Genomic DNA, 144,179 nt, shown 5'->3' on the forward strand with positions numbered 1-144,179 from the left:
GGCCAATTTTGGGTCATGTACAGTGACCTACGTGATCATGAGGAAACATTTTTGGATTACACTAGGATTTCCAGATTAGTCAAACTTCTTTGGAATCATGATGTTTTCTTATCATGTCCACTAAACCTCACATTTTTTATTTTTGCTCACAGCTTTGATGAGTTACTGGGTTTACTCAGTACTCGGTTGCAACAAACAGACACATATTTCCATAACAGTATACCCCCTGTGGAATGACAAATCATCACACTGAGGTAATTTTTTTTCTTTTTTTGAAATTTTTTTAAGACAGATACACGAAGAACCCAATATTCTAATATTTTTATATGCATAAAATAAACATCATTGCAGCCTCACAAATGTTAGAAGGTGGTGGTGTTGGTAGAGGAAGGTGGGTGGCAGAATGTGGTGATATCAACTGAGGAAGGGGTAAAGAATGTGGTGTTGGCAGAGGGGGCGGGGGGGAGACTTGCATAGGGACCATAAGGTGGTGGAGGTTCTGAGGACCTATATGTGGTGGTTGGCGGAATTAAAGTGGCTATGTATCAGATAGTACATGTCTGCTTGGAGTTCTGATGGTACCTTCTCCATCAGACCTTCCAGAAGGCTGCACATGAGACCAGTTAGTGTTCATCCTTTCCGACATACTGGCCATAATGTCCACCATGCGATTAAAATCCGGTTCAGGAGCCTTCCTTCTTGTTGCATGTATGTTAGCTCTTGCAGGTACATAAGGACACATGGGTGGTGTGGACTCCTCGTCTCCCACAGGAGTCGCAGAGGTAGAACATGCTGGCTCTCTGTAAGCTCTTGGCCTGCTTGCTCACTGACTGAAGCTTGGCCTGCTTGCATCTTTAGCCAAAACGTTATTTCAAGTACAATCCTCCCAGCAGCTTTCCGTAATGAAAATAGAAATTTATTATAACTTTCTCTTTTCATTTTGTTTAATGACATACATACAGATAATAGCTTACCGCCCAAAAGCCAGAAGTGGCTGAAGGAACTACAATTCTTTGGTATGCACATAATCTCCAAGAGCACACGCTGCAGCTCCACTCCTAAAATCTAAAGTTTTTTTTTGTAGGTACCTAGCAACTGGACAATCATTATCAGGCCTACACTATGCCTTTCGGGTTGGAAAATCTACAGCCAGTTACATAGTCCGTGACACCTGCTCTGCTATTTGGGATGTGTTGAAGGGAATTGTGTTTCAAAAACCTACAACAGAAGAATGGTCACAGATCTCTGAAGTTTTCTAGCAATGCTACAACTTCCCTAATTGCCTTGGAGTGATTGATGGAAAACACATTAGGATCATGAAGCCCATGGGCAGCGGAAGCCAGTATTTTAACAAGAAATATTTTTCTTTTGTTTTAATGGCAGTGGCTGATGCTAATTATTGCTTCAGTTATATAGATATTGGGTCGTATGGCAGCAGTGCTGACTCTAGTATTTTTGGGCGTTCTTCTTTTGGACACATGCTGCATACCAATAGTCTGGACCTTCCGGAAAAGTCCACTCCCGGGTACAAATGGCCCTCCCCTACCCCGTGTTTTTGTGGGGGATGAGGCCTTTGCTCTGGCTGAGCATTTTCTACGGCCTTATTCGGGGCACAATCTAACTCTACAGAAGAGTGTATTCAATTATCGGCTAACAAGAGCACATAGTTGTCAAATGTTAATTTGGCATTTTAGCAAACAAATGGCAGGTACTGCAACTCCCATCGTCTTGAACATGCAAAATGCGGTCTGTGCTGCTAAAGCTGCATGTGCCTTGCATAACTTTGTAAGGCAGCAGGATGGATTTGAGTTTGAGGAGTCATTACTTCAGAACATGGAAAGGGCTCATTGGACTGATGTTCGTGGAAGCAGACAAGGTACACGTCAGGGATCAATTTGCGTCCTCCTTTATGTTCCCAGCAGGGCAGGTCCCATGGCAGCTTGAGGAAATTGAATAACTTGAAATCTTTATTAAAGAGTAAAGTTACCCTTTATCTGTTTGTTAAAATAACTATATACTAAGCTGTACTGAATAATAAAAAAAAATGCTTTATTGATAAACATATATTTTAAAAAAATACAATACTTATCTTTGTGTACAACAGCCATACAATATCCACTAGGGGTCAGAGTGTGCCCTCATGTATTTGTGACATGCTGACACCTATCTACTTGTGTTTCCCCATATAGCCTTGTTATCGTTCCTGCTGGAAGCTGCAGCGTTATTAATTACTTGCTGAAGACTGGAAAGTCGTGGAGGCCTCTCTTGCACCTTCTGCTCAACACTCAGTGGAGACAGAGGAGTATGAGAGCAAGAAGTGTCACGTGTGCCAGAGGAGCTGGCAACATTAATAAATTGATTATAAGGTATTTTTTTTTAAATAAACATTTTATACTTACCTCCTCTGTGCAGTTGGTTTTGCACAGAGCAGCCCATATCCTTCTCTTCTCGGGTCCCTCTTCTGTGCTCCTGGCCCCTCCCTCCTATGGAGTGCCCCCACAGCCAGCAGCTTGCTATAGGGGCACCATAATGAGCACACAAACAATGCCTAGTAATAGGAGCATAAATTCACCTGTTTGTGTAAATTACTGTGTTTAAAAATAACAGAATCCTAGCACCAGTACGAGTTCATACTCCTATGCATTGCTTAGGTGCGTATACTTCTGAACAAGGAGGCAATAGATGTGCCATTCCAGTTCATGGCCACATTCTTACAAACATGCAAGTTGTGTGTACACATTATGTGGCCATAGGGAACTGCAATTGCACATACATTGTCTGTTTTCTCATATGTATGATCATGTAAGCAATGCATAAGCTTGTACTGTTTTTCTGGTGCTAAGAATCCATTATTTATGTATAAAGTACTAACTAATCATATAATCTCCCTATGGTCGGTTTGGTGGTTAGTTCAGTTTGCAGGAGTTTATCTCACCTTTATCATCCTTCACATGGGCATTTCTTATGTCTGCCCAGTTTATGAACACTTGGCTGGCAATCTAGTTCCATGCCCTCCTCTTGCTCGAAGCATGGATCTCTGGAATCCTACAGGCAGGTGTGCTGCTTTACCATTCGAAAAAAGCTCTCCAAAACGTGTTTCTATGGCAACATAAACGCTACAAAACACCCAAATCTGCCCAATTCGAGCGACAAAAAAGGGTCCAGAACTTGGTTGGGCTTCAGGCGACTTGGAGTGGAGATGTGAACAATCTCCATAGAGAATAATTGATTTTTTTTTTTCCCCACTCCAGCATTTTGTAGCTTCAGGTTTCAAGCTACAAAACACTTAAGTGTGAATGGGGCCCCTTATAGGTCTGGCATACTGTGCTGGACCTTCAGAGCTGCTTGCCGGAACCAAGGGCTACCACGTGCATGCGCGGGAGAGACGGCAGTGTGGCTCCAGACACTCACAGCGCCAGAGCCTTCGATCCAAGAAGAGGACGGGAGAAGTTGTCAGCCATCTCAGGAGTAAGTGGGTGCCACTGAAAGGGCTTAGTTCTAATGTATTTTATAATGTATTAGTATGCAATGCATACTAGCACATTATGCCATTGTCTTGCACTGTTGACTGTTCAACACCCGTGAGCTGAAGCGTGCCTTGAAGACTTTAAAAAATAATTGCCTAAAGTGACACTGAAAAATATCCTTAGGCCCCTTTCACACTGGGGTGGTGGGGGCGTCAGCGGTAAAACAGCAAAAAAGGGTTAAAACCGCTCGCATAGCGCGGCTATAGCCGCACTGCCGCATTGATTTCAATGGGCAGGAGCGGTGAATACACCGCTTCAAAGATGGGGCTTGCAGGAGTTTTTTTCTTCTCCTGCCAGCGCACCGCTTCAGTGTGAAAGCCCTCGAGCTTTCACACTAAACAAACAGCAGCGTCTGTTGCTTCAGTGTGAAAGCCCTCGGGCTTTCACACTGAACAAACAGCAGCGACTGTTTTGGGTCGGTTTGCAGGCGGTATTTTTAGCACAATAATGCCTGCAAACCGCCCCAGTGTGAAAGGGGTCTTATTCTCCAAAAATAATCCATACACATTCACTTCTTAAATTTGTTTCCGTTTTACTGCCTCATTTATGAGGTTCCAAAACTCCCCCCACTTCTGTTTGTTTGGGACAAGCAGTGCACATTAGTGGCAGCTTTAAGCACACTACAAATTCCATAGGCCTTGATCTATTGTGGGAGTAAGAAAGAGGGTGGTTACACTGGCATTTGCAGTGGTATCATCGAGAATGAATAAAGTCACCCACTAAAAGAAAGTCATACGACAGCAGCAAAAAAGAAAAAAAAAAAAAGGAATGTTGAGATTTGGAAATAGCTGAGAGCAATAGAATACATAGTCCAATGAATTCAATTTTTTTGTAACCAGAGTTTAGTGTCATTTGAAGGAGACAGTTGCCAGATCATTCATGTAATTAAAATATCCCAAAACTGCTGCTGAGAGCCACCATAGGTAGTCTGGTTGAAAAAAAAAAAAAAAAAAAAAAGACACAGGTCAATCCAGTTCAAACAATAGAAGGAAAAAAAAAAAATACAACCCTACACCCAGTTGATCCAGATGAAGGCAAATAAAAACCCCAATAAAGCATGATGCATTTTACTACAGCAGGGGAAAAAAATCCTTCCTGATATTCTGTGCATCTAGGAAAGAATCCAGGCCTTTCTTAAAACAATCTACTGAGATGGCCAGAACCATCTCGATGATGTCTATTCTACTTTTGCACAGCACTTACTGTGAAGAAGCCTTTCTGTATTTGGAGATGAAATCTCTTTTCCTCCAGAGTGCCCCCCTTGTCCTGTGATGATCTTAAAGTGAATAACTCACCACCAATGGACCACTTATGTATTTATAGCTTGGATGTGATATCAGCGACCCAAGCAACTCTGTATAGTATTCCCTTTATATAGTATTCTCCCAGCAGCTACATAAAAATTTATGTAGGGAAAGAAAGAGCAGCAGGTCCAGCACAGAGAGTAAAGCGGAACAAAAAGTTCCATTGTCAAAACATGCAAGCAGACAGGCTCTTTATTGTAGAAGAGACATGGAATGTCTTCTTTCTTCTGCAGTAAAACACAGGTCCCTGTCCTAAATATATCAACGAATCCGCGCTCATAGACTGACTCACACCTGCAGCCCCCCTATGTGATCCCCCAAGAATATAGATCAAAGTATAGGGAGTGGCGCTGTGTTAGGAGTATAGATAAAATTTAGCAAGTAGTACAAGTGTAAAAAATAAGAAATTTTTTGGTATGATCCAAAAATTACTTACAGAAAAAAGTCCTTCTCCTTCTCCTTGTGAAAACACCTTAAACGGGTGAAAATTAATACTGTATGTGCAAAAAATCGCAAATATTAAGCAACATCACTAAATAACATAAATGCATCTTCACATGAATAAATATAAAGTGATAAAGTGCCAAAAACAATAATTGTCCACCAATAATGTGTAAATATGCAATAATTATACGCAATAAAAATCATTAATATTGTGTCAAAATCGCAGCTAAAAATCAAAAAACCATATGTAGTTTGGTGCAAAAAAGTTCATAGCAATTGTGCAGAAAATTCTTCTTAAGTGATAAAGTGCCATGCTGTAACACCTGGTGGTCCCCCCAATGTGGTTGCACTCACCGGAGCGCTCCACCCCTGCAGGGGTACGAGCGTGTGATGTTAGTCCTGTCACTCGAGTCCTATAGATGTCAGTTTCCTTCCACGCGTCCCCTTTCCAAAAATCAGCTGTATAAAAGTGGGGACTTTTAATATCAAGGGACAGGAAGTCCCCACCTCTCTGTGTATACAGCTGTTTTTTGGAAAGGGGACGCGTGGAAGGAAACTGACATCTATAGGACTGGAGTGACAGGACTAACATCACACGCTCGTACCCCTGCAGGGGTGGAGCGCTCCGGTGAGTGCAACCACATTGGGGGGACCACCAGGTGTTACAGTACGGCACTTTATCACTTAAGAAGAATTTTCTGCACAATTGCTATGAACTTTTTTGCACCAAACTACATATGGTTTTTTGATTTTTAGCTGCGATTTTGACACAATATTAATGATTTTTATTGCGTATAATTATTGCATATTTACACATTATTGGTGGACAATTATTGATTTTGGCACTTTATCACTTTATATTTATTCATGTGAAGATGCATTTATGTTATTTAGTGATGTTGCTTAATATTTGCGATTTTTTGCACATACAGTATTAATTTTCACCTGTTTAAGGTGTTTTCACTAACACAAGGATATATATATATATATATATATATATATATATATATATATATATATATATATATATATATATATATATATATATATATATATATATATATATATATATATATATATATATATATATATATATATACTTTTTTCTGTAAGTAATTTTTGGATCATACCAAAAAATTTCTTATTTTTTTACACTTGTACTTCTTGCTAAATTTTATCTATACTCCTAACACAGCGCCACTCCCTATACTTTGATCTACAGGTCCCTGTCCGCTTGCAGCACTCTCCAGCATGTAGACTGAGCTGCTCATGTGTAGCTCAGATTACATAATCAGCATGACTATGTGACATCATCCCACATGGGTCAATCAAGACAGCTGAAGACCAACACCCAGAAGATGCCAGCTTGGGACAGTTGAAGGAAAGGAAAGTTTACCTCTGCTTTAATTAGGCACTCCCACAGGAGAAGATGGCAGGAGCAACTGGGCTATGCTAGGTAGGTAATGCATAGTCCAATTTTCCAAAAAAAAAAAAATCACATTACAAGTGGATAAAATAAAAAAAATCTGCAAGCATATTTAAAATGCTTGATATTACGGTGCTTTTACCTGTAAGTTAGGTCACCAACAGGGTTTTTTTTCAATGCTGGCTAAAAGCAAATTACATGCTTTACATACTGCTGTACAAATAAACATTCAGAAGCTGATATCCATGTGGAAAAGACAAAAGAAAAGCAGGACATGACCAGTGGAAAATGTATGATCAAGCTAGTTTAGAGTTCCAATTGATGTACACTTATTGCAATAAGAACAAGGAGCAATAATCCATAGCAACTAATGCAATCATAGTAAAATGGTTGTTTACTTTACATATGTACACAATTTTGTTCACTGTCTCATGTTAAAAGCTCATGACTAAACACTGCTAATACAAGCGTTTAGAATTTTGCTATGCACATAAGCTTACAGACAGAAGGAAGAGACCCACCAAAGGCACATTCCAAGAGCAGCTTTTACCACTTCAGCCCCAGAAGATTTGGCTGCTCAATGACCAGGCAATTTTTTGCAATACGGCACTGCGTTGCTTTAACTGACAATTGCACGGTCGTGTGACGCTGTACCCAAACAAAATTGACGTCCTTCTTTTTCCCACAAATAGAGCTTTCTGTTGGTGGTTTTTGATCACCTCTGCGGTTTTTATTTGTTGCGCTATAAACAAAAAAAGTGACAATTTTGAAAAAAAAACACAATATCTTTTACTTTTTACTATAATAAATATCCCAATTTTTTTAAAAAATTCTCCTCAGTTTAGGCTATGTATTCTACATTTTTTTTTTACCAAAAATATCACAAATGGCGAATATTGATTGGTTTCCACAAAAGTTATAGCATCTACAAAATAGGGGATAGATTTATGGCCTTTATTTTTTTTTTTTTTACTAATAATGGCAGTTATCAGTGATTTTAAATCGGGACTGTGATATTGCAGACAGATCAGACACTTTTGACAATTTTTAGGACCAGTGACAATTATACAGCGACCAGTGCTATAAAAATGCACTGATTACTGTATAAATGCCACTGGCAGAGAATGGGTTAACACTAGGGGGAGATCAAGTTTTAATTGTGTTACCTAGATGTGTTCTAACTGGGGGGGGGGGGGGGAGGGAGAGAGAGAGAGAGAGAGAGAGAGAGAGAGAGAGAGAGAGAGAGAGAGAGAGAGAGAGAGAGAGAGAGAGAGAGAGAGAGAGAGAGAGAGAGAGAGAGAGAGAGAGAGAGAGAGAGAGAGAGAGAGAGAGATCGGTGTTCATACCTAGTACCAAAATGTGCATAAACGTATTCCAATGACTAGAATAAATGTTCTGGCCAGCAGAATGCATTTACGCTCAAAACACCATCTGCACATAAATGTGTATACATATTGTAACGCTAGAAGCGTTTTTCTTAGCTCTGATGAAATAGCAGCTTTGGAAGTCTTATACCAAGATCTTTGTAATGAGCATGCCCTTTACATGGGTTTTTGAGTATAATCACCTATTTCCTTTTTTTTTTTTAAATGGCGTTTAAAGATAATGCACTAGGCTGGTGCACCCTCTCTGTTATTCTATACACAGTGAGTTTGGACTAACCCAGTCTGAGGAGGGCAACAAGGCACGGTGAACACTGGAGAGTAGAAGTGGATCTGGGATAGTGAGAGTTCATCCAATTCTTGTGCACCACTCCTGAGTGCAGGAGGTTGTACCCCGTTTGCAAATTCTGGCTGCAAAAAATTCTGCTTATTTTCATATGCCTGTGTGCATAAGGCCTTAAAGGCCAGACAGCAGCAGAGCATACTGCCAGAAAGCACACTCAGCAACCTTATATTCAGAACACACCCTATGACCCCTGTACTAATACCACCGCATCAGTAGGAATCTTCTCCGGGATCAACACACAGAAACCATATTGGAGGATAAAAAACAAAAAAAAAAAAAAAAAACCTTTCACGACACTCAAATCTGCTGAATTACATTTTTTAGGAGCATTCTAAGCTGTAACCAATGAACACATTTTGACAGAATTCCAACAAGCATGTTTTACAGATAACAAAAACAGAGTACTTAAAAAGGTAAAAGAAAAAAAAAAAAGTTTAAAGTGTAGGTTTTTAAACTAATTTTTTCACTATAACAAAATCTTTTTGCAAACCTGTTATACACGTTTTATACAGCATTCTCAGGACACATGCGTCATCTAAACAGAAGCATCAGTCTGGCTTACCACCGACTTTATCTAAATGAGAATTAGATAAAAGTTTGTTGATTGGAGTTAAGGCAGCCATATGTGGATTGATATTCGACTGGTTCAGCAGAGACCAGCCAAATTTTGATCCAATTATGGGCAGGCTGGTTATATGGCAGTCGATCTACCCATAAATCTCTGTACGACCAGCCTGTTGTGTTTTTCCCAAATATCAGTGCCACCGGCTATAGCGATTCCCCTATCTGCATTGAATGAGTAGATGGGGTTTTTTTTTTAATTCAACCTGCTGGTTGAAGAAAAAAAAATGAATAATGTATGGGCAGCTTAACTGGCAAAAGTTCTCATTCAGCTCTTTGTATACAATGTGCAGATTTTTACAACAGTCTCTGCAAAGATAAGCTCATCTCACTGTGAAAAAATTACCTGGAATATTTCATATTTAGCTGACATTTTTTTTTTTTTATTTCTGGCCGTAACAGAGAAAGAAAATATGTACAAAACCACTACACATTCTTTTTAAGAAAATGGGTACATATACAATGTTATGACCATAAAAATGAACTGAATGAATTTAGCCTGAACATCTCAAAAAAAATATTGGCCTCTATACAGAAAATCCCTAAGAAAGAAAGAAAGAAAAAAAAAAAAAAGTTTGAAGCCTTTTGTCTTCTTTTCTGTTCTGAATAACAATTGGGGGAAAAAAACAAAAAAAAAAAAAAACAAAAAAACAAAAACAGACATACCTTTAATAGAGGGAGAAGTATTACATTTCTTACAGGCTTTTATTTTTACAGAATCAACCTTTAAAGTTATGATAAAAACTAGCATTTGACCCAAGTTACAAAATAATATATCAAATCATTTAAAGTAAAAAAAAAAAAAAAATCTGGTAAACTATGATGGTTTAAAAAAAAAAATATAATAACCAGCAGGGACACTGGGCACGGGCATCTGACAAATGAGCAGGCTGGGTATTAGATGCATTACAAAATGGATACACTACTAGATAGCTTGTTGGAAGCTTAGCACATACTTGCAGAAATCTCAATGCAGCAATCTCAATGCAACATCACTTTGTGTTCCTTCTTTAAAAATGTAGAAAAATGTACTTAGGTCACACAGACGCAAAAAAAAAAAAAAAAAATAGATTTGTGTTTTACTTGTTAATTGTTATTTTCTTTGGAAATATCTATAATCATACTCTGCAGGCACAACAAAGGCAAAGCCAAGAAAACATGTTTGTTTTTTTTTTTTATAAACCCCCAGCCCGAAAGTAAAGGCCCTTATTTTGACTTGCACTAAAATTAGCTGTTCAATTTATTAGGAAGTAGTTAGATTATTTATCCACTTCGATTATTAAAATTATAACTTTAAATTACATCAATTCCACCCACTTTCTTAAATTTCTATAAAAAGATTCAAATGGAATGCACTGCCAAAATGTACATAACTACAGAGACAACTAAGGATTTATGTACATAAGCTCTTTGATTGACTGGGCCCTGTAGCAGCAGTGATTTACTTTGAGCATAGTTTATATGGGTCATTTAACTCACTATACAGTAAGTATCCTGAGAGGGGAAGAACTTCTATTTAGCTAAACAAGCTAGACAAGGCAGATACTGAAACTTGAATCTGACCAACTCTACAGTGCAAAACTAGGTAACCTTGGAGGTGACAGGACAATGGGCTTTCAGAGGCACTCAGTAGGAGTTTACCATATTAAAATCATAGCAGGAATACCTCTAGTTTCTCTTCAAATCATGCGGACTCATTTGTGACAGCCTGGAACACCTAATTAAAAACACCTTCAAAAAAGTGAAAACTAGTATTCTAAACACAGGAGTGCCAAAAAAATATGCCATTTTGTGAAGGATAAATAATTTCTTAGTGAAGGACACCAATTCTCTGGTTGGATATCCCACCAGATCAGTTGTGACCTTTGAGGACTAGAGCTACACATGCTTGATAATCGATGTACCTTCTTCTTTTCTTTAGGTTAGGAGCCATTGACTCTCACACCTTCCCTCCAACATTACCTGGTGTTTTTCATGTAGGAAAACTGAAATCCTTTAGGGTGATTAGGGAAACATACCAATGCTTAATTTAGCAAGAACAAAAATACCCATACACCCCAAAACAGCAGTATACCCAAAGGATCTATGTACCTTACACATGCAAAGCCAGATGAGTTCTGGTAAACTTGCAATTCATGAGATTAAAATAGTGTACCAACTGTGCCCACTAGCACAAATCCTAAAGTAGGTAGTGAATGGTTCACAAGCATTAAAGATATACAAGAAAAGGTTATTAATGTTGTTTTTGGGGAAAAAAAAAAAAAACACAGACAGTACAATAAAGACCGTACTCTCACATGTTCTAAAAATATTCATGAAATTGGCTATTTAAATTGCTGAGAGCCTACATTGCACTGTGTTGTGATCACACTGTCCAACAACGTATGTAATGTTATAGGACATCAAAATACTTATATGTTCTGTAAAAGGATATCTGTTAGCCCATTTGCAGCTTTTGTAAAATAGCATGCGTTTTTATATACTTATTTATTTGTGCACCCATTCATGCAAACTGAATGTAGATTACAGATAGACTGCTATCATACCAGATTTTAAGGGATATTTACTTTCTGGTCATGTCTGGTTTAATGAACATTACAAAGATTTAGATCTGCAAGCCAGAACTTTTTATGTAGTGGAATCAAAGGAACAGAAGTTGTACAAAAAGCCATGTGTTCAGCTGCTGGAGAACAAAAAGGAATAAAAATTATATTCATGGTCCATTTTTAACAGTTTTAATCCTAAACATTACAGAGCAAATGGATGCTGGAAGTTATCTTCAAACATTGTGTTCTAAGCTATAGCCATCTTTAAAATGGTCAAACCAATATTATCTTGGTTATGGACATTTATATTCCTGGAATCAATGCTACAAAAAGCAACAATGGAATTAAGCCAAACCATCTTCTTAAAGTATAAAGAAAGTGGAACATTGTGAAGCTTGAAATTTAAGATATTTCATTCTCTTTCGTCTCTTGGAACCTGTCAATTTCAGTGCATTTTATGGTTCAACGTTATGGTCCCTCCGTAGTATAATTAAGTTGTGTCCATTGATTCCAGGTTAGCGGAGGAAGTATCTTTCTGAATACTTTCAAATATGGCTGCCAGTTCAGGATTTGAGCTGATCTGGGACTGGAATTCACTCATCAACGGGCTTTTTTCTGCTTCAGGAATGGTTAAAAGTGCTGCCACTGCTCTCATGGCTGAGCGTTTTAGTTCATCTTGCTTCTCAAATTCTTGTTTCACAGAGTTTGCCTTTACCTGAAGAAATATAAAATGGTATTAATGTTTAAGTATTACAGCCTATATTGCATGTGAATAAGCAGTAGACAGAAGCAAACTGTTCTGTGCCTTATCAAAGCATGAGGGAAAATTGTCTCACTACAGTCTGTACTACTTCTCTTGATTCAACCATTCACTGTCATTTTTCAGTTCAGTCTGAGTTAGTTTCATAAACCAGTCTTCCCTCAGAAACTTTGCTTTGAACAATAAATAAAAATAAAAGATATCTAAAAATGTGTACATTTAGTGAAAGTATACGGTCACCCTGCTCTAGCTAAACTGTACTAGAACCTCCTCACCCCTGCCCCTTCTAACTACTTATCTTACAAAGACAGCTGTGGCACATTTCTTTCAATGGTGCCCGATTTTGTGCAATAAGCACTCGATCTGTATGCAGACATCCCTTGAGAATGAAGGCACCTATAAACAAGTCAATGAAGTCTTGCTGCACAGATGTGGCTAGCTTTAAAGGGAGTATTAGCTGTATGCTGTGACCAGATGCTGCTTTAGCATATTACGGCTATCTAAGTAAATGAGTAGGGGTTTCTAGTATAGATTAGCTCAGGAGAAAAAACTGGGAGAGTGACAAGGTGTACCTTTAATGAAGCTACACAGAATAGAACAGGAAAAGCGAAAGATCAAATTATGATTCAGTTGCAATTAGTACATCTACAATCACATTTGGAAAACATTTTAGTTTGATTAACTATCACAATGGTTACAATTTTCTTCACAGATAAAGTATATTTTCTTGTTTCTATCCATGTGATTAAGGGATCATTCAGATGGGAGACTGATCCTCTGTGCTGTGTGCATCCATCTTAGGGTTGCAGGCAGGCAGCCAATAGAAGTGGATGCAGAGGCTGCACAGACACAGTCACATGTCATTTTGACATGCGGGCAAGGAGTACACTGCCTGAGCTCAATCTGTACACCAGCTCCTGCCTGCATTTCAAATTTTCACATGTGACTGTGCCCATGCAGCTGCTGTGTCTGCATCCACTTCTGTAGGCTGCCTGCGTGTAGCTCTGAGGTGAATGCACATGCAGCCAAAATTAACAGCACAGAGGACGGGTCTCAGCACCCATCTGCAGTGGATAGATGAAGAGGACCAGGACTCGGAGACTTTATTAATCACACTCAAAAGGGAGTGTCGGGTGACAGCACCCCAGCCTGTGTCCATTCACATTAAAGCTGCTTAATGGGGAAAAAGCCATCATTTTGAATAAAGCGCACACCAAGGGGAAGCCAGAGCTGAACGAATTCGAAATCTTGTTCTTGCCTGATTTGGCAGAGGTTCGTGGGAATGTGCAAAGTACCTTGATGTTAAAAGGAGACTCCATTCTCTCCAGATAATTTTATGTAATCATATACACAGCCAAGTTAAGGATGGTGGTTTATGGAGAGAGTACTTTGAGACACCCAAAGCAGCAGCTGTGTGGCTAGACAAACCAGCAAGATCTTCAAGCTCAACAAGTCAAATAATATCCTGATGTTCCAAGTGGCTGAATTTCTCTGTTTTGCTTCAGAATATCATTCAAAAATGTGGGGAGCACATCCATATACACCTAAGTCCCTTACACTCCAGAAGACCTGGTGGGCAACCGTCCCACCAATTCCTGCCCACTACAGTGTCCTAAACTGAACTTATGTTCTGTTTGTTTTCTTACCTCAGGCAGAGTTCTGCCATTTTCTTTTCTGCCAAGGAGCAGGTATCTTGCAAAATCGGACTCAATATTGTTATGTCTAAGTATAACCACTACAGGAACCTGCAACTTACCCATACATACCAATCAAAATAGTAGACACATCTCTAGAGCACTAATGCAGTCTTAAGCTGGATTACACACTAAATTTTCTGTATATTTTTTCCTTTTACCAAAACCATATAATATGAGGTCAAACCTTTAAGAGTTTCAATTTGTATGCAATTAGGCAGGCCCTTGCACTACATGGTTTTGGTAAATCTAAAGGAAATCAGACAAAAGTTGTATAGGGCGTATGGGGGTCTAAGGCTGGCCATATATTATACAATTTTCCTTTAGATTTAAAAAAAAAAAAATATGATAGAAGGTCAAAATTAAACACTTTCATGGTGTATGCAATAAGGCAGGCCCTTTCACTACATAGCTGAAGCTAAATCTAAAAGGAAATTGAATGAGAAAATTCATATATAGTAACTTAAGATGCCTATATGCTCCCAATGCACACAATCTGTGTACAGAGCTACTGGGAGTTAGACAATTTCCATCAACAGAGAGACTAGGGCTACGTCAATAGTGTTGGCTTCATAGAACGTACAGGGCACGTCGAGATTCTTTGGTATCCAGGTGTTCTACATTTGCATGCAGTCAGACTCTGAAGACCCACCAGGCACGTGCATGATCCTTGCCAATGTTTACATACAAAGGCCCTACTCTTGTAAGTCTCCAGCCATTTTGATTTATGTTTTTCCATACAGGTGTCCCAGTTCTGGCAGTATGGAATTATTAAATCATTCTATTTTCTCTAGACAGATACAACCCCTCCGCACAACCTGAGACACATTTTGTCATGCATTTGTGGATACAAGGGGAATGCAACATCATGTAACAACCTACTTTCCCTATTGCTCCAGTACCCATCTCTCACTATCATGACTAGTTATTGCACTAGGCAACTTGCCACTTTGGCTTAACCCAATCAGATGGACACCATGTTATAGCTATGCTCACAGAATTGTTTTTTTTTTCTTGAAAAAAAACCTAGATAATGGGAAAGCTCACTAATTGAAGTGGTACACAACAGATTTATTGCAGCCCTACCACTGAGCACCAGAGGAGAGAGATACAAGAGATTTCAAAAATCATCACAAAAAAGATGGGAAAAACACATCCGTACATAACGCCAATTGCTGCTATTAACAACTGAGTATGGTTTAACTTTATATTTTCCACCACTGCTATACCTTAACCACTTGTGGACCACCCACCGTACATATACTGCAGCAGGGTGGCCGCTCTGTGCCAGATCACGTATCAAGTATGTGATCTGACACTACTTGGCCTGAGGCGTGTGCGAGCCGCCGGCGGCCCGCTCCCACTGTGATTATACACATCGGGACTGATCGGCAGGTACAGCGGACTCGATGTCTGCTGGCACCCGCCGATGCTTTGGTACACCAGTAGAATGGCAGTCTGCTCTTTTGTCAGTACAGAATGAATGGATTCTAGGTTTCTGTACTGCAGGAAGACCAATCCATGCCTTCCACTAGTAAAAGCACCTCCCCCACTAGACTGAATCACAGGCTAGGCACACAGTAAACCCTTTGATTGGCCCTGATGTTAACCCCTTCCCAGCCAGTGTCATTAGTACAGTGACAGTGCATATTTTCTAGCACAGATCACTGTATTAGTGTCACTGGTCCCCAAAAAATGATAAAGAAGTGTCAGTGTCGGATTTGTCCGCCGCAATATTACAGTCCCGCTATAAGTCACTGATTGCTGCCATTACTAGTAAAAAAAATAAATAAAAAATCCCATAGTTTGCAGACACTAACTTTTGTGCAAACCAATCAACATACGCTTATTGGAATTTTTTTTTTACCAAAAATATGTAGCAGAATACACATTAGCCTAAACTGATGAAGAATTCCATTTTTTTTTTTAATTGGATATGCTTTATGGTAGAAAGTACCCCCCCCCCCTTCAAAAATTGACGGTCTTTTTTTGTTTACAGCGCAAAAAATAAAAACCGCAGAGGTGATCATATACAACCAAAAGAAAGCCTACATGGAAGTCTATAGCAAAGCTCGCTTGAAGCCCCTCCGAAGCACCAAGCAAAAGCAGGTGTAAACAGGACTGTAAGCTAACCATTTTATTTAGTGACAGGAGCTTGGACTGGCATTCAAAGAGCTCTAACAAAGATTGTCCGAAGCATGTTTTGAAGCAAGTGTAAACTAGCCCTTAAAGTAATGCAGTGCCGTATGGCAAAAAAGGCCTGGTCGTGAAGGAGGAGGGAGGGTGGGGGGTGGGGCTAGGGGTAAATCTTCTGGAGGTCAAGTGGTTAAAGCTCTGTGACTAATCACCAGCATTTTTTCCATATGGTAGTAACAAAAACAAAAAAAAGTCACACGGTAGTTCATACCCAGAAGTACTAGGTAGGTCATGTTGCTCCCATGGACACATGGAGCAGCAGCAGAGTTGAGGGAAATCAAGTACAAGCAATTGCTGGCACAGGCATTAAAAAGAGCATGCTGCTTTACCCGCATTGTCAATGCTTCTCTTGAAGACTCTTAATTATCTGTTGATCACTAGCATGTTTTACAAAAGTGATTTTAGAAATAGCAGACTAAGGATATAACCATCTATTTTGCATACCTTAGTTGTACAAGTAGCACGTAATGGTTCTACCAGTCTATCCAGCCTTTGCAGTACAGCACTTGGACAGAGTGTGGATAACCTAACCAACATTAAAAATGTCAGCATCTAAAAGAAAAAAAAAAAAAGAAAAAATATATCAGCATTAGGAGGAAGGCCACAATGCAATTTTTCCTACTTTTTTTGGTAATTTGAAATTGATATTCAGATACCGTCAAAATAAGTAATAGGTTATTCAACTATAATTACCAACATTCTCCTAAAATAGCTAAAACACCTTTACCTTTATGTCATAATGATCCTTCAGACCATCTTCAACATGGTTTAAGAACTCAAAGATGTCCAGTCTGTCCAGACAGCTGTCAAGAAGAGTGTACATACACTCGAAGGCCGCTTTTCGGATGTCTAAACCATCATCAACTGTGTGCTTGAAAGGACCCATCTCCACCTAGAATTAAGAAAGTGTAATTAGGAACTGTAACCAGCAGTTATCTGGGAAAACAAACAAATTAATACTACTAACCTCTCTTATTAGCTCCTTTCTAACTTTTGTTTCATTATACAGATGGGGAAGCACAGAATCAAGCAAGTCTCTGATCAGTGATGGCTTGTTGTGAGCAGCAGAATTAAACGTCACAAGGGCTACTCGCCTGACGTTTAGGTCGGGATCTTCCAGTGTTTTCAGGAAGTCACCTGAAATTTATGAACATTTTATAAACACACTATTTTAAAGCGGAACTACATGTTCTCAATTAACAGGGACTATTAATCTTTATGCTTCTAGCATTGGAAAAAAGCTAGGAAAGTACCGTATTTATCGGCGTATAACACGCACTTTTTTCCCCTTAAAATCAGGGGAAAGTCGCAGGTGCGTGTTATACGCCGATCCCCGCCGATCCCGAGCTGTCCAAATTTCAAAATCGCGGACCGCGATTTGAAAATGGCGCCGCCGGAGCCGAAGTACACAGAGCCGGTCCTCGGCTCTTTCCGGCAGCTCTCGTTTACTTTCGGCTCCACTCGTAGTCCCGAGCGGAGCTATCCGAACCTACTCGGAAAGCTCCGCTCGGGACTACGAGTGGAGCCGAAAGTAAACGAGAGCTGCCGGAAAGAGCCGAGGACCGGCTCTGTGTACTTCGGCGCCGGCGGCGCCATTTTCAAATCGCGGACCGCGATTTTGAAGCCCTGGAAGCAGGGACAGGGGATCCCAGGCTGCACTGGGGAAGGCTGCACTGGGGAAGGCTGCACTGACATGGCTGCACTGACAAGGCTGCAATGAAGGGCATTTAAATGTAAGTTTTTTTCCCCTTCAACTTCCCTCCTAAAAGTTTTTTTTCCTTAAAATTCCCTCCTAAATTGGGGTGCGTGTTATACGCCGGTGCGTGTTATACGCCGATAAATACGGTATATATTTACTGGTTCTATACTGTTTTTTTTTTTACATTTATTCTGTTACTTCCTCGCTTTCAGCCCTGGGCAAAAAGATGCCATACATCCCAAAAGTCTTAGAAGGGAAGAAGGGGTTCTCTCAGCTAAGCACACCCTCCTGCATGCAGGCCTGGCCTAAGGGTACATGGATTCCAGGATCTATATGCTACTCAAATAATCTGCCCTTACTCAAGATGGCCACAGCCAGAAATGCTAAGAGGTGTTTTTCAAAGTGATTTCTCAGCAAAATAAAAACATGGATGGATGGAGGAGTTTGCTTAGAATATTAAAAATGAATTAAATAGTGTTCTCAGTTTGTAGTGCTTGGATGCAGATTAGTTCCGGTTTATCAAAGATGACTAACTGCTGGTAAATATTTCCAGACATTATTGCATGCTTCTTCCATACATGTTCCTAACTTCCCATATATGACACCATCTTGAGGCAAGTCTTTACTTTAAAAAAGGTAAAAAGGTAACCTGTGACCGATTTGATAGACAATAAATCACACCATGCAAATAAAGGATAGAAGTCCCTTATTTTAAACACCACTGGTACATTACAACCTTATACACAGTCGATGTCCATGTAAGTCGATTACTTCTGAGACCAGGTATTGAAGATGTGAGGTCACTACTCTCTCTTCACTAACAAATTGTAAACATGCACGATTCCTATGCTCTAGAACCCTGAGATCTTTACCCACTAGAACGCAAATTATAAATATATGGTGTCTGAGCATTTTATTTTTTTTAAATCTTTGAGGTTTCGTTTTTTTGCTCTTAATAAAGTTGCAAGTCACAGTGATACTGTTAACCACTTCAATACTGGGCTCTTTCACCCCCTTTCTGCCAAGGCCAATTTTCAACTTTAAGCTGTTGCACTTTGAATGGCAATTACTCGGTAATGTAGCACTGTACCCAAATAAAATATTTATCCTTTTTTTGAGATAATTACCCTGATTATCTGTGCAAATTGTCCTGTCACAACATGCCGGTTACCAGCTCTCCTCACGCTGTTTACATGCGATCAGCTGTGATTGGACACAGCTGATCACATGGTAAAGGGCCGCTGTGATTGGCTCTTTACCACAATCTGGGACAGAACGCTGGAAAACACTGAAGGGATCCCCCCCCCCGAACCCCCCCCCCCCCCCCCCCCATCCACACAAGCGACTCATCCATGGTCAGAATATACCCATCAGAGCTGCATTTTGGAAAAATTTCAAACAAGCCGATTCGAGAAAAGTTGATTAGATCAAATGCTCTGGAATGGGAACAACCAAAGATGAATCAGTTTGGCTGGTCCTTGCGGAACCAGCTGAATTTTAATCCATCTATGACCAACTTAAGTGTATCCTGTTGGAAACATAAGCAATCATTAACTGCTAGTTTGTACTAACATCTATGAACTGTCTCTCTTCAGGGATATACCGTATTTATCGGCGTATAACACGCACTTTTTCCCCCTTAAAATCAGGGGGAAATCGCGGGTGTGTGTTATACGACGATCCACGCTGATTGTGAGCGGAGCGATCGCTGCCGACATACACATAGCCAAGTGTACTCGGCTCTTCTCGGCTCCGCTCACAGTCACGCCCAGTCCCACCATTGGACCTGTGTTATGTCAATCATAGGGCGGGACTGGCCGGGACTGTGAGCGGCGCCGAGAAGAGCCGAGTACACTCGGCTATGTGTAACTCGGCTCTGCCCAGTCCCTGCGATCTCGGCGGCATATTTAAATCTGTCCAAGCCTGCAATGGACACTGGGGGCAAGGCTGCGCTGGGGCATAGCTGCAATGAACACTGGGGGCAAGGCTGCGCTGGGGCATAGCAGCAATGGACACTGGGGGCAAGGCTGCGCTGGGGCATAGCAGCAATGGACACCGGGGGCAAGGCTGCGCTGGGGCATAGCAGCAATGGACACCGGGGGCAAGGCTGCGCTGGGGCATAGCAGCAATGGACACCGGGGGCAAGGCTGCGCTGGGGCATAGCAGCAATGGGCAAGGCTGCACTGGACACCGACAACAGGCTGCACTGGACAAGGGCTGCAATGACACTGACAAGGCTGCAATGACCAGGCTGCACTGACAAGGCTGCAATGACCAGGCTGCACTGACAAGGCTGCAATGACCAGGCTGCACTGACACTGACAAGGCTGCAATGACCAGGCTGCACTGACACTGACAAGGCTGCATCGATGGGCATTTAAATGTAAGTTTTTTTTCTCTTAAACTTCCCTCCTAAAAGTTTTTTTCCTTAAAAGTCCCTCCTAAACTTGGGGTGCGTGTTATACGCCGATAAATACGGTAATTAAACTGAAGCTTCCCCTAAATTCAGTACACAATGTAAGGACAATAAATATACAAAGGAGTAAACTGTGTTTTGAAGTGATACACCATCTATTTACTAAGCACATTATACTTTCCAAAAGTCTAAGCAATTAAGTGTAGGTACTAGGCCCATTATAAATGTGTGGCAAATGAGCAAACTACATGTGTCCATTGTAATGATCACTTTAGAATTATCTGCACCTAAGCTTACCAATGCAATTCTTCAAAAGAGGATCAATGGGCTGAGGATGGTCTGATATTGTAAATTTAACAGCTGTGACTACAGAGCTTCGTGCATAAGATGAACCTAAAAAAAACATTGCACAACATTAGAAGAAATCTGATTATCTTACACCAATTAGGTTACAGCTAAATAAACTGCCATTAAACATGTACGTTCAAGTCCCAAAAAGAATTTCAGAGTAAATACACATTTTAACTTAAGGACAGGGGTGGCCAAAAACTATTGCTGGTATTTTTGGTTTACTGGGTTGTGAGAAGAGAGGTTTTTGTTGGCATGTTAAATGTAGGGCTGCAACTAATGATTATTTTCATAATCGATTAATCGGCCGATTATTTTTTCGATTAATCGGATAAAATCATAAAAAAAAAATCGTAATGTGCCATTTTTTCTATTCCTCCCGGGAACACCAATGATGGAGTGCTATTCCTCCCGGGGACACCAATGACGGGGCGCTATTCCTCCCGGGGACACCAATGACGGGGCGCTATTCCTCCCGGGGACACCAATGACGGGGCGCTATTCCTCCCGGGGACACCAATGACGGGGCGCTATTCCTCCCGGGGACACCAATGACGGGGCGCTATTCCTCCCGGGGACACCAATGACGGGGCGCTATTCCTCCCGGGGACACCAATGACGGGGCGCTATTCCTCCCGGGGACACCAATGACGGGGCGCTATTCCTCCCGGGGACACCAATGACGGGGCGCTATTCCTCCCAGGAACACCAATGATGGGGTACTATCCCCCCCACCCCTCCCAGGAACACCAATGGGGCACTATCCCCCCCCCCCCTCCCAGGAACACCAGTGGGGCACTATGTCTATTCTCCTCCCACCCAGGAAAACCAATGATGGAGCACTACTATTCCAGGCAGCCACCCCCGGAACACCAATGATGGGGCATTATCCCCCCCCGCCCCTCCCAGGAACACCAATGGGGCACTATCCCCCCCCCCCCCTCCCAGGAACACCAGTGGGGCACTATGTCTATTCTCCTCCCACCCAGGAAAACCAATGATGGAGCACTACTATTCCAGGCAGCCACCCCCGGAACACCAATGATGGGGCATTATCCCCCCCCGCCCCTCCCAGGAACACCAATGATGGGGCATTATCCCCCCGCCCCTCCCAGGAACACCAATGAGGCACTATTCCCCCCCCTTCCCAGGAACACCAATGAGGCACTATTCCCCCCCCCCCCTTCCCAGGAACACCAATGAGGCACTATTCCCCCTCCTTCCCAGGAACACCAATGAGGCACTATTCCCCCTCCTTCCCAGGAACACCAATGGGGCACTATTCCCCCCCCCTTCCCAGGAACACCAATGGGGCACTATGTCTATTCCCCTCCCTCCCAGGAAAACCAATGATGGGGCACTACTATTCCAGGCAGCCACCCCCCAAAACACCAATGATGGGGCACCCCCCCCCATCCCTCCCCAGTAATACTGTTAGGATGGTGCCTGGTCATAAAAATGTGCTGTTTTTACTGTGTTATTATTAGCTGCTACCTTTCACTATGAATGTGCAGCTCGGCTCTCCTCGCTTCTTGCCCTCGCCTCTCAGTTCCCTCGAGGCAGCGGGCAGGGCTGAGAAGATCAGTGGGGATGACGTCTACAAAGAGGAGGAGGAGAGGCGCGCCGCGGACGTGCGGCGCCGCGGACGTGCCTGGTCACAAACGGCGGCGCCGAGGACACAGGAGGGAGGATTTATTCTCTGTTCCCTCGAGGCAGCGGGCGGGGCTGAGAAGATCAGGGGGGGGTGACGTCAGCGAGGAGGAGGAGAGGCGCGCCGTGGACGTGCGGCGGCGCAGACGTGCCTGGTCACAAATGGCGGCGCCGAGGACACAGGAGGGAGGATTTAAACGGACGGACAGACAGAAGGAAGGTGCGGACCAACTAATCGATAATGAAAATCGTTGACAACGATTTTCATTATCGATTATTATCGATAATATCGATTCATCGTTTCAGCCCTAGTTAAATGTGATTTTATTATTGTATTTCATCACCAGCCCCCTTCTTTTATTTTTTTTTTGTGCGTTAGAAGCATATATTTATTACTGCCACAAGTGTTACAGCAGTGCAAGAGGGTTTACACACATGCAGCTGACTCAGAGCGTGTGCCCCCCATCCCACGCTTCTTGACCTCAGTTGTCCCACCTGCAGGCAGGACCCACATAGCAGGTGTTGCTGGGTGGAGGGGAGGGAGACCAGTGAACATCCATTCACTGATGTTCCTTAGCTAGAATGAACCTGGAAGCGAAGTGTAAAACATCCCTTCAGAAATCAAGTGTCACTTTTTCTTGCCATTGAGGCCAGGGAAGAAGCTAATGGAGCAAGATCTGCCTTCCATTAGCTTCAATGGAAGGAAGGTGAGACACATCAGGGGGTCTAAAAGGCCTCTGATGTCTCATTAAAAAAGAACCTGTCTTAAAAATATATATCACATAGTAAAGATAAAAGGTTACACCCAGAATCTCCCTCTCATCTACCCCACACTGGAAAATAGAATTCGTTTTTTTTAGCCCTCTCCACCCCACACATAAAATGCGTGTACATGGCAGAGTGAGACCAATAATCAACAATTATGGGCCCATTATCCAACCCTATACTGATGACCTGTAGGGGCTTTAAAAACGTTACCTATGGAAATTATAGGGTTTTGAAGTTCGCCATCCTTTTACAGGCACATGCAAATATAAAGCTAGATGCGTTGGGTATTTACTCAGCACAACTTAATCTCTTACATTTTACCAAAAATGGATAATATATTGCATTTTGTATGCTCTAAATTTAATTCTTGATTTTTTTTACGCAAATTTTGTCCTAGAAAACACATTATGGAATTTCATATGACAATTGTACCACCACCATTTTACTTTCCAGGGTATCTGCACCCAGAAAATATATTTTTCTGGGTGAAAATATTTTAGCTAATCTTCAAGCCTAAAATTATTTTTTAAACATGTGTGCAAAAAAAACACAAAAACTGCTCTTGCAGCAAAAAGGTTACACTAGATACAAAATTACAAGACATACCAGCAGCCAAGTATCCTTTGAGTCGTGGCAGGAGAGTCTCTGGATCTATCAGTGTCAGTTTTCCCAAACATTCTGCAACCACATTTCTTGTTCCTTCTTCAGCACATTCAGAGTGTTTAAGTAGTAAAGACCATATATTTTCAACATAAGGTTTAAGGCCTACTACAGAAGCAGAGCTTATTATCTCCTTGAGGGAATGAAGCAGAAGGTACTGCCTCTTAGGTTGACTAGTTATCTCCTGCAAAACAAATGGCAAATATTCTGGAAGGTTGCCTACACTGATGCTTCCAAGGGCGTATGAAGCTGCAGATTTGACTTCTTCACTAGGAGAAGAGAAAGCTTCCAGTATAACAGATTTCAGCTCTATTTGTCCACTGAGGTCAATATGATGGCCAACCTCTCCTAGTGATAACAGAGCCAAGAGGCGAATGGAGTCTGTGGACCTTGAGTTTTTAACATCCTGGATAAATTGACCAACCACTGCTGGACCTTCCTTAGGGCATGCTCGAGTCAGCGCTGCCACACATTTGGCAATAGAATAGTATGACTGTTTGTGCGTAAGCGCAGTACTCTGTGCATAAACTGGTCCCGTCAACATACGGAGCAAGTCCATATATCCCAGACTCGTAGTGCCAGTCACCACTAAGGCTTGGAAAAACTCTAACATTGCACTAAGTGCTCCTCCTTGAAGCAATGGTGACCGCACCAACCCAATAAGTTCATTGAGGATAGATCCACTGATCTTTGATAAAGAGGATGGATATACTTTAGCCAATGTTGTCAGGAAGCTTATGGCCATTTGAGACACATGCATATCACTTTCACTAATAAGAGGTGGAAGCTCATCCAGTACAGCATCAATCATTGCTGCAGTGAGGCTGTCGCTATAATTTTTTATTAGAATATCTAGAGCAGAGAGTGTCCCAAGTTTTAAAGCCCGCTGATTCTTCCGAAGAAATGAGGCGAGGATAGGTACTCCTTCACCTAAGATTGGCCTTAAATCTATTTTCAAAGGAGAACCTGCTATCAGTGTCAGAGCTTTTACTGTGGTCAAACGTGTGATCTCATTTTTCAGTCTTTCCAGAAATATTTGAAGCGTACTAGGAAGGTCACTTCCCAGATTATCACCTAAACTACAGATAATCTGACCCATGCAAGAGATTGCACGCTCTTTTACTTCTTGATCGATATCTGCTGCTTTCAACCTTTTGATTGTACATGTAAACAAATCTTTTATGTATGGTGTTGCATCAAAAGAAGAAGGCTGGTCCAGAGGTCTAATGACTTTCACAAGCTGCTGTGTAACCAGCAGAGCTTCAGAGGTGATTTTGTAGAATGGATCCCCGACACAGATTACTACAGGTGAAACCAAGACCTGGACATGTGAGTGGAAGACTTGAGGAGAATGATTGCAAAGAATCACATACAAACATGATAAAGCGTCTATCTTCAGGTTAGAAGAACTTGACTTGTCATTTAATGAAAATATGATCCCTGCAAAAAATGGATAAAAAAAAAAAAGAAAAAAAGTGAGCCTAGAATATTTTCACACAATATTCCAAATTACAAAAAACTAATTACAATTAGTAAAAAGGTAAAACAATAAATAACTGTTGCTTTACCTGGCACCAGAACTGGAATGTGTTGTGTTAAAGCACCGGGTAACACATTGACTAATTCTGTGAGCATGTTAAAACAACACTGGCGTGTCTTCACGCTCTTCTCCTTCATTTGCTTATGTAGAGCTTTCACAATGTTTGGTACCTAAAGATAAAAAAAAAAAAAAAAAAAAGGCAGCACATAAACTTTCCATTTATTTTAACCAAAGAAATTAAGCCAAAATATCAAGCATTCAGGCATGTTTATGCATTGCTGTATTAGACTAAACAAAGCCAATATATACTCAAAAATTTTCATTGATTGGACCGACTATTTTCATTAATATGTACTCGAACCACAAAAATAGAAAAAAAAAAAACAATTCTGAGTCTACATTATTCAACAATGTCTAATCAAATTTTTTTACAGCCCAAGTGCAGTCTTAATAAAAAGAAAAGAAAAGAAAAGAGAAAAGAAAAGAAAAGAGAAAAGAAAAGAGAAAAGAAAAGAGAAAAGAAAAGAGAAAAGAAAAGAGAAAAGAAAAGAGAAAAGGAAAGAGAAAAGGAAAGAAAAAAAGGACTGCGCAGAAAAAGCAGGCATAGTGACGTATGCTTGATGAAAGCCCGTGACAGCTCCCAGTTCCTCTTTAATGGGTGCAGCATTCTCCGGACTAAATAGGAGAGGGAGCCTTTCAGCTTGTTATCAGCACTCAGTTCAAAAGTCTTTATTAGTGCATATAGAGTGGGCAGCTTGAACATCTGGAAAGGCACCATCAATGCTTAAAAATGTATCCATGTTTTAGAACAGCATATGCTCTCATCCAGGCGACATCCTTTTCAGGGAAGTCCTTGCATATTCCAGGAAAACAATGCAAAACCACATACTGCATCTATGACAACAGCACGGCTTTGTAGTCAAAGAATCCAGGTGCTTAACTGGTCTATCTGCACTACAGAACTTTCACCAACTGAAAATATTTGGCACATCTTGCAATGAAAAAATAGGATTTGGTCATACTTACCTTTAAAATCCTTTTCTTTGAATACATCATGGGACACAGAGTTAGGCTAATATTCTTTACCTACTGGGTTATACGCCATCTCTAGGTGAATGGACACTGGTAGACAGTCTTAGACAGGAAGTGATCTCCCATATAACCCCTCCCATACAGGAAGTACACCAGTTTTGTAACACGCATTGAATCCTCAAAAAAAGAGGGGAGGGATATCTGTGCCCCATGATGTACTCAAAGAAAAGGATTTTATAGGTGTGTGACGACATACATCAAGGGATGCAGCGTTAGGCTAATATTCATTACCTTCTGGGATGTCCCAGAGCAATAGTCTTGAGGGGTGGTAGACACCCTGCCAAATAAAAATAGCCATCAGACTTTAAAATGGCAGCCTGTAGTACACTATGGCCAAAAGCCAAATCTTCGGCTGCTCTAACATCTATCTGATAAAATCTTGTGAACGTATGCACTGAAGACCAGATGGCAGCCTTACAAATCTGAGCCACAGATACCTGATGGCGAAAAGCCCAGGAGGTTCCTACACCCCTGGTGGAATGAGCTCTCACCCTAAAAGGGAGGAGCTTTACCTTTCAGACCATAGGCCTGAATAACCAATGGACGGACCCAATTTGCAATGGAAGCCTTGGAAGCTGCCTTCCCCTTCTTGGGTCCTTTTGGTAAAACAAAAAAGGAGTCTAATCCTTGGATCTACGCAGATCTAGACAAATAAACCTTGACCGCACGGACAACGTCCAAAGGAATGCATTAGTCTTCTTCTGCCGAATGAGGCTGAGAGAAAAAAAGAAGGCAAAATAATGTCCTGATTTAAATGAAAGGTTGACACCACCTTTGGAAAAGAGGATGGAACAGGTAGTAACATGACACTGTCATGGTGAAGGATCAAGTATGGTTCTCTGCACGAAAGGGCCGCCAACTCCAACACCCTTCTAGCCGAGGTGGTGGCCATCAGAAAGGCTAGCTTGCGTGACAGCAAGTCTAATGGAATTTCCTTGATAGGCTCAAATGGTTGTTTTTGTAACAGACAGCACCAAGTTCAAGACACAAGGACACATAAGTGACCTAATGGGGGGAAGAAAACAAGTTGACCCCTGCATAAAGGTTCGGACCAGCAAATGGGAGGCTAAAGGCCTTTGGAGGAATACTGACAGGGCCGAAATCTGACCTTCAATTGTACTCAAAGCCAATCCGATTTCCACAACTGACTGTAGAAAATTGAATTCTCCCAATCACGTATTTCCGAGGATGCCATTTTCTAGCTTTACACCAAGCAATATAAGTCTTCCAGACCTTATGATAGATCTTCCTATTGACAGCTTTTCTAGCATTCACTAGGGTAGATACCACTGGTCTCAAGATGCCACGGTCCTTCAACACCCTGGCTTTAATAGGAATGCCATCAAATTTAAAGATTGTAAATTGGGGTGGAATATAGGACCTTGAGGCAGTAGATCAGGGCGACGTGGAAGCGTCCATGGCCCGTCTATTGTCAGTCTCACAATCTCTGGGAACCAGGGCCTTCTGGGCCAGGCTGGTGCCACCAGAAGAACTGGATCCTTCTCTCTCCGAATCCTGCGCAACAAATGTGGAAGGAGAGGGGTCGGAGGGAAAGCATAAACCAGGGAGTACTGGCTCTATGGAACTACCAGAGCATATGCTCCGATTGCCAGAGCATTCCTTGTTCAGGATACAAACTGCTGTAGCTTGTTGTTGAACCTGGATGCCAATAGGTCATCCCCAATGCTGGCAAATTTCCCAGACCACCACTGGGTGTAGGGACCATTCCCCCAGGCAGCTCTGCTGGCAGCTGAGATAATCTGCCTTCCAGTTCTCTAATCCCGGGATATGGACTGCAGATAGCATCGGCACATGTCACTCTGCCCCGGCTAGTATGTGGTTCACCTCCTTCAGAGCTGAATGACTCCTGGTACCGTCATGGTGATTTATATAGGCCACTGTGGCATAGTCAGACTGATCCCTGATAGGACAGTCCCAAAGCTCCACCGTCTAGGACCATAGGGGCAGACTTACTGCCCGTAACTCCAGGATGTTGATGGGCAGGATCTGTTCTGTCCTTGACCATTTCCCCTGAGCCGAGAGCCCCTCTAGGGTAGCTCCCCAGCCTGAGAGACGCATCTGTAGTCCACACTTTCCAAGTTACCGGGTGGAAGGATTTTTCCTTTCGCAAGCTCTGATCCTGCAATCACCAGTTTAGGCTCAAGCGTGCCAGAGGAGATAAGAACACTGGATAATCCAGGGCTTGTCCTCTTCTGTTCCAAGCCAACAAGAGGTCTTGTTGTACAGGCCTGGAATGGAACTGGGCATAGGGCACTGCCTCTAAGGAGGACACCATCATACAAAGCCGAATGGAGTGTTGTCTGGTGCCCCTTAACTGACGCACCTGATCCCTTCAGGGCACAGATCATTACGGGTGGCAAAAATATCCTTGCTTGGACCGTTATCTAGGATCAGACCTAAATACTTTAGACTTTGAGCTGGTCTCAAAGCTGACTTTTTGGTATTCACGATCCAGCCTAAGCTTTCAAAATACCACATTGTGCAGGTTATGATCTGTTCTAGAGCCAGTTTTGAGTGATCTCTGAGCAGGTCGTCCAGATACCCGAGCACCAAGATCCCTTGGGCCCTTAAAAAACCCAGTACTGGTGCTAGGACTTTGTGAACACCTGGGGAGCTGTGGCAAGCCCGAAGGGTAGAGCCTCAAACTGAAAAGGATGTTCCGCTAAATCGCAGGAACCTCTGATGAGGTAGAAAGATAGGTACCTGTAAATATGCATCCTTTATATCGATGGAGGCTAGAAAGTCTCCCTTCTGGAGTGAGGCTACTACTGAGCGGACAGACTCCATCCCAAAGGACTGGATAAGTAGATACTGGTTCAGGGATCTTAGATCCAAAATGGGCCTTGTGTCCCAGTTTGGTTTTTGAACTGTAAACAGGTTCGACTAAAACCCTGCGCCCCTTTCGAATACAGAAACCTCTACAATCACTCCTTGATTAACTAAATGATGTAGTGCCTGAAACAATAAGTTTCTCTTTGGAGGATCCAAGGGAACGCTGGATCTTAGAAACCTGAGGGGGAACACCCCACAACTCCAGCTTGTAACTGCGGGATATAGTTGAGGCGACCCACTGGTCCTGAACCATTGTTCTCCAAATATCCGGAAAGTGCAGCAGCCTTCCCTCCACCCGAGTAGGGGCATCCCCTAAAAAGGAGGGCTTGGTGCTGGGTTTAGAAGAGTTTTTGACCCAGGGCTTTTACTGGCCCTGGCTCTAGCGTACCATGGGCGGCGGAAATGCCTTGGAGCCGAGACACCTGAGGAAGCAATCCCCGAGGTTTTAAACGGGGATGCCTGGTGCTTTTCTTCACAGGAAGTAGAGAACTCTTCCCTCCAGAAATCTTTTGGATACATTTGTCCAAATTATCACCAAATAAACATTCCCCATGAAAGGGGAAACCTGCCAATAACTTTTTACAAGCAAGCTCAGCTGACCAGTTCTTAAGCCACAAAAGTCTGCACAAGTACAGACAAGAGCCAAAATGAGAAACCTGCTGTATTGAATCCTTTAAAAGGCGTCAACAGCAAAACCCAGCGCTCGAGGAATATCTGTCTTATCTTCAGCCAGATCATCCTCTTGGTTAGGCCTATCAGGCCATCTGACCTGATCCTTTACGGATTGGCAGATACCAATTGCTACAACAGCTGGATGCATAGCTGAACTGGCCAAAGAAAAGGAAGCCTTTAATAATGACTCCAATTTCTTGTCAACAGGGTCTTTCAAGCTCTGTACTTTATCTACCGGACAAGTCAAGTTCTTGTTTAAGGAAGGAGACTGCTGCATCTACATCTGGCATGCTCCACTTCTTAAACTTTTCATTCATGGGATATAAAAGGGAAAACCTCTTAGAAGGAGGATATTCCCAATCAGCAAACACCGCCTGTTCCAGCAGAGGGTGTAAGGGGAAAGCCTGTGCAGCCTGAAGAGGCCCTCAGGGACCCCAAAGAGGACCAGGGGGGGCTCAGTAACCTCTGCAAGAGGCAACTTATAGGCAGAACGAACTGTCTTGGTAAGAGTCTGGATCAAAAGCCTCTGCGACTGAGAGGAAGACATCAACTGAATACCTTCTTGTCCAGATTGCTCCGAAGCAGACTCATCCGCCAGGCCCTCCACAGAATCCTGAGCTTTTAGCCATTCCCCATCCTCAACCCATTCCTGCTCCAAACTAGGAGGCTCCGGGGAGGGGGATCTGTCACGCTTCTCACCATCCTGTGGGATGGAGGCAATCATGCCAGCAATCCTGTGCTCTAACCAGGCTAGGGCGGAGGACAGTCCATCCTTGGTGATAAAGGGTGAAGCAGTAGCGTTGGCTGTAGGCACAATCCCAGATAGGCAGAGTGGGTCAGATTGCCTCTGGTCTTTCAGGGGATACAACACCAGGGATACGACTAGGTTCATCAGAACTACTGATGACATAGGTGTATCCTTCCCTATAGTGTTAGTCCCGCCCCTCTTTATTCAAGACATTTACAAGCCACAACAAGAGTACCCGGGTGTAGTACTAACACACCTCAGAAGAGAGACCCTTTAACAGGGCTCACCAAGCCCCCATGCAACAATCCTGCTAAGCACCTTTAGCCTGCCAAGCAACACCTGGTGACTCGCGTAAGGAGAAATTAACCGCTGCAAACGCCTGGTTCAGAGCCTGCACTACATCCCACAGCTGCCTTCTGAAAGTACCACATGCTTGACATACACAGCTTAAATAAGCTGGCTATGTGCCGAAACGGGCACGGCTGTATTCGCGTATGACAAATCTTCGTGCGCCCAGATAAAGGCTACGGTGCATGTGCGGCTCTTGCGAATGCACGTGCGCCATGGCGAACCAAGGCGAAAAAAAAAAAAAAAAAAAAAAAAAAAAGTACACTTTGGAAACACCCACAGCTAGCCCAAAACTCCCCCCGTATGGTCACCACACACAGGTGTCCAGCATCTAGCTAGCTTGACTGATTGTTACAATCATGGGACACCCTACAATAAGTAAATAAAGGGGTTTCACTTACCGTCCAGCAGCAGGGCAGCTTAGAAACAAAGAGCCTAATCTTCACCCATCACAGCGGGTTCCTGTCACTTAAGGACCTTCAAGGACTGGGTACCCTTTTCATGTTTAGGGTCCACTCCCTTGGACCGGTACAGCACCTTGCAGGAATGCCTTAGCGCTGTGGTGTCCAGGATTCCACTTTGCAGGGTCCAGCGCCCGGAGGTCACATTACATGCACTTTTTATCTAAGCATATAGAGCCTGTGTCACATGGTTCAGATCGGTCAATCCCTTGATTTATTTAAGAACCGTTTGTGGGACTAGAGACCTGGAGTTCAGAGAGCTCAAACATGTGCCTATCCACCTTGCAGACAAGAAAAAAAAAAAGGGGATGGATGTCCTTCCTGTATGGGAGGGGTTATATAGGGGATCACTTCCTGTCTAAGACTTTGTCTACCAGTGTCTATTCACCTAGAGAGGGCATATAACCCAGTAGGTAATGAATATTAGCCTGTGTCCCATGATGTATGAAAAAGAAATACGACAGACAACACAGGACCATTAAGCAGTTAGAATCCTTTATCGGGCAAGAGTGGGCAAACATTCCTCTTAAAAGCTACTGGTCTCCTGTTCTTATGCATAGTTTGGCATGCTTGACAGCCTGTGACAGCTCCAAGTTCCATTAACTGCCATCACTCCAGAAGATTATGGTAATGGTAGCAAAGATTGGGGGGGGAGGGGGGCGTTGCATTGATGAAGGATTAATTAACATAACAGAAGGGGCATCAACACAAGGGATGCATCCGGCTAAGTAACCTGTCCCTTGAGCCATTTTATGTTTTCTTTTTATAGCATTTGACTGTAATTGGGCTTTCACAGTGGCTAAGTGGTTGGGACTTTTACCTGGCAGCACTAGGGTTACTGGCTCAAATCCACTGCACTACTTGCATGGAGTTTGCATATTCTCCCTGTGCCTGCGTGGGCTTCCTCCGGCTTCCTTCCACATTGCAAAGAAATGCTGGCTCAAGGTTTACCGGCTCCTGTCCGATTTGGCACTAGTATAGTTATGAATGCGAGTTAGGGACCGTAGATTGTAAGCTCTTTGAGGGCAGGGACGAATGTGAATGTAAAATATATGTAAAGCGCCTGCTTAAATTGTAGGTGAAATATATAAATTCAAAATAAAATAAAAAAATAAAAATAAAAAAAGGAGCTGTGAGAAACATTTATATAAAATATCTGCAAACTATCAAACACAAGATGCTTTTTAACCAATTCCAGGCCAGGCCAATTTCTTTTCTACATGTAAAAATCAGCAGCTAGAAAATTACCCCCAAACAGTTTTTTTTTTTAGCAGAGACCCTAGAGAAAAAAAAAAAAAAGGTGGGTGTTGATTTTTATGTCACGCTAAATTGAGTGCCTATTTTCCAAAACGCTAAACTTTTGGAAAAAATACACTTCAATGAACTTTAATGCACAAAAACACAATATTGAATTGTTTGATAAAATATAAAAGATGATGTTATGAAATAAAAAGATACCCAACATGTAAAGCTTTAAAACTGCATTACACCCATGGAACAGCACCAAAACCAAAGTACAGTACCTATAAATCTCCATAGGTGACGCTTTAAAAGCCTTTACAGGTTACCAGTTTTGGAGTTACATAGGAGGTCTGATGCTATTATTGCTCTTGGTCTGACACTCGCAGCGATACCTCACATCTGTGGTGCGACCTACATGCGCATTCACATTTGTGAGTGAGCACGAGAGGCTCTCTTCATTTTATTATTTACTTGATTTTTTTTTTTTTTTACATTGTACCTTTTTTTTTTTTCTGGATCAACTTTATTGCTATCAGATGGGATGAACATCATCCCTTGTGATAGCATAAGCTCTCTTTTTGGAGAGATCCCAAAGTAACTCTGTACTCCTCTGGGAACTGATTAGATTTTTTTTTTTTTTAATACATTATGATTGCTTATATACCAGTGAATTTCACTGGTATAAGCAACCATAGTTACTGACCCATCTGTATTGTACACAATTAATGGCATGAAAGGAAGCCATCCATTGTGTACAATGGTCATGTGCTGTGGCTGGTCACAGAGATCACATAGTACCAGAAGCGGTCCAGTATACTGATCAGTCGTCGGCTGTGTCTAGTGTACACAGCTGGTGACAGATCACTCCGGAGCGGATGGGCGAAAATTGGTTAAGCTAGTTTCACATGTACCTGGGACTGAAGTTATTTTCACTAAAGTTAGTTTTGCCACCCTATGAAAAGAATTACCTTATCCAATCTATTTTCAATGAAGTTACCAACATCCTAAATTTTTTTTTACAGAAAATTTTAGAAACAGCATGTAGAAAACAAACCTGGCTCTGAAGCATAGTCAGCGGTGTTTCCCCTTGTTCCATTGCATCTGGGTCACAAAGCCAGCTTTGTACAGGTCTGGTCTGTTTCAGAAGGGATAGATATGCATGAAACACATCAGCCTTCACATTCTCTTCCCGTTCCTTGAACCTAGCTATTAGTGCAGGAGACACAGTCTTGTAGAATTCTGGCAGCATCTCATGTCGAGTGCTCACCACAGCATCCAGGCACTTGGCAGCTGCACGTCTGACTTTCCAACTCATATCATCATCATCGCTGTACTCGTCATCACTACCTAAAAAAAAAAAAAAAAAAAAGCCACATTTAGACAATGTGGTCCTGCAAAAAGTTGAAGCCTTAAACTTTAGTTTCTCTCCAACAATTTTGTTTACTATATAGTGAATTGTAGCACCTTTCCCAGAAAAGCACAAAAATATTTCCCAGAGGAAATTGGCAAGAAAAGCAACTCAGACTGCACTGCAGACTCAAATGCAGTCAGACAGGGCAGACCAATTTAATTCTGACAAAATGCAGAGCCAAGTCAGCACTTCGCCAAATATTTCACGTTTACTGAGCTCTGGGTGTCAGGGAGGTCCCAGCAAGTAATAGGAACACTTTGGTTTGTGTGCAAACCTTAAAGTATATTTTCTTTAAGCAGGAAAGGTTAAAACTCCTACTATTATATTCTTCTTGTCTTTATCCCATCTGGAGAAAATTGTAAATCCTTGGATTTCCATCCTTCCTGCCCTGGTGTCAAGGGTCACAAGGATGATAGTGTGAATCTCCCAAGCAGATAGGGGTTTCAACATTTCCTTATTGTATACAATATTTAAAATATGCTTTAAGAATTACTCACTTAGGCAAATACAAAAACACTTCCTATGTAAAACACTGCTTACAGAAGTGACAATACCTCTAGCAGTCACACAAATTCAATAATTTTGTTTAGCTGATATTCAACGTGGAGAGTTTACATATCAGCACCAAAGCTCAGCCAAATTGGGTAAACTCACACGCTTTATCATTAGAAAATTACAGTAAGTTTTAACTTAGGCATTTTTTTTTTTTAAACAATTTAACCACTTCAGCCCCGGAAGATTTGGCTCCTAAATGACCAGGCCATTTTTTATACGACACAGCACTGTGTCGCTTTAACTGACAATTTCGCAGTCGTGCGATGCTTTACCCAAACAAAATTGACGTCTTTTTTTTTTTTCCCCACAAATAAAGCTTTCTTTGGTGGCATATATATATATATATATATAAAAATCGCAATAAGCAAACATTGATTGTTTTGGTGCAAAAGTTATACCGTGTACAAAAAAGGGGATAGATTTAGGGTATTTATTTTTTTACTAGTAATGGCGGTGATGTGCGATTTTTAAATCGGGACTGCGATATTTTTGGGACCAGTGACATTTATACAGCAATCAGTGCAATAAAAATACATTGATTACTGTATAAATTACACCGGCAGGGAAGGGGTTAACTGTGTTCCCACTGTAGGGGTGAGAGAGAGAGAGAGAGAGAGAGAGAGAGAGAGAGAGAGAGAGAGAGAGAGAGAGAGAGAGAGAGAGAGAGAGAGAGAGAGAGAGAGAGAGAGAGAGAGAGAGAGAGAGAGCGAGAGAGCGAGCTTATAAACACACAATCTGTCTCTACTCCCCTGAAAGAACCAGGAGTTGTGAGTTTACACACATTTCCGTTTTGCAACGGGCGATCGCAGGTGCCCAGCGGTCATAGCAACCGCTCCGGGGGCGTGCCACCAGAGTCGTCTTAATGAGCCAACGTACAGCTATGATGGCTCGCGCAGGGGAGCCAACCTGCCACTGTATAACTGCGGCGGCTGGTCCAGAAGCGGTTAAAGATGCCTGAAAACTGAATGTCCACAGACCATGAGATATTATCTTGCAACATTTTTCTTTTGCATCCCCAATTCCAAAAAAGTTGGGACGCTGTGTAAAATTTACATAAAAACAGAATGCAATGATGATTTGCAAATCTCATAAACCCATATATTATTCACAACAGAATAGAATTTAAACATTTAATATGTTTTCTAAGAAAATGCACCATTTTAAATGAAAAAAAGGTAATTTTGAAATTGATAGCAGCAAAACATCTCACGAAAGCAGGCAAAGTGGTACCAACAAGCAAAAGCTGGAAGAACATTTTGCAACCAATTAGGGTTAATTGGCAACAGGTCAGTAACATGATTGGGTATAAAGAGCATCTTAGAGAGTCAGAATGTCCCTCAAATAAAGATGAGCAGAGGTTCACCAATCTCTGAAAAACTGCATCTAAAAATTGTCAAAGTATTTCATAATAATTTTCGTCAACATAAAATTTCAACACTGTTAAATCATCTACAGTACATATAATCAAAAGATTCCAAGAATCTGGAGATCTGTGCTCAGGCAAAAAACGCAATATTGGATGCCTGTGATCTCAGGTCCCTCAGACAGCACTGCATTAAAAAGAAAGGCATGATTCTGTGATGAACAGCACTGCATGGACTCAGGAATGCTTCCAAAGATCACAGTCTGTGAACACAGTTCACCATGCCATCCAAAAATGCAAGGTAAAGCTCTATCATGCAAAAAAGAAGCCATATCTGAAGACAATCCAGAAAAGCTGCGGTTGACTCTAGGCCAGAGCTCATTTAAAACAGTATTTTGCAAAGTGGAAAACCATTCTGTGGTCAGACGAATCGAAATTTGACATTCTTTTGGCAACCATGAGCGCCATGTTCATCAGACTAAAGAGGAGAGGGACCTTTCGGCTTATCTGCACTCAGTTCAAAAGCCTGCATCTGATGGTATGGGGATGCATTATTGCATATGGAATGGGCAGCTTGCACATCTGGAAAGGTATTACCAATGCTAGAAGATATATCCAGGTTTTCAGGCAGCATATGCTTCCATCCAGATGTCTTTTTTGGGGAAGTTCTTGCATAATTTGCTAATTTGCATACTGCCTGCCTGCAGTCCAGAACTTTCACCAATTGAAAATATTTGGCGCATTTTGAAACAAAAAATACGACAAAGACAACCCAGGACTGTAGAGCAGTTTGAACAATTTTTCAGGCAAGAATGGAATAACATTTCTCTCCCAAAACCCCAGCAACTGGTCTCAGTTTGCAGATGTTTACAGAGTGTTATAAGAAGAGGGGATGCTACATTGTGGTAAACATGTCCCTGTCCAAACTTTGAGAGGTTTTGTTGGAATCACTTTAAAATATTACCTTTAGTGGTTTCTTAAAATGGTACGGTTTCTCAGTTTAAAATTGTATATGTTTTCTATTGTGAATAATATATGGGTTTATTAGATTTGTAAATCATTGCATTTTGTTTTTATGTAGATTTTACAGTGCCCCCACCTTTTTGGAACTGGGTTTGTAGTAAAACAATATCATACTGTATATTAACATAAAGTTAACAAAAATGTATTAAATCAAAAAATGTATTTTGTAATTCTGTACAAAGGAAAATAAAATTCACTTAGTGTTTTATATTAAATGAACGGAAACCTTGATCATCGTCATCTGCTCCATCCGCATCCATAGCATTTTCATCATCCTCCTCATCATCATAATTGTAATTTGGATCATAGGTTAAATATTTAAGACAGATGTTAATAATGGTTGATACATGTGGATACACTTCCTTTGGGCATCTGTACAAAAACATTTCATAATAATTCTGTTAAATGTCCTATTTATAAAACAAAGTTTTTAACAAATGGGTAAATAACCACTTCCATGCCGGGTCTATTCTGGCACTCCTCTCCTACATGTAAAAATCATTATTGCTAGAAAATTACTCAGAACCCCCAAACATTATATATGTTTTTTTTAGCAGAGATTCTGGGGGATTAAAATAGCGACTGTTGCAACTTTTTAGGAAGAAAGTTTCATGGAAAAAAAAAAAAAAAAAAGTAAAGTTAGCCCAATTTTTTTTGTATAATGTGAAATGTTACGCGAGTAAAGAGATGCCTAGCATGTCACGCTTTAAAATTGCGCCAAACTCTGGTACTTAAAAAAAATCTCAATAGGTGACGCTTTAAATTTTTTTTACTGGTTACCAATTTACAGTTACAGAGGAGGTCTAGAATAGTTGCTCATGCTCTTACGCAAGCGATGATACCTCACTTGTGATTTGAACGCTGTTTACATATGTGGGCATGACTTACATATGCATTCATTTCTGTGTGTGAGCATGCGGGGCGCTTTTTTTTTTATTGTGCCTATAGTTTTTTGATCACTTTTATTCCTAGAACAAGGAATATAAACATCCCCTGTAATAGGAATAGTGTGTGACAGGTCCTCTTTATGGAGAGATCTGGGATCTATAAGATGTCCCCTCCCGCCGCCTGTAAGAACGATCAAGCAGCTGAACCGCCGCTACGATTGTTCTTACGGAACACAGAATTGCCGGCCGAAAAAGATATTTGAATGATGCCTGCAGCTATCATTCAGACCACTCAAAGTCCAGGACGTCATATGATGTCCTTGGGCTGGAAGTAGTTAAAGCTTACTTTTTAACGTGAACAGGTGCATGCACAAACACCAAGCTAGTTATACAGGTCACATATTCAGTACTGCATAAGGCCTGGTTAACACCTATGCATTTTTTAGTGTGTTTTCAGTTTTGCAGAAACACACTACAGTCCATTTAACATGGTTTCCTATGGGTCACGTTTACATCTGTGCCATTTATGGAAAGGGCCAGGGACTTTTTTCTGGTTTTTGGTTCCATAGACTTTAATGGATCAAAAATGTGTATTGAAAAATGCAAAATGTACCTGGCATATGCAAACTGCAACATGCATAGGTGTGAACCAGGCCTAACTTTGCACTCTAAAAAAGATTAAGGAGCTATCGCTATATATCCAACACAAACTCACATTAGCCAAACCAGGGACGGTGAATGCAACAATTTTAGCAGGCAACCCACCATAATCACCCACTAATTAGTGAGAAATATTCAAATAGGGATCCCTACCTCACACTGCAATGCACCCAAAGGCCACCTCCTTGATTTTTAATGGCCAGTACCACAAGGCTCAACATCTATAGATACTGACTTAACTGTAGGGAAAACCCACCACTATGACTTGGTAATGCAGACTAACAGCCCACTTTGAGAAAAAAAAAAAAAAAATTTATTTATATATATATATATATATATATATATATATATATATATATATATATATATATATATATATATATATATATATATATATATCTATCTATCTCCAATTTTAAGTTCAAGAGAAAATCTCAATCACAGTTTTAATTTGTAGCCTAAAAAGGTAAGAAATGTGAATGGCCAAGCTGAACTTTGCACAGTAAAGTTATTAGTATTACAGAAATTATCGCTTTGGGATCAAATAATTTATTTTGTTTTAAAAATAATGAACAGAAGCCATTGATTCTTACCGTCTTACAAAAGATTCAAATGCTTGAATGCAATACTCTCTGAGCTCATCATCATCAATATTACAAAATTTTACCACAAGGGGAATTATTTTCTCCAAATATTCACCTAAAATGAAAAAAGAAGATTAGATATAAGTGCAGCAGTTGCTTATTGAGAGTGATGCGCTGTGTGACATCTGTGCACCTCTAACCAGCCTGCTGACGTTTTTCTTTCTTTGTACCTGATGCAGATTTCAAACAACTTCTGTCTGGGTAGAACACGAACACCAAAAGTAATAGTAAATCTTCACAGATGAGATTTAAACACTTTACAGAGGGGGGTTCTGACCCTTTCCTAGTCTATGCAAAACAAAAAACAGTTTTAGCTGGACTTGCACTTTAAGGCCCCTTTCACACTGGGGCGGTGGGGGCGTCGGCGGTAAAACAGCGCTATTTTTAGCGCCGCTTTACTGTCGTTTTAGCGGCAGTATTCGGCCGAAAAAGGGTTAAAAAACGCCCGCAAAGCGCCGCTATGCTGGCGGGATAGCCGCGCTGCCCCATTGATTTCAATGGGCATGAGCAGTTTAGGAGCGGTGAATACACTGCTCCTTTATCGCTCCAAAGATGCTGTTTGCAGGAGGTTTTTTCTCTCCTGCCAGCGCACCGCTCCAGTGTGAAAGCCCTCGGGCTTTCACACTGGAGAAACAGTAGCAGCAGTTTTAGGTCGGTTTGCAGGAGCTATTTTTAGCGCAATAGCGCCTGCAAACCGCCCCAGTGTGAAAGGGGCCTAATTCACTGCCAACGTGCAAGGTCCCAACAAAATCTTTTACCAAACTTGGCTACTGTGAGTTAAACTGGATGTAACCCCCAAAAAAGTGCTTGGGCTACTATGTAAATTTTTCCCTTCCCATCTAGTAAAATATCTGGTTGATCCTGCCAGTTCCAGTGTCCCCCTGTCTGTGCTGACCACAGTAATGATGGCTGCTGATCCATGATTAGCATGGTCAGGTTACGTGCCTCCGTCATCCCGCTGCTCTAAAAGTTTCTCCCCTTCTCTCCCTGTCAGCGTGAAAGCGGCTCTCCTCCTGGCCCCTCCCACGGCTATTTGCACCCAGTTCCATAAATGGGCAAACAGCTTACAAACCCCAAATAGTCTTCCTACGCATTTAAACCAAAGGGGTCTTAAGACTGGGTTCACACTGAAGCACGGAGAGGCTCACAGCAGGGGTTTGAATTCGGACCTGAAACAGACCAGAAGACGCATAGGTCTCTCTAGAACTTTTTCCTCAGTCTCTTCTGTCATCAATAAAACCTTACCCAGTCAACATTTTTGGTTGGTTAGCTTAGTCCTACACTTACCTATTCGGTGGCCTGCTTGCCTACTGATAGCAGCAATGCACTGGATATATGTCCTGGTGGTAGACATGGAGTCATTTTTAGAAAGCTCTGTCAATAGGTGTTCAATGAGGTCAATGAACACAATGTTGCCACAACTCATAACCAGATGTCCAAGAGCAATAATGGTTCTTTTTCTTACAGCAAGTCTTGGGCTCGTTAACTGTGGAAGTAAACAACTCAAAATTGATGGGTGGAAATTAACAAGCAATCCACCTTGCCTGGAAGAAGGGTAAAAACAAAACAAAAAACACACACAGGTTAACTAGCGTATAATCAATCAATCCTTCGCCAAAAGAAAAATACACCTAACAAGTTTTAATCAAGCTTTAACCACTTACGCACCAGAAGATTTTACCCCATTCCTGACCAGAGCACTTTTTACAATTTGGCACTGCGTTTAACTGACAATTGCGGTCATGCAGTGCTGTACCCAAACTAAATTTGAGTCCTTTTTTCCCCACAAATAGAGCTTTCTTTTGGTGGTATTTGATCACCTCTGGGGGGAAAAAAAAAAAAAAAAAAAAATCGCAATAAGCGTATATTGCAAACGCTATAACTTTTGCGCAAACAAAACTATGGGAAACATTTATGGCATTTTTATTTTTTTTTACTAGTAATGGCGGTGATCTGCGATTTTTAGCTGTATTGCGATGGACAGATCGGACGCTTGACATTTATAGAGCGATCAATGCTATAAATATTACTGTATAAAATGTCACTGGCAGGGAAGGGGTTAACACTAGAGGGCGATCAAGGGGTTAACTGTGTTCCCCTTACTGTGTTCTGTGTGGGGATGGGATTAACTAGGAGAGATGCTGTTCCTACCTAGTAGGAACTCACGATCTGTCTCCTCTCCTCTGACAGCACAGGAATTTGTGTGTTTACACACAAAAATCCCAGTGCTGGCTCTCGTACACGAGACACCGCGTGGCCAGCGGCAATAGCAGTCGCCAGCCATGTGCAGCAGGTGCTCTCCTGGGCAAAGCCTTATATATATATACACACACACGGGATTTCGCGCCCAGGAGAGCCAATCTACCGCAGTATATCTGCGTGAGCCAGTCAATTATACAAGCATGGCTTTCATTATAAGAGCAAAAATAAAAACCAAGGTGAAATAATCAATGGAAACCAATCGCCTTTCCATTCACCAACATAATAAGCTTTATTAACCACTCCCCCCCCCCCCCCCCCCGCCCCCCATAGCAGAATGGCAGCCAGGCGGTTGTTCTGTTATCATATGACGTCTTTCAGGATAACAAGCCGCAGCACGGCAATCAATGGTGCGGTGTGTCAGTCTGACACACCGCAGCACCGATCTAGGTAAAGAGGCTCTTTACCGCTTGATCAGTTGTGTCCAATCACAGCTGATCAGAGTGTCTTTTTCGCTATTGTGTCTGACAGATCGGCTGCTCTCCTGACAGCGGGGTTCTGCACTTCTTATCAGCACAGCCGCCCCATCCCCCCGAGGATGCCCACCACTGACAACCACCAGGTATGCCACCCATGACCACCAGTGGCGGCACTGATGGGTATCAGTGCCGGCCATTAGTACCCATCATTGCAGCCTTTCAGTGCCCATCAGTGTCGCCCATAAGTGCCCATCAGTGCAGCCTTTTAGTGCCCATCAGTGCAGCCTTTTAGTGCCCATCAGTGCAGCCTAATAATGCCTCCTCATCAGTGCCCATCAGTGAAGGCAAAAACGTACTTATTTACAAAATTTTATAACAGAAACGAAGAAAAATTTTTTTTTCAACATTTTCGGTCTTTGTTTAGCAAAAAATAAAAACCCCAGTGGTGATCAAATAACACCAAAAGAAAGCTCTATTTGTGGGAACAAAATAATGAAAATTTTGTTTGGGTACTGTCAGTGTTGCATGACCGCGCATTCGTCATTTAAAAAGCGACAGCGCTGAAAGCTGGCTTGGGCAGGAAGGGGGGAAAGTGCCCGGTATTGAAGTGGTTAAATAACAGACAAAGCCAATTAAAACTAAAAAGTCACATAGGTTAAAAGCCAAGTTCACCTTTTGGAACATGTTATATGTTCAACCCATTTTTAGGGTGGAAAATGCAACATGTTCCAGCTCCTGCTGCCTTTCCCCCACCCAGTGTGACATTGGGCAGGGGTTCTTCCCTCTGCACCCACTGTCACAATTCTAAAGCAGAATGGCTGTGTGGGTCTCTGCCCACACGGCTTCATCATTAATTGAGTTTCCTGTAAATTAAATGAACTACAAGTACTGTCTGCCACCGCAATACATGGCTTGTCATTCTGAATGAACTGACGACGCTTATAAGCACCGTTTTAGTTCATTCACAAGCCCTGCAACTTTCAAACTGTCAGTGTCAGGTGGTATGGACTTGTCGGCAGAGGTCTGACATTGCACATCTGATCATGGGTGCAATGCTTTCCAGACTAATTAAATATTAAAAGCCAATTTCTTTTCTTCAGAAATATGTGCATATATTTTTTTTTCTTAAAAAAAAAAGTGAACTTATGCTTTTAACTGCATTTAAAAAAGATACAAAATATTTTCTGTAATTATATGCACCTCACTATTGACAAATGTAAGAATGATTAGGGCAACGTTTTGACTTTTAAAATAATGAAATGTATTAAACAAGAACACACAAACTGTCCGTTTGAACAACCTGCTACAGCAATTCTCACATTTTACTCCAAAATCCCCCCCCCCCCCCCTCATTTTTATCATGATGTTTCACGGAACGCAAACGCTGTTACTTTGATGAATCTCTTAAAACATGATTAAAGCCAAAACTCACTTAAAACCATTGCTCCTTGCTCAACTTTACTCAATACAAACCTGTCTTTCAATCCACTAAAATACAGCCAATTTATGTAGATCATTTTATAAACATATCTTCAAGGCTATGATTGTTACCTGCTGAGCATATCAGCCATAATGTCCAAGGCTTCCAATTGGACAGAAACGTCCTCTTGTTTTGCAATAGCACTAGTCAAACGCCCTGTAATTTTTTTGCAAACATTTGCTGCCAAAGCAGACCCTGTAAAATAAAGGGAAGATGAGATAGATGTCTAAAATCTATCTTTTCAAAACCTAAGCAAATTGACAATTTTTTTTTAATGGTTTATGCCAAACTATGTAGATAACAAAAAGCTAATAACATTCTTACATATTTATTCGTAATTCCATATATAACCAACTGGCATGAGACTATAATATTTACTATGTTTTTTGCATACAAAAGGTGCTAATTTTATTACTACAATAGATCACATCTGGCATACCCTAAAAGGATCCTTAGGAAGAGATATATAATATTAACATTTCCCTAAACTTTGGGGACAAATGATGCTGTAAATAAACTGCAGACTATCAGGTTTTTTTTTGTTTGTTTTTTTATTAAAAATCTAGATGTATGCTATGGTACAGCTTAAATGCTTAAAGTGGGATTCCAGCATAACAACCATAAATATTCTTAAAAAGGTTCCCTCCCTCCACCTGCTACCTACTCTATAAAAATAAATAAATCTGTATACTTACCTTTTTTCAGTCTGCTTTATTCACGTGATCCTGCAGCTCTGACTTAGTCTCTCCTGTGTCAGGAAGCGATTGACAATGGCTGGGATTTTTAGGAACAGTGACGTCACCTGCAGGCTTCCATACCCCAGCCATTGATAGCGATCCCTTCTCTCCCCTGCAGTTGGCTGCTCTTTGACACAGGGAAGCTGTGGGATCACGTGACCGGACTGGGTTGAAAAAAAAAAAAAAAAGTTAGTGGTGATAAGGTTTTTTAACTTAATGCATTTTCTGCATTAAGGTAAAAAAAAAAAAAAAAAAAAAAAAGGAAGACAGAAGGTCAACCACTGCCCACCCACCCCCAAAAACATTTATTAGAGTAATATCTTGATTAAGAGCTGTGCCCGAGAGCAACAACGCTGCTCTCACTCCTCAAAGAACTCCATTGGCTTCTTCTGCTGTCAATCAAACCTTGTGAGAAAGTAAGAGGGGGTTGGGCAGAGCCACGCTGTGTATGTCTACAGATGCATATTGCCCGGCCTGGGATTGAGCCCACTCAAGTGCTCCCACAGCAAGCAGCTTGCTATGAGAGCACATGAAAGGGTGGTAGAGACCCAAGCGCCGGCGGGGGGACTCCGAAAGAATGGGATAGGGACCGCCCTGCGCAATTAAACAACAGCAAGTACAGCATGCTTATTACAACCACTTTAGGTATACAAATCTTTTTAAATAAAGTAGGCATAATAGGTAGCAGCGGGGGGTTGGGGACATTTTTAAGAATAGTTATAATTAGGCAGGAATTCCACTTAAACTTTCTAAAGTCAATTATGCAAACATATTGCTGATCACTATTTTATACAGCAAGACAAAAGTATAAAGATGTAACTCACCACTGGATGCAGGGGGAAGCTCTCCAATTACAGTCTTCAAACCAATACTAGATATATCACGTAGCTGCTCCTTGTCAGACAACATATTTGTACAGAGTGTGTCGACAATGGTCTCAACTTGATACTCCTTTACTTTACTTACTAGAGGACCAAGGCTTTATTTAAAAACAAATCAATACTGTTAGAAATTTACACAAGGAACAAATACACACCAATTTTAGCTGGTGGGTGAGCATACATACAGGGCACAGCCTTTGGAATTTTGTAGAAAAGCTTACATTTTCTATGCTAGACATTAAGTTACATTCGTTAAGTATAAATGACCACTGTTTACTTCACTGCCTTAATTTTAGCAATAAGGGCCAAAGAGGACTGAAAAGGAGTCACATGGATGTAAATAACACTTATGGTAAATAATACATAAGTCAGAGTTCAGTAAATGGAGTCTACTGTCATAGCTGCTGTTAAATAAGAGTCAGCATGCTCTGCTGAATGGTTTGTGGAGCACTAGACCCAAACCCAAAACTTACTTTTAACATTAAGAGTAGAGGCAGCTTTCCACAAGCTTGTGGTTACCATAGTACTGGTGCATAAAGAAGTTCAAAGGATGAGAGCTTCACAGTTTTATCAAGTTCAGTTAATTTTTATTTGCTACACACGAGAAAAAAAAAAAAAATAAAATGGGAAGAAGAAAGTCTTGGTAAGGGCTCATTTCCACTTGGTTCGGCATCAACAAAACTTCGGACAGGCCTTGTTAAAGCTCTCTGAACGCCAGTCAAAGCTCCTGTCACTAAATAAAATGGTTAGCTTACAGTCCTGTTTACACCTGCTTTTGCTTTGCTTCAAAAATTATACCCCATGTAGCTTCAGTGGTGCTTCAAAGCATCTTCAAAGCCTCCATAGAAGTCTATAACCAAGCTCGCTTGAAGCTCCACCGAAGCACCAAGCAAAAGCAGTTGTAAAACAGGACTGTAAGCTAGCCATTTTATTTAGTGATAGGAGCTTTGACTGGCATTCAGAAAGCTTTAACAAAGCATGTCCAAAGTCATGTTTTGAAGCAAGTGTAAACTAGCCCTAATAGCCAACATGTTTCAGAGGATCATCATTCACCCTTCATCGGGGTTCAATGCCGCTTCACAGTTCCTTCCAAATTTCTCCAACTTCTTCCAAGTGCTGTTTGTTTCATTGCATTACTGTTGTGTTCACATTGACTCCTGCTTCTATATACCTTCCACCCCACCAATCATCACTGTGCAGCCTCGTGCGAGGCCAACGTGAACATAAAGGCAAAATGTCCCCGGATTTGAGAAATATTTGTGGCGCTCTAATCCTAAACTCCCTAAAATGAACCTGCGACCTAGCTATTAACATTCAAGTTAATAGCTAGGCCGCAGGTTCACTTTAGGGAGTTTAGCCGGCGGATGACAGTCCGTCTGCACACTGTGCAGTGTCAGACCCGTCAGATCTCCGCTCTCCTCTATGGGGGGGAAAATCGGATGATTACGGACCGCCTGTCCGTTTTCATCCGATCCGCCAGACGAAAGGAAAGTAGGGTTTCCATCCATCTGGATTTTGCCGAGCGTAACGGATCGGATGTCAACCGACATGTCACCTCCATCCATCGCTCCATAGAGCTGTATGGAGCGACCGTTCAGATCCGCTGAAAAAAACTGACAGGCAGATCTGTCTGGTCCGCACGTGTGAAAGGGCCCTAAGGGTGGCTCTAACATATAAATTATAGAAATACACTTTTAATGTATGTTAACAGTAACAGAACCTGCACTAAAGCAAAATAGATAAATACTGTTTTCTTTTCATTTATAGGTGAGAATGCATTTAACAATGTCAGGGGCCGTAAAATATGGCTGGAAAAAAACCCCTCAAAATTACCTCAATTACCAGGTTTTAAGTGATATTTCCAATTAAGTGGAGGATACAGAATCAATTGGAGGGTGATTAGGAATACTGGTTTAAAATGTAAAACTTACCATTTCACAGCCAAATTCTGAACTTCCCCATTCTTGTCTTCTAATAGTTTTAAAATCATCTTTACCACTTTCCTTTCACTATCATCATCCAACTTAATAGAGTCCTTTTGAAGTTCCGTCATCAAGTCATTTGTTGCCATGAACCTGCAAGATGATTAATAAATGGATTAAACAAATTAAGTGCATTGTGCTTTTGTGAGGAATGGAAGTAAACCATCTAAAATGCAACAAGCACTTTTACGTTTGACACATTTACAGTAGGGATGGACAATCGCCTGAAAAAGTAGAGCTGCACAATTCTGGGCAAAATGAGAATTGCAATTTTTTTGCTTAGAATAAACAGATTACGATTCTCGCGACGTAAAATCTTTCACATTATACAAAAAAAAAAAAAAAAAAAAAAAAAAAAAAAGTGGGCCAACTTTACTGGTTAGTTTGTTTTTTAATTCATTAAAGTAATTTTCTCCATTTGCATTTGAAAGACCGCTGCGTAAATACAGTGCGACATAAAATATTGCAACAACCACCATTTTATTCTCTAGCATGTCTACTAAAAAAATATATATAAATGTTTGGGGGTTCTAAGTAATTTTCTAGCAAAAAAATGATTTTAACTTGAAACCAACAAATGTCAGAAAAAAGTTCAGTGTTTAAGTGGTTAAACTTTTTTCACTTCCACAGGAAGTCTTTTCCATTGACAAATTGTTACAATGTTTATACTTAGTTCAACTGATAAAGAATGTTTTGATTCTTGGCAGACTGCCTGGTTTTTACCTTCCTTTTGACAGCTGTGGCTTCAGAAGAGCAGAGAGAATTCTGCATAGAATTGCATAGAAAGAATCAGGAAAAGAATCGAAACACTTTAGACAAGATCGCGATAACGATTCTTGATGATTAATCGCGCAGCTCTACTGTAAAGTGACGCAGTTTTCCCACGTTTAGAACAGTACCGCAGAAAAATGACATTTCTAAAGGAAAAAAGTAATTTAAAACTGCTCACAGCTATAATAAAATTGTCGGGTCTTGGCAATATAGATAAAACTCATTGAAAAAAATGGCATGGGTCCTCCCTCTCCCCCCCCCCCCCAGTTCAATACCAGGCCCTTTGGGTCTGATATGAATATTAAGGGGAACACCGAACCAACAATAAAAGAAAAAAAAAAAAAAAAAAAAAAAGCATGGGGGTCCCCCCTAAAATCAGACCAAAGAGACAAGAGTCCTTTATTAAAAGATAAAAAAAATTAAATAAAAACGTCCCACGATGTAGGTTCATCCCACGACGATCCGAAAAAAAAAAAAAGAAGACCCTGCCCCCCTCTGACATGGCATCAGAGGGAGGCAGGGTCACCCGTTTACGTCACCGAGCGGCCCCGCCCTCAGCTATATAACAGCTGTCATCAAGAAGAAGCCTCACTCAGCAGGAGCTTCCTATGGAGGTGTTGCGGCTGCGGCTTTTTTTAGCTCGTCAGGTGGCATGAGATGGATCTACACCGCGGGACATTTTTATCTTTTAATAGTCTCCCTGCTTTCAGAATACAGGGATACAGTGGGGGAGGACTCCCTCACCATCTCGAATGTGTGGATGGGAGAAATAATATATATATACATTTCTCCCATCCACACATTCGAGGTAATGAGGAAGTCCTCCCCCACTGTATCTCTGTATTCTGACAGCAGGGAGACTTCTCTGTCAGAGTACAGATAGCCTGCAGTGCTGATCGACCAAAATTTAAAAAAAAAAAAAATGGCGTGGGGGTCCCCCCACAAATCCATACCAGTCCCTTATCCAAGCACGCAACCTGGCGGGCCGCAGAGCGCCCCCCCCCCCCCCCGAACCGTACCAGGCCACATGCCTTCAACATGGGGAGGGTGCTTTGGGGTAGCCCCCCCAAAGCACCTTGTCGCCATGTTGATGAGGGCAAGGGGCTCATCCCCACAACCCTTGCCCAGTGATTGTGGGGGTCTGTGGGTGGGGGGCTTATCGGAATCTGGAAGCCCCCTTTAACAAGGGGACGCCCAAATCCGGCCCCCCGTTTGAAATGGTAACGGGTACCCGTACCATTTCACAAAAAGGTGTCAAAAAAAAAAAAAAAAAAAACCCACAAGACAGACTTTGGGACAAGTCAAGTCCTGTATTAAAAAATAAAAATGTCCCACTAAGTTCATTCATCTTTTTCTTTCGCTCCGCCAATCCACCTCCATGGGATGTACCCAGGCGACCCCGCCCCCCCCCTGACGCACAGGGACTTCCTAATGGCTTCCCCGTGGGACATTTTTTTTTTTAAATAAAGGACTTGTCCCAAAGTGCGTCTTGTGGATTTTTTTTTAACATTTTGACACTTTTTTTTGTGAAATGGTACAGGTACAATGTACTATTTCAAATGGGGGGGCCGGATCTGGGGGTCCCCTTGTTAAAGGGGGCTTCCAGAATCCGATAAGCCCCCCCCCGCCCGCAGACCCTCACAACCACCAGGCAAGGGTTGTGGGGATGAGGCCCTTGTCCCCATCAACATGGGGACAGGGTGCTTTGGGGGGGGCTACCCCAAAGCACCCTCCCCATGTTGAGGGCATGTGGCCTGGTACGGTTCAGGAGGGGGGGGGGGCGCTCTCTCGTCCTGCGACCTGCCAGGTTGCGTGTTCGGATAAGGGTCTGGTATGGATTTTTGGGGGGACCCCATGTCTTTTTTTTTTTTAAATTCTGGCGCAAGGTTCCCCTTAATATTCAAACCAGACCCAAAGGGCCTGGTAATGGGGGGTCCCATGGCGTTTTTTTCAATGCCTTTTATCTGTATTGCCGGACCCGACAATTTTAAAAGACTTTTTCCTTTAGAAATGTCCTTTTGTGCAGGGTCTAAACACGGAAAAAATGTGCCACTTTACAGGCATACTATAGACACCCCCCAGATACGAAATTTAAAGGAATATTTCATTTTTACTGTTTTACTTTAAGCATTATTAAAATCACTGCTCCCCAAAAAGTCAATTTTTAAAACTTTTTTTTGCATTGATACATGTCCCCTGGGGCAGGACCCGTGTCCCCAAACACTTTTTAAGCCTTTAAAATGAGCACTTCTGATTATTCATGTTCGTGTCCCATAGACTTTAACAGTTTTCGTGTGTTCTGCCGAATTTTTTTGCCTGTTCGGTAAGTTCCGGTGCGAACCGAACCGGGGGGTGTGTTCGGCCCATACCTATTTAAGATGACCAACAACTTGCATTATACGTTTTAAGAAAAAAAAAATTCCATCACAGGCAAAGCCAATGTGTTGATAGTCAGGCCATGTCAATGTAAAAACTGCATTGTTTACTAATCTGCAGATTAAAGTGTTACTAAACCCAACACCCTGCTTTCACTATATCTGGTCTCCCATAGTACACAGAAAATGGAATGCAATTATTTTAGTAAATGTAAACTGCCAAATACCTTTTCTCGTCAGCAGTATACAACAGTCTAGTGACTTCTATCAGTGTCTGGTTAAGGCTCCATTCACATTTGTACGACTCCACAGTTGTGCTGACCTTGGAGTACAACGTTGGGGCAACTTTGATGCAACCTTGGCCTTGAAAAGTGATAATGGACAACTGTTGCACACAAGCTGCATTGTAAAACATTAAGGTACAACTTTCATGCAACTTCTGAGGGTTAACATTAGGGTTGCACCGATACCACTTTAGGACCGAGTACAAGTATCAATACTTTTTTTCAAGTACTTGCCGATACCGATTCTTTTATTTAATGCCATGTGACAGTGGCACTAATGACGCGTGGACTGTTTCAGTAGTGTGTGTGTGTGTGTGTGTGTGTGTGTGTGTGTGTGTGTGTGTGTGTGTGTGTGTGTGTGTGTGTGGGGGGGGGGGGGGGGGGTTGGGGGAATGGTGTCAGTGTGTGACATCTCCCTTTTGAGACAGAGAAAGGGACAGAGATGCCCCAGTCCCTTTCTCTGTGGCCTCAGCTGCACTTAAGATGAATGGACAGGAGACAGCGGCTTTCATAAACTGAAGCATCATAAACACAGATTACAATGCTCAGTTATGAATAGACAGTCAGTGATTACTGACTCTGTTCATTCAGAAAAGGAATGAGCCGGTAAATGACATTTATCGGCTTGTTTCTTCGCTCTCCATCCTGATAGATTGAAGACGGAGGGGGACACAGAGGGGACAGTCAGAGATGATCGGTGCGGCGGTGGGAGTTACAATCACCGATCTCCCTGTATAGGAATAGGATAATGAGGATGAAGAGGGGCTGTCAGCTGCTTTATTGAATTCTACACAGGGAGATCGGCTTTATTGAATTCTACACAGGGAGATCGGCGATTGTAACTTCCCCCACTGCCGCACCGATCATCCCTGACTGCCCAGGTATCTGATCAAGCACCGGAGCATTTTCCCTGAGTACAAGTACACGGGCAAAAGCTTGGTATCTATACTAGCATCGTTGCAACCCTAGTTAACATTGAAGCCTATAGCCCTCAAGTTGCATGAAAGTCAGACCAAAGTAGTGCATGAACTACTTTGAAGTTGCTGCAAATTTAAGTTGCGCGTATACGAATGGGTATCTTTGGAAAACAAGGGGAACTACTTGTCTTGCAACTTTGATGTCCAAAATTGCATGACAAGTCGCACAAGTGTGAATGGAGCCTAAAGCTTGTAGGAGCTTTCATTCTACTCTGACTGTCCTATGAGGCTGCATGACCCCTGACCCTCTATCTGGACAGTGCTGGTTGGCCCTGTGCCGATCACATGCACCCTCCAAACAAAAAAAAATAAATAAATAAAACTCTCTAGCAATACAGACCAAACTGAGCATGTGCAGAGTGACTCCACAGGCTCTGTCTTATCAGGAGATGGACTGGGGACAGTGGAAGAAGGGGATGATCAGAGAAGAGTCTAAACCAGCCTTTTTACACAGTGCAGAGGATTAGCCCCTTAGGTCCCACAGTGAATATAACAAGCATGCTTTACTGCATATACACACTGATTTTACGGTTGTGGGTTTAGTAACACTTTTAAACTATTTCCTCCTGTAACCCTCTAAGGCTGCAATCACATTACAATTATCCAAACATGGCAAGCAAGAAGGGCATTTTGTATGTAAAAACATGGGGAGGAAAAAAAAAAAAAAAAATCAGCTAAATGAACATATAAAAATACGCACAAAGCTCAAAATAAGATACTTGAGCTTCCAGGGAATAAGATTATTTACATTAATACTTTAAATGTAGCAATAATGACAGAATGGGTCCAGACTCTGGAAGATTTCTATATAGCTGCAGCCCGAATACATACTGAAAGATTACATTCTATGAAAATAATTTTAAAAAAAGTCTTAGGCCCCTTTCACACGAGGCGGACTCCGTTTCTACGGAGCCCGCCTCGGTCCGCCGGCTCAGCGGGAGATCTGTCAGTTGATCTCCGCTGAGCCGGCGGATGACAGGTCCCTCTCTGCTCACTGAGCGGGGAGGGGCTTGTCAGGCGCCACTGCCGCCTATGGAGGGATCGGACGAAAACGGACAGCGTGTCCGTTTTCGTCAGATCTCACCCGATCCGATAGCGACGGATCTGGACGTAGAGCCATCCGTCTGCTTTTAGCGGATCGGACGGGGTCGGATGTCAGCGGACATGTCTCCGCTGACATCCGACGCTCCATAGGCTAACATGGATCGCCCGTTCAGGTCCGCCGTCAAAACTGACAGGAGGACCTGAACGGTCCGATCGTGTGAAAGGGGCCTTAAGACCAAATAACAATGCTAGAACTACTTTGAAGTGAACAGCACTCAAGCACTCTGTATATTTTTCAGGGAGGGGAACACTTTTCATAATACAGAGTCTGTATTATGAAGCGTGTTCCCCCACCCCCCTCAAAAATATAGTGCAGTGTACCAGGCCTTGGGTATCATAATTTTCATTTTCTGTCTTAGTGTGACTCACTTATGGTTCACTCGTTGGCTCCGACACAGCAGCAGGAGTCGATCACAGCCAATGAGTAGGGAGTGGGGGGGCAGGTCTGAGCTGCACTCTGTGCGTCTTTTAGACAAACGGAAGAACGTCACCAGCACACCATGGATCTACAACGTTGGACCCACGGTGTGCTGGTGATGTTCTTCTGCCTTGACGATCTACGATTTCACCCGCTTACATACACAGCCATTTGTCCAGAAATGTGTGCACTGGTATTGTGCATTGGTATTTTAAAGTGGTTGTAAAACCACTTTTTGGACTTCTACCTATAGGTAAGCCTAGAATAAGGCTTACCTATAGGTAGTGGAAATATCTCCTAATCGTGGAGATATTTCACTTGTAGTCTGCCGAAAATTTCGACGGCGAATGCGCGGGGAAGAAACGAAACCAAGTGCAGTTTCTTCCTTAGCCTGTGCCATTAATCCCGGCTCCCATGCGCATGCGCGGGAGTGACGTCACACGGCTCCGGCAAATCACAGAGCTGGAGTCCACAGCCCGGAAGGAAGGGGGGCCAGAAGATGGATGCTGCCTACACAGGGGACATCTCTGGATTCTTTTGCAGGCAAGTGGCACATAATGAGCTAGTATGCAATGCATACTAGCACATTGTGCTTTTCATTTGCAGGCTTTGCAGCGAGCAAAAGAGGAAGTAAAACCCATCAGGGTTTACTTCCTCTTTAAGAGACGCAGAGCCAGCCCTGGAGCAAGCACGCACAAGCGCCACCATAGCAAGCGGCAGTCCCTCATCGATTTTACCGGTAGGCTGTACATCAAACAGTATAGGTAAATGTGCAAGATACAGTGTGAAGTTAGACAAAGTTTATGAGAGGGCCACAAGGTACACATAAGACGTCCACATTTATGAAGGGAAAGAGAACCCCCTGAATCCCCAACCTATATGGGACTTTGTATCACTCCTGCTCCACCAGGGGTAGATAGCTTTTGCACCAGCCGTCCCCTATTCCACCATCGTTATCTGTGGCAAAAGCTAGCTTATGAAACAGTGCCAGTATAGGCTTCCCACAAAGACTGGCGACCACAAAACTAAAAAGGGGAAGTTCGTGAGTTTGCAGAATGAAGAATTTTTGTCCCTCAAATGGAGGGATAAGTGGGATGTGTCCTTTCCTCCATCTACAAAGACACCTCAGTGTATAATCAAGGAAGGCATGGCCTGGTCCATAAACCTGACTGCAAAACAACAATCAGTACATGAGAGATGTAGTAGTAAAATGACCAAATGATACAGCCCTACCTAGAAACCAGAAGATCGAGTCACAAAAAAAAAATGGAAGGAAAGAAGAAAGAAATATACCTGTTCCAATTGGCCATTTATAATTCCTGTCATCTATCATAAGTCCACAGAAAGACCTGACTTCTTTCTACAATATAAAGAGGATATTTTAACAGTCCTTGCCTACCAGGAAAGCGTTCCACCTGAAAACATTCTATCTGATGCAGTGAGCAAGCTGCATGAGAAACATTTCCCAGATATTATCCCTCCTACAGAAAGAAGAGGGATGGAGTAAGGCGTCACACCTATTATCACTGGCACTCCCAACCAGGCCTAAGCATAGGAGACTGCTGACTACCTGCCATTTCCCTTTATCTGATGTCCTGGGTGCTGACCGTTTGCCTGTTTTCTCAACCACGTTTCTGCTTGCTGCCAGGACCAATCATTTGCCTGAATACTGCCCATGCCCCTGCCTGCCGTCTGAGCGGACCTTGGCCTGTTAATTGACCATGTTTTTTTCCTGCTGTCACAGTGTGAAGCCCTGCCATAGTAGTAAAGGGATTGTTTCAGAGCAGAGAAACCGTTTGTTTTTTTCCGGGATTCCTGGATTAGGGTCTGGAGAGCTTTGGGTGGGAAGCCTCAACCCCTTAGTCCAGGTCTTACCTAAATGTATGTAACAAATTACATTGCAGTCTGTAAAAAACAAATTGAATTATGGGCAAACACAAAAACTACATACTTGTATTGTAACCGTACTGTCTGCCCACATGTTGTAAAGCACTGCGCAAACTGTTGGCGCTATGGAAATCTTAAATAATAATAATACTACATTATGTGCTCTGTTAAATTATTTTTTTATCTCGGGATTGCTCTGTTACTGTTAGTGTACTTTTGCCCCTGCTGGTGAAGTAACAGGTTCCCATAATTGCAGCCCTCACCACATGGACCTTGCTTTATTACCTGCCACTCCATTTGCCCACCACAAGTGAAAATAGAAAGCCCCGTGTGACAGTGCTGGGTGTCCATGTATGTCTGCATAAGTCTTCAAAGCCCCTGTGACAGCTGAATCTAAGGATATTGCCAAGCCCCCACACCACGATTTCCTATTGGTCCATCAGTTCTAATGGTCGGTCTCATTTTCTCCAATTTTCTTTTGCTGTATGCTTGCTGCTCCCAGTTACTAACTCAGAGGTACTGAAGACAGACAGGGCCAACCAACATTTTTAGAAAGCAGCAAGCAATGGCAGCCTACATATTAACCTAACAGCACATGCCTCTCTCTCAGCCACCTAACAATGTTTGACATATGTTATATTTCACAGTACATGGAAATCCACTACCTATGCTCTTGAACTATTTCAATTCTGCACTGCATTCCTGTTCCAGTATTGAGTTATGCTTCTACACCTAGCATTTAGCCATCCAAAAGCACGAGTTTCGTGTGGTTTATTATACTGTAACATGCATCTAAACAGGAAAACTGAAATGAAATATTGTGCCAGGATGTGGGCAGGGTCTTGGCTTGCTATGAGGTCTGCATAATCTAGGTGGACCAAGGAAGGCAGCACAAATAACATTTTCTTAAAGAGACATTCACAGTGTTTGCCAATAGCCCTTTTTTTGGCTGTATTATTTTTTAGGGTCACAAGTACAATTCCTATTATTTTTCCCTTGGCCCAAAGTATATTGTTAGCTATAATCCTACAATGCACCTATAAAGAATTTTGAATGAGCAGCATGACTGGGATTGGATGGTGGCGGTATTCCTTTTAAAGAAGGCTAATTGCAAATATATAAGAAAATATGGTACCATTCTTAAATGTTTAACTCCAGGATTTTAGCAAATCTTTCTGCAGATGAGTAAGAACCTAAATGGTTGCACACTGGAAATCCAAAAACTTGCTTGATTGTAATCTTTATTGTCAAAGGTCGCCAGACAGATACAGGAATTGCAGTTGATGCGTTTCACAAGTGTAAAGCTTGCTTGTTCCCAACCAAAATTCTTTTTGCAGATGCATGCATGTCTACCTAAACAATGCCTTTCATAAACCGATTTCTGTTTAATATTACCAGCTGATCATTTTCAGGTCTTTAATAAGAAAAGCTGCCGTATTCTCATGTCTTCTGGTAAGTAAAGCACAAAAAATGTTTTTTTTTTAAAAAGTGAACTTATCCTTTAATCAATTACTGAGTATACAGCTTCTTTATCTTTAAATCCTTGTCTATGTTCCAGTTTAAGCTGGTGCACTGACTGCGGCTACAGATTTCCTGTTCCAGTGGTCCCTTTTCCATGCAGCATCCTATGGAGCCACTCTTGCATACAGGGACAAGAGCTGTGTCTCCTTACATTGTGTGCATCAACATAAACACACAGCCCCATAGCCTAGGACGTCAAGGCACTCCCCTGCACCAACCCACTTCCTTCTCAAAGCTAGCAAACCATTAGATGGGTTTGATATGTGGATGCCAGGAAAATTCTTTCCACCTCTTTAAAGCGGTTCTAAACCCTAGAAATAAAAATTAAAATATCAGCAGCTAGACATGCTATAGCTGCTTTTATGCTGACTTTTAATAACAGGATACTTACCTATCCAGGGATACAGCCCGCCCTCACCGGGGGGCAGCTTTTCACTGGTGTTTGAGCACGTTTACCTTAGGAAGCAGGCTGCGGCTTCCAAGCTGGCTTCTCACTGCGCATACACAAGGTAAAAACAGAGGGGATGCTACATTATGGTAAACATGGCCTAACCCCAACTTTTCACATGATGTTGCTGCCATCAATTTCAAAATTTTTTCTTAAAGCTGTATTCCAGGAATTCAGACACTTTGTAAAAAGTGAAGGCACACTATGATTTAAGTCCAGAGAGCTGCATGACACCTCTTGGGTTTATCTCTTATTTACATTTGACAGGTTTATTGCTATGCTGAAGAGACACACTGGACATCTGAAAAGAGGGAAACGCACAGTGCAGCTAAGCTTGCCCCTCCCCTCTGCTGCCCATTCGCAGAAGCCTTTGTATTTTATCACTTTTGTGAGTTCACATAATACAAAGGCTTCTGTGATCAGGCAGGAGGAGGGGCAGGCATAGCAGCTGCAGCAACTCTGCTGTTCGAGGTGCAGAGTTCAAAAGGTTCAATGTTGGGCTCCTGGAACTACAGCGATAGCAGTCTTCCAGGAGAACTATAAAGCTGTCAGATATAAATAGAGCTATGCCCGGGTGGAGTTATGAATCTCGCTGGACTTAACTCATAGGGTGCCTTCAATTTATTTTTATTTTTTTTTTTTTAAATATGATAAATTCCTGGAATTCCAAGTGATATTAAAGATTCATTTTTTTTCTAAAATAACAAACATTTCTTACTTGCCCACTCTGTGCGGTGATTTTGCAGAGCAGCCCCTATCCTGCTCTTCTCAGGTCCCCAGCAGAAACTCCTATCCTGGCTCCTCAGTGTGGCTCGGCCCCGTCCCCTTTGTCACTGGATTTGACTGACAGTAGAGAAAGCCTGTGAGGAGTCCAGCAACGTAGGAAAGAGCAGCGTAGCTGCTCTCTTACACAGTGTTGGACCGAGATCGGCTCAGGTAGGTATTTGGGGGGGCCGCACTGCACCTAAAGGGATTTTTATCTTAAAAACCCATTTAATATGTTTTCTATGGAGAATAACATGGGTTTATAAGATTTGCAAATCATTGCATTAACTTTTTATGTAGCTTTTACACAACTTTTTTGGAATTGGGGTTATTCACAGAGATTGTATCTGCAACACTATGTGAGTGCATTTTTAATTTCTATTTAATAAATAGCAAACAGAGAACACTATGGTTTTATTTTATTTGAGAGCATAAATTGTGGGATCCAGTTAAATCTTGCTTATGCCAGAGAGCATTTTTGGAGACAGTAGTGTAACTGGGCTGAAGACTTGTTGCCCAGAGGATAGCCTGGTGAATAGAGTCAACTATTAAGGTGAGGTGGCAGCGTTTGGGGTTCCATGGGTCCTTCTCTTTGGGAGAATACACTTTTCTTTGCATGTACTGGAAATATTGTAATTGGATGGACAGATTATCACAGATGATCATATTTTACCAATTGATGTTTTATTGTTCATTTGTGGAGATACACACATTATTTTGTGGCTATACAGTGTCCCACAAAAGTGAGTACACCCCTCACATTTTTGTAAATATTTTATTATAACTTTTCATGTGACAACACTGAAGAAATGACACTTTGCTATAATGTAAAGTAGTGAGTGTACAGCTTGTATAACAGTGTAAATTTGCTGCCCCCTCAAAATAACTCACACAGCCATTCATGTCTAAACCGCTGGCAACAAAAGTGAGTACACTCCTAAGTGAAAATGTCCAAATTGGGTCCAATTAGCCATTTTCCCTCCCCGATGTCATGTGACTCGTTAGTGTTACAAGGTCTCAGGTGTGAATGGGGAGCAGGTGTGTTAAATTTGGTGTTATCACTCTCACTCTCTCATACTGGTCACTGGAAGTTCAACATGTCCCCTTCAAGGCAAAGAACTCTCTGAGGATCTGAATAAAAGAATTGCTCTACATAAAGATGGTCTAGGCTATAAGAAGATTGCCAAGACCCTGAAACTGAGCTGCAGCATGGTGGCCAAGACCATACAGCAGTTTGAGGAGAGGGCTTTGGAAGAATGTTATGTTTGTTAGAAACTGTCAGATTACAGTGTACAAAAACGTGGTTGTTTCTGTATGGCACTGTGAGGCACACGCCCAGCTGAACGGCAGAGGGAGCTGGGGAAGAAATATGAAAGAAATAAGGTACAAAAGGAACATTTCTAAACATTTGGAAGGGTACAGATCGATTTCTATTGCTCATTACATGTGAGTAATGAGCTTAAGGCTCAATTCCCACTAGTGGAACTTTTCATGTGACTTTGGACACAAAGTCGCAAGAGAAGTCACAGCCCATTGATTTCAATGGCAAACGTTCATATCTATGTGACTTTAAAAAGGTGCCTGCACTACTTTGATCCAGAGTGTAACGTTGGATCAAAGCTGCACTCAAAGGCACTTTAAATCGCACAACTTTGGAGTCGCACTAGTGGAAACATAGCTAAGGCTAGAGTGTTACTTTGATGCGACTTTACACTCTGCATCAAAGTAGAGCAGGTACCTTTTCAAAGTCACTGATTTTCAAAGTCGCATAGATGAGAACGGGTACCATTAAATTTAATAGGCTGTGACTTGTCATTGCTACTATGTGTCCAAATTCACATGACAAGTAACGTTTCCACTATTGCGACCCCAAAATTGCGCGGTTTAGAGTGCGACTTTGAGTGCAGCTTTGATCCAACGTTACACTCTGGATCAAAGTTGCATCTAAAGTAGCATCAAAAGTAGTGCAGGTACCTTTTCAAAGTCGCATAGATGGGAACGGGTGCCATTGAAAGCAATGGGCTGTAACCTGTCATGCAACTTTGTGTCCAAAGTCGCATGACAGGTCATACTAGTGGAAACAGAGCTTTATGCTGGCCATACATGGATAGAAAATCATTTGAAAAAGCGTTCGATGCGCTTGACCGTTCGACTTTCGAAATGTTAGTGGGCAAATTTCGATTCTCGAAATGCAAATTATATACCAAAAAAAAAAAAAAAAAAAAGAACGAATTTCAAAACGTTAGAAGTGGAATCGACCGAAAATAATTTGAACAAATCTACAAGAAGCAGACAGTACAGGCACAAGTCAACAGCAGATTAGGAGAGCCCTGCAGTTTACCTCACTGGAAGAATTCATATCACCGCTAGGACACACAGAAAACTATTCTCCGAGTCCACTTCACACTGCAACGCGCCACAGAGATGCTGTGCAGTGAGCTGCGATAAAGAGCAGACATGCAGCATTTTATCGCAGTGCACAGGAAGACATCACATGGCAGTACAACACACTGCTCAACAGTCACATAAAGCGTCACTTTTGTGCACTTCAAAGATAGTTGGGCGGCACAGTGGTGCAGTGGATAGCACTCTCGCCTAGCAGTAAGAATCCTGGTTCGAATCCCACCCACGACACTACCTGCCTGGAGTTTGCATGTTCTCCCTGTGCCTGCGTGGGTTTCCTCCGGGTACTCCGGTTTCTTCCCACACTCCAAAGACATGCTGGTAGGTTAATTGGATCCTGTCTAAATTGTCCCTAGCATGTATGAATGTGAGTTAGGGACCTTAGATTGTAAGCTCCTTGAGGGTAGGGACTGATGTGAATGTACAATGTATATGTAAAGCGCGCGTAAATTGACGGCGCTATACAAGTACCTGAAATAAAAAATAAAAATAGTTGAAACAAAAAGTGATGCGCTGAAATGTGCATCACATTGCCACCGAAATGGACAACTGTCACACATTAAACCGTTGCAGTTTAGTGTGCTTCCGCTGTCCTGGGCACTGGCGCCCCCCCCCCCCCCCCCCCCCCAAAAAAAAAGGGGGATCAATTGGTGCAAAAGGTAAAAACTGAGGGATGTCCGAATTGAGAAAGCAGTTTTAACCAAAGGGCACTTTCACCCCCTTCCTACCCAGGCCAATTTTCTGTGCGGTCACACTTTGACAATTGCTCAGTCATGCAACTGCTAAAGGAAACTTTTATAATTTTTTTGAAACAGAAAAAGCTTTGTTTTGGTGGTATTTAATCACCACTGGATGCTTTCTTTTTTGCTAAACAAATGGAAAGAAAAAAAGAAAATTGAAAAAAAAGTTGCGCTTTCTGAATGGTCCTGTCATTTTCTGAGACACACACAGGTCCCAGAAGGCAACGAGGGGGCACAAAAAAACACGGAGGTGACATACCTCACTGCGGCGCCATGGTACGGAAGTCACCTATTACAGAGGCAGAACAGGGAACTGCCTTCGTAAACAAGGCGATTCCCCGTTCTGACAGGTGACACGACAGGGATCTACTGCTCCCAGTGATCGGGAACAGTGATCTCTGTCATGTTCCAGTAAGCCCATCCCCCCTACAGTTAGAACACACCTAGGGAACACATTTAACCCCTTTGATCGCCCCCTAGTGTTAACACCTTCCCTGACTAACATTTACACAGTAATCAGTGGCCATTTATAGTACTGATTGCTGTATAAATGACAATGCCCCAAAAAAGTGTCAAGTGTCCGATCTGTCTGCCGCAATGTCGTAGTCGTAGCTAAAAATCGCAGATCGCCGCCATTACTAGTAAAAAATAAAGAAGACAAATCTATTCCCTATTTTGTAGATGCTATAACTTTTGCGCAAACCAATCAATATATGCCTATGGCGATTTTTTTTTAACCAAAAATATGTAGAAAATATATCGGCCTAAACTGATAAATAAATCAGTTTATATTTTTTTTGGATATGTATTATAGCAAAAAGTAAAAAAAAAAATTTTTTTTTTTTCAAAAATTGACGGTCTTTGTTTATAGCGCAAAAAAACAAAAACCGCAGAAATGATCAAACATCACCAAAAGAAAGAAAGAAAGCTCCATTTGTGGGAAAAAAAGGACATCGATTTTGTTTGGGTACAACGTCGGACAATTGTCAGTTAAAGCGTGCCCTATCGCAAAAAATGGCCTGTTCATTAAGGGGGCAAATCCTTCCGGGGCTGAAGTGGTTAAACTCAAAACTAAAAATGCACTAATGTATATTGCAGCTTACCAATCATTAGAGGTTATGACTGCATCAGCTTTCTTTATAGTTATTTTTCCCTCTGTTTTCACCTGGTGATCTGGCCAGTAACACATATCCTGTATTAGAGTGCCTACGTTCTTTATTAAGGAGCACAGAGGGCACATTTGGATGGCAGCATTGTCAGTCTGAAGGGGGGGGGGTCGTGTATTAAAATATCCTAGTACATCTAACAAAGCCAATGTCCAGCTAATACTTTATAAGCAGTTAAAGCAAACAGTTTTTCTTCCTTTTTGGGATAAAGGTTTGACAAACTCAAGCTGAGCATTGTAAGCACCCCAGCTAGTGTTAAATGGCTTGTTTCTTTTCTAACGGCTGGAGAGCTTGTTCTTTTAAAAAGCAGACTTACTGGCTGATCACCAGATGAGAATAAAAGAAAGCAAGCCTAAACAAGAAAGTTAATACAGCTATCACATCTAAAAAATTGTAAGCTACAATATAATAAAGGTTTGCTTTTTGGTTTAGTTACACCTTAAAATTACTCCCCAAAATATTTTGAGCCTGCCACCCCCACACACGAATATAAATGCACACGTCAGAGGAGACTACACACGTTAAATATTGCTGCTCACGCCAGAGTAAGAACAATAATTCTAAGTTCATTATTTAAGGTTAAAACGATAAGTTCACTTTTGGGAATATGTTACATGTTCCCACTGCAGCAGCCTCTCCCTGACCCACCGCCTCTAGTGACAGCAAGCCAGGGATCTTCTCTCTGAACTTGCTTTAACAATTCTTTTTAAATGCAGCTGAGAGGAGCTCCGCCCACCTGGATGCATCATTCATTACAGAGATCAGTGAACAGAACTACAACTGCTATCAGCTTTAGCAGCTGTTGACTTGTAGTTCTCAATGAACTACCAGGGCATTGTTGCGCACTATAGGTAGTTTATTGATGCTGCCATTCAGTGTGTAGCTGCCTGCATGTACAAGGTATAAGCTGACAACTTACACTGACAGTCTGTAGGAGTCTTGATTACACCTGCAATCTGCTGATCACGGGTGCAATGCTTTACAGGCTCCTAATAAAAAATAAAAAAATTATAAATGCACTTTTTTTACCTGAAAAATGATTTGCAGTTTTTTTTTTTTTTTTTTTTTTTTTACAAAGGTGAACTTTTCCTTTGAAGTGGATGTAAACCCTATTCATGAAATGTGACCTAAGCACTTATCTGTAGTGTTTTCTTATCTATCTCCAAAGCCCTAAGTCCCATGTCTTTCTGCTGCTCCGTTCTTGTGTTATCAGCATGATAACTTCTGAAAAATTCTCTGACAACCGAGCTAAAACCAGCCTTAAAATTTGTGTCGGGGAGGGTGCTATAAATAGATTAGTAGAGAGCTGGTCTATTCACAGCACAGCTCTGCACATGAATTCCTTCTCTCCCTTGCCTATGTGGAGTGGGGGTGTGGGCCTTTCCTCCAATCAGCTGTCACACAATGTATGCCAAGAATCCACACCCAGTGCTGAACAGGAAGAGAAAAATCTAACATGATGTGCACTTTCTAAAAAATACAGCAAGCTGGAGACAGCAGATATATATGTAAAACTTACGCAGGGGGATTGGTTTCATCTCTGTGTATCATCTGAGGCTGTTCACTTCACTGGGTGTATTTGAGGGTTTACATCCACTTTAACAATACACTGATGACCTGCAGGGGCTTTTAAAGTGTCATCTATGGAAAATATAGGGTACTGAAGGCTGTCACATATCACCGAAGCGCACAATTATAACGTTTAAAATGCTGGGTATCCATTTACGCCGCGCAAACACGTCTTTATATTTTATTAAAATGTGGGTCATTTATTATATGTTTGAGTGCCCTAAAACTTACCTTAGGCCCCTTTCACACTGGGGCAGCGTCTGCGGTAAAGCGGCGCTATATTTAGCGACGCTATTCTGCCGCTAGCGGGGCGATTTTAACCTCCACTAGCGGCCAAAAAAGGATTAAAACCGCCCGCAAAGCGCCGCTGCAGCAGCACTATGCGGGCGGTATAGCCGCGCTGCCCCACTGATTTCAATGGGCAGGAGCGGTGTATACACCACTCCAAAGATGCTACTAGCAAGACTTTTCAGCGTCCTGCCAGCGCACCGCTCCAGTGTGAAAGCCCTCAGGGCTTTCACATTGGATAGGCTGCAGCAGCTGTTTCAGGGTGCTTTGCAGGCGCTATTTTTAGTGCTGTAGTGCCTGCAAAGCGCCCCAGTGTGAAAGGGGTCTTAATGTATTTTTTACTGACATTTTAAAAAATTATTGCACTAATGTTGAGCGACAAAAAATTGAAACCACTAATTTATTCTACAGGGTGTCAGCTTCCAGAAAATTTTGAGGGTTTATGAAATCTTCAGGCGTAGTTTTTTTTTTTTTTTTTTAAACGTGCAAAAACTACAAAGGCGTTGGCAGCAACAGGGTTAAAATAAAGTGTGGTTCTGCTGTTTGTTTACATCCAACACTGCAAGTCTTCACTGTCCTGGCTTCACCTGCGCATTACATCCCATAGGCTTGTTTGGGGCCAGGTCCCCAGGCCACAGAAGATCGGACACCGCCCCTTAGAAGTCATTGGGGGAATAACGCACAGCCGTCAGGAGAAGATTGCAGCACTGGATGCAATTATGGCAGCTGAATCTTGGATAATTTGCCTCCATGGAGGAGGGTGGATTAGGTAAGGGGAACAATAATAAAATTGACTTTTTTTTTGTTTTTATGCTTTAAAACTGAAGTTCAGCAAACAAAATTCTTCTTAATAGCTTTGGTAAAACAACTTACCTGTAAGAAGGTATGTCCCATGATGTGCAGGGATGCCCTGTCCTCTTCCTCTCTCTTAACTTCTACAGCTGTGGGGGTTAAATAGACATACCGTCTCCATCTCCACTGAGAAACATTCTTTTACCCATCATAACACTATCTGAATGATGGAGAGGATCCTGTCACACATCTGACTAGCAACCATTCACAGGTTGTGTTAAAAGCAGCGTAAACAATGAAATAATATTTCTCACTAGAGGAGGAGGCGTGTCCCCAAAGGACCAACTGTACTGCTGTTCTGCCTGAAGACCCACAACTGTTCTTTGCAGCGCCTGAAGCTTAGGGCCAGGAAAAAAAGACTGGACATCCCTGCAGTGAAGATTTCTTCATTAAACAGCTGCTTACAGCATGGGACATATTTCGTTACAGGTAAGTGATGTGACTAAGGTTGTAGGGATTCACACACACACGCTTTAAATTTTACAAAGCTAGCCACAGGTGGATCAAAACGCAATCGATTCAGCAAGGACTGGCTTAATTTCAATCAGTGTGTGGCTATCCCTGCGCTACAGAAATCAATTAGATCAACTTCCGTCGTTCCGACAAGTTGGAAAACTGTCAATCAGCAGCTACAGCCTCTGATCAGTGTATTCTGGAACTGTCAGAATACATTGTCCCGACTGGTCTGATACTTCCATCCACCTTGCTTGTGGGAATGGAGTTTTTTTTTCCTTCTCCCCATTCAACACGTTGGCTGCAAAAGAGAAAAAAAAAGAAATGTATGTATGACATAGATAGATAGATAGCTCTCTCTCTATTACACACACAAAACTACTTATCTATGGCCAGCTAAAAGCGGAGTTCCATGCAAGGATTGAAATCCGTTTGAAACAAAAGAACACCCCCCCCCCCCCGTTTTTGGATAATTTTTTTCTTTTCATACCTTTTTGGTATGTTTTTTCTTTTTCCAGGACTTCCATGGCGCAGCAGTGAAGTACGTCACCTCCGCGTTGCCTTCTGGGACCTGTTTGTGTCCCAGAAAACGACAGGACCATTCAGAAAGCACAGCGTGACTCGCACATGCGCAGTTGGAAAGCAGCTGTGTAGCCTGAAGGCTTCACTACCGGTTTCCCTTAAGACCCGTACACACGAATCACGATACGGAAATCGGAAGTAAAATTTGGTCCGAATAATCTGCCGATTTTCAGATCGTTAGTATGGTGCTTTCGACAGCCGATTCCGATTTTTCGTACATCAAAAGCTGTATGTGCAGACTATAAATTTTTTGTCGGATGTGAACACAATATCCGATTTTTGTTTAATTAGCATGGTTTTCGTCAGAAAAAAAAAAAAAAAATCATAAGAGCAAGACTACGCATGCTCAGAAATGAAAGAATACATACAAAACTATTCAAAACATGACGTCACTTCTGAAGTTGAATTCTGTCGTACGAGAATTTTCATCTGGTGAGTAACCTCTTCACTTTCGACATGAGACTAGCATGCACCAAAAAAAAAAAAAAAAAATAAACGGACAAACGATCATCCGAAAATCTGATCGTGTTGCGAGGCTTTACATGCAATGCCAGCGCCTGCACCTGAAGCCAATGGACAGATCGGCTTGGGGTGCCAATATTGCGGGCTCCCTGGACAGGCAATTGTCCTTATATTAAAAGTCAGCAGCTACAGTATTTGTAGCTGCTGACTTTTATTTATTTTTTTCCCCCCAGGCTGGAACACCGCTTTAAGGTGGAATTTCAGGCTTAACACTAACTACACATAAAATTGTCCCCTTCACCCTAGTAACACCTATGCTTGTTAACCATGTGAGAAAGATGTCTAAACATACCTATTATCAGCGGCTCCGTCCAGTTACATGACCTACCCTGCGTCTGCCAGCAGCACTGCAAGGGAGAGGAAATCGCACAGCTAGTAAAGACAAACAGTGATCTCACCAATAGGTTGGCGCTCCCTCATCTCCCCTGCAGCTGCGCTGGCTGACACACGGGAGTGGGATTATGTGACTGGAGTTGGACAGAAAATAAAGAAGTATATGCCTAGATTGTAAGCTCTAACGAGCAGGGCTCTCTGATTCCACCTGTATTGAATTGTATTGTAATTGTACTGTCTGCCCTAATTTGTAAAGCGCTGCGTAAGGGCTCTTTCACACGGGGCAGATCAGTCACGATCCACCCCATGAACATCCGCTTGCTCAGCGGGGATCGCTCCGCCGATCCCCGCTGAGCAGGAAGATGACAGGTCCATCACTGCACGCTGTGCAGCGGCGGACCTGTCAGAGCGCCGCTCTCCCCTATGGGGGGGATCGGATGATGACGGACCGTAGTGTCCGTCATCACCCGATCCGAAAACGGATGGAAAAGTAGGTTTTTCCTCCGTTACACTTTTCGGATCGGAGCGCGTCGGATGTCAGCGGACATGTCACCGCTGACATCCGACGCTCCATAGGGATGAATGTATGTCCGTTTTTCATCCAAAAACGGAAGGATGAAAAACGGACATACGGATCGTCCATGTGAAAGAGGCCTAAACTGTCGGCGCTATATAAATCCTGTATAATAATAATACTATTATATGCATCTTTCTTGCACAGGTTAGACGGAATAGGTGTTAGGAGGGGGAGGGGGGAATTTTAAAGTAGTTAGGTTTAAAGGTTAAGTTCACTTTTAGGCACGTTACACCCATATTTAGGGTGTAACATGCTCCTATACAATCACCTCACTTTGTCAGCGCTCCCCACTCTGACAGTGGGCGGGGAATCTTCTCTCCACACCTGCTGTCACAATTTTTAAAACAGCACAGCTGTTTGGGGCTCCATGCACACAGCTTTGTCATTTATTCAGTTTCCCATGAATGATTGAACTACAATTACCATCTGCCACCGTGGCAGAGGGCTTGTAATTCTCAATGAACTGTGAGGGCACTGATGAGCGCTGTCTGAGTTCATTGATTCTTCCAACAATTCAGTAACTGTTTGCCCGTATCGGAGGTAGACAGCTCCGACGAGCGCAACGCCAGGATCGCAGGATTTAACAGCAGTGACCCAACCTCATTACAAGGCTGTTTAGGTCTATATGGCCAAAAAGATCTGGCGAGTGTCCCCCTAAAACCAATGTGGTGGATCACTTTGGAGAGCTGAGAAGGTCTCACAGTTGCTCACAAGACACAGTGGATGGAACTTTACTGAACTTTTGACTTTGGTGCACAGGGGATATTTTGAAGCAGATTACACACATATAAAAGTTTGTTTGACACTAACGTGCACAATCATTGCATTTAACACTGTAAGGACTCTCCCACATGGGCAGTCTGCCTGGCGCTTTGCTCAGAGAGCGCGCGGGGGGGGGGGAGAGAGAGATGGGCGATCTGCTGATCCCCACTGAGCATGTGGATGACAGGTCTGTCTCCACTCACTGTGCTGAGATGGACCTATCAGAGTCCTGCTCTCCTCTATGGGGAGATCAGATGAAAACGGACCACCAGACGGATGGAAAATAGGGTCACTATCCATCTGGATTTCACGGATAGGATCAGATAGCAGTAGGTGTGAGCGGACATATCACCATTGACATCAGCCGCTCCATAGGGGTGAATGGCATTTCCGATCAGATCCACCTGCAAAACTGACAAGACGGATGTGATTGGAAAGCCCATGTGAAAGAGCCCTTAGATTGCTGGCTCATTTAAGTTGTATTGTGTTCACAATAGGAGGATGATGAACAGAGTATTGCTCAGTTTGGCTAAACAGTCGCACTTACATTTTGCGCAAAATAAGAAGCAGCACCTTACTTTAACTGGAAAAGAAGAAACAGCTGCACACCAGCAATACCGATCCAACGTCGATTTATTAGAACAAAAAAAAAAAAAAATAAAAAAATAGTACTGACTGCCAACCAAGACAAGAACAACGGAGCGGTGATGCATTTCACGCTGCAATGGTGCTTATTCAAACCTCTTCCTGTTGGCAGTCGTGAGTACTATTTTGTTCGAATAAATCTACGTTGGATCGTTATTGCCGGTGTGCAGATGTTTCTTCTTTTCCTAAGGCCCCTTTCACACATGCGGACCGTATGTCCGTATTTCATCCATCCGTTTTCGGATGAAATACGGACATACATGCATCCCTATGGGATAGCGGGTGTCAGCGGATGTAGTCCGGCTCCGCTCTCGTCCGATTCTGCGGACGGAAGAAAATCCTATTTTTCTATCCGTCTGCAGAGCGGATCGGATGAACACGGACAGACGGTCCGTGTTCCTCCGATCCCCCATAGGGGAGAGCGGAGATCTGACAGGGCGGTCCCTGCACAGTGTGCGGGTCCCGCCCTGTCATCTGCCTGCTCAGCTGGGGAAAACGGAGCGATCCCCGCTGAGCAGCGGATAAACACGGGGCGGATCAACACGGATCCGTCCCGTGTGAAAGGGGACTAATACTCCGGTGGTGAGCTGTGGCTTGCACCTAGCATATCCGGATCTATTTTATTGGGATCACCTGGAGCGGTGTTACCTTCTTGGATTTTCTACCTTACTTTAACTATTTGTTTAATCACTTTAAACACTCACCTGAACCCAATCTCTATCCAGCGCTGTGTTCTTCTGCAGCAGCTCTTCTCCCCTCTCTCTCTCATAGGAAATTCTGCAACAACAAGAGCCATTGACTCCTGCTACTATCACTCAAATCCAGTGATGAGGGAGCGGGCCAAGCCGCGCTGTGTGTGCACGCCTATGGACACACACAGCCCAGCTCAAGATCGAGCCTGCTAGAGTGCCCCCTTAGCAAGCACTCAGAAGAGGAGTTAGAGCCAAGATCGCTGCCAGGGACCCCAAAACAGAGGATCGGAGCCACTCTGTGCAAAACCATTGCACAGAGCAGGCAAGTATAGCATGATTATCAGACAAAAATCGCTTTGACATCCCAGTGCACAAATGATCGAAAGAGGCCATATCCCAACTGTGTGTACTAGCTGCAAAACTAGAACATTTGCCACACTGTCATTCCTGTGCTTTTCCCAGACTGATGCATCCATAGAACTCTCAGATCACACAAGTGTCCCCTGAGATCCAAAGCACCAGCAATCACTGAGTACATCGGCAACCATTGATAAGATGTATACAATGCTAGACACGTCTGCTGACATGTGACAGACTCTACAATTGTCCCTGGATCATCAGCTGCCCAATGCTGTGTGTGTGTGTATATAGGGACACAATGCACTGCAGATCCGGCCTGCTCAGTTGCAGGCAGAGCCCAATACCCAGTGTCAGGCCCCATACTGCAGGATAGGACGGCTGGGCCCATTCCCAGTGACACCGCACTCAGCACACGGCCTAGCGCCTCCCCAGTGACAGTTAGGCCCCACTATGCTTTCCAGCCGGAGCAACACCCGGCCCGCCCTCATGGCCGTGCTACAGGGAAGCCTGCAGCGGGCAGCCCGCTCACCTGAAGTCCTTATCGCTGGACGTCATCTTCTCCAGCAGGTTGGAGATGTGGTACGAAGCGCTCGCCATGTTGCCGTCTCGGGTGTTGAGGCCGGTGAAGTCTCCGGTGCCCGGTGCACCCTCCTAAAGCCACGCGCCCGGGTCGTTGCTGCAGCAGCGGCGGCTAGGAAGGGAGGCGGGGGCGCGCACAAGCCTGTGTCGGGAATCCGCCTCAGTGTGTACGTGAGCGCCCCCGGGTGTCCCCGCCCAGCACCGGCGGCCCGTCGTCTGCCAGATGTGCTCCAAGTCTGCGAGCTGCAGGACAGCGGGGCCTAGGAGGCAGGGAGGCGCCGAGCTCAGCCTGGTTCACATACAGTCCCGTAACAGAGGCGGGATCAAAGATGGCAGAGGCCTGCAAAGAGTTCGGCTTCACGGTGTGTCCCCGGGAGCGCGCCTCTGAGATGGGATTGGCTGGGTGTCGTGTCACTCACACTGACTGACGTGCCGGTGTCCTGTCGAGAACTGTCCCCCCCGTCCGATAGTGTCCGCCCCGTACTGCGCAGGCGCAGCACCGGCCCGGTTTGACTGAGCTCAGGCGGGATTGGTTGAGTGACAGACGCAGCAGCCAATGTGTCGGCCGAGAGGCGATGACTGGAGCTGGCGGGTAAACTGTCCCAACGTGTCAGGAGTCTGGCGCTTTGTATTATTAATACCATAGAGTCAAGACTGGTGCAGGAGAGACCCCCTCGCCAACTCCGAACAACCAAAATACTTTCCTTGGTAACAGCCTCTGTCAGCTTTCTAGTGCTGTCTGCACTCATATGGAGAAGGCAACACCCAGGAAGTGAGAGAAGTATCTTCAGCATGGACCCACATAAAAACACTGGTCTAAAGCCCTGTACACACGATCGGACTTTCCGATGGGAAATGTGTGATGACAGGCTGTTGGCGGAAAATCCAACAGTGTGTATTCTCTATCGGACAATTGTCGGACTTTCCGCCAACAAATGCATACTTGCTAACAGTCCCGATTTTGGGACCCTCATCCCGATCAGAGCTCCTCCCGATTAATTTCCCGGAATTTTGCTTTTGTCCCGGGAAAATCAGAAATGTTTTAGGGAAAAAACAGCTGACGGGCTACAAATAAATGGCCGCCGTCGCCTCTGCCAGTACATTTCCCCTTGTGTTCAGTGGAGAGAGGAGGGGATGCCAATAGTCTTCTCTCTTCGGTGCACAAGTATTCTCTTGTACACGGAAGCCTATTGGCTGCACGGATAGATCGGGGGCCCCTCCTCTCTCCACTGAACACACTTGGAAGCCGGGAACTGTGTAGCTGCCGCTGCACATAAAGGAGATGATCACTGCTGCTGGGGACAAGGAGGGCTCTGCGATGTAAAGGAGGGCTCTGCTGCACAACACAGATGTAAAGGAGGTCTCTGCTGCACAACATAGATGTAAAGGAGGTCTCTGCTGCACAACATAGATGTAAAGGAGGTCTCTGCTGCACAACATAGATGTAAAGGAGGGCTCTGCTGCACAACATACATGTAAAGGAGGGCTCTGCTGCACTGGGGACACGGATGTAAAGGAGGGCTCTGCTGCTTTGGGGACACAGATGTAAAGGAGGGCTCTGCTGCTTTGGGGACACAGATGTAAAGGAGGGCTCTGCTGCACTGGGGACATGGATGTAAAGGAGGGCTTTGCTGCACTAGGGACAGGGCTCTGCTGCACAACACAGATGTAAAGGAGGGCTCTGCTGCACAACACAGATGTAAAGGAGTGCTCTGCTGCACAACATAGATGTAAAGGAGGGCTCTGCTGCTCAACATAGATGTAAAGGAGGGCTCTGCTGCACTGGGGACACAGATGGAAAGGAGGGCTCTGCTGCACAGGGGACACGGATGTAAAAGATAGCTCTGCTGCAATGGGGACACGGATGTAAAGGAGAGCTCTGCTGCACAACACAGATGTAAAGGAGGGCTCTGCTGCACAACACAGATGCAAAGGAGGGCTCTGCTGCACAACACAGATGCAAAGGAGGGCTCTGCTGCACAACACAGATGTAAAGGAGGGCTCTGTTGCACAACACAGATGTAAAGGAGGGCTCTGCTGCACTGGGGACACGGATGTAAAGGAGGGCTCTGCTGAACTGGGGACACAGATGTAAAGGGGGGCTCTGCTGCACTGGGGAAACGGCTGTAAAGGAGGGCTCTGCTGCACTGGGGACACGGATGTAAAGGAGGGCTCTGCTGCACAACACAGATGTACAGGAGGGCTCTGCTGCACTGGGGACACATATGTACAGGAGGGCTCTGCTGCACAACACAGATGTAAAGGAGGGCTCTGCTGCACTGGGGACACGGATGTAAAGGAGGGCTCTGCTGCACTGGGGACACAGATGTAAAGGGGGGCTCAGCTGCACAACACAGATGTAAAGGAGGGCTCTGCTGCACTGGGGACACGGATGTAAAGGAGGGCTTTGCTGCACTAGGGACACAGATGTAAAAGGAGGGCTTTGCTGCACTGGGGACATGGATGTAAGGGAGGTCTCTGCTGCACTGGGGACACGGATGTAAAGGAGGGCTCTGCTGCACTGGGGATGCTGCACTGGGGACACGGATGTAAAGGAGGGCTCTGCTGCACTGGGGACACGGATGTAAAGGAGGGCTCTGCTGCACTGGGGATGCTGCACTGGGGACATGGATGTAAGGGAGGTCTCTGCTGCACTGGGGACACGGATGAAATGAAATATATTTTATTTTAATTTATTAATAAATATTTAAACTTGTATACTTTATTAAAATTATTTTTTTAATGATTATAAATGTGTTTTGCATTTATATGAATGGTGTATAGCTGCATTACATATGTGCATTACATTCATTTACTATACACCATTCACATTTAAATAGTGACATGTATGATCTTTAAATATTGATAAAAACAATGTTTTTTTTTATAATTAGGTTAATGTATATTGTGTAGGGGGAATTTAACTTTATTATTTTATTAATATGTTGGGGAATAATGTGTGCCGATTTGTGTTAAACTTTTGTATTTTATGGTTACTCATACTGTAATCCCGCTATATCACGCGAGATTATAGTGAGAGGAGCCATTCTCAGGAGTTCCCGGCGTTTGTAGATCGCTCCTCAACTCAACATGAGAAGCGATCTACACACTTTCATAAACAGGCACTCAGAGGAGAGCGATCTCCTCTGAGAATGCCTGAGAACTGAAAAGCGGTATTTTACCGCACTTTCATAAAAGGACACCATAGCCAAGTATTATTCTACACATTTTTTTTTTATTGTGCATTAAAAAAATAAAACAAATAAAATTAGATATCCTATCTGCCAATAGAACTTAACCAAAAAGTGCATTCTATGCATCCAAAAATATAGAAAATATCCCAAATCAAATCATTATTCAACCAAAAAAATAATGTCAAAGCAATAACTCCAAGGCCAATAATAAACAAAACGTTATCGCCTCTGCAACATGGCTGGTTGACGAACGGCCATTCAGAAACAAACTGAAAAGCGTGAACTGGAAAGTGCAAAATGAAAAGTGTGAGCTGAAAAGTGCGAAATGAAAAGTGCAAAATGAAAAGCGAGAATCAACACTCACCAAACTTCTACTAACACGAAATTAGCAGAAGGAGCCCAAAGGGTGGCGCTAAAGAGCTGAAAAACCACGTAGTACGTTACTACGTTTGTAATTGTTGGCCAACATTTGTGTGACCATGTGTATGCAAGACAAGTTTGAGCCAATGCCCTTCAGACAAAATTCCACGGTTTTAGGCTTCATGTACACGGGACATTTTTACAACCTCTACTGAATTATTTAACTTCACAGATACTAACCAACGTTTAACCGCTTGCCGACCGCCTCATGCAGATATACTGCGGCAGAAGGGCTTGTACAGGCAAAATCACGTACCTGTACGTTGCCCTTTAAGAGGCGGCCAGTGGGCGCGCGGCAAGCTCCGTAAATCAGGTCGCGGGTCGCGCGGACTTGATCGCCGCGGGGATAACCGCGATCGCCTCACGGGGAGGAAGAACGGGGAGATGCTGATGTAAACAGCATCTCCTCGTTCTGCCTAGTGACAGTGTCACTTGATCTCTGCTCCCTGTCATCGGAGCAGAGATCAGTGACGTCACACACACAGCCCATCCCCCTGACAGTTATAAAACACTCCCTAGTACTGATTTAACCCCTCCCCGCCCCCTAGTGTTTAACCCCTTCACTGCCAGTGTCATTTACACAGGAATCAGTGCATTTTTATAGCACTGATTGCTGTATAAATGACAATGGTCCCAAAAATGTCCGATGTGTCCCCCATAATGTCGCAGTCACGATAAAAATCGCTGATCGCCGCCATTTAAAAAAGAAAAAATATATTAATAAAAATGCCATAAAATTATCCCCTATTTTGAAAACGCTATAACTTTTGCGCAAACCAATCAATAATCGCTTATTGCGTGATGAAATAATATTAACAGCGCTTTAAGATAGATTGCCCACCATTAAGCCCCGTACACACGGTCGGACATTGATCGGACATTCCGACAACAAAATCCATGAATTTTTTCCAACGGATGTTGGCTCAAACTTGTCTTGCATACACACGGTCACACAAAGTTGACGGAAAATCCGATCATTCTGAACGTGGTGACGTAAAACACATACGTCGGGACTATAAACGGGGCAGTAGCCAATAGCTTTCGTCTCTTAATTTATTCTGAGCATGCGTGGCACTTTGTCCGTTGGATTTGTGTACACACGATCGGAATTTCCGACAACGGCTTTTGTTTTTGGAAAATTTTATAGCAAGCTCTCAAACTTTGTGTGTCGGAAATTCCGATGGAAAATGTGTGATGGAGCCTACACACGGTTGGAATTTCCGACAACAAGGTCCTATCACACATTTTCCGTCGGAAAATCTGACTGTATGTACGGGGCATAAGTGTGATTAATACATGTAAACATATAACATTAAACTCAAGAGATCATAGTCCACAGTATCTGTGAAACATGCAAACAGGTTAGTACGGCAAGTCTTTAGGATGATCAATCATGCTTGCAGAAGATGGATTACGATCCAAACTTTGATTCCTCCCCAGTGCACCATTTGTCTGACTCTATACCTTCACCCGGTCACCCGCTAGTCGTGGTCAGTTCAGAGGTATAAGTTAGGTATGCCTGTGGTATCTCTCACCAGGGATGGTCTGTTCTGCTCCCGCTGATGGAGGTCAGTTCTCCTTGATCATTATGTTAGTGGATGGATCATACAAGGAAAACAGAGGGGATGCTTGCCATAGTTTTATATCTTTTATTGAAAAAACAATCTCCCTGCTACAAATTACGCTTACCAAATAATAACAGTTAAAATCATTGGAATAAAAACAGCCTGTCTGTGAGACAGCGTCAGCTCACCACTGGTCGGAAGAATGAACGTTCCGTCCACCTGGATGAGTCCCGGGATGACGTAGTCTAGTCTGGCTGCTAGGTTGCGTGGTCACGCTCTGACGCGTTTCGTCATTACGTCTTCAGGGGGCGTGGCCACGCAACACGACCATTGCACTTAAGTAGCTCAAGAAGGGGGGACCGCTCGACACCGTCATCACAGGCATCACCGCATCCCCGCCCCCTCCTCTGTGGATAGTGCAGAGGTGGCGCTCAGCATCCCATCCATTCGCTATGGATCTCTCTATATCACCTTAAAGATGAAAATACATATAAGCAACTTGATAAGGACCCTACCAACAAGTATAGGGAGGACCTGTTGAACCTAGTAGACTATGGATTTTACATGCAAGTCCTTACTAAAAAAGAAAAACTATACTTATGCCCTAGCTTTAATAGAATACCAACTATATACACGGTCCCCAAAATTCATAAGGACCCAGAGAGACCACCAGCCAGACCCATTGTTAATGGCATTGACTCTGTAACATCACGAGTTGGCCAGTATTTAGACCATTTTTTTCAGACAAGCGTTGTGACTACAAAGGCGTATTTGAAAGACACTACAAGCTTCTTGCAGAAGATCAAGAACGTATCCTTCCCTAAGGATTTAGAAATATACTTGGTGACGGCCGATGTGGCGTCATTATATACAGTAATCCAGCATGATGATGCACTTTTGGCTGGGCCTTTAGCAATAGGGATGACATTCCCTTCATCCAAAAGAAATTTTTAAGGGTGATATTGGAATATTGTTTAACCCACAATTACTTCTGGTGTGCGGGGAATTTCTACAGCCAGAAGACTGGAGTCGCAATGGGCGCCAAGTTTGCGCCAAGTCTGGCGAAGTTATTCATGAGTGAATGGGAGGACAAATGGGTATATCTAAATAGGAGGAAAGAATTAGTGTTCTACCAACGCTATACAGATGACCTGTTGATTATATGGCAGGGCACGGAGTCATCATTAGTTGAATACTCCCAATGGCTCAATAGTAATACCAACAACATTAAATTGGAATTTAATTGGAGCTGTGAGCAGATACATTACCTTGATGTCATGGTAATGAAAGGAGAGAACCAACTTCATACTAAAGCATATTTCAAAAGCACAGACCGCAATAGCTATATTCCGGTACAGAGTAGACATCATCCACAGAGGTTAAGTAATATACCTAAGGGCCAGTTTATGCGGATACGCCGAAATTGTACCTCTGATGTTGATTAATTTACCCAAGCAGAACACATAAAACAACGGTTTGTAGAAAAAGGCTACAAGACCCAACCTCTAGACAAATTGATTACAGAGGTGGGCCATAATTCACAGGACTCCTGTTTGGTTCCTAAAGTAAGGAGATAGGACTCCAGACATGAATGGGGCTTTATAAGTGGTTTTCACGAACAGTATCGTGAAATCGAGGCAATTATTAAGAACCACTGGAACATACTATGTATGGATAAGGTGCTAAGTAAAGTGTTACCAGAAAACCCTCCATTCATATATAGAAAAACCCTCTCGTTTGGTGACCAAGTGGTGAAAAAAGTTCTTGATCCCCCAACCAGAACCAAAATGTTTTAGAACCGATCAGGTTTCTATGCCTGCAGAAAATGTAAAGCGTGTCAGCAAGTAGCAACTCATTTGAGAGGCCTAACAAGCTTCGTATCAACAGCGAATGGTAAAGAATTCCAAATTAAAGAATTTATTTCATGTATGTCCACTCACGTAGTGTATGCCCTGGAATGTCCGTGTGGTCTCATGTATATCGGACGCACAAAAAGAACACTGGGCAAAAGGGTATCAGAGCACATTTACAATATCACGACAGGATACAAAGAACACAGCGTATCCTTACATTTCAGGGAAAAACATGATAGAAATCCCATTGGCCTCAAATTCTGGGGCATAAACAAACTTCACCCCAGATGGAGAGGTGCCAATATGGTAAGAGAGATTTCCAAATGTGAATCTCAGTGGATATTTCTGGCCAACACACTCAGCCCTAACGGACTAAACATAGAACTTGATTTGAATTGCTTTATAAGCAATTATTAAAGGTAATAGGCTCTACAGGTTTTTTCATATTTTTTTCATATTTTCTCATATGCATAACCCTTCATATGAAGGATTAAAGGTATCCTCTATTAGCCCCCTAGACTTGTTATACTTTATCTTTTAATTATCAATTTTAACATTAGTATTTATGGCTGTTTTATTTATAGATATGTATTTTTTACTTAATGTGATACTGTTTTTCATCCGCATAATGCAACTTTGCTTTTTAACTATGTCCACCAGGAGCTTGGAGCGACAAACTCCAGCTAAGGAAATAATACAATCACAGCAATATTGAGGAGGCAAGCTATAGTGGTATCAGCAACTGCAATTAGTTAGAACCATTATGCAGACATTAATGTTGCCCCTCATAAATTGACATCCTTTGTAATAATATCTAAGGTTTGATCCAAGTAGATTGATAATTTTATTACAGTAATATTATTTTAAATATATTATATAGATACAATACATATGTGGAATGACAGCATAACATTAATAATGGGTTATTATCCCATTCTAAGTTGGAGATAATCTTTAATGTAACAACATAATTTTTTTAGAAAAAACACTAAATGTATAGTATCTTATGCATGTAGTATTGTATTGTATCAGCCTATAACTATAGCGCTGATATAGAGAGAACCATAGCGAATGGATGGGATGCTGAGCGCCAGCTCTGCACTATCCACAGAGGAGGGGGTGGGGATGCGGTGATGCCTGTGATGACGGTGTCGAGCGGTCCCGCCTTCTTGAGCTACTTAAGTGCAATGGTCGTGTTGCATGGCCGCCACGCCCTCTGAAGACGTAATGACGAAACGCATCAGGTCGTGACCACGTGACCTAGCAGCCAGACTCAGACAACGTCATCCCGGGACTCATCCAGGTGGTCGGAAGAACGTTCATTCTTCCGACCAGCGGTGAGCTGACACTGTCTCACGGACAGGCTGTTTTTATTCCAATGATTTTAACTGTTATTATTTGGTAAGCGTAATTTGTAGCAGGGAGATTGTTTTTTCAATAAAAGATATAACACTATGGCAAGCATCCCCTCTGTTTTCCTTGTATGATACATCCACTAACATAATGATCAAGGAGAACTGACCTCCATCAGCGGGAGCAGAGCAGACCATCCCTGGTGAGAGATACCACAGGCATACCTAACTTATACCTCTGAACTGACCACGACTAGCGGGAGCAGAGCAGATCATCCCTGGGAGAGATATCACAGGCATATCTAACTTTTACCTCTGGTGAGCATGTACACAAAGGGTTTTTTTCATGAGGTGACCGGGTGAAGGTATAGAGTCAGACAAATGGTGCACTGGGGAGGAATCAAAGTTTGGATCGTAATCCATCTTCTGCAAGCATAATTGATCATCCTAAAGACTTGCCGTACTAACCTGTTTGAATGTTTCACAGATACTGTGGACTATGACCTCTTGAGTTTAATGTTATATGTTTACATGTATTAATCACACTTATGGTGCGCAATCCATCTTAAAGCGCTGTTAATATTTTCTCTTGTGGAAGGTATACTTATTTCATCACGTTTTGGTTCTTATAATAGCAGCTAATAAGTGTTAAAAAATCTATCATATATCCATTTAGAGCGCTGGGATCAGCGATTCCCCCTTTTTTTCTCTGATTTTTTATTTTAATCGCTTATTGCGATTTTTTTTACCAAAAATATGTAGAAGAATACTTATCAGCGTAAACTGAGAAAAAAAATTTTTTTATATATTTTTGGGGGATATTTATTATAGCAAAAAGTAAAAAATAATGCGTTTTTTTCAAAATTGTCGCTCTATTTTTGTTTATAGCGCAAATAATAAAAACCGCAGAGATGATCAAATGCCACCAAAAGAAAGCTGTATTTGTGGGAAATAAAGGACGTCAATTTTGTTTGGGAGCCACGTCACACGACCGCGCAATTGTCAGGTAAATCGACGCAGTGCCGAATCGCAAAAAGTGCTCTGGTCAGGAAGGGGGTAAATTCTTCTGGGGCTGAAGTGGTTAAAATGTCAGTTTTGCCGCATTTTTATTTTTTTTAAAATAGCCAAAAATGAAAAACGCCTGTAAACGAAATGCACCTAAATGCGAGTTGCTGCATTTAGAAGTGTTTGGCGCTTCTGAACGCATTTTTTTGTGTTTCACAAACGAAACTGCCTAGAAATGATTATAAACAACCCTGTGTACATTTACTGATAAGATAACATAGAGGAGAGTTCAGGGGCAGCTGAAAAAAATGCCAAACTGCTCCTAAACCATCGTTTAGCAGCAGCAGTGTACATGAGGCTTTATTCGCACGTATCTATGTGCCCCGTGCGGGGCCGTGACATGAGGGGTGCCCAGGTGTGGCATTCTTGTTTTTTGGTCCTTCTTTCTCCTCATTTTGGTCTGATATATTTGGTCTATATAATTGTATATAAAATGCACTTTATATCATTCAGAAAGTGTTTCCCAGTGCTAAACCTTTCATCCAGTTTCTAAATTTCTGCATCTGAAAATTTCAAAAGCAAATATAAAGGAATAGTAGTGGTAAAAAAAAAAAACACTTGTGTGTTTAAAGGACTCTAAACTATGCTTTCGGCCCCACATCCAATCGTTGTCCAAAGCTTGTCACCTCAACATCTCCAAAATATGTCCCTTTCTAACTAATGTCACCAGAAAGCTTCTAATCCACTCCCTGGTGATCTCTCGCCTGCACTACAGCAACTCCCTCCTCCTTAGCTTACCTCTAAATAGGCTATCCCAACTTCAGTCCATCATGAACACTGCTGCCAGGCTTATCCACTTTACAAACCACTCGGCGTCTACTATCCCTCTTTGCCTCTTATCCCTCTCTGCCACTTAACCAACAAATTAAATTCAAGATACTAATAGTGTCAATAGTGCCAATACAGTGCTCTTACACCCCCTTCCTGCCCAGACCAATTTTCAGCTTTCAGCGCTCTCACAGTTTGAATGACAATTACTCAGTCATGCAACACTGTACCCATATGAAACTTGCGTCTCTTTTTTCACACAAATAGAGCTTTCTTTTGGTGGTATTTAAAGTGGAGGGCCACCCAAAAAAAAAAAAAAATTGCACCAAAAATCTGCAAAAAAATAAAAAAAAAAGTGAAAAAAATTTTTTACTTACCTCAAACCCTTGTTGCTAGGCAGTCTTCCTAATCTGCCTCTTCCTATTCCGCGGCGTGTCCTGCTCCTCGGTGAGCGGCCCCGTTGCCTTCTGGGAACTGTGTGTGTTCCCAGAAAAACACAGGGCCATTCACAGAGCGCCGCGCCGCGGGAAACTGGCAGTGAAGCCGCAAGGCTCCACTGCCTGTTTCCCTTAGTTAGGATGGCGGTGTCGGGACCCGAGAGCCGAGGGACGGGTCGGCCTCGGGCGGCCGACATCACGGGCACCCAGGACAGGTAAGTCTACTTATTTAAAGTCAGCAGCTACAGTGTTTGTAGCTGCTGACTTTTAAATAAAAAATGTTCGCGGCCGGGACCCCGCTTTAATCACTAGTGGGTTTTTTATGTTTTGTGCTATAAATTAAAAAAAACTTAAATTTTGTGAAAAAAATGCCTTTTTCTTTGTTTCTGTCATAAAATTTTGCTAATTAGTAATTTTTCGTCATAAATTTTGGCCAAAATTTATACTGCTTCATATCTTTGGTAAAAATAACCCAAATCGGTGTATATTATTTGGTCTTTGTGAAAGTTATAGAGTCTACAAACTATGGTGCCAATCGCTGAAAATTGATCACATCTGATCAGGCCATGAGTACATCAGGTGAATCTCATTTCTTGAGACACTAACAAGTCAGGAAAGTACAAGTACCCCCCAAATGACCCCTTTTTAGAAAGTAGGCATTCCAAGGTATTAAGTAAGTAGCATGGTGAGTTTTTTTAAGTTGTCATTTTTTCCCACAATTCTTAATACAAAATTGTCATATTATCAGGTTATTTCTCACACACAGCATATGCATACAACAAATTACACCCCAAAATATATTCTGCTACTCTTCCTGAGTATGGCGATACCACATTTGTGAGACTTTTACACAGCCTGGCCACATACAAAGGCCCAACATGGAAGTAACACCTTCAGGCGTTCTATGAGCATAAATGACACATCTCCTTTCTCAACCACCTATTACACTTTTGAAGGACCTGGAGCACCAGGACAAAGGAATTGCCTACAAAATCACCCCATTTTGGAAAGCAAACACCCCAACGTATAATCTATGAGGCATAATGAGTCTTTTGAAGGGTTCATTTTTTTCCAGAAGTTTTTGGAAAATTTGTAAAAAAATGAAACGCATTTTTGTTTTTACACAAAGTTGTCAATTTATAAGATATTTCTAACACATAGCATGTATATAGCAAAAATTACACCCCAAAATACATTCTGCTGCTCTTCCCGGTATGGCAATACCACATGTGTGAGACTTTTACACAGCCTGGTCACATACAGAGGTCCAACATTGAAGTAGTACCTTCAGGCGTTACTCTGATGGGCTGGTGACAGGTACTCGGGTACTCTGATGGGCTGGTGACAGGTACTCGGGTACTCTGATGGCCTGGTGACAGGTACTCGGGTACTCTGATGGGCTACAGGTAGGTACTCTGGTATTCTGATGGGCTGGTGACTGGTATTCGGGTACTCTGATGGGCTGGTGACTGGTATTCGGGTACTTTGAAGGGTGGTGACAGGTACTCGGTACTCATATGGACTGTGACAGGTACTCAGGTACTCATATAGACTGTGACAGGTACTTGGGTACTCAGATGAACTGTGACAGGTACTCAGGTACTCATATGGACTGTGACAGGTACTCGGGTACTTAGATGGACTGTGACAGGTACTCGGGTACTCTGATGGACTGTGACAGGTACTCGGGTACTCTGATGGACTGTGACAGGTACTCGGGTACTCTGATGGACTGCGACAGGTACTCATATGGACTGACAGGTACTCATATGGACTGACAGTTACTCAGATGAACTGTGACAGGTACTATGATGGGTGATGACAGGTCCTCTTTATTGGGGGGGGCAACCACTGTGATTGGTGTACACTGTAAGCGGTAACAAGATGTTACCGCAATCTCCTCATCACACACGATTGGTGTGTGAGGAGGAGAACCCGGTAACATCTCGTTACCGCAGTTTGTTGACATTTAGTTATCGGCTGTGAAAGGATCACAGCCGATCACATGGTAAACAGCTGCCGGCCAATGGCTGTTTACCAGCATCGGTGACGAGCAGTGTTCCCGGGAACACGCCGCCACCAACGTGCACACGCAGCGCCCCCACGCTGTGCACAGTGGGGCGGAACCATCTGTGATAGGATGTGATGGTAAACAGCCTTGACTAATGGCTGTTCACCCCCCTCGGTGGCGAGCAGTGTCTCCGTGACATGCCACCAGCGAAGGAACAGGGATGCGCGAGCATTCCCTGTTTAAATGAAGGGATGTCATATGACGCCCTCCCAGAACGAGAGCTGCGCCGCCTGGCCATCATATGACGGACGGCGGGCGGCAAGCTGTTAACTATGTAACAGTAACTTTCAAAGCCATCCACAACCTGGCCCCCAGCTACATCACTAACCTGGTCTGTGTTTCTTGTTAAAAAAAATACCTGGTCTCAAAATACCAACCAAATCGTCCTCTTCGCTCCTCCCAATGCCTCCTACTCTCTAGCTACCTTGTCACCTCATTCCATGCTCGCCACCAGGACTTCTTTCGAGCCTTTGGAATGCTCTACCCCAATCAGTCTAGCTATCTCCTACTTTGTCTACTTTCAGACGATCCCTGAAAACACATCTCTTCAGAGAAGCCTATCTGGCCCCCACCTAACAACTCTACATTTATTTTTGCCATCAGCACATCCCCCACAGCTATTACCTCTTGTAACTCTAGATCTTTCCTCTTAGATTGTACGCTCTAACGAGCAGGGCCCTCTAATTCCTACTGTATTAAAGTGTATTGTATTTGTATAAATAACAAAGTGCAACGCTAAAAATGTATAAAAAGTCCCAATGTTTGAGGAAATATGACATCTCAATAAAAACAATTCAATAGGCGTAGGTCCACACAAAGGAAAGTGCTGAGAAGAATCCATCACCAAGAAGGAAAGGTTCACACCGACTCTTACCCCAATGAGTGGACTACTTAATCAAAAGCAGTCAAACACGCTTGAAAATCCTCTACTTAGATTTCACCATACACATGGGGAGATAAATTGCATGAACACCAATAGGATCCTCCTTAGACAGACTCTCATCACATCAGGACATCATGTAAATACGTATAAAAAGACTTCATTGCGCAGTATTACTGACAAGTAAATTTATTAAGAATACAGCAAAGGCCAGAATACTCACAAACAACGCAGTAAAAAGCGCATTTCAATCCAATAAAAACGATCAATGTTTCCATCCAGTGTGATGGCTGGCTGTCGAGCTTGGCAATGTCACGTAAATGTATTGTATTTGTACTGTCTACCCTCAAGTTGTAAAGCGCTGTATAAATTGTCGGCGCTATATAAATCCTGTATAATAATAATAAAAATAGGTTCACCTTTTCAGAAAAAATAATAAACACACATTTGTTTGCAGGTAAAAAAATGTGCATTTATTATTTTTTTGTTGCAGGAGCCTGAGTAAAGTATTGCACCAGCGATCAGCAGATTGCTGATGCCATGCAGGTCTCCTGCAGACCTGTCAGTGTATCTGCTTCCTCATACCTTGTATGAGAAAGCCAATAAACGCTGACAGGAAGAATGAATGAACTACCACAGCCAGGGCAGGACTTAGGGTGGTGGGGGCCCCTGGGCTTGAGTCACTTTCGGGCCCTACCTTCTATACATATGCACAGCTCTATAAAACAGAAATATAAAAGGACAAGGTGTGCCAGACTCAGTGCAGTTTTAAAGAACTTCTGTTTAATTGGACAAGACAAAACAGCCAAATGGCTACTCACAAAAGTAGATAATATATAAGCGTATAAGTGGGGGATACTGTACTGGTATTCGTCCTGGGTCCACGATTAATAAAAGCAATAAAAATGGATAAAATGATAATTACCGTATTTATCGATGTATAACACGCGCCGGCATATAACAAGCACCCCAAGTTTAGGAGGGAATTTTAAGGAAAAAAACTTTTAGGAGGGAAGTTTAAGGAAAAAAACTTACATTTAAAATATAAATGTATATACTGTATCAGTGCTATAAATATGCACTGATTACTGTGTAAATGTCACTGGCAGGGAAGTGGTTAACACTAGGGGGCGATCAAGGGGTTAAATGTGTTACCTAGGGAGTGATTCTACCTGTGGGGGGAGATGACTGATTGGGGGAGGTGAGCAATCGGTGTTCCTATATACTAATAACACACGATCTGTCTCCTCTCCCCTGACAGAACGTGGATCTGTGTGTTTACACACACAGATCCACGTTCCTGCTCTGTGACCAGCAATTGCGGGTGCCCAGCGGACATCACAGCTGCCAGGCATGCGCATCAGCTCCCGAGTGATGCTGCGTGCGTGCCCCCTAGACCGCGGGAAGCCGAGGACGTCATATGACGCCCGCCCAGAGGGACAGAGTGTTCTTGCCATCATATTACAATACGTGGGATGGGAAGTGGTTAACCAGTTCCGGACCAGCCACCGCAAATGAAATCCTTCCCTGCCTGTGTAAGGTAAACACAGACAGGGGAAGTGATGTCATCCCTCTTCGTGGAATCCTTTTCGAGAAGACATTTTAGAGTAAGTGCACCCCCCCAGTTAACCCCTTCACCCCCTGTCACTGTGCCACCCAGTACAGTGTTCATATTTTTTTTTTTATCACTGTACTGGTGTCATTAGTGACAAAAATCAGTGTTAAGGTACTTAGTGGTAGGCCCAGATAGGTCTAGGGACCTCCCCTAACCCTCACTAATAGAGGTTTAACCCCTTGATCACCCCCTGTCACCAGTGATTACCGTATTAGTGTCATGGGTAACGCTGGTTAGCTAGTTATTTTTTTATAGCATCAGGGCACCCGACGTATATTACCTAAACAAAGGTTTAACCCCCTAATCACCCGGCAGGTGATATCAGTTAGGTTTTAGTGTCAGATAGGGTCTGTGTCTCCCCAGGCAATGTCAGATTGGTGCCAGTAGCGCTAACACCCACGCACGCACCATACACCTCCCTTAGTAGTATAGTGTCGATATCTGATCAGATCTATACTAGTGTCCCCAGCAGTTTAGAGTTCCCAAAAACGCAGTGTTAGTGGTATCAGCCCAGATACCTGCTAGCACCAGCATTTAGCCCCTACGCAACAGCCCAGCTAAGCGCTTTCCCGGACTTGTTCATTCCCTAACTTAGTTGGGGTAGGCAGTGCCATCTTAAGAGCATTATAGGCCCCTGGGCAATACAGTGCACTGGGGCAAAGTTTGCACATTTTCTCTTTTTCCTCTGCAGCCTTTTTCCTCTTCTGTGATCCAGAGCCGATGCTTCCTGTATCTGTCACAGGCAGAGTGCATTTCATATCACTCCACCTGTGAAGAGCCAGAACTACACAGAAAGCGTCGGCTCCGGTCTTCACAGTGGCAGCTGACTCACACTGCACACTGTCCGCCGCTGAGTCGCTGACTGATATCGGGACTGATCGTGCGGCACTCTGTCTTTGTGAGGGAGCCGCACCACACAGCACTGGCACAATGCGGCAGCAAACTTTGTGACATCTGAATGATGTTTGGTTGGGGTCGCTGGGCAGGTGGGCCCCCCAGGCAAGTGGGGCCCCCGGGCAACTGCCCAGCATGCCCATGCGAAAAGACGGCCTGGGGGTAGGCGGAACACTTTGGTGGGGGTGGGTCAGCCACGCCTCTTGACCATTGACTTCTGGGGACCCGCCTGCTGACCTTTGACCTTTGGGAGTGTCCCTATTCCAAACCCTAACCCTAAACCTTAACACTAAACACATAACTGCAGCATTCGCAGAGTCAGGCCTGATCTCTGCGAACGCTAACAGGTTTTTTTTAGCATTTGAAGCAGTCGCTGACAGTCAGGAGCTCTTTTTCCTGTGAGTCTCACTTCTGTACCAGTAAATTTAGAGACCAAAATGTCAAATCAAAGGTACAGTAGTGAAGAGCATGACAGATAATGAAGAGGAAGTCACCCATCTGTCAGATTCAGGCTCAGAATACGAACCGGTAGACAGCAGCGTCACCCTGACAGATAGCTCTGACGACGGAGGAGTGGTCCCTGCCAAGGTCAGGCATACCCGACCCTATTCTTCTGCTGTCGTTGAGATGCAAGAATGGCAGGGCTCTCGTATGGAGCAGAGAGCCAGTACCAGTGCTGCTCATCCTGGTGAACTGGCAAGCACCAGCGGCCTAGTACATCCTGGTTGTACATCCAGCACTGCAGTATCACATGGTGACGTGGCGAGTCCCATAAGTGCAGTTCAAGCTTGTGAGCTAGTGTCCCACAGCCACCAAGAAGAAGACAAACACAGGCCCGTCAAGCCCATAGTGCCCTTCCTGCTGCATTTGCCAATCCAAATTGGGAGCCCATCACTTCTGCAGCAATTAGTTTAGTTACGAATTCATAATGTCCGAAAAATTCAAAGTACGCGAACGGCCTACGTGCCCCCTGTAGGGCACAAGCGGCGCACTCTGTGATCAGCGAGTTTATGAGACTCGCTGGATCACAGTTCGGAGTAAGGGGTCGACCACGACCCCTTACCACGTGATCAGCTGTCAGCCAATGACAGCTGATCATGTGATGTAAACAGAGCCGGTAATCAGCTATTTTCTCTCCTCACGCTAATAGCGTGAGGAGAAAAATAAAAGCTTATCACCGGCGGCTGTCAGAGGGACATCGGTCCCGGTCAAGGAGAGCAGCCACCAGCTCATCTGTGCCCACCAGTGCCCTCAGTGCCACCTACCAGTGCACAACAGTGCTGCCTACCAGTGCCCACCAGTGCCACCGACCAGTGCCCTCAGTGCCACCTACTAGTGCACAACAGTGCTGCCTACTAGTGCCCACCAGCGCCACCAACCAGTGCCCTCAGTACCACCTATCAATGTCACCACTCAGTGCCTCATCAACAGTGCTGCCCATCGGTGTCACCTATCAGTGCCACTTATCAGTGCCATCTATCAGTGGTACCTATCAGTAGCACCTATCAGTGCTGCCTTATCTGTGCCCATCGGTATCGCCTTATCTGTGCCCATCGGTATCGCCTTATCTGTCCCCATCAGTGCCGCCTTATCTGTTCCTATCAGTGCCGCCTTATCTGTGCTTATCAGTGCCGCCTTTTCTGTGCCTATCAGTGCAGCCTATCAGTGCCCACCAGTGCAGCCTATCAGTGCCCATCAGTGCGGCCTCATCAGCGCATATCAATGAAAGAGAAAAATTACCTATTTGCAAAATTTTATAACAAACTATGAAACATGATTTTTTTTTTTTTTCAAAGTTTCCCGTCTTTTTTTGTTTGTTTTGCAAAAAATAAAAACCCCAGTGGTGATTAAATACCACCAAAAGAAAGCTCTATTTGTGTGAAAACAATTATAAAAATTTCATTTGGGTACAGTGTTGCATGAAAGCTGAAAATTGGTCTGGGCAGGAGGGGGGTTTAAGTACCCAGCAAGCAAGTGGTTAAAATCTGAAAATTCAAAAGAACAAATATCCAAAAATAAGAACGAAAATCCAAAAATTAAAAAAACGAAAAAAAAAATGTAAAAATCTGAAATAATAACTAACTAATAATAACTTAACTATTACTAACTATTAAATTAAAATTATAGGTATTGGGATTTCCTTTCAAATTTGGCTGTTAGTGAACGTAACAAATATGAATTTATCCGAAGCTACGAATTATCCGTAATAACGAATGCTGTATCTAAGCGAATGGAACGTAACAAATTAATAATAATAATAAATAATAATAATAATAAAAACATATTATTATAATTATTTATTATTATTTCGTTCCTTTCCATTTGTTTAGATGCGGCATTTGTTATTTCGGATCATTTGTAGCTTCAGATAAATTTGTATTTGTTACATTCACTAACAGCCAAATTTTAAAGGAAATTCCAATACCTATAATTTAATAGTTAGGTATTATTAGCAAGTTAGTTAGGTATTATTTCAAATTTTCAGATTTTCGTTATGTCGATTTTCAGATTTTCCTTTCAGATTTTCGAATTTTCAGATTTCCAAATTTTCGAATTTACGAATTCCGAATTTTCGAGTTTCCAAATTTCCAAATTTTCGAATTTAAAAAAAAAAACCCAAAATAATGAAACATAAACTAACCAATTTTTCGGCAGTGCACATGTCTACTCTTATGTCAATGCTTAGATGTTGTAATTACAGACAGGCCCGGACTGGGACAAAAAATAGGCCCGGGCATTCTAAGCTGAGCAGCCCATTTTTTTATAAACCAAATTACAAATAATGACAACCAGTTTCTCAATGTATTTTAGTTATATTTAGCCTGTCTCAGTCACTGTAACTTGTCAATCATTTGGAATTATGTAAATATATGATAATAAATGATAGAATGAATGCAATATATAAGGTGAAACATCTTTAATGAACGATTCAATACAATAACAAATAGCAAAATATATTACATTTTTTGGCATTAAGGATTCAGCAAGTTTCATAGAAGTTCACTGGTTTCTGCAACTCTGTCAATGACATCATCAGAATCAAGGTTCATTAGTATATCCTTTTCGATTGCCATCAGCATCAAAGAGCTCAAATGCTCTTGAGATACAGAAGTTCTTAGATGGGTTTTAATAAACTTCAATGTGAAGAAACTTCTTTCACAGGCAACTTGAGTAAAAGATAGTGTAAGAAAAAATTTGTAGGCTAAACCAATGACATTATAGGCATCAGATAACAAATTATAGCGCTGCTAATCTTATAGCAGCAAATAGTACAGTTCTTACATGCCATGCAAGATTTGTTGACCAGTTCTGTTTCTGTTAATTTGCTTTCCTGGTTTTCCATAGATATATCTTCTACAATACTAAATTCTTCAAGAGGTGATGATTTCAGCCTGTCCCACTGCACTGCATAATTTGCCAGTTGGGAACACAAATTTTCTGATGTTGCTCCCTCATCAAATCTAAATAATCGTTTGCTGAGTTCTTCCATTGCTGGTGCCTGAAGTCCAGATTTTTTTATATCAGAAAAACTGTTTGGCTCCAAGCAAGCTAAGTTGGCATAGAGGGTCCCACAGGAGAGAAAGCGGCGATTCATGCTTTCTGTGACCGTATCCAAGATTACATTGTGCACACGTATTTTATAAGCTGAAACAGCATCAGAAACTGCTACATTGTCAACAGTCTCATTAGCCATTCGCTTTCTTTTTCTTATCCTTTTTTTAGGCAAAGTGGTCTGTACTTCTAGCTGGTAAATTTCTTCTTCCTGAATCTTGTCATTTGCCCACTTAACAAACTTATCAGCAGTCATTTGTATGGAATCAAAATCTCGTGTAATTGTTTTAAGTTTTTCATAAGTTCCCTGTACCATTTGAATATCTTTTGAGATATCCATCCGAGTTGTTTGCAGATATTTGGACAAAGGTGTTGTCAATTCAAATATTCTCAGAAAAATTTGAGCTGTAAGAATGGTTTCATACTTGAGTAAGGATTCTGCATAAGATTTTGCTCTAACACGCACCTCAGGTTTCGATGAGACGCTGTCTTCGATTCTGCTCAAAGTGTACAGTAGACTAGGAAACAACACAGAATCAGGATTTGAAAATTCCCTAAACACTTTTCTTAGAGCAGCATCTTTCGACCACCAGCGTGTTTCTCCAATTACTGAAATTCTTCGATGGTGAGGGTCCTGAAGACTGCAGTTTCTTGCTGTTTTCTTTTTTTTTTTTTTTTTTTTTTTTTTTTGTTTTAAATCCTTTTTATTGATTTTCCAAAATATACAATTACAAAAAGTAGGCAAGTCATTTAGTATAAGATCATCTCGAAAGCCGAACATTACACCATCAGAACACATATATTATCATAATCATACCTTTTTAACTTACCCATGACCAAAAAACAATCCCACCCCCCACCCCTATATCCCCAATTCCCACCCCCCACCCCAATCCCTTTGGCTCTATTACATTAGGCTAAACTTAGGCGTAGCGGCCCATGTTAACCTGATATAGAGTTGAAAGATATTTCCTTTTACGATTCAACCTTTTCTGCCTTTCATACACTCGGGGCCCCAGATTTCCTTCAAGCCCACATTTGGGATTTCCAAGGTCGTTGCTCATTCCCTGAATCCATAGCTCCCAAATATTTATGAACTTCCTGTAGCTTCCTCTTCTAGTATAGGTTGTCCTTTCTGTTCTCACCAATGTGTTCATTGTTCTAACCCAATCTTCCGGGGTAGGAGGGGCCGCTGACAGCCAGGATTGCACTATCAATTTCTTCGCTTGGTATAGGCATCTTGCCACTGCCGTGACTTTATATCCATTCCCAATATTCTGTCTAATTAGCCCTAACACACAAGTCTTGGTTCCAGTCTAATCCCAAGCCTGGTTTCAATAATGTTCAGGATCTCGGTCCAGTATCTGGCTCGTTTCGGGCATCTCCACATCATGTGTATGAGATCGCCCGTCTCTAGACATCTGGGGCATTTATCATCTGATCTACGACCGAATCTATACAACTTCTTGGGGGTATAATAGGCTCTATGCACCAGCAAGAGGTGCGAAGCCCACTGCGACGGAGAGACCGACACCAGTGGGCCAAGCACCAAGATCCTATCCCACTGGTTATCCATCATCCCCCCCACATCCGCCTCCCACCCCTCCCTGGTGCGTGAAAGCATTTGTAAACTTGTCATTCTGGCCATCAGTTGTCCATAGATCCCTGATATCAAGCCCTTAAAGCTAGTTGTCCATACTACTTTATTGAGAAGTGGAGCTTTACACCATTCCAACACCTTAGTCTTAAATTGTTTATCCAAGGCATGCCTGATCTGGAGGTAGTAATAAAATGTTTCATTTGGAATTCCAAACTCTCGTCTCAATTCCATAAAAGACTTTAAGACATTATCAGTAAACAGTTGGGTCAACCAAGATAAACCATACCCTTCCCACAACCTATTTTTTCCTATAGAGTATAGCTCCTTCAACTGCCCATTGTTCCATATAGGTGAGAACTCCGTAAAGCCCTTATACCCCATCTCAGTCTTCACTACCTGCCAGATTTTTGTAACCAGCTTATATGTTGGGAGCGTGCAGCAGAGGGACCCGGCCTCCAATGCCCCTGCTAAAGATTTATGTGGGTTGCCTGATAACATAATTTCCCTACTAGTGTTCACCTCTCCCTTATGTTCACACCCTCCCAAATGTTGCATCTGTGCAGCCAGGAAGTACTTATATGGATGGGGAACCGCCAATCCCCCCTCCCTAGTGGGACGCTGTAATGTTTGAAGGCTAAACCCTGGCCTGACCCTTCCTCCATATTAACTCTCGGAAGAGAGAGTTTATTTTAACAAACCAATCTCTACTGATCCAAACCGGAGCGTTGTGGAGTATATACATTAGCTGTGGCATCCAAATCATCTTGACCAGGTTTACTCGGCCCGCTACAGACAGGGGGAGCCGACACCAGATGTCCTTCTTCCTTTTGAATTTTTCTAGAAGTGGAGCTAAATTATCTCTAATATATTGATTTGGGATACTAGATAACACATACCCAAATATTTAAACGTTTCCACTATTTTAAGATGGGGTATCCCCTGGGGGAGAGAGCCACTGGTCGAGTCAATCGGGAGGAGTATCGACTTCTCCCAGTTGACTGTCAACCCCGAAACCCTCCCGAATCCTTCCACCAGCTGCATTGCTTTTACTAATGAAGACCCTGTATCCCCCAAAAATAATAAGATGTCGTCAGCGTATAACGCTATTCTTTCCTCTCCCTCTTTCCTTTTATATCCCTGTAAGCCAGGTGAGCTTCTCACAGCCTCCGCAAAGGGCTCCATTGCTAGGGCGAACAGCAGGGGTGATAGCGGGCACCCCTGCCTTGTTCCCCTCCCAAGGGATATCCTCTGCGAGTATGCGTTGTTCATTTTTAATCTGGTATTAGGATGTTGATATAATATTTTAAGCCAATTAATAAATAGCGGGCCAAAACCGTATTTCTCCATTACCCACCATAGATATCCCCATTGCAGTGTGTCAAATGCCTTGGCGATATCCAAGGACAAGACAACTCTGGAACCTTTGTTCTCAACCGGGGTCTGAAGGTTCAGGTATGTCCTTCTAATATTTTTACTAATAGATCTATTCTGTATAAACCCAGATTGATCTGGGTGAACCAGAGTAGAAATACACTTGTTTAGCCTAGTTGCCAGGACTTTTGCCAAAATCTTGACATCGGAACCCAACAGTGAAATTGGTCTATATGAGGATGTGTCTAATTGGTCCTTCCCCTCCTTCTGAATTAACACTATGGTCGCTTCAGACATCCAGGATGGCAATCTACCAACTGCAGCCGACCAGTTCAGTGTCTTCAGAAGCTCTGGGACCAACACCTCCCCATATTATTTATAAATTTCAGCAGGCAATCCATCTGGACCTGGAGACTTCCGATTAGGCATATCTACTATGGCTTGCCTTATTTCCTCCAGTGTTATAGGAGCATCCAGGCTATTCCTATCTATGGCCGATAGAGCCGGTAGCTTAATTCCTTCCAAGAATTTCTCCATCTCTCCCTTTTTTAGACAGTGTCGTGACCTATATAACTCACTATAGAATTCAAAAAACATTTCCCTTATTACCCCGGGATCTGACGAAATTTCCCCTTGTGTAGTCTTAATTAACGTAATTATTGAGGAAGGAGAATTAGTGCTGGCCAGTATGGCCAGCATCCGGCCCACTCTTTCCCCCTCCCCAAAACTCCTCTGTCTCTGGAAGAGTTTCCTATTTTCCGCTATTCTGATATTTTCCATTTTATATTCCTGTTGCTTCCTTACCCAGCGTTCTCGGTTTTCCGGACTTGGATCTGACACGTATTTTCTCTGACGCCAAAACCTCCTCTCTAATAAGCTCACCCCTTATCCTTGTTTGTTTCTTCACTTTTGATATCTGTTGAATCAGAAGCCCTCTAAGGTATGCTTTTAAGGAATCCCAGACCACCCCTTCCGACGCTGAACCTGAGTTGTGTTCAATAAACTCTCTTATGCCCCATACACACGGTCGGATTTTCCGATGGAGAATGTCCGTTCGGAGCGTGTTGGCGGAAATTCCGACCGTGTGTGGGCTCCATCGGACATTTTCCATCGGATTTTCTGACACACAAAGTTGGAGAGCAGGAGATAAAATTTTCGGACAACAAAATCCGATCGTGTCAATTCCGACCGTGTGTGGCCTGTTCCGACGCACAAAGTGCCACGCATGCTCAGAAGAAATTTCGACACGGAACAGCTCGGTCAGGTAAAATTAGCGTTCGCAATGGATACAGCACTTTCGTCACGCTGCAATGTTAAAAATGGTTTAATACAGCGCACTCTCTTCTTCTTTATAATGTGACAAGAATTAAGTAGTTTTGCTGCTCATATTCACACAGACTTCTCACAAACTTATTTTTTTGTTTTTTTCTTGGGATTCCCTGAATATATTGTTATTTGTCACATCTGACAGAATTTTTTTTTCTTTTTGTTTTCTTTTTTTTTTTTATTTAAAGCCATTTTTGGTTTAGATTTTATGTTTGTATTTTTTCCAAGGCTGATCTTTGTTTAATGTTATTTTTAGTTTTACTCCAGACTATTTTTGTGTGTGTTTTGTGTGTCAAGTTACCACAACACCATTGATATCTTTTATTATTTAATCTCAAGGAGATTGCTTGGTGTTGGTGTCCCTTGTTAATTTCAGATTGTATTTTTGAAATGTACCTGAATCCTCACAAACAAACTGTCCTTTTTGAAGTAAAACACACATAGGCAAGTATAATTCAAAACAAAATTCCTTTATTAAGGGCTCAGAACCAAACAAAGAGGGAGGCAACGCTGGATAAACAGGAGAAATTAGCGAAGCCTGGGACCCCCAGGGCAGACATCAATTCTTGAACATCAAAATTGGTGGCCTGAGGAGTCCATATGTAAGGGAGGGCAGTCTGGTCCAGAAGTCCCAGAGATCCGGAAAGCAGCAGATGACATCTGTGTCCCCAGGCTGTGGTACCACAAGAGGCTGCATCTTTTGGCCGACCAGACTGGATCCAGGGTCCTCACTTTCTGGTCTTCCTTCCACGCTTCATTCTGGGCTGTGGCTGTGCTGTTGGAGATGTGGCAGGAGGAGGAGTAGGACCTGAAGGAGGAGGACTGGGAGGACCTGGAGGAGAAGGAGGAGGAGGAGGAGGACCTGCAGGAGGAGGAGGAGGACCATGTGTGAGTTCGCAAAGGTGTGTCCCAGATGTAATTTTGGCCCTCATACCTTTATTAAGAGCCTCCAATATGAGCGACTCACACATGAGTTGTTGTCCCTCCTCCATCCTCTGCATTTTAGAGGCAATGATGGCAGCGAAGTCATCCTCCACGGTCTGTGGTGCTCCCAGGGCCTCTGTAGCCCTCCAAAAGAGGCCTATGGCAGTCTCCTCTAGGGCACTCTTCCTCCTGCCACTTTCTCTTTCCAGGTGTTGGGGAGGGACCTGCAGATCAGGCAGCCTGCTCGGCCCAGCCACCTCCTGGCTGAGACTTCCCAGTGTATGAAAAAGGGACATGGTTTTAGTTTTTGCTTCATCAATCACAATCAGAAATTAGTACTCCAAACTAACATCTAGTTAACATCATTGATTGGACAAGCAGAAATATTTAGAGGAATGCTATACCTGGCTCAATCTGGGCTCCTCCACATGTTGCTGCCTGGAAGGCCCAGGTTGGGCGTCAGAAGCCTCAGCTGGGTGGGAAGGAAGCGTGGAAGGAAGACTGGAGAGTGATGACCTGGGTTCAGTCTGGCCTGCCAGAAAATGCAGCCTGTCATAGTACCACATCCTGGGGACATAGAGGTCATCTACTGCTCCGGATCTCTGCGAATCCTGGACTTTCTGGTGCTCCCTTACATATGTGCTCCTCAGGCCACCAATTAAGATCTTCAAATATGTGATGTCTGCCGTGGGGATCACCTGCTTCACAATTTCCAACAATTGATCCAGCGCTGCCTTCCTCTTTGTTTGGTTCTTATAATGTGGGTGGTTGATCTCCCACAGACAAGGCAGCTCCCTGAACATGTCAATGAATATTGACATGAAGTCATTATCTTGAAATAAGATATCCATGTTCACTGCAAGACACAACACAAGACAAAGCCTAATGTCAGACAAAACTCTCCTAATCTTGTTACAATATAGGCCTCAATCTAGAAGCAGTATAGGCACAAGTATGTCTCTTACCTTCGTTCTTACGATCGGCGCGTCCAATGCTCCTTCCTCTGCTCACAGATCGTACGTAATAAGCACGTGTGTTACGCTTTATACACACTGCGCATGCGTGTAACTCCGCCCGCCCCTGACGTTCTTTCTAGTCTATTCCCCGCCCCTTTTCGTTCAGCGCAGTGGGTGAAGAGCACATGGCGGAGTCACAGCAGGTGCATGCTAATTATAGCAACGAGGAGGAGGAGGAGGAAAGCCCAGAGACAGAAACATCCCGATCCAGAAGGAGAAGATTTAAGGCCACAAATATGTCCTTTGGGGAGATGTTGGAGATGGTGGATATCCTGAAGAAGGCCGACTATGATGGAAAGTATGGGCCTTACCCCAACCTCAATATCAGAAAGGCCAAGATCATGGCGAAAGTGGTCAAAAGTCTGCACCGGAATTTCGGGGTACGACGATCGAAAGATCAGCTCAGGAAGTGGTGGTCAGACCTGAAATTAAGAGAGCCCGAGCAGTACCGAAAGATCCGGAGAGTGCTGCAAAAAAGTAAGTATTGTGCTGTGTTCCTATTCTTTTTGTCTTTATTATGTTAAAAATCCTCTGTTCCGGGGTGAGGGTCCTCATTGGGAATGGCCGCATAAGATGGTCCCCCAGCGCAAACGCTTCATCAGCAACGAACACGAATGGGAGTCCTTCCACATTGTCCTCTGGAGCTGGCAAGTCCAAGCTGCCATTCTGGAGACGCCTGTAGAACTCCGTCTGAGCGATGACTCCACCATCGGACATCCAGCCATTCTTCCCCACATCCACATACAAGAAGTCGTAATTAGCCGACACCACCGCTAACATCTCAATACTATTGAACCCCCTTATAGTTGAAATAGTACGACCCCGAGTTGGGTGGTGGGATGATGTGGACGTGTTTCCCATCAATTGCCCCTCCGCAGTTAGGAAAGTCCCACCGCTGGGCAAAGTGGGAGGCCACAGTCTGCCATTCCTGTGGCGTGGAAGGAAACTGTTGAGGAAAAAAAAAAAATTAATATTTTTGCTCAGAAACATGGCAAGCAGATTAGGCACAAACATTCTGGGGCAACCTCCAGATAGCATTTATTAAGGGGAATTTAACAACACCAAAGTATAAGGTACACCTATCATATTCCCCCTCTCCCCCCCTCTCATGGGCCATTTCTAACATTATGGGGGGTGTGGAAATCTTGGACAGGTAACCCTCTTCACTTCATTGAGAGATGAATGCCTAAATAATGGGTATTACTTGGAACAGCCCCTCCTTAGTTACACTATTGGCAGCCCACTGAACAGGTAAGAAGTGTCCTAATACAAATATCTAAATACACACTGTACACATTTGAGCACATTTGAACATTCTGCTATTACCTGTCTCAAGATAATAATAGGATCTAAAAACTTCAAACAGTACCATTTGAAAGTATACAGGCAGGCCCTTGCACTACATGCTTTGGGGAATTCATCCATAAATCAGAGCACAAAAGAGATGGGTATAGTGTGTATGGGTTTGGCAAAGTCAGCAGATAGATGATTGAGGATAGATAGAGAATTGGGATCAGCTGACTTACCAGTTGGGGGAAGGGAGGGTTAAGAAAAATGATTTGGGGACACCACAAAAAAAGCCTCTGGCACTCTGCCTGAATTTAAAGCACAAATCACATTTCAAAACATTTTAGGGGGTGTTTGGGGTAAAGCACTACTATGGAGATGATAAAATAACTGTTAAGTGACTACATTAGGTGAATATAGGGCAGGAGAACATGCTGGGGAGGTTATTGAAGGACAATCTGTATGAAGGACTAAAAAATTAATTACATACAAATCCAGCATGCATGAGGACAAAGGGGACATTCACAGCATATTCCAATCATGGTAATTAGGGAATGAGGAAAGAAATATAATATATTATCAATCATTAAATACAATAAAATGTGATATTAAAGGAAAAAAATCTTACCTTCATATACTCCTTCTGCAGGACCTGGATGATGACAGAACAGGTCTCTGGGATAATGATACCCAGAACCTGGGGGGAGATGCCTGTCGAGAACTTCAAGTCCTGCAGGCTTCTCCCTGTCGCCAAGTACCGCAGGGTAGCGACCAGCATCTGCTCCGGAGTGATGACTTGCCTCATGCAGGTATCCTGCCTGCTGATATAGGGGGTCAGCGAAGCCAACAAACGGTGAAATACGGGGTCCGCCATCCTGAGAAATCATCAGGATTATTCTCACGGATCTCACGGAGCAAAGGCATATGAGAGAACTGGTCACGCTGAAGCAACCAATTCTTGGTCCATGAACTCCTCCCCACCCTGTTCATGGACTGGACTTGTGTCAAGGTCAGGACCCCAACACCAAGCCCCCGCACAGCACGAACTCTACGAGGAGTACGCATACGCAACATGGCTAGAAAACGGTCGGCTGCTCAGAACGAAGTAACAGAACGCACTGAAGAACAGCAAGGCCTGTGAAGAGCGACCTGAAAAACAGTAACGAACGCACAAGAACACAATGACTACTTAAAGTCTCGCGGAATTTGCTTGCACGCACTGAAGAGCAGATACAAACCCACAAGCACAAACTGAACGGCAGAAAACGATCTGAAAACCACGAGTCTGAAAAAGCGCGAATCGTCTCTCACCAAACTTTTACTAACACGAGATTAGCAAAAGGAGCCCAAAGGGTGCCGCGCTTGGTTCTGAAATGGCCTTTTCTAGTCTCGTCGTAAGTGCTTGACGTCACCGCGTTCTTGGCGATCGGAAATTCCGACAACTTTGTGCGACCGTGTGTACGCAAAACAAGTTTGAGCCAACATCCGTCGGAAAAAATCCTAGGATTTTGTTGTCAGAATGTCCGAACAAAGTCCGACCGTGTGTACGGGGCATAAGTCTTACATTTATTTAATCTCTATTCCCTATTATCTCCAACCATATTGGGTTTAGTGACCACATCCTCTGGCTACTACTATCATGCACAGCTATTGTTACTATCAGTGGTGAGTGATCTGACACCCCTTTTGGCCTGTATTCAATTTTTCTTATTAAGGGTTGGACTTCTTGGTTACCGATAGCCAGGTCAATACAGGAGAGAGTGAGGTGGGACCCCGAAAAGCAAGAATATTGTTGTACATTAGGGAAGCGAGCTCTCCATAGGTCACACCACCCAATCTCCTCAAGGAACTGAGCCCTCAGGCACCCTACCCCCATTAGGCCCAGGAGGGAACCTATCTAGCCTGTTATTCAACACGGCGTTAAAGTCCCCCACTACAATAACCGGAACCTCTTTTTTATCCTCCAGGTACCCCACCAGTTGGAGCAGGATATCCATCCTAAATGGGGGAGGGATATACAAATTTGCTATGACAAATGGCCTACCCTCAATTAAGCAATACATAAAAATAAAACAGCCCAACTTATCAATACTGACATCCCTGCAGGAAAACATCAACCCTCTCTTGATCAATATACTCACTCCTCTTGAATAAGAGGAGTACACTGAGTGGTATTGTGTCTGAAATGTTCTATTTCTGATTTGTAATTTAGTCTCGTCGGTCAAATGCGTTTCCTGCAGGCATATCAATTCAGTACCACAAGATTCCAGTTCCAAAAATACGGTGGCTTTTTTAATAGGATCACTCATCCCCCTAATGTTCCAGGAGCTTATACCAAATGTTCTGGACTGCATTAAACAAATAACAAAAAAAAATACCAGAAATAAAAAGACCAGGGAGAAAATGACTCCCTATTTAACGAAATAAACATCAGGGCCGAAGGGAGAGGCTGCTCTAATACAACGCTATTATATGAAAAAAAAAAAGAAAGATTTCCATCCTCTATTATGACAAAACCATTCTAACACATGTGCCCTCCTTCCCAACAACCAATTGGCATTTTGTATCAAATCCACAGTGACCCCAAGTACAACAATCAGTGCTAATATTATAAAGGGGGAACAGGGAAAGCTTGGACAGAGAACACCCCCGCCTCCACCCCCCCACCCCCCCACCCCCCACCACCACCACTATCTAGCGTTTCTTTCATATTCTTTCTTATTTTTGTGTAATTTAAGTGCTTATACTTCGTTTCTTTCAACTTCTTAAACTTTATTAACAGTGTTCTATAATTCTTAACCCTTATTATAGATGAGCCCTTCTTCACACCCCGTTGCCTATCTTGGCCTGCCTAGGGGCCTTCCTTGTGACCTTACTAACCCCCTCAGCCAAATCCATCCACTCCCCTACCCCCCACCCTAAGTGTAAATCATTTATACTATCAATCCCTTCACACACCCCCCCCCCTTTCCCTCATCCCCTGAGACCCTGTTGCCACGAGAGTAAAAAAAAACCCCAGCCACAACCTTAGTGTTACTCTCGTCATCAGCTACACCAAACCAAATCCTGTAAAAAAAAAAAGAAAAAAAAAACCCCTGCGTTACACATATACTATTAGCTTTCATCTCTATAAGTTCTTTTTATTCTCTTCCATGGCCCCTCCAGCCGATTCAAAAAAATGAGTTGTCCCTAGAGCCACAACTCGCAGCCGCACTGGATATAAAAGCGCATATGGTATGTTAAGGTTCCGTAAAGTTCGCTTAATATCTAAAAAGCCTGCTCTTCTCCTTTGCAAGTCCGGGGAATAGTCTGGGTATATCGATATCCTAACCCCATTATAAAAAATGTCCCCTTTTTCTCTCGATCTCTGCAGCAGCTTCATCTTGTCCTTGTAACTAAAAAGCCTCATTATCATCGGTCTGGGGCGGCCTCCTGAGTGTACGGGCCTAGAAGGCACTCTATGTGCTCTCTCAATGGAGAAAAAATGTGAGAAAGTCTCAGCCCCAAAAACCTCTTTAAGCTATTTTTCCATAAATTCTTCGGGCAAGAGCCCTCACTTTTCTCAGGGAGACCCATTACTCTCACATTTTGTCTTCGCGACCTGTTCTCCCATTCATTCATTTTGAGTTTGTTGGCATCTAATTGGGCTTGCATTTTTTTAAAGTCCTGCCGCATTGGAAATACAATATCTTCTACTTGATTAACCCTTTCCTCCAGACCATTAATTCTCTCCACTATTTTCTGAAACTCTTGTCTAATGCTGCAGACTTCTTCCTTAAGGTCTCTTAACTCCACGCACATCTCGCTCAGTGAGCTCCTGCAAACATTTATTGCACACAGTACTTCTTTTAGGGTAGGCTCCTGATCACCGGCTATATTTAAATTATGAGTAGTATCCGTGATCACCAGCGGGTGACCCCTCTCAGGGCTTTTTTTGTTTGCTGCTCTCGGGTTAGCCGATGGGTTGTCAGTCCCCTTCCCCAGACTCTTTCTGTCTCCGGGACCTCCTGCCAGCACCTTCCCTGGGGGCGCTTGGTTGCTCTTAATGGGGGACTGCGAAGACATGTGTGCAAATTTTTCTAATTTTGCAGATACATTTTGCAGATACATTTTGATTCCCTTTCTCCTTAACTGAGCGGGTGGACTGTGTGAATGGGTTCTCCTGGGGCTGTTGTTGCTGATCCTCCCCCTTTTGCCTAGTCATAGTAAAATGAAGATAAGTAGCAGGCTAAGTTAAATTAACTAGGCAAAAAAGATAGAGTGTCAGAAAGTCCCTCTTCAATTGGAATGTCTAATCTTTACAATAACGGAAGTAGACCCACGGCACCTTGCAGGGTTGACCCCAAACACTATACTTCAGGGATATTAAAATATATAAAGTTCCGCTTCCTTTACCTTGCTCCGATTCTGTCCCCAGAGCCACACGGAGAATAGATCCAAGCCCGAGACCTTCCACCCGGAGTTTCTCTACCCCCGCCACTTGTTACTACGGCGATGCGTACCTGGCGCGGCCGCTGCCTATCTCCCCCTCCACTGTCTCAGGCTTGCTTGCTCCATTCAGCCTCTCGCAATGCCTGCGAGACGTCGCCGGGCACTCAGACGCTGAGGCGATACCTCATCCGGACTCCTCCTCCACAGCACGGCGACGCAGCTAGTTCTCCCGAGCGTCTCACCCGCTTCCACCGCCAAGCAGAGCAAGCTCCCCCTCACACCAAAAGACAGCAGACATCCACAGGTAGGAGCAGAGGGATCACAGAAGTATGGCAACACAGGATAAGCCTAATCCAGGATAGCAACGCTAGTGCAGCATCAGATCTGAGACCGGGGGGAGAGCACACGCTCCACCACTCACTCCTGCATCCGGTCACGCCCCCCTTCTTGCTGTTTTCAATACATTTGTTTACATGATCTTTCAGACAAATGTCATACTTGCTGATGAGAAGAATGAGCTCTAAAAAATTTCCATGGTCTTTCGTTATGTCCTCTAAATTATAGGCAGCCTCATCTTTATCTCCCCTATAACTCAAACCTTGCTTTCCTATAACTTTTACTACATCTACAACCCGCTGTAGTACTTGCCGCCTGTTTCTCACTTGTTCTCGCCTTACAGACATTTGCTTATACAAAAGTAGATCATCAACTCCAGCACTGCTGGATTTCACAAAAAAGGCTTTGGCAAACAAGCTGTGCATTACACTCTTCTCATGCTCTTTGATTCTTTGATGAACATGACGCTTATCTGTCATTCCTTCAATAAAAGAATTTGTTTCCTGTGACTTTGAAAAAGCCAGACAAACAGAGCAATACATCGATTTTTTTTCATTGCAGTAGGTGAGCCATTTGCGACTTGTTCCATCTTTACATTTTGTAGCCTTTTTTAACACTGGATCTGAAATATCCTGCCGTGGATGATATTTGAAAAAGACAGCAAGCTCATTTTTATTTGGACGAGCAAAATAATTAAATGATAATATCTACGTCTTCAGTTTGGCACTCTGAAACATCTATAATAACTTTTTTACTTTGTAATTCAATGTGCCCCAATTATCTATGTTCTTCAGTGGATAATTCTGATGTTTCATCAACAGATTCCACTAAATCACCTTCTATTTTTTTTTGTTCTATGTTTGTTGCCTCTCTTCTGGGCCCTGCCATGGGATCACTGGAACTCTGTGCATGAGGACTGAACATATCCGAAATATTAGCACATTTCTGAGCATCAAGTTCCAAAGACTTCTTATGTTTCTCTCTGATTTTTTCTGCTCCTCCTTTTTGCTGTTTTGGAGACATCTAAGTAAAATATAAAATCATAAAGAAAAAAAAAGTGTCACTAATTCTGGGCAGTCGGCAGGAAAGATAATTCTCACAAACTTAATGTGAGAGGAGGACCAAGCCCCCTGCCAGCTTATTGGAGGGCAGCAGACCAGCACAGCATCAGAGAAGAAGAATAAAGACAGTATCTGGCGGCATGCATAGTGTATTCTAAGCACATTGCATATCCTACCTGATACATCTTTATTCCTCCTCCAAAGGGTTGCCTGGGCTAGCAACCTACTGCCCCTCTCTGAACGCTGGGATCTCTATTGAGCACCACGAGAGGTGACCCACTGCAGCGGAGCATTACTCAAGCAGAGTAAGTTCCTGCCCATGCCATAGTCCCTCCCTGGAGGCCCGCACCAGACTCACTATGGAAGTATAAAACAGAACCTGGCTACGCACATAGCGTAACAGATTCTGTTTTCTGTCTTCCACCACTGGATTTTTACAGGTAGCTGCCACTAAGCGGTGTCATCATGTTCTGTGGTGAGGCCGAAGGTAGAACCAGTCCGGGAGGTCGGTGTCACTTCCTAGATCCCCACTTGGTTTCAGCAGACAGAGACCCGCGGGTGAGAGCCAGGTGCATGATGTATACAAAATAATTGCATATTTTATGCTGCGGTTCTCACCCTCTGGAGCTCTCTGTCACATTCAGGGCTGTCTTTAATATAGATTGGGCCCTGGGCAAACATTTTCCTGGGGGCCCCCCAACCGCTCTTAGACATATAACAAATAGCAGTAAGACTCAAAATCAGTTTACTGCAGCCATAGGCGTGCGCACAGGGTGTGCCAGGTGTGCCCAGGCACACCCTAATCACACTGTGCAGCACAGATCCCCCCACTGCCCTGGCTCCCCCCCTCCTTCCCCTCACAGTGCTGCCGGCTTCCCAACTCTCCTCTCCCTCCGGCTGTTGCTGTGGGGATGTTTTAGGATGAGTAAAGGAAGGGGCCGGTAAATATGTAACTTACCGGCCCCTTACCTTTCATCGTGAGTGATCGGTATTATGTGTTTGAGCTTTGGGGTGCACACCCTAATGCAATAGGCTGCGCACACCTATGACTGCAGCAGATCAGGCAGCAATTGCAATTGGTTGCCAGAGGATACAGCATATTATTACCGATCACTGACTGGTTGTTAAAGGTTACAACACATAATTTCTGCTTCCTCATTCTTTGCTAGAGGTTACTGCACATCTTTACTGCTCACTGCGAGACGTACTACAGGAGATGACCAGAGACTGCGGATCTAATACAGGAGATGACCAGAGACTGCAAATCTAATACAGGAGATAACCAGAGACTGCAAATCTAATACAGGGGATGACCAGAGACTGCGGATCTAATACAGGAGATGACCAGAGACTGCAAATCTAGTACAGGAGATAACCAGAGACTGCGAATCTAATACAGGAGATGACCAGAGAGTGCAAATCTAGTACAGGAGATAACCAGAGACTTCAAATCTAATATATGAGATGACCAGAGACTGCTGGTCTAATACAGGAGATGACCAGAGACTGCAAATCTAATACAGGAGATAACCTGAGACTGCAAATCTAATACAGGAGATGACCAGAGACTGCGGATCTAATACAGGAGATGACCGGAGACTGCAAGTCTAGTATAGGAGATAACCAGAGACTGCGAATCTAATACAGGAGATGACCAGAGAGTGCAAATCTAGTACAGGAGATAACCAGAGACTGCAAATCTAATATATGAGATGACAAGAGACTGCTGGTCTAATACAGGAGATGACCAGAGACTGCAGATCTAATACAGGAGATGACCAGAGACTGCAGATCTAGTACATGAGATGACCAGAGACTGCGGAGCTAATACAGGAGATGACCAGACACTGCGGATCTAATACAGGAGATGACCAGAGACTGCAGATCTAGTACATGAGATGACCAGAGACTGCGGATCTAATACAGGAGATGACCAGAGACTGCAAATCTAATACATGAGATGACCAGAGACTGCGGATCTAGTACATGAGATGACCAGAGACTGCGGATCTAATACAGGAGGTGACCAGAGACTGCGGATCTAACACAGGAGGTGACCAGAGACTGCGGATCTAATACAGGAGATGACCAGAGACTGCGGATCTAGTACATGAGATGACCAGAGACTGCGGATCTAATACAGGAGATGACCAGAGACTGCGGATCTAATACATGAGATGACCAGAGACTGCGGATCTTGTACATGAGATGACCAGAGACTGCGGATCTAATACAGGAGATGACCAGAGACTGCGGATCTAATACAGGAGATGACCAGAGACTACGGATCTAATACAGGAGATGACCAGAGACTGCGGATCTAATACAGGAGATGACCAGAGACTGCGGATCTAAAACATGAGATGACCAAAGACTGCGGATCTAGTACATGAGATGACCAGAGACTGCGGATCTAAAACAGGAGATGACCAGAGACTGCGGATCTAATACAGGAGATGACCAGAGACTGCGGATCTAGTACAGGAGATGACCAGAGACTGCGGATCTAATACAGGAGATGACCAGAGACTGCAAATCTAATACATGAGATGACCAGAGACTGCGGATCTAATACAGGAGATGACCAGAGACTGCGGATCTAGTGCAGGAGATGACCAGAGACTGCGGATCTAATACAGGAGATGACCAGAGACTGCGGATCTAATACAGGAGATGACCAGAGACTGCGGATCTAGTGCAGGAGATGACCAGAGACCAGAGTACAGGAGGTGATAAACTAAGTAACCATTTTTAAAAATGTTTTATATATATATATATATATATATATATATACGCAAAAGGTGTCAGGAAGTTGGACTGCATTGCCGGTTTAAAATTATGCGAGTTCATTTTAAACCAGCAATGCAGTCCGACTTCGGGGGGTGATTTGACAGACATCTATGCAGGTTCATGCACAGATATCTATTCAAATCGCCCCAGAATCGGTGCGGCGTCACATTGATTCAGACGGTAATATTGCTGAAAATACCCGCTGATTTGGCATGCGATTTGGCATGCGATTTGACATGTCAAATCGCATGCCATATCGGCCCAGTGTGAACGTGGGCTCAATGCAGGAGACCTTTTGGGCACAAGAACTGTTCCTCTCTCACACAATGTTTGACTAATGCCAGGCCCATTACTTTGACCCCTATCACACTGAGGTGCTTTTCAGGCGTTTTAGCGCTAAAAATAGTGCCTGAAAAGTGCCTCTCAAGCCGTCCCAGTGTGAAAGCCCGAGGGCTTTCACACTGGGGGCGGTGCGCTTGCAGGACGCTACCGCCCGCAAAGTGGCGCTGCAGCACTGGTAAAGTGCCGCTAAAACGAGCGGTGCTTTAACGCTACCACGGGTGGTCTAGGTGTGAAAGGGGTCCTTCAACCTTTGTTTAGCATCACTCAAACTGTGTAAGACCCCTTTCATACTGAGGCGCTTTACAGGTGTTTTTGCGCTAGAAAAAGCACTTGTAAACTGCCTCTTCTGTGCTTTCATGCTGAAGCGGTGCTCTAGCAGGATGGGAAAAAAAGTCCTGCAAGCCGCATCTTTGGGGCAGTGCGGGAGTAGTGTATACACCGCTCCTCCACCGCCCCTGCCCATTAAAATGAATGGGTACCACTTTCAAAGCGACTTAAAAGCGATTTGAAAGCAACACTAAGCGGGCGCTTTAAACCCCTTCTGGGGGGTTAAAAGCGCCTGCTAGCAGCGCCAAAGCGCCGCCATAACAGCAGTAAACGCCCGCACTGCCCCAGTGTAAAAGGGGTTTCTAAGAGAGACTGACCACTTTTATTTTTTATTAAGATCAGTTTAAAACATTGGCAGTGGCAGGCATGAAAAAAAAAAAACATTATCAGCTAAGATACAAAAAAAAAAACAACACTGGCAGGCATGATAAAAAAAGACATTATTGGCCAAGATACAAAAAAACACACTGGCAGGCATGATAAAAAAAGACATTATTGGCCAAGATACAAAAAAAGAATTTAAAAACATATTGGCAGGCTGGCATAGTGTCTGTCAGTTACCCTTCTAGCAGTCCCAGGTCCTTTTATGACACCAGGCAGAGGAGGTCTCATCCAGCTCCTCCCCCTTCACGGTCACATGACCTGTCCTACCTCTTCATTTCCTCCTAAGCTCAATAGAAGGCTGGCTGGACAGCCGTGGAGGTTGCCGTGGAGCCAGCCGTGGTGAGCGGCGCTGGCACAAGGAGCAGCCCAGCCCGCTCGCTGCCTTGATAGTGGGGACATGGCCGGGACTCTGCCAGAAAGAAATGCGGCCGTCTCTGCGGATTCGGCCGCGGAGCTTGTTGCAGAGAGGAATGAGCAGGGCCGGCCAAGCAGCTGCAAAGTGGGGAGACGTGACATGAGGCCCGGTGGCCCCCAGCCCACCGGGCATATGCCCAGTATGCCCTATGGCCAGTCCGGGCCTGATTACAGAGATATTGTTCAGGGATTCAAATGACTGGGAAATAGCAATACCAGGATATACACTATATAGGAATGACAGAGTAGGGACGAGGGGAGGTGGAGTTGCCAGAAATAGTATAATGCTAACATTAATTCAGAAAACAAATGAAATACTCAAAACCCTCTGGGTCTGCTTCCAACCAAAGAGGAATCTTCCCTTAGAATTGGTATAGTATACAGAACCCCAGGACAGACTGAAGATTTTGATAACTTGTTGATTGACAAGATAACTCAAATGGCAATGAAGGGAGAGGTTTTGATTATGGGTGACTTCAGCATGCCTGACATTAACTGGAATTCTCAAACTGCTATTACAAGCAGGAGCAGGGATGTAATGGAAGCACTGAATGAGGTTTCTCTAAAACAGTTAGTAAAAAGCCCAACCCGAGGTCATCATATTCTAGACCTAGTACTGACAAATGGGGATTGAATGTCTGATGTTGAGGTAGGAGAAAATTTGGGTTATAGTGATCACCAATGTCTTTGGTTTGATATTAAAACAAGAACTGAAAAATCATATACAAAAACAAAAGTTTAAGATTTCAAAAGGACAGATTTTGCTGAAATGAGGACATTGAAAGGTTGAAGTAAAACGACAGGAGTAAGTAATCAGTGGGCACTGTTACAGTTTACCATCCTGGAGGCAACTAGATTATATGTCAGGCAGGTTAGTAAGAATAACCCTTTCATGACTAAGCCTATTTTTGAAATTTGGTGTTTACAAGTTAAAATCCATATTTTTTGCTAGAAAATTACTTAGAACCCCCAAACATTATATATATTTTTTTAGCAAAGAATCTAGAGAATAAAATGACGATTGTTGCAATATTTTTTATCACACGGTATTTGTGCAGCGGTGTTTTAAACGCAAATTTTTGGAAAAGTGACACTTTCATGAATTTTAAAAAATCCAAACAGTAAAGTTACCCCAATTTTTTTGTATAATGTGAAAGATGATGTTACGCCGAGTAAATAGATACCAAACATGTCACCCTTTATAATTGCACGCACTCGTGGAATGGCGACGAACTACGGTACCTTTGAATTTCCATAGGCGACGCTTTAAAAAAATTTTACGGTTACCAGGTTTGAGCTACAGAGGAGGTCTAGAGCTAGAATTATTGCTCTCGCTCTGACGATCGCGGCGATACCTCACATGTGTGGTTTGAACACCGTTTACATATGCGGGCGCGACTTCCGTATGCGTTTTCTTCGCTGCGCGAGCTCGCGGGGACAGGGGCACTTTAAAAAAATTTTTTTTTTTTTTTTTTATTTAATTTATTTATTTTTGTACTTTATAAATTGTGTTTAAATTTTTTTTTTTTTTTTTTTACTTTTATTGCTGTCACAAGCAATGTAAACATCCCTTGTGACAGTAATAGGTGGTGACAGGTACTCTTTATGGAGGGATGGGGGGTCTAAAAGACCCCCCATCCCTCCTTTACACTTCAAAGTATTCAGATCGCCGAAAACGGCGACTCTGAATACTGTGTACTTTTTTAAATTCGGCGCCATTGGCAGCCGAGTAAACGGGAAGTGACGTCATGACGTCGCTTCCGCATTTACAAGAAGAAGGCTGGAACGAAGCCGCTCGCAGCTTCGTTCCAGTCCGCCCCCAGCCGCCGAAGGCAGCGGACTGGACACCGGGCCTCCCGATCGCACGGGAGGCCCGGTAACAGCGGCGGGAGGCGGCGGGAGGGGGGGGATGTCCCCTCCCGCTCCTCCGGTATAACAACCGAGCGGCTTTTAGCCGCATCGGTTGTTATATTCGGGTAGCCGATCGCCCGCTGAAAACAACGGTACCGGGATGATGCCTGCAGCTGCGGGCATCATCCCGGTATAACCCCGGAAAGCCGAGGACGCATATATGCGTTCGGTCGGCGGGAAGGGGTTAAACAGAAGAAAAAATCAATATGGTTCACTAAAGAGGTAAGTAGGATAGTAAAGAAAAAAAAATCACCATATAGAAGATTCAAGGAAACAGGAGGTATAGCTGACAGAGAAGAGTATAAAAATACACAAGGAGGCCAAACACATTATCAGTGCTGCCAAAGCACAGAACGAGGAAGACATTGCTAAATCTATAAAGAAAGGAAATAGAAAACCTTTTTTAGGTACATAGGGATAGGAAGGAAAAAATACAATGGGATCACTAAAATGAAAACTAGGCACAACACATATGCCGAGGGAGACTTGGATATAGCAAACTATTTAAACAATTACTTCTTATACATAGTAGGTGGGGTTGAAAAAGACACAAGTCCATCAAGTCCAACCTATGTGGATTTGATGGACTTGTCTTCTCAGAAATAAATTGTACTGACAAGAACAAGTTGGAGAATCATATTGGTTATACCATTGTCTCTCTTATTAATACCTTGTCATCCAGTCCCCATTGGCTCTTCTCAACCTTTAACTCTCTGCTTCGTCCCCCACCCCCTCTACCCACTAACTCACTCACTGCCCAAGCGATTGGCAATCACTTCAAAAACAAGATTGATGGATTTCGTGAACACTCCACTGTGCGTACATCTTCCCCACCCAACCTACTTTGCCTAATAGCACAGTCAACACTCCTCTTTTGAACTGGCTACTTCTGAAGAGATTACAAAACTTTTCTGAGATGCCCACCTAACTAATTGTCCCCTGGATCCTGTTCTCTCACAATTACTACGGTCACCCTCTTCTTCTATCCTATGCTCCCTCACTCACATCTTCAATCTCTCCCTCTCTAGTGGCACCATCCTCTCCACTCTACTACATGCACAGATCACTCTCATACTCAAAAAGCCTTCACTGGACCCCACCAACCTGAACAACTTAAGACCCATCTCATTGCTCCCATTCACCTCTAAACTTCTAGAATGCTTAGTCTACAATCGTCTTAGCTCCTACCTCAGTGAAAAAAACCTTCTTGATCCCTTACAGTCTGGCTTTCGCTCGCAGCACTCCACGGAAACTGCCCTACTAAAACTCACAAATGATTTACTAACTGCTAAAACCAATAGCCACTACTCCATACTCCTACTACTTGACCTCTCTGCAGCCTTTGATACTGTTGACCACACACTCCTTGTCAATAAACTCCGTTCCCTTGGCCTCCAAGATTCTGCTCTCTCCTGGTTCTCCCCCTACCTATCACAGCGCTACTTCAGTGATACCTACAACTCTGTCTCCTCCTCTCCATTGACCCTTTCTGTGGGGGTCCCCCAAGGCTCTGTTCTTGGACCCCTTTTCTTCTCTACACCTCCTCCCTTGGTCACTTGATAACCACCCACGGCTTCCAATACCATTTATATGCCAATGACATCCAAATCTATCTGTCTACTCCTCACCTAACTCCTTCAGTCTCCTCTCACATTACTAACTTACTAACTGATATATCAGCATGGATGTCACACCACTTCCTTGAAGTAAATCTCTCTAAAACCGATCTAATAATATTCCCCCCCGCCCATGCCCCCTTCATGACTTTTCCATCAAAATCAACAATGCAACCATCAGTCCCTCACCTCACGCCAGGGTACTAGTTGTAATCCTAGACTCTGACCTGTCCTTTCACCCTCAAATCCAATTGTTGTCAAGAGTTTGCAGAATTCACCTCCGTAAAATCTCTAAATTACGCCCCTTTTTAACAAATGAAACCACCAAGCTCCTCATTCACTCCCTTGTTATCTCTCACCTTGACTATTGCAACTCCCTTCTCATTGGCCTGCCTCTCCATAGGCTATCCCCTCTTCAGTCTATCATGAATGCTGCTGCCAGGCTTATCCACCTTACCAACTGTTCAGTGTCTGCCAACCCTCTCCTCCAATACTTACACTGGCTCCCAATCGCCCAGCGAATTAAATTCCAAACATTAACCGCAACATACAAAGCCATTCACAACTCTGCCCCGAGCTACATCTCCAGTCTTGTCTCCAAATATCACCCAAACCATCCTCTCTGCTCCTCCCAAGACCTCCTACTCTCAAGCTCCCTCATCTCCTCCTCCTCCCATGCTCGTCTCCAGGATTTCTCCAGAGCCTCTCCCATCCTTTTGAACTCGCTACCTCAACCTGTCCGGCTGTCTCCTGCTCTTGCTAACCTTCAGGCAATCCCAGAAAACTCATCTCTTCAGGGAAGCCTATCAAGCCTCCAAATAATCTTTTACCATTTCCATGAGCTCATTCCCCACAGTTACAACCTTTTGTACCACCTGCCCCACCCTATTAGATTGTAAGCTCTTCTGAGCAGGGCCCTCTTAATCCTCTTGTATTTTATTGGACTATATCTGTATTGTCTCCCTTTTATTGTAAAGCACTCCGTAAACTGCTGGCGCTATATAAATCCTGTATAATAATAATGACGATTCATTTTTAGGATTTCCGGAGACAGAGGTAGCAGAGAAACTGGTATTCATCCCAGAGTTCTAAAAGAACTTCAAGATACAGTTATTGGACCATTTACAGATATTTTTAATCAGTCTTTTCCAACAGGAGAAGTTCCCCATGACTGACGGACAGCTAATATTGTACCTATCTACAAGTAGGGCAGCAAGGTAGAAGCTGGCAATTACAGGCCGATGAGTTTAATATCAGTTGTAGTCAAGTTAATGGAATCACTCCTGAATAGAAGGATCATTGATCACTTAAAAATACACAACTTGCTTGACAGTTGTGTGCTGACAGGGTAGTTGATGCTTGAAATAAACTTCCAGTAGAGGTAGTGAGCCAGTCTACAGTAAATGGCTTCAAACATGCTTGGGACAAACATAGATCTATACTCAGAAAAAAAAAAGCAGACTCGATTGACTACTTGGTCTTTTTTCTGCCATCACTTTTTTATGTTTCTATGTATGCATGTGTCCCAGTAGACATTTAAGGGACTGCTGGCACAAGGATGTTCGCCACACCTGTGCATAACCCTGCTGGCAAAACACTGCCCTGGACAGGGGACGCAAGTATTCCCCCGTGTGAATAAGGCCTTTCTGTAGAGTGTGGGAGGGTTAGAATGTCTGTTCGGGGTTGATTTACTAAAACTGGAGAGTGCAGAATCTGGTGCAACTGTGCCTGGTAGCCAATCAGCTTCAAACTTCAGCTTATTCAATTAAGCTTTGACAATAAAGCCTGCAAGCTGATTGGTTTCTATGCAGAGTTCAACCAGAGTGACAACCATGTCACATTATACCCTGCATGGGTGTCACATGGACAGGAAGTGAGGGAAAATACACCCAGTACGATAACAGAACAAAAAACCTGACCATATATCTGCTCGCCGTTTGGCCCCTGGTGGGGTCCCATCTGACTTCACCCCCTCAGCTCCCTGGTGAGGCACCTGCTGCCACTATCTTGGAGCCGCACACCTGTAGCCATGGCCAAGCTCAGTGGTGAGTATGGGGACCCATAACCCCTCCTACCCTGAGCCTTTATAACTAATACTGTGCTATTTTGCCAAATATATACTTTTTTATCTTAGGTACAATGTTACACACATCCACCCCTGAAGAGAGAGCTGGATCTTGCCAAACTAGTCGGGTAGTATGATGCCCGTGTACTATGACTGCTATTACATCCATGTACCAATATTTCTTCTTTATATTTTTTTTTTTGGCAACTGTTGGTGTTATCTATGCATGTAAATAATTTTACTTGAATAAACCATATACTGTATTTACTACTGTTATGTTTACTGGTGGAAACGGTACCCACTTCATTTAAAGTCCCAGGGCGAATCCTTCGTTTTATTATATGTTATAGGGATGGAAGTGTGTTACTGGGGACACCAGACCTTTCTCTTTTTTCTTTGTTTGAGCTTCAGGCGTAGGGCTTCAGGCGACTTGGAGTGGAGATGTGAACCATCTCCATAGAGAATAATGGATTTTTTCCCCTCAAGCGTTTTGTAGCTTCAGGCTTCAAGCTACAAAACGCTCAGGTGTGAATAGGGCCTTAGAGAGACGATTTTTAAATCTTACTGATGTGGTGTGCACCAACCCAAAGATACAGGGGATACAGCCTGTAGCTTCTACTAGTGCTGCTACCAGTTTAGGGTGCCTGGATGGGCCTTAGGCTGGCCATACATTATACAATTTTCTTGTTCAATTTTCCTTTAGATTTACCAAAACCATATTATATGAGGTAAAACCTAATCACTTTCAAATTGCATGCAAAAGACAAATTTCAACATACAACATAAAAATACACATTGCACAATATAGCTGTATAAATCTTTTCATTAACATACACCACACTAACCCCCCACCCCGAGAAAACACACCGGATCCTTGATCATGTCCTCTTCAAAAGAGAGAGAGAAAAAAAGAGAAAAAAAAAAAAGCCCACCCACTTGCCAACCCATAACCAAAAGTCAGTTTGTGCAAAACATTATTCAAAGTATAATTAAGAAGGGGGCTTTACAGCAGGGGCGGATCCAGGGGGGGGGCAACAGGGCAATTGCCCCCCCCCGAAATAACTCTGAATGTTATTGTATCCTCCTCCGCTGCTGGCCCGAGTCTCTCTCTCACATGTGCCGATCAGCGGCGCCAAGAGAGAGACTCGCGTGTGGTACGGGCGGCGGTGGTCACTGTCTGACACTGAAGGAAGGAGGTGGGTGGAGCCTCTTCCCTGCACTCGTTGCTAGACGCCAGGCGGCCCTGGCGTTAGCAACCAGTGACATCAGTCACACTGCATGTGTGAGTGAGAGTCACGGCGTCACGTCGGAGGTCGGACTCGAGTCTCTCTCAGACTCAGAGCCGACCGACCCGGTCCCGACGTAACGGTGACAGTGTGACACAGCCTGGAGCGTGGCCTCCTTACAATACAGCAGACAGCAGTAACTACTAGTACTAACTAACAAGTATATAACAACTGAGAGTGCACTGCACAGCACAGCACATGTCCAGCCAGGCTGCCAGCCCGTCCAGCACAGGCTTTCTCCGCCCCTGACTGTGTTGGCCCCACCCACCAGCACCCTCCTCCTGGCTCCCTCCATGTTGTCCACACTAAAGTACAGGCCACCACGTGGCAGGTAACATTGGCAAGTGACAATCCGCATGTTGTGGCAGGCGACATTGGCAAGTGACAATCCGCATCTTGTGGCAGGCAACATTGGCAAGTGACAATCCGCATCTTGTGGCAGGCGACATTGGCAAGTGACAATCCACATCTGGTGGCAGCCAACAGTGGAAAGTGACACGCTGCATCTGGTGGCAGGCGACGGTAGCAAGTGACACGCTCAGGGCTCCCAATGATTCTGCATTATGGTGAGTTGAACGATTTCATTTTACATTACAATGTAATAATATAAATAATGCGCTTCAATCATCCTGACACCACATCAACCATGGTGCTGTGATGATTGAAGCGCCAACACCAGCCATTGCCCCGACAAATTGGCCGCAAAATTTTATGGCAGTGCCCCTCCCGAGACTAGGCTCTGGATCCGCCCCTGCTTTACAGCGTCCTATTACATATGTCAAACAACCAACAATACAAAAAAAAAAGTAATAAAAAAAAAATATATATATATATATATATATATATATATATATATATATATATATATATATATATATATATATATATATATATATATATATATATATATATATATATATAAATGTGTAATTTCGAATGACTATTTTCGTGTCCTATTATGTTTAGTGTTTTAATGCAATATAATCTCACTTTACTATTTCATTTTTATACCTCTCCACCTTTTATTTCAATCTACCCTTCTTTATGTGATTCCTTTACGTGTTGCCCATCCCATGCCTAATTTACTATTATAACTTATCCTCTTCCTTTAATGACATCAATCATCTCTCCACTGTGCCTCCCAGAGAAGGAAGAGAAGGAAAAAAGAAACAACACAAAAAAAAAAAAACCCACCTCCTCATAATTTCCCCCCACCAGATGCAGCTCACAGACTATCCGATCCATAACGCAGCATTGCCCCCAAAAGGGTTTAATCCACCCCTATTTCTGAGAAGTAATACAGCCATCCTGCCCATGTATCTTTAAATGTATTCTGTTGGTCTTTAACCATATGTATCCATCTCTCTTTTTCCATTATTTTTTCTACCTCCCTTTTCCAATCCATTACAGTGGGACATCCAGACTGTTTCCAAAATCTAGGTATCAATATTTTGGCTGCATTTAGCAAATGGGGAGTAACACTTCTCTTATAAAACTTAGCAGATGATGGCATCCCATGAAAAAGAAAATGTAATGGAGAGAATTCTATAAATCCAAGGGGGTATCTCCTCCCAGAAAACTTTAATCTTTGGGCAATGTCACCATAAATGCAGAAATTAACCCCTTTGGTCACATCCCCTCCAGCAGTTAACATCCGCCGAAGAATATATCTGAGCCAATCGAACCGGTGTGCAATACCATCTTGTCAGGAACTTATAAGACATCTCCTGTATATGGGAACTTATTGAAGTATGGTGTGTCGCTCCCATCAGCCTTTTAATCTCCTCTGATGTAAAATTATAGCCCAGTTCTCTTTCCCATTCTCGAATAATAGGTAATTGTCATATTTTGGGCACTCAGAGCCAGCCTATACATTCGAGACAACATATGACCCAGCTCTGATAAGTTAACACACCATTTCTCAAAAGTAGTAAGCGGGTTCGCTGGCCTAATCTGGTGCTTCCACTTATTGAACAAGTCTGTCAGTTGACAGAATTTCCATACAGCCATTGATACTTCCCCCAGTGTTCAAACCAAATCCACCAATGGAAGCAATTTACCCTGTGGGGCCACGCCAGCGCAATTACCATTCCCGTCTATTCCCCAGCGATCTAAACTCCCTTTCTCTTCCCCTGGGGAAACCAGGGAAATCCTTCCAATGGTGTTAAAGGGGCTATTAGAGGGGGGGGGGGGCAAACTTTCAAGTACTGTTCATTCTATTCCAAATGTATAGTGTTGTCTTTGTCAGTGGTGATGCATATTCCAACAACCCCCTATAAGAAACCGGAATCCAGGGGGCTCTGGCCAAGTTCCTACCTGCTAATGTTTTCTCCAAGGGTACCCAAATTTTACTAGCACAGTCATGGCACCAGTTCATTATACAAACTAGGGCTATGGCTCTGTAATAAAACGCTATATCCAGGAGTCTCACCCCACCCTCCCGCTTTGTTCTCCTCAAAATCTTGTGTGCCAACTTGGGATGTTTATCTCCTCACACAAAGGTCATAAAAGCCCTTCGTATTTGTTTAAAGAATGACTGTGGGAGTGTTATGGGTACAGTATGTAAAACGTAAATAAGCCTGGGAATTACACTCATTTTAAGCACGTTTACCCTGCCAAACCATGTCAGAGTATGAATTCTCCACTTTTGCAAGTCTTTTATTATGGATAGCATCAAGGGTCCATAATTTAGATCATATAGGCACTTTATATCTGAAGAAATATAGATCCCTAAATAGAATATAGAATCAAGGTGCCAAACAAAAGGAAAACATTGTTGCAAGGTGGTCTTATTTATTTTAATTTTATTTTAAAATTAGATATAAGTCCAAACCTGTCTATTTCCAACATCAGTTTAGTCAAAGACTCTTGAGGAGAGGAGAGGTACAACAGTAGATCATCTGCGTAAGCTGAGATCTTATGTTTCACTGATCCAATACAAATCCCCTTGATCTTCCTATTTCCCCTAATCGTGCAAAGAAAGGGCTCCAGCACCATAGCAAATAACAATGGGGACAGTGGGTATCCCTGCCTAGTCCGATTCTGTATCTCAAAATAATCTGATAGTCTACCATTAACTTTAACCCTTGCTCTAGGATCTGCATACGGTGCCATCACCCATCCCATCATCCGCTCTCTCAGACCCATCTCCCTCAAAACTCCGACCATAATCTTCCACCCCACCCTATCGAATGCTTTTTCAGCATTCATTGAAATGACTACACTCGGGATCTGGTTCAGTCCATTATGCATCCAATGCAATACATGCAGGGCCCGAATAGTATTATATCTAGCCTCTCGGCCCTTCATAAAGCCTGTTTGATCTGGGTGAATCAATTTAACTGTATGTTCTTGTAACTTTAGGGCCAGAATTTTAGCCAGGAGCTTACTGTCAGATTTAGGGAGTGAGATGGGTCTGTAGCCGGCACAGCACTGAGGGTCTTTCCCTACCTTTGGGAGAACCATCACATAAGTCAACAGTGCTTCTGGAGGCAATGGGTTAGAGACCGAGATAGAGTTAAGGTATCTGCAAAGAGGAATCAACAGGATTGAGGAAAACTTTTTATAATACATATTTGTGAAACCATCAGGTCCCAGGCTTTTACCTAATGGCAATCGCTCCACCCAGTTCTTCAATGGAGATTGCTTTTTCCATTTCCTCTAAGGCCACAGATGGAATGGCTTGTAGCCCTGAGGCCTCAAGATATTCCCGAATTCTATCCAAACGTCCACCCTCCTCTGCCACTACAGGAACTGAGTCTATGTTATATAGAGACACTTAAAAGCGATGAAACACAGCTGCTATTGCTTGGGAGTCCACTATCTGCTTATCGCCTGTCTTTATAGTGTGAACATGGCGTGAATCCTGTTGTTTCTTTAGTTGTCCAGCCAATAGTCTCCCACCCTTATTCCCCTGTTCATAGAATCGGTGGGCAAAGTTTCTATGTTTATTTTGAACTTTTCGATCGAGAAGCTGTTTTAAGTCTGCCCGCAGTTTCTCCAGTCTCTGCGCATCCCCAGATTTTAAATGGGCCTTATGTTTAATTTCAAGTTTATGTATTTCTTCCCCGACCATTTCCTTCTGTCTCTCTTTTTTATTACACGAACCCATTGAAATTAACTCCCATCGGATAACCGTCTAGTGGGCTTCCCATACCATTTGGTCAGACACCTCCTCTGATATATTGGTCTCAAAATATAATGCTAATGTGCGGGACAAGGATTCCACATTCTGTTTGTCATCCAAAATAGATTCATTCAATCGCCGTGTTCTTTCCAGGTGCCCAATCAATGCCGGACATATCATTAAACTTATTGGAGCATGGTCTGACATGGTGATTAACTCAATAGTTGATGAATTTACATAATTCAGATAATATTGATCGATCAACAACATATCGATCCTTGAATATACATTGTGTATTTTGGAATAATAACTGAAATCCCTGTCTCGCTCATGAAGTACCCTCCAACTGTCCACCACATGCAGAGAGCAAAGGTGCTGTTTAACATATCTTAACGCCTTTGTGAGACACAAAGGTTTTCCCCGAAGAGGTGTCTAGACTAGGGTCCAAGAGGTAATGTTAAAATCCCCTCCCATAACCAATAGACCTTCCCAAAACTTCCCCAGGATGTCCAAAGGTTTAGATAGAAATTTAACGGTATGGCTATTGGGGGCATATATAGTAGCCAGGGTATAACACTGGCCCTGGATCTTTCCTTTAACAAAAAGAAAGCAGCCTTCAGGATCTACTGGTACTTCTGTAGGTACTAGGGGACATTGTTTGTGTATATCTATTGTAACTCCTCTAGTCCTAGGAATGGGTGAAGGTGCATGAAACCATTGATTATATGCAAAAAGAGGCATACGAGGGGTCGACCCTGCCACAAAGTGCATCTCTTGCAAAAAATCTCTGCCTTCATGTGACACAGTGTATGCCAGAGGCCCCTCTTACCAATCGAACAACGCCCTCTCACATTATATGATACAATCTTTATTCTACCTGCCATTCTCTCACCACTCCCATGAGTCTCTTATTACACTGCTGTGCCGATCAGTGCCTGCGCCCAGCCCTCCGAGCTCTCCCGCCTTGGATGCACCCAATGAGAAGAAGAAGGAGGAGAAAAAAAACACACAAAACCATCTAAAAACCATAACCTACCATGCCACTGTCTGTGGCACATCCCCCTAAAGGGAGGGTGAATCCAGGCAGAGGTGCACGGCGGAGGGTGATGGAGGACTAAGAGGACAGAGAGAAAAACATCTCCCCCCTCCCCCATCCCCCCCAAAGAAAGGGGGAGGGTGGTGGGGGATTAAGAGAGAACAGAGGGAAAAAACAACCTCCCCCCACCCAAAACATCCCCCCCCAGGCAACTAGGCAATCTAGGCATACTCAGGAATATCTATAGTCATGTCTTATCCACATCCACCTCAATTTTCCATCAACCTTTAACTGGCACTTGTTGCCATCATTCTGGTTGTTGTAGTGATGGTTTATAGTTATTCAATTTCCAATCCGGAAAGTCCACCAGGGGGAGCACCAGCACCTCTATGAAGTGTTGCAAGTCATCTTTCGTTTTAAGTGTTGCTGTTTTCCCATTCCAGGTTGATGCAACCCTAAAGGGATATCCCCAGCGATATTTAACATCAGCTGCTTGTAGAACTTCCAACAAGGGTTTAATCATTCTGCATTTCATAAGAGTTCTATATGATAAATCTAGAAATAAGGCTATTGGTGCACTTTCAAAATCAACCCTGGATTTATTACGGGCTGCTTTCATGATGGCTTCTTTCACTGGATATCTATGTAGTTTACAAATTACATCTCTTGGTTTTTCTGCATTTTGGGGGTAGGGCCGAGGGCACGATGGACTCTGTCTATTTCAATCTTATCCAGTGCAGATGGCCCCAGAATTAATTGGAACAGACTGATCACCTTTGGAAGCAATTCAAAATGTTGTTTTATTTCAGGCAGGCCCCTTATATGTATATTTTGCCTACAATCTCTATTTTCTTGATTATCCATTTGATCTAACAGAGAATTCAACACTTCCTCATGATGTTTTGTCACATCTTGGAGATCAGCCACTCCTTGTCTAATATCATCCTGGCCTGCCTCCATTTCCTCTACTCTGTGCCCCAGTGCCCCTATATCCTCCCTTAACCCCAATACAGCCTGTTTGCAGGGTGATTCAACAGTGTTTATAAGTAATTGAATGTCTTTCTTTGTAGGAAGTGCTCTCAAATGTTCTCTTAGGTCCCAGTCTACTATTAACTCTGATTGAGATGCACTCAGTTCATTATTAAGATCACCATACAAAGGGTTAACATACTGAACCTGCCCTGTAGAGGCTGTCTCTGGATTCACCACAAGTCCTTTGCTGATTTTTGCTGATTGTCATCAATCAGTTACCAATTGAGAAATGTGGGTTTTGTAGTACCATGACTTTCAACTTCCAGGGATTGAACCATCCCTCCTGGGATTCCTGTCACCTCCTGAAGACTTGGGTCCCCTCCAATACACTCCCCCTCCGGACCCTCTGTTCCACCAGCATAAACCAAGGTGTCTCCCTTCTCCTGGGAGACCCCTTTCCAGGGTTGTACAGCTCTGCTTTGGGCTCAGAGGTATTTGGCCATTGCCATGTTCTGCAACACCCCTTCCAAAGCCTGTCACTCCTCCTTCGGATGATGGATTGAACAGTGCTGCGTGAGATGTTCAAAGCTTTGGATATTTTTTTATACCCTAACCCTGCTTTAAACTTCTGTTTGTTCACTAAGGTTCTCTAACAAACCTCTGAGGGCTTCAAAGAACAGCTGTATTTATACTGAGATTAAATTACACACAGGTGGACTCTATTTACTAATTAGGTGACTTCTGAAGGCAATTGGTTACACTAGATTTTAGTTAGGGGTATCAGAGTAAAGGGGCCTGAATACAAATGCACGCCACACTTTTCAGATATTTATTTGTAAAAAATGTTGAAAACCATTTATCATTTTCCTTCAACTTCATGATTATGTGCCACTTTGTGTTGGTCTATCACATAAAATCACAATAAAATACATTTACGTTTTTGGTTGTAACGTGACAAAATGTGGAAAATTTCAAGGGTTATGAATACTTTTTTAAGGCACTGTATATACAATATTTGCTCCAGGCCCTACCAATCAAACTCTCTTTGGGTTTTCTGAAAGACCTACGAGCTAGATTCCTGAGATTCACCTTGGTGGGCAAGCCAGCGAGAGTGAGCAGGTCTGTGTTGTAACTTCCCAAGGAGAGGGGCAGTATAGGCTTTCCTGACCCCGTTACATACCATGAAGTGACTCACATATCAAGAGTGGTAAACTGGTGCGTGAAATTGGAAAAGAAACCGTGGGTTCACCTAGAACAGGCGACAGTTAGTTTACCCCTGTAACAACTTTTTTGTCTGGCCGTCAAACAACACCCAACTGTTGGGGCCACCTTAGAGACACTGAAAACAGTCTTCAAAACCAACTCCCTATTTTCCCATCCAAGCCCACTAGCCCCCATCCTGGGCAACCCGACTTTTCAACCGGGCATCACTGATGCTTGTTTTGGGGCCTTCATGGGGCGAGGGTTTTTCAAGCTTGTACATTTCTCAATTGGTAACCGATTGATGACAAATAGGGTGATTGAAACAAATTTCTCAACTGATCTAGACTTTCTTCGCCACGCACAATTGTGTACATATCTTCGCTCTTTGCCGGCTTCATATGCTGGAGTGCGAAAACAAACCTATCTAGCAAGGGTGCTCCTGCAGCATTCTTTGTCTTACCTCTATGCTTCCCTGACTGCACTGAGAGCATCACAAGACGTTTCTTTTATACAATCATGGGAAAGAGATCTTAAAGCGGAGGTCCGCCCACCCCTGCAGGAATTTAAAGCCATAAGCTACACATACTGCAGCTGCTGACTTTTTATAATAGGACACTTATCTGTCCTGGAGTCCAGCGATGTCGGCACCGCAGCTGATGTTTCCATCAGCTGTCGGGTGCTGCCGCTGCCATTGCCGGTAAGTGAACCCGGTAGTGAAGCATTACGACTTCACGCTGGGTCCCTTCTGCACATGCGCGAGGCACCGCTTCGCTCTCCTACTGGCCCTACGGTGGAGGAAGGAGGAGGGAGGAGCAAGGAGCTGAGCTGCTGACGTCATTTGCCACGGCCCGGTCTCCCTCTAACACAGGTATCTGTTCCCCCCCGGAAGGTACCAAATGTGGCACCGCAGGGAGGGGGCAGACAAATGAGCGGAAGTTCCACTTTTGGGTGGAACTCCACTGTAAGGTGACGTTCTTCTAGTTCCAGAAGAACAGAATTCACAAGGTATCCCTGGCAAGTAGGTATCAGGAAGAAGATTATAAATTCTTCACTAGATTGTATATAACACCAGCAGTGTTGCACCAGATGTCCCCCCATGTATCAATTACCTGTTGGTTCTGTTCATAGTCAGAGGGGACCCTTCTTCACATTTTTTGGGACTGTCCATTTGAAAGTGTTTTATAATGATGGTGACTCAAACCATCAAAACTATCACAGATGTGTCTCTTGAGGGAAACCGGGCAACTTTTTTGCTACATGATACCCTACTCTCTCTTTAAAAAATATAAAAATTCACTCTTGAAACCCCTTTTTAACTGCTGCAAGGGCATGTCTCCCGGCGTTATTTGAAAATTTCCACCTCACCAACCAGATCCCATTGGTTAGCAAGGATAGCTGAGATCCAGGAAATGGAGAACATTACTATGGCGAAGAAAGATCAAGATGAAAAATATTGGAAAATTTGGACTCATTTTATTTACAAAGACCGACCCCACTAGCCTCCCAGGGGTAACCTCCCCATGAGATTGGATCTACAGAGCTTCCTCTGTGCACCACGGGGGGTGACCAGGATCGTCCCATATTTGTTCCCCACAATCCTCCCCTCTCCCCGGCCCCCTTTTTTTCTTTTTTTTTTCTTGCTTTTTGTCCTCTTTGTATCTACCTACCTGATCTCCGCTTTCTCCTGTTTGGACCAGGTTAAGTCCTTGAGTTTAATACTATTATAAAAATGTGTGCGATGGGGTTGCCTGACGATGAACTCTTCACGAGTCCAATCGAATGTCCTGTATATGCTGATTGTACTGAAGAACAGAAGTGTATTTAGTAACACTATATGTGGGCTCTATGAATAAAGTGCAGTGTTTGAATTGTAGTGGATGTGAATTGTCATTTGTTTTCTAGAATGGTGATACCATTTCTATTAAAAATAAAGAATTAAAAAAAAAAAAAAAAGATGGGAACAGCAAGCAAAAGTATTTGTAATTACTGCACCACACTGCTTAACAGTGTGTCAATGCCAGACCCTATTTTTTTACCAGACAGAAATTACTTTCACTTGCAGAAACCAATTCTATACCCAGAAATAGAGATGCTCGGTTTGACTGCCTGACGCTTAAGCAGGGACTTTGCAAGATTTTGTCGAATAAGGTATTTTTTTTTTACCGTTCGAGTTTCTCTTACTCTGCAACAATTTTGTGCTGTGTCAAAGCAGGCCTGGACAGGCAGCTAAAGCCAAGTAGCTTCAAATTTCAGGCATTTGCTCATAGTTCTTCTTTTTCTTTTTTTTTCTTTTTTATTACAATATGCAAATCATATAAGGCAGATATAATAGATATACAGTTTCTAACTTTAAGGCCCTGTTCACACCACCCCCAATGGTCAGCCCCTTTGCAAAGACAAGGCAAAAAAACCTTTTTTGTACACGCTGATTTGGTATGCCTTAAGATAAAATGATGCAACCGTACATATTATATCAATGCACCATATACCGGTAGTATTGAATTGTAACACTTTGTCATGCAAGGAGTTCAATGAAGTGTAGTTTTAAAGAGTAAAAAAATAAGCACTGCAATGCTGTAGCATCACGGCCCTTAACATATCTTTCCTCTTTTTCCTCTCAACAGTTGGAAGAATTGGATATATTCCATGCTTCTCTCATTAATTGATGGCTAAAAAAATAAAATAATGAATTTCCCCATTCATCTAAATCTGGGATCACTGGATGTTCTGGTCTTAAGTCTTCTCTTGCCTTACTTTGACAGGGTTGGGTGTGTTTGTGTGTGTGGCGGTGGTGGGGTGGGGGTGGGGGGTAAATTTTGCTTGGAGATGAGCTTTTCTATTAGTAAATCTTATTTTAATTCCAAGATGGAATCTTTCCTATTTTGCCAGCATTTCCTTGGAATTTCATAGTTCCCCAGAAAGAAATTGCTCATCTGATTTCTGTTCATGTCTTATGGGTAAAGGGGAAAAAGATCTCCATAAATTAGATGTCAGTGAGAGTTGCCTCAACATCTACAGTCAACAAGACCTTGGCAAATCAATGAAACAAATCTTGATTCTTTACCAGGGAAAACACAAGGACCGTAAAGCATCAAAAATTAAAATTACCAGATAGATTACTCAAGCCCTCCAATTATATTATCTGTCTATTGATAAATCTACCTCTGAGCACCTGAAAGCTCATTTTATCATGTCATCCTCTGCTTAATGGGCAAAGGCAGCCTCAGCAACAGTGAATCAGATCTGTAAAGTTGCAATATGCTTCAATACCTTTGTGAAGCACTAAATACTGGATGTGGACCTGGTAATGGACTTTAGCAGGAAAGTTTATCTCTTGGATGTATTGTCATGGGGTGTAGTAGAAAAACAGTATTTTTTTTCCACATAGTCACCAACATAGTACAGGATATATTACTTGCACTATAATATATTAGTTCTATCTTTTGCTACATTATGCACTGAGCATTACTGCTGATCAGCGGAGGTCTCCCTGCTTGGATTCGCAGTTGTTTTATTACCTGTGAATATAGAAAATGTAGCTTGCTGCATGGAGGCACAAATATTATTTAATCCATTTTTCTCATACCTTAAAAATGTTGCAGTCTGAATCATTCCCATACCATGCAGACTGTCTTTGAAAATAGATGTTTGCGGGGCGTGGCCTGCACATGGAGAAGTGAGGATACAGAGCGCTGGAGCCCCAGTCAGACAGCACCATTTTCAGCCTTAATCAGGGGTTTCTGCAGGTTTTTCGGCCCACCTGACCATGTCTTACCGCCAGAGAGCTTTATCCCAGCCTTGAGGGACCGCAACTCCATGCCTGGGCAGCATAGATTCTTTCTTCCCCCAAGGCCAGGCGGACACGAGGAGAGGCATCCATGATGGTGCAGGAGCGAGACAGAGACACTGCAGCTGCAGCCCAGCCTCTGCACCTGATTGCCGCATTTCCCAAAGGCCTTCAAGCAGGATATAGAGCAGCTCAAGTCAGACACCTCTCAGCTTGGTAACAGGCTTGAATCACTTGAACAGAAATTTGAGGAAGCTCTACTTGCTCTTTCGCAACTTAAAGATGAGTGTGCAAGACCAGAGGATTAAGGGCCTCCTTTGCCATTTAGACGACTATGAAAATCAAAGTCATAGGTCCAAAACCATGTACAAGGGTTGTCTGAGGCGGCGGTGGCCAAAGACATTGTTCCAATTCTCCAAGGAATTTTCCAAGAAATCCTGGGCCTCTCCTTATCAGATCGCATTATGCAACGCATGAGGAAAAGGCCTTATTTTGACTTTGACAGTGCTCACCTTTTCTTCTACTAGGATCTATCCAGGCGCACCTTAATGCAACACAGGGCACTTCGTTCCCTCTGGAGGCATTTAATAAGATGAGTAAAACTTACACATGGGGTTACCCTTTAGTCTACAGGCCCGGAAAGATGGCCAGTTTGTTACTTTACGCACCAAGGATGACCTCCCCCATTTCCTAAACCAACTGAGACTTGAACCTGTGAATTTCCAAGACTGGCACTTTTCCACAGACATTCAAGTGCCTTTGACCCCTCCAGTATGCCTGCCTGCTCATTCTAAGAGGTGGCAAGAGGCAATCGTCAATCACTACTCTGCCTCCTTCCTCTGTGGGTGACTAGGAGGCCTCCCACTACACCATGATCCCTTGACTGCTTGCGCAAACTCCACCTGTGGACATTCTTAAGTTACTGTATTGGTTCTTTAACTGGGTGCTCTGATTAACTTAAACTTTTTGACTTTTACCCCCACTGCTGCCTCTTTGCTGTTGGAGCCCCTGTGTGGTTGAGCTTTATTGCCATTTCCAGCCCGAGCGGTGCAGTGGGGGTCCAGACCTAGAGCTTCTGATTTGAGGTTATGTTTACCTTGAATGAGAGGTGCTGGAGCTCTGTTATGTCCTGTATGTCTACCTACATTCCCTACATAGATTTACCCTTTTTGGGGGAATGCCCTGCTAGGGGCATCGTGCTCATCCCTGGATGCCCCACCCTTCTTGGTGCGTGTCCCTTTTTGGGGGAATGCCCCGCTAGGGGCGTCGTGCTCGTCCCTGGATGCCCCACCCTTCTTGGTGCGTGTCCCAGGCTGAACTTGCAGTCTGTACATGACCTGTGGGAGCACAGGTACTATTTCTGCAGGAAACCCACCTCACCCACACCTCTGTCCCTAAACTCCCCACCAATCTTTTTCCTCAAGGGTTTCTCAGCAACTCTCCGGTTGCAAAGTCTTGTGGCACTGCCATCGCCCTTCACAAAAACTTCCCTTTCCAACCCTCAGAACACTGCGAGAACCCACAGGGTATATACGTTTTTCTAAAAGGGACTGTGAAGAGCCAGAAATACACTTTTTCTACCTTCTGTGCTCCAAACTCTCACCAGCTCACCTTCATAGACTCAGTCCTGGAACACTTGGAAGACAGACTTTTGGGAAGGCAAACTGATTTAGGGCGGCGTCTAGACTTCTCTAGACACCTCCCAATACTGCTCCACACACTCAATTGCATTCCTAAAACTATTTTGTAAGTCTTTGCAAACTCATTCCCTGGTGGACAGTTGGGGGGCTATGCACGCGTCCGAGAGAGATTTTAGCTATTATTCAGAATTGACTGACAACTATACCAGAATTGACCTGCTGTTCGTGGACCATAACAATTTAGATAATCTGACATGTTTTACCATAGAGCAGATCAGCATCTCTGAACACGCTCTAATCACAGTTTCCTTTCTGCTGCCAGGCTCACTCACCAGGAACTGGTCCTCGAGACTTAATGGAAACCTTTTAGATTATGTTTCAGTCGTGGCAAAGGTTACTGAAACTCTCACACATAATTTCCCTGAAAATGCCATGGAGGAGGTCAGGGATGGTGTCGTTTGGGAGGGTCATAAGGCAGTTGTTCATGGCATGTTTATTGCACTAGGCACTAAACTTAAAAAGGAGAAGTAGACGGATTTTCAATGGGTCCTTATGGCCTTACAGCAGACCAAGCTGCATCATTACCATCAGGTGACCCCCTGCGGCATTGCAGCGCCTTACAGAATTTCGCAAACTTTTTTCTAAACTCCTTGATCAACGCATTTGCCGGCGTTTGCAGTTTGTTGCTCAGAAATATTATGAACATGGCAACAGTAGGATGCTAGCGAGAGCTTTTTGCAGGCACTGTGCCTCTGTTTGTGTTCACAAACTCCAGACCCCTTCCAGGGCAGCTGTTGTACATACTTCCAAAATCGCTTCTTTGATCCGCGATTACTGCTCTGCGTTGTATGATCTGAACTCTGTCTGCACTCCCACCGATGCAGATTTAAAGCTTTCCTGCATCAACAATCATTCCTCTCTCTCTCTCCCCCGAACGGCAGGTCAACCTTGAGGTACCTATAACTCCAGTGAAATTACTGTCTACAGTGAAATCCCTACCTAAGGGAAAAAGCCCTGGCTGCTATACTAAGGCCTACTACTTCCCTTGTTTCTTGGGGGCTTATCCCTCAGGATGCCCTCCTAGTCAAGGTTCTCCCGAAAGAAGAAAAGGACCATACTTTGTCACAAAACTACTAACCAAACTCTTTATTAACTACGGCTTGAAGATTTTTTCCAATATCCTCGCCAATCGATTGAAACATTTACTCCCCTCGATAACTCAACCAGGCCGGATTCATAGTTGGACGGGAGACGAGGGGTAATTCAGTCAGAGCGATCCAACGTATTCATTGGGCTCGAACGAACCATCAGCTCCTTTACCATTTAGTACTTTCCACTGACACCGAGAAAGCGTTTGATCGGGTGAATTGGTGCTTCGTCACAGCTGTACTGGAAAGGCTGGGCCTTGGCTCTCATATGCTAAGTTGGAGCTCTGCGCTTTATGCACCACCCACTGCCTGGGTTAGGGTTAATGGCTACCTATCTTCTACATTCCCCATCTGGATGGCATGAGGCAGGGGTGTCCCCTATAGCCACTTTTGTTTGCCTTTACCATAGAAACCTTGCCCTGTAAGATACAAGCTAACCCAGACATCAAGGGTGTTACGGTGGGCGCTATGGAGCATAAGCTTTCCACATATGCGGATGATATATTGTTCCCCGTTACTGATCCCCTTGTCTCGTTACCTAACCTAATGGTGGAACTGAAGGCTTACAGACTAGTGTCTAACTTTAAGATAAACTACACAAAGTCAGAGATTTTACCGATCACTTTGCCCTCCGCTCTTTCAGTGACCCTACGAAGTGCCTTTCCCTTTACCCGGGCACATGCTTCCCTGACATATTTAAGGATTCAGCTTACAAGCCAATTAGAACTTTTGTATGCTACCAATAAAGTGTGAGTTCACTGAAGAGCAACTGCCGCATTTATACCAACTGACTCACTCTAGCTCTATAGACACAAAAACACAAGAAAATAACTACAAATTATCGACCAGGTGGTATTGACTACCCGTGGCTCTTGCCCAGATTTACCCCTTTGCTACTGACCTCTGTTGGAGAGCTTGACAAAAGAGCGTGCACTGTACACATCTCCCCAGTGCGCATGCTCCGAAACACGGCGCAAGCACGTCTGTAACGCCATCACGCCCTGTGCTGCATTCCAGCCCTCTCCTCTGGTCCCCAGCTGCACCCCAGCCCTCGGTTTGGATCCCACCTGAGCGCCAACGATTCCTGCTGGTCAGGACGCCGGCACCACCTGGACCTGTGAGACGTCTTTGCTGCAGACAACCATGATCAGTGATAGTGCGGTTCACTGGACCCTATTGTGCCTATATACAGATACCTCAAATGTGAGTTTTTAATGCACCTTTCTCATTAAATGCTACAGTCCTTACTCAGAGGCACCTGTGTCTTTCTCTCTCTTTTACATGTTTGGAGTGTTGCTTCAACATACCCTGTAAGGCTTGCCCTGACACAGTGGACTGTTTTCTCACTATAGAGCTGGTTAGCTCAAAGGACTTCTTATGGACTTGTGTTACATTTAAATATATTGCAGGTTGTGCCACTCCACTACCCCATGTATTTTGACCTCTGTTGGAGAGGCTGTGGCCAGAAGGGTACATTGCTACATGAGTACAGCTCAAAGGGGTTGAATTTAGTCCTTATATAAATTATTTGCAGGCACTCCCAATAAACTCATGTATAGGCTGGCTTGGGAAGGAGACCTGGAGACGGAGATTACTGAGGAGGGCTGGAATGCCTGGACTTCGAGAATCCATGTGGGCATTTTGAATTTTCAACTGACTGAGGCCAATTATAAGGTGATATCCCGATGGTATCTAGTCCCAACCAGGGATGATAGCAGTGGGTCATCCTGTAATAGCTAAATCCATTTGGAATAATAATATAACCTATTACTTTAATTTTTAATCTTAATTTTAAGTGCAAAAAAAGAATCAATTAATGATAAAAATCATTTAGTCACTGTTACCACTGTATTTGAAAGGTAGCATTATTGTTTGTTGCTACCACCAAGTGGTGATGACGGTTTTTCTATGCGTCCACCAATTTTATTTACATTTTATTTAATTTTAAATGTAGTTCAATTCATCATGCATATCTTCGTTATTTAGTTGTGCATCTCCCCAAGTTTATAGGACATTTATAGCTGCTCACAATATTTAGCTCAGTCCTATATTTGTCACATTTTCTGGGTGTACCAATATGGAGGATTTAGTGGAGATGAAGTCGGTTACACCTCTACAATTCAGACACAGGAAGAGGATATGACATCATTCACAGTTATTGACTATTCAGATCAGGTGTGGATGGGAGGAGTTAGACCTTATATATTGCCATAACACACCACCTGGGGATATCCTTTGATAACGTCCCATGGGCGGGACGAAACGCATCAGTTGACCGCGGGTGGTGATGCAATTTCCGGCCGGTGAGATGCAAGTCGACAGCCACTTCCGGTTTTGGGGTTTTAACGCTCTTTGCAATGTTTTAACATGTGAGTGGATTGTGTTCATTATTTTTGCAATAAACAAATGGAATTACGCTATATCGCTCGCTTTGGCATCTATGCCTGATGATTTGCTGAGAACAAGGTACGTTACAGTTGGAGACACAGCTCGTAGAACTACAGAGCTCAGCCATCCTCCGCAGCATCTGTGATTTCTGGTGGGGAGCTTTGGATTTCTGAACAACACACACTGCAACTAGAGATACAGCTCGTGGAACCACAGAACCCAGCCACCCTCCTGAACATTTGTGACATCTGTTATGGGAGCCCTGGATTTCTGGTGAGTGAGGGGGCATACAGAGGGGAGCACAGATCGCACAAATTATCTTCTTAGCACTTGGCATCTTATTTTGCACATATTGAAAACTTTTTGCAGCAACATTGCAGAGTTTGAAGCACATTAACTCGATACACGTTTATCTTCTCTGGACTACTATTATTTACCTATATCATTGATTTTTTCAGCAGGGACAGGGTAGCTGGTTAGAGTTGATGGGAAGACGGATGGAGCCAAATACAGGACAATCTTAGAAGAAAACCTCTTAGAGTCTGCAAAAGACTTGAAACTGGGGCAGAGGTTCACATTCCAGCAGAACAACGACCCTAAACATACAGCCAGAGCTACAATGGAATGGTTTAGATCAAAGTATATTCATGTGTTAGAATGTCCCAGTCAAATTTCAGACCTAAATCCAGTTGAAAATTGCTGTTCACAGATGCTCTCCATCAAATCTGACAGAGCTTGATCTATTTTGCAAAGAAGAATGGGCAAAAATGTCACTCTCTAGATGTGCAAAGCAGGTAGAGACATACCTAAAAAGACTTGCAACTGTAATTGCAGCAAAAGGTGGTTCTAAAAATTATTGACTCGGGGGCTGAATACAAATGCACGCCACACTTTTCAGATATTTATTTGTAAAAAGTTTTGAAAAACATTTATCATTTTCCTTCCACTTCACAATTATGTGCCACTTTGTGTTGGTCTATCACATAACATCCCAATAAAATACATTTACGTTTTTGGTTGTGACATGACAAAATTTGGAAAATTTCAAGGGGTATGAACACTTTTACAAGGCACTGATTATTAAAGCTTCTGGATTTTTTACATTCAAATAATAAACATGTTATACTTACCTGCTCTGTGCAGTGGTTTTGCACAGAGCAGCCCCGATCCTCCTCTACTGGTGTCACCTGCTGGTGCTCCTGGCCCTTCCCTCCTGCCAAGTGCCCTCACAGCAAGCAGCTTGCTGTGGGGGCACCCGAGCAGGCTCGCTCCCGAGCTACTGTTCTGTGTGTCCATTCACACACAGAGCCACGGCTTAGCCCCGCCCCTCTCTCACCTCAATGGCTCAGTGGCTGTGATTGACAGTAGCGGAAGTCAATGGGAGCTGCTGTCTCAGTCAATGAGGAGGGAGAGTCCACGGAGAGCCAAGGCTCTCGTGCACAGCGCTGGAGGAAGATCGGGGTCAGGTAAGTATTAGGAGGGGCTGGGAAGGCTGCTGCTTAATAAAGTTTTTTTTACCTTCATGCATGGTATGCATTGAATGCATGAAGGTAAAACAGCTTGAGCCTTAAGAACCACTTTAATATCATTGAAGTTCTAACAATCGTGGACAGCCTATGCTGCTTCTTCGTAATTGCTATACATGTTTGACCCTTTTTTTTAATTTATATTTTTGTGTCTCCTGACCCATTACCCTTGCTTCTCTTACCTTCCTTTTGTTTTCCCTGGCCCTAATCTCTTCTCCAATAAGTAAATCACTTGGTGCTTACTTGACCAAGCCTGTCGTATGATAGGTAAACTCCCGCAATGTATCTAAAAGCATATGGTTCTATTGTCCAGTTCAGGATTACCTTTTGTTGATCTGAAACTGTTTTGTATGCTTTGATTGTAAGCTTACTGACTATATTGACATCGCTTTTTGTACAACCTCAAATCTCAACAAATATCTATTGAAAGTAAATATTACTTAATTCATGGGGTGATCCTTCACTATCCAGGCCTAAAAAAGCTGAATTGCTTTAATTGCAATGCTGAAAGGAAAATTGCAAGGTCCATGTATGATGTCTGCAATACAAATCTGATGAAAATAGTTACGGATTACAAAAAGTTTACACATATATATTGTGGCAGAGGGTCTGATATCCTATAGCTACTGTAAAGTTTGAATCTGGTCTGGGTACTGTGACTCATCTGGTCGGAGATGTACCCAATTTGTTGCGTGATGTAAAAATTGGGAGAGAGTTCCTAAAATTTGGGGAACTTTGGGATTATCCAGATTGATTACAGTACAGTACCTGAGTTAGACATTGAGCTAGAATCCTTGGTCTGTACAGAAAATTTGCATTCAGAGGACTCTTCTCAGGGCCCCCAGATTTCCTTTCTCTGTTTTGAAAGGAGAATTGGGGGAGTCCAGGAGAGTCCCTATAGCCAATGAGAACAGGCAGCCCTCTGCTGACACTGAGGTTAGGCTGGAGTTTGCTGATCCTAATACACATAAGAATCATAATTTGGTACTGAGCAGAGGATAGACACTACCCCTGTTACGGCCTGGGAAAATGTTGTGATGGTTAATGATGTACCTATCAAACCAGAGGACAAGGTATGTTTTCCTTATGTCAGTAGCAATGAGGATTTGTTATATCGAGTGTATAAAAAAAATGGAAAAATATTTGAGCAGTTGGTGGTGTTTAAGCCATACAGAAACCATACAGAAGGGTGATACTAGAACTCACCCACGAACATGAGAATTATAGTAATCCTATCCAGTTTGTGAAATGTCAGCATCCCTGCCCCACTTTCGGAGTTTCTAGTTTCATTACCAATTATTAAAGTACCCTTTGAGAAAAGTCACATGGACCTTGTGGGTCCATTTCCCCAGCCTGCCCGGGGTCATTAGCAATTTCTAGTTTTATGGATTATGCTACCTGTTATCCTGAGGCCATTCTTCTGCATAATACATCTGCTAAGAACATTGCCAGAGAATTGTTTATGGTGTTCAGCCATGTTGGGGTCCCTTAGGGGATACACACAGACCAAGGCACCCTGTTTATGTCATTGTTAACCAAAAAAATTTGTTGTGGAATGATTTACTAAAACCTTAAAAATGATTGGAAAAGGTTGTTGACAAGGAAGGGAAAAATTGGGACTGTTTACTTCCATAATTAAGGTTTGCCATCAGGGAAGTTCCTTGGTCCTCTACAGCAGGGGTCTCAAACTGGCGGCCCTCCAGCTGTTGCGAAACTACAAGCCCCATCATGCCTGTGCTTGTGGGAGTCATGCTTGTAACTGTCAGCCTTGCAATGCCTGATGGGACTTGTAGTTTTGCAACAGCTGGAGGGCCACCAGTTTGAGACCCCTGCTCTACAGGATACTCCCCAGCTGAATTGCTCTATGGGAGACACCTTCAGGGATTAGATTAGGGATAGAATTCCTGCTGTAATGACAGTTGTAAAAAGAAATTTAACTCAGGCCTAGACAGCCCAACAAGGAAAATACAACTAGGGGTCCCAAGTCTGTGTTTTCTTCCCTGTAAACAGGGTGCTGGTGTTGGTTCCCATGGTTAAATGAAAGTCCCTGGCTAAGTGGCAGGGTCCCTTTGAAGTAATTGAGAGAGTTGGGGAAGTAAACTTCAAATTTCATCAACTGGGGAAAAGGAAACTTGAGCAATGATGCCACATAAATTTGCTAAAGCCTTAAAAGGACAGGGTGGGGCCTTTTCTGTGAGTACTTAGTCCCCTCTGGTCCCCAAGGTTAAAGTTGTAGATATGCTGTCTTGTATCCAAAAGCAGGAAAGCAGTTCCTGTGTTCCTGATAAGGAACAAGGAAACATTTTCAGAGTTACCTGGCATGACTTCAGAGGTAGTGCATGACATTGTTACTGAACCTGGGGTTGTGTCAAGCTCAAATCATATCGGATTACTGAGCAAGGAAAACACATTAGTGACAAAGTAAGGGGAATGTTGGTGCTAGACATAATTGAAGATTCCAATAGTAGCTGGTCTAGTCCCATTGTTTTAGTCCTGAAACCAGACGGAAGTTGGAGGTTTTGTAAAAACTTCAGAAAGTTTATTTCAGTGACAAAAATTTGACACTCACCCCATGCTCTGTGTAGATGATCTGTAGCTCATAGACCAACTTGGGAAGGCCTGTTATCTGACAACTTTGGACCTGACAAAAGGATGTAGCAAATCCCTGACTTGACTGAAAGTGCTAAGGAAGAGACTGCATTTGTAAAACCATGAGGACTCATTTCAATATAAAATATTCCTTTTGGGTTAAAAATGCCCTGTGACATTTCAGAGGGCCATGGAAAGAACCTAATGCCCTTTATACATGACCGTTTTTGCTGTCGGAATAAACTCTGAAGGTTTTCACGACGGAGTTCCAACGGAATTCCGCTCAAGCTGTCTTGCATACACACGGTCACACCAAATTCCGACCGTCCAGAACACGGTGACATACAACACGTACGACGGGACTAGAAACCGGAAGTTCAATAGCCAGTAGCCAATAGCTTCCGTCTCCTACTTGCTTCAGAGCATGCGTCGTTTTTGGTGCGTCAGAACAGCATACAGACAAACGTTTTTCCCGATAGTAATTTGTTCCATCGGAAAAATACAGAACATGTTCTTTATCTAAGTCTGTCTGAATTGTCGACAGAAAAAGTCAGATGTGGCATACACGCGGTCGGAATATACGATGAAAAGCTCCCATCGGACTCTTTCTGTCAGAAATTCCACTCGTGTGTACGCGGCATAAGACTTACCAACAATATGCTGTAGCATATCTGGACAATATAGTGATACATAGCACTGACTGGAAATCTCACTTGCCCATGTCCAGGCTGTATTGGATACTTTCTTCAAGGAGAATTTAATGGCAAATAGTAAAAAGTGTGCCACTGGTTTAGAGGTAGCCAAGTTCTTAGTCTACACTATTGGTCAAGGAATCACAAAATCTCAGCTGAACAAAACATAAGCCCTTAAAGAATGGCCACGTCCTACAAACAGGTCAGACCTTTCCTTGGCCTGACAAGTTACTATAGGAGATTCATCCCCAATTTCTTAACTCTGACAGCTCTGTTTAGTGACCTTATAAAAAGGAAAAACTCAGTAATGGTAAAATGATACACAGAAGTGGAAGAATCCTTTCAAGTTTTAAAGAGGGCTCTGTGTACTCCCCAGATTTTTTCAAGGATTTTGTGGTGCAGACAGATGCATCCAACGTTGGTATAAAGGCGAGTACAGGATGAGGAGGAACACCATGTAGTGTACATGAACAGAAAGCTTAAAGTGGTTGTAAACCCTTGCCTATACCCAGTGAAGGGACTATTGGTCGTCTTCAGGAAACTCTTGGACTTAGATTTGCTGGAAACGCTCTGTATTCCCACCCAATAATTTTATCCTAACATTATTAACCATGCTTACGTTTTGCAACATTATTGGGTGAAAATTATTTGGTTAGGATAAAATTTTTGGGTGTAAATACAGTGTAACCAGCAAATCTAAATCCCGGATTAACTACAATTGGCTAATGCCGTGGGGTATTAAAACCAGTACCAAAAATGGCAGAATTTGAGCTTCCCGAAGACAACCAATCAGGTTGAAACACGTTAAAGCTTTGGTCACGTGGCCATGGTGCAATTTCTATTGATGTCATTTCCGAGCAGTGACTCGTACCTAACTTCCGGTATCGGAAAGAGTGGCAGTCATCATCCCCTTACAGACACAATGCTGTATACATTAGGTGCCAGGTAATAGGGCACTGCAGCAAGTGAGTGGGTCTCTGTACTTAATTAATAAACTTATTGGAGTGGTTTTACGCTATGAGGTCCTCTTCTTGTCATCGTTCCCTTTGAGTTATACTGTCTGATATGGTTGATATCAACTGGCAAAACACAAACGGGATTGCCCCACAAGCGCTATTGACCAAACCAGAGATAGTTGGTCAAATATACATATATGGTGAGTGTTAGTCCATGTGGGGCACTAAAAGCACTGTGGAGTGGAGCACTTTGTCATGTCCATAAGAGCACTGACACTTTTCAGATTGAATCATCACTTGGGAACTGTAACATTGGGACTTCTTGTATTTTATGCAATTTTTATTTTAGTTCAATCAAATGTGTAGGTTTTATTTGGTATGGTTTGTGATATGCATGGTTTATTTTAAGTTTTTTATTTATTTGTTTCACACAAAGTACACATACTGTACAACTTCAGCAATCATTTAGAAATTTGTACCGTTGATGGCCAGCCTAAGGTAAACATTTAGTGACAGGTGCCTTAGTTGGCAGAGTGCTTTAAAAATGCTTGTCCAATATCACATTTTGAAGCAAGTGTAAACAAGCCCTTAGAGCTAAAAAATTGGTGAAAATGGCAAAACTGGGTTTGTGGAGGCTGACAAGCGGTAGGCTGGGACAGTCTGATAGTTAGTAACATTGGTGGCTGGTGCTCCACAGTCAGGCTCACGAGGACAGCCATCTCCTGGATCTCCCCATAAATCCTCTCTGGCATTCATATTACTAGAAATTCTATGTAAAGAATGCTGCAAATGATTTTTTTACATTGATTATTATATAGACAAATATATTTTACATGATTATTACGTATACATTAATTTCCACAGTTTAATAACTGTCTTTAAAACAAATGTTATGCATATACTTGTATTAGTGCCTGCGTCTTTGCATACAGCATCTATCCACTGGGAATAATGTTATCCATAGGAAACAACTGTATAAAAAATTGAACCTGTCACTTGGACTTCTGATACATGATCAGAGTCCTCTCCAAGAATCAGAGACAGACAGAAATCTGAGCAGCCTCATTTAAATTGCATTCGTGCAGGTTCATGCTGTGACTTTCTTCCCAACATGCCTTACTCACTGTGGCATATTTGATGTTAAAGGGGTCATTTGCTTTTCTATCAGTAACAGGGAATGATCAGTAATCATGTTGGGAAATCACTGTGTGCAATACCAAGCACCTTTAACATGGTAAGGCTGAGTTTACACTGTTCAGATGTATTACAAAATATGTTGCATTAAGGCAACCATTAAAATGAATGGCATTACACTAATACACTTAACACCTGTTAACATGCGTTGTGGTATTGGACGCATTTCCACATTGGGAAAAGTGGGAACCGACCCTACATGTTGCTTTCTTAGTGAAAGTGAAATCAGTCTGCAGACTTTAAAGTGGTTGTAGCCCTAAAAAAATTAAAAATAGCTCCTGTTTCCTTATAGTAGCTTAAACAGCACAGTGCTTGTGCTTTCTAACCTGCCCCTTTCTAAGCTGTAGAAAAAACGGGGTTAACCTGCCTGTTCCTGTGTCTCCCTATGTGTGCTGACCACGGTAATCATGGCTGCCGATCAATGATTACTATAGTCAGTTTACGTCCCTCCATCATTCCGCTGCTCTACTCTCTCCCTCACCCCCTCTCTCCCTGCCTGTCAGCTCCTGTGTATGTCTCCCCCGCTCTGCCCTCCCCCCCACTGCTATTAGTAGCTGTCAGTAAAAGTAAAGAACAATTACAGCCAGCTCCTCTGTTCTATTAATCTCTCCTATACTGTGTAAATGTTTTTTTAAAACGATGCCTGTAAATACCTTATTTTCGATCTGTTCTGGCCGGTTACGTGACCTCCAGCAACTCTCCTCCCCCATCTAAGGGCTATAGCAGGAGGAGCTGAACGGCCAGCAGAGCAGTCACGTGACCTCCCCAGCTGACGTCAGAGGGGATCCCGGCCCCTTCCACTGAGAATCATAGATCGGAGGAATAGAGTGGCTGGAGGTCACATGACCGCCAAGAGATCAAAGATAAGGTATTTACAGGCTGTGGCAGACCTAGCCGGGAGAGAGACTTTTGGAGGGGACTGAATGCTAGCCTCTTGACGATCGATCGTGGGCCCTGGCATTTGGGGGAACAGTGCTCTTTGTGAGCTGTATGCCTAAGGACCCTTGAGGTGGTGTTACTTTGGATTCAGGTCCATATCCCCCCAAGAGACACAGGCTCTGGGGACCCTGGATTTGCCATATTAGATATAGTGGCTGATTCATAATGCTGGGACAAATACTGTTAGGAGATGCTGATGTCAATTCCAGCCACCTGTCTGTCTGTTGCCTGCTAGAATGTGTTTATTGTAAATAAGTCTAGTATGGGATCTAAGAGTCATTAGATCCTCATTGTTGTTTGTGTTAATTAACTCTGCTATTGTGTGAAGAAGAGTTCTGTGTTGATTTGTGATAATGATGATTGTGTTTTCTGAGCTACAAGACGGCCAGTCTGGCCTAAAGGTCATGACTGAGTCATCTAGGCTGTCTAAAGGGATTAGTTAATTAGCCCATGTTAATTAGGTTTCTGGTCACAGGTGTATGTTCAGAGTAATATGAGCAGGAGGCATGCACCTCCTCTTTTACTGTATAAAAGAGCCTGTATTCCTTTCAATAAAAGAGATTCCTGGTAGAACTTACATACAGCCTGCCTGGTGTTTGTTCTGAGCTATCACAACTGGATTTGAACGGCACATAGCTGTAGTTCAATTCCCGGAGCATCGGATGACCGAACCATCAGACGTTGCTATCTGATTCTATAGCCACAGAGGAGTGTCGGGAGAGTGGAACCGAGCAAGCAGGGGCTCGTTACATTGGCATAATTTTAAAAAACACTTACACAGTGTAGCAGAGATTAATAAAACAGAGGAGCTTGCTGTAATTTTTCTTTACCCTTACAACCACTTTAACCGCTTCCGGACCGCCCACCGCATATATACTGGGGCAGGTCGGCCCGGCTGCACAAAATCATGTACCTGTACGTGATTTTGTGTTCGAGGTCTGGGGAGCCACCCACTACTGCTGTGATTGTTCACAGGAGAGGCAGAACAGCGGTCTGCCTATGTAAACAAGGCAGACTGCCGTTCTGTGAGGGAGGAAAATGGAGATCTTGTGTGCTAAGCAGAAAGTGCTAAGCAGAAACACAAATCTCTGTTTTCCTCCAATCACAGCATTTCCCCCACAATTAGAACATACTCCCTAGGAGCACACTTAACACTTTGATCACCCCTGATGCTAACCCCTTCCCTGCCAGTGTCATTAGTACAGTGACAATGCATTTTTTTTAGCACTGATCACTGTATTGGTGTCACTGGTCCCCAAAAAGTGTCACTTAGTGTCAGATTTGTCCATCGCAATGTTGCAGTCCCGCTGAAAATGACCGCCGATCACCGACATTACTAGTAAAAGCAATAAGAAAAATAACCTAAGTCACAACATCTGATAAAAATCTAATGTTTATTTATCTAATTCATATTAAAATCCATTAGAAAAGAAGAGAAATAGGATTTGTGAAAAACATTGGATCATTTCACATTAGATGTCCTCAATGTCCACAATCTCCATATAAACTATTAGCCCTATGCTGATGAGAATTGAGCATGGTCCTTTCCTACATTACCAGTGCCCCAGAAGATAGTAAGAGAATTGAGGGTGCCATTTACCTGCCAGTTATTGTAGCGAAGAAGAAGTAACTTGCTATACCTCAGTGCTTTAGAGGCCATCCAGGACAAAGGGCAGTTCTCCCCCAAATAATTATACCTTGATTTTCTTTTTAATAATGTCTACTTTGTTGTTGGTCTCTTTGTTTTCACCACTTCCACATGCACTCTAAACTGATAAGGGGATCATCTGAACATAACTCAACCCCCTCCCTACAAAAAATAAATAAATAAATCACAGCACATTGGTGCATATAAGTAAAAAGCCAGCAAAGTGGATTGTTTCTTGTTCCCTTATCTCCTCTCCTGTATCTAAATTTTTACACTGCAGTTTCACAATTTATCATATTCCCAGAAATGAGGGGGTATCATTTTGTACACTCTCACCTCTACAGTTGCATCCTACATCACCGAAGCAGCCATTGGTGAATAGCCACATTTTAAAAAAAAGTGATTTTAAGGCATAGTTTTGCTTTTTTTTAACAGTAGATTTGAAAACAAAACTGTAACCACATTTATGCTTAGTCGGTATAATTATAATGTGTTATTTTCCAAAGAGTTTTTTTTTGCATTACATATTCAGTGCTGTTTCTAATCTACTGAAAAGCCACCAAATGTCAAACGGTTGTCACGTAGGATACATATCAAAATGTATAACCGTGCTCAGCCAGAGCTTTGTTATACATTTATTTCAAAAGAGCTACAAGCGTGTCAAGCAACCGTAATTGACTGATTAAAATGGAACTGTCACTTCAAGTTTGTTTTGGGCTACTAAGGATGTCAGAAAGATACCCAGAGACTTATGCAGAAAACCCCAAACCCTGGGAAAACCTATGAAACCCAGCACAGTCAAAAACTAAAGAGGAATGCCCACTGGAGAATGAGCCTACATGGCCAAAGCGCAGTCCTCCCAAGATTTTAAGAAACTTACCAACGTCTCTTAGAAAGCTCAACAACTCAGGGACCCTTTCCGGCAGGGAGACAACACACTGTATCAAGTGAGATTTTTGTACTTATCATAAAATCTTCTTGAAGTCTTTAGAGGGACACAGAAATTCAGTAATTCTTTAACAGTCTGGTTATACTGCCACATAGAGGAGGTTGAGACACTGGCAAATGACATTAGACCAGCTCCCATATAACCCCAGCCGTCATTCCTCAGTTTTGTGAGCAAGCAGTACTGAGAGCCAACCATACACAAGGGCAGGACCTGTGTCCTTCAATGGACTTCAACAAAAAGATTTTACTGTAATTACATAAATCTTGTTTTCTTTTTCATCCATTTTGGAACACAGGAATTCAGTAATTTTTAACAGTCTGGTTGTCAGAAAGCAGTCCAACTGAGGGATTGGCAACAGTCACTCAAAATCCAACAACATATAGATCACACCACAATTGAGGATTTGAAGAAATAAACACCTGAATCAAGGATAGATGAACAAAGGGCCATACCAATATGGAAACTGTCAGGACCAAAAGGAGGACATCAAGGGTCAATCTGGTGCTCCAGACCAGGACAGACCAGACCATGCTGTTCAGACCAGGACAGCAAATCATCAAATCAACAACCAACTATTCACCAAGAAAACAGGTGGAACATCAGCCTACCTGAACAGATCAACACAAAAATGAGGTCAACACTAAAAAAAAGTCTCTTGACACAGAAAGCAGGACACTGCCCCATCCCTCTCTTATCACTGGCTGTGATTGACAGCAACAAGAGCCAATGGCTCCCACTGCTGTCTCTGAACCAATGAGAAGGAAGAGAGCAGACAGAGCCTATATAGTCTGTATGGGGGGGGGGGGGGGGACAGCATGCAGAAGGTTTTTTAGCTTAATGTATAAAATGCATTCAGGTAAAAAAGAAACCTTTCTGCCTTTAGAACCACTTTAAGGATTGGTAAGCGACATTAAATTTTTGTTTTTGGGGTTTAAATATGCTTTAAGCCTAGTATAGACATGTGTAGTTCATTTAGTTCCGAATATGTATTCAAATTTCAGAACTACAATAGTACCGAATTTCAATGAATCCGATAACGGAAACATTTTTTGGATGGAATTCAAATTCAAATTGATTCCAATAGTTTTCAAATTCGAATTTGAAAAGTTTTCGAATTTGAATACTTTTCCAATTTCCAAAGAGAATAAAATAGAATAGAAAATAAAGGAATAGAGTAGAAAAATAGAATAGAAAAGAATATAACAGAAAATAAAAGACTAGAATATAATAGAGTAAAACAGAACAAAGTAGAAAATAAAAGAACAGAATAGAATAGAATAGAAATGAATAGAATAGAATAAAAAAAGAATTGCTTAAATTAAAAATAATATAACCATCTTCTGAAATTCGATTTCAAATAGAATAAATTCAAATTTGAATACATAAGAAAAGAATAAAAAAGAATAGAATAGGAAAAAAAGAATAGACTATAATAGAATAGAAAATAATAGAATTAGAAAAACAATAGAATAGAAAAAAACACAACCATTTCCCACAATTCAAATAGAAAAAAATTGAATAGAATAGAAAAGAATAGATTAGAATAGAATAGAAAATAACAGAATAGTAAAGAAAAAATAACAGAATAGAATAAAATATAGAAAGAATATAACCATCTTCCAAAATTTGAATTTCAATTTGAATTTAAATAGAATAGAAAAGGATAGAATAGAATAGAAAAGAACAGAATAAACAAATAGAAAAGGAATAGAATTAAAAAAACAATAGCAAAGTATAGAAAGAATATAACCATTTCCCAAAATTCAAAAAGAATCAATTAGTTTTGAGTAGAATAGAAAGAAATCGATTATAATAAGAGGATGGTTATATTCTGTCTATTCTATTGTGTTGTTTTTTTCTATACTATTCTGTTATTTTATATTTTAATCTATTCGATTTAAATTCGAATTTCTATTCTATTTAAATTCGCATTTCTATTCCATTCTATTGTTTTTTTCAATTATAATATTTTCTAGTCTATTATTTTCTGTTAGAATTTAAAAAGATGGTTATATTCTTTCTATTTTATTCTATTCTTTTTTTTTATTCTATTCTATTTGTTTCTATTCTATTCTATTCCATTCTCTTCTGTTCTTTTATTTACAATTCTGTTTTGTTCTGTTTTACTCTATTATTTTCTATTCTATTATATTTTTTTCTATTCTATTCCTTTATTTTCTATTCTCTTTTATTCTCTTTGGAACTTGGAAAACTATTCAAATTTGAAAACTATTCGAATTCGAAAAACTATTAAAATTTGAAAACTATTCAAAACTATTAGAATTCAAAAACTATTTGAATCGAAAACTATTCTAATTTGAAAACTATTCTAATTCGAAAACTATTCGTATTTGAAAACATTTAGCATTTTAAAACTATTTGAATTCAAAAACTATTCGAATACTATTCAAAATTAATTCGAAAACTATTCAAATCGATTCAAATTTGAATTCCAGAAATTCAAATCGATTTGAATCGTATAAATGAAACAAATTCCGAAAACAAATTAAATGGGTTAAATGAATTTATGTAAATAGTGGATCGAAACTAAACAAATTTTTCCGTTCTGCACATTCTGCACATGTCTAGCCTAGTATACCTAACCCTTGACTTAATAGAACGGAAATTTGGAATGACCTAGCATGTTCAGAGGAAAGCACAGGAGGCTTAAAGCGTTTGTTACCCCAACATTTCATATTCCTGATTTGTGCCTGCTGTACCATGTACTTGTATGAAAAAGTATCCCGTTTTCTTTGTATTGCTTCCTTTGTGTGAAATCCAGTAGCGTGGGTGTTTTTTTTGGGGGGGGGGCGGAAAACAGCCATCCCCTGGCGGCCCCTCAACCCCTCCACCGCCTGCTTGCTGTCTGCCGGTCAGTCTGGCACTTACCCCATCTAGGTGGCAGGTGGCAGGCAGCGGGCATTGGACAGCGGCTTCTGTGTCTCCTCCTCCTCGCTTCCACTGTGCGTCTCCTCCCCTCCTCCTAGGTGTCCAATAGGATCGCCTGTCCTTTCAGCCAGTCGGGTGATGGGTCTCAAGACCCGCTTCCCAATTGGCTGGAAGGAGGATCAGTGTTACAATAGTGAATATTCATTCACTATTGCGACACACCTGGG

The 144,179-nt window shown here is 42.9% G+C and overlaps 1 protein-coding gene across 1 annotated transcript; it reads right to left on the minus strand.

The window, feature by feature from the left end:
- Positions 1–9,670: 9,670 nt before the first annotated feature.
- On the minus strand, positions 9,671–70,513 carry CAND1 (cullin associated and neddylation dissociated 1). Its single transcript, XM_073620093.1, has 15 exons — positions 70,068–70,513; positions 46,994–47,137; positions 45,006–45,160; positions 43,516–43,639; positions 40,574–40,830; positions 39,236–39,341; positions 37,322–37,467; positions 33,798–34,090; positions 25,356–25,497; positions 23,734–25,227; positions 20,659–20,754; positions 17,214–17,383; positions 16,974–17,138; positions 16,691–16,798; positions 9,671–12,311 (listed from the first exon to the last, which is right to left on the minus strand). The coding sequence occupies exons 1-15, from the start codon at positions 70,133–70,135 to the stop codon at positions 12,087–12,089; spliced, it is 3,693 nt and encodes a 1,230-aa protein (XP_073476194.1). The 5' UTR covers positions 70,136–70,513; the 3' UTR covers positions 9,671–12,086.
- Between the last annotated feature and the right edge of the window lie 73,666 nt (positions 70,514–144,179).

Source organism: Aquarana catesbeiana, linkage group LG03 (assembly GCF_042186555.1).
Source record: "Aquarana catesbeiana isolate 2022-GZ linkage group LG03, ASM4218655v1, whole genome shotgun sequence".
In the NCBI taxonomy this organism is placed as follows: Eukaryota; Metazoa; Chordata; class Amphibia; order Anura; family Ranidae; genus Aquarana; species Aquarana catesbeiana.

Bases quoted from the DNA above. Each gene is read 5' to 3' on its own strand.
- CAND1 (XM_073620093.1), bottom strand. From the start codon at position 70,135: ATGGCGAGCGCTTCGTACCACATCTCCAACCTGCTGGAGAAGATGACG. The intron at 43,640-45,005 runs GTGAGTTACATC...TTTATTTTACAG, and splicing joins GCTTCCCCCTGCATCCAGTG to GGTCTGCTTTGGCAGCAAAT. The intron at 34,091-37,321 runs GTTTCCGTTCAT...TTTTTTTTTTAG, and splicing joins AGCAGATGACGATGATCAAG to GTAGTGATGACGAGTACAGC.